We start from the raw sequence: 143,425 nt of genomic DNA, 5'->3' as shown, positions 1-143,425 counted from the left end.
GCCCAAACGCCCCTTGAGCACTGACGGGCACGGGGCAGCACCCAGCTCCCCAGGAAGCCTGTTGCGGTGTGTGACCACCCTCACGGCAAAGAAACGTTTCCTGATGCCCAGCCTGAACTCCCCGGCGCAGCTCTGTGCCGTGCCCGTGCCCTGCCAGCGGGTCCCAGGAGCGGAGGCCGGCGCCTCCCCCTGCGCTTCCCCTCCTCGGGAGGCTGCGGAGAGCAGCGAGGTCGCCTCTGGGCCTCCTCTCCTCCAGGCTGGGCAGCCCAAGTGTCCCCAGCCTCCCCTCACAGCACATGCCTTCCAGCCCTGCCGCCTGCTGTGCTGGCCTCCTCTGGGCGCTTTCAGGGACCTCAGCAGCCTTTCTGTGCTGCGGAGCCCAGGACTGCACACAGTACTCAGGGTGAGGCCTCACCAACACTGAATACAGCAGGAGAATCACTACTTTTGACCGGCTGGCTGTGCTGTGTGTAATGCACCCCAAAATGGGGTTTGCCCTCTGTCTGGCAGGGCACACTGCTGGCTGGTGCTGAGCCTGCTGCCGACCAGCACCCCCAGGGCCCTTTCTGCGTAGCTGCTCCCCAGCCACCCGGCTCCCAGCCTGTGCCTGTGTCCGGCTTTACTCTGTCCCAGGGCAGAACGTGGCATTTCCCTCTGTTAAACTTCATGCCTTTGCTGATCACCCAGTGCTCCAATGCATCTAGATCCCTCTGCAAAGCCTCTCATCCATCCAGCTAGTCAACAGCACCTCTGAGTTTAGTGTCATCAGCAAAATTATAAGGATACACACCATTCCTGCGTCCAGATAACTGATAAAAATATTGAACAGGACTGGCCCTGGAACTGAGCCCTGTAGAACACAACTAATGACTGTCTGCCAGACAGATGTAGCCCCATTCATTTTGGATCTCTGAGCTCTACTACCAAGCCAGTTCTTCACCCAGTGTAGTGTGAACTTTTTCATCTCACAGTTGGACAATTTCTCCAGAAGGATGCTGTGAGATATGTTATCAAAGGCCTTACTAAAATGTGTGACGATAAAGCACATGGGACTGGCAGGCCTCCTGATAATTCTTCACATGGAAACTGTTAGTCAAATTCATTCCACACATATGTTCGTGAACCCAGTGAGCTTAACACTATTGGTAATATTCCCCCAGGGAATTAAAGAAAATGTGGCAGTCTTTCAGAGAAAGCTGTCACAGCTGCACCACAGAGGGGAGGGGAGAAAAGCTCTTTGCCCTCACAGACATGCTGCTGTCCAGAGGATGGAAACAAATGAAGTGTAAATGCCAGTTTTGGCCCTTCTACCTGATACTGAGTCTCTCTTTCAAAAGCATCAGTCAATCAGACTGACATTTCCACTTAACCTTGTGAAACAGAAAGGATTTTCTCCTCGTTGGCATTTAAGCAGGGTCATCATCTGTGTACTGTTCTGTATCTGTGACATGGCTGTCATATAAGCCATCGAAAGTTTGAAATCCCCATCATTTCCCAAACTATTTCTATTTTTATTTTCCTTTATGCTGGAGGAAGCCCCCACAGTCCGTACCAGCACCTCTGTGTCTCCTGATGCAGGCACAAATAAACAGGCTGCTGCTGGCCAGAATCCAGCTGCTGGCAGCCTGCGGGCCAGCTCTGAACCCCTGATAAAAGCACGCAGCTTGGAAAGGAGAGGGCATCGCAAACCTTGCAAACAAATGATTTAGAGGAGGTCATGGGAGAGTAGTAACATCCAGTGCAAAAACAAGCTATCTTCCGGGCAAAAAATACTAACTTCTGTATTGGATGTATCAGATGGGGTTTTGGTGTTGGTCAGTAAATGGTTTCAATAATCCTAATTGAAAGAAGAATTGCTTTCTTCTGCTGCTCAAGAATATTTATTCTCAACATAGTTTCATTTCATTTGAGCTATTTTAACTGCCAGAACTTTCTTAACTAATACTTGCTAGAAGAGAAACTCATTTTAGACAGAAAAAATGAATTTTATTTTATCTATTTTTTTTAATACTGAAATAGGGTGTTTTGGTATCTGTGCATCTTAATTAAGAATTGGTTTTGTTTGCAGGAGAGTAAGGCTCAGTTAATTGAAACAACTTATTGAAACATTTTGAACAATACCAGCCTGTATAATTCCATAAAAGTCAAAAAAGTTTTGTTTAAAACATACTGTCCTTCTGTACTGCTGAGAAGGGGTTGGAGATGCTGAAGAAGGTACGCCAAAGTGTGAGGTGTATGAAAAGCAACTGAGAGACTTGTCTGGAATTTCTCCTGATAACAGCTGAGGAGCACTTGACATCACTTCATGACTGGAAGGGGTACCACGTGAAAGCAAGTTAAGCAAAGAAATCATAGAATCATAGAATGGTTTGGGTTGGAAGGGACCTTAAAGATCTTCTAATTTCAATCCCCTCTCACTAGACCAGGGTGCTCAAAGCCCCATCTAACATGACCTTGAACACTTCCAGGGATGGGGCATCCACAGCTTCCCTGTGCAAAAGCACCTCCCTTGACCTGCTGGCTATGATTAATTTGATGCAGCCCAGGATACGGTTGGCTTTTTGGGCTGCAAGTGCAAATTGCCTGCTCGTGTTAAACTTATCATCATATCAACACCCCAAGTCCTTCTCCTCAGGGCTGCTCTCAGTCCATTCTCCACACAACCTGTATTTGTGCTTGGGATTGCCCCTACCCATATGCAGGACCTTGCACATGGCCTTTTTGAACCTCATAAGGTTTGCACAGACCCACATCTCAAGCCTGTCGAAGTCCCTCTGGATGGCATCCCTTCCCTCCAGTGTGTTGACCACACCACACAGCTTGGTGTCATCAGCAAACTTGCTGAGGGTGCACTCAATCCAGCAGTTCATGTTGCCAACAAAGATGTTAAATAGCAGCAGATGCAATACTGACCCTCGAGGAACACCACTCATTATTGATCCCCACTTGGACATTGAGCCGTTGACCACAACTCTTTGAGTGTGACCATCTAACCAACTCCTTACCCACCAAGTAAGGTCTCCAATTTGGACACAAGGATACCCCTCATGGATATCATGGGGGACAGTGTCAAATGTTTTGCACAAGTCCAGGTAGCTGCTCTTCTTTTATCCAGCAAGATTGTAACCCGATCATAGAAGGCCACCAGATTTGTCAGGCACAATTTGCCCTTAGTGAAGCCATGTTGGCTATCACCAATCATTTACTTATTTTCCATGTGCCTAACATCGTTTCCAGGAGGATCTGCTCCATGATCTTGCTGGGCACAAAGGTGAGGCTGACTTGCCTGCAGTTCCCAGGTCTTCCTGTTTTCCCTTTTTTAAAATGACTGTTATGTTTCTCCTCTTCCAGTCACTAAGAAGTTCATGAGACTGCCATGACTTCTCACATATGAAGATCAACCAAATACAAGTATGCAATGACCTCACTTTTTCCTACCTTAATCCTATGCTAGAGTTTAAAAAGAGATAGAAGTAATTTATGTTCTGTATAATACACATAATGGAATTCCCCAAGAGAAAATAACTTTTGGAATGATCTTGAAAGAATTAAAAATTTTAGATTAATAACCAGATTCCCCTTCCAAATATTATTACAATACATTTACTAGGCTATAGCCTACATCCAGATAATTGTTCCAAAGTTTAACAATGACCTTGAATGATGTACTGGAACTGAAGATATTTCATCATCCCAGTCTCTGAGTACCATAAGGAAAAAACCTAGCAGCAGAGTAACCGGAGAAGAAAAGCCAGCCCTGTGTCCTCCCTTCCTTTTCTCCCCAGCTGCAGGTAATGCAGGGTCATCCAGAGATGGCTCAAAATGTTCACTGCTTGCTCAAATTTGTATTACAGGAAGCTTAGCTCCGGTAAGTGATGAACCTTCCGTACTTACCTGATGATAATGGCTGAAAAGTTCCTGTCTCTCTCTCTCTTTCTCTATTTTTTTTTTTTATTAACTGCTTCAAACCTAATTGCCAAATTCTCCAGAATCTGAAAAAGTGATCTTAGAAGAACTACCAGAAGAATCAGAAAATGCATTTTTGAATCACTTATCTGCTCCAAAAATGTGGGTATATTAGAATTCATATCTGTGTAATAAAGAATTGCAACAGTGCGGTTTTGCCGTTTGGCAAGGTGCTATTCAGTGAGAATTAAAGTTGCCACTAAACCAGTCCTGGAGCTGGAGTGAACACCTATCCCTCTCTTTCAGGTGGAAAACATCAAACAGGAAACCTCAGCCCTTGTACACTGTTCCTACCTACCGGGGGGGTTTGGCAGCACCAAAAGGACTGCTGGTAGATCACCCTTGCAAGGAATCCCAGCTGGGTGTCCATGGCAGAAGGACTGAGCACCTCAGTGTACCCCACTATTGTATCTTCTCCTTCCTCACCCAGACAGCGGGAAGGCTGGTCAGTGAATGGTTGCTATTCTCATTAAACATATGTTTTCTGGCCTCTAGGAGAAAGAGACAGGTTGTACTGTGCCGCATGCTGACACCCAGCCAGACTGGAGGCAGCCTCGAGCCTAGAATTTGCCTTCTTGATGTCATGTCCTTCTTGTGTTAACTTACCGGTTTTCAGATCACAGAACCACTGTGATTATCACACGGTTGTCCTGCTCCTGCTTGCCAGACTAGCTCCTGCAAAGCTCAGTCAGCTATTTCTGCGTGGTATAAGACAGTATTCCACCAATGTGGTCTTTAATACCAGTAAGTGCTTACCCTTTCCATCTAGCATCCGTCAATCAATTCTTATCCCAGTCCTGCTCTCTAATCTGCAAGGAGTATCACATCTCCAGCTATTATGTCACATCTCTCACAACAGTATGTCATTTGGTTTGTTTCTTAAAGTCCAGTTCCTAAACAAGGCATGAGCACTAAGGGAAGATGTGATTTCATTTGAAAACAGTGAGTTTTTTCTCTCTTAGGAGAAAATTTTCAAAAAATGACCCAAGAGAAACTTCAAGGCTCAAAACCTTACAAAAAAACCACCTGAACCTGTGGGTTTTGAAGACAAAAGACAAATTGGTACTTCTTGACTGAAAAATACAATTCACTTGGTCACTTCTCGGCCTTCGCTCTGTCACAGCAAAGGCAGACCCCATTTAGTGATATTAGTACACACCTTCATCAATTACAAAATGCATGCTAATTTGGTATGCTTAAGGAGAAAAACTTGATCAGAAGAAAGTGACTTATTACAGTTCTGCACACACAAGAGCTGTGCTTGTTGTAATTAAGTTTCAAAATCATCCTTCAAATCAGACTGGAAAATGTATTGATTTATATTCTGGAGATAACTGTAGCGTTTCCAGACATTTCCATTATGCCAGCCAGACTTTGGTCTGTTGATGTGATGGGCTGGTCCATCTCCCCAGCTCAGAGTTTCCTGTCATCCCAGGAACCTTTAAGGACCTTTTCCCCGCAAACTGCTTCTTCACTTCAGACCGAAACAACACCAAATTCATAATCCACACAGGCTGTAGAGACACAAAGTCTGTCCTCTCTGATGCAGCCCCCCTACTCCCTTCCTAGTTTCAGGGGGAATAAGCTCTCATTCTCACGTCCCTTCCCAAAAGTCCATTAGGCAAAATAAGAAGGCTGAACTGTGCTTTCCTGCATTTTCTAAAATCTTTTACTTTTTCTGAACTGAATATATTTAGCAACCCTATATTGCAGCTGTCATAAGCATATGAAACAGCTTTCTAGTGATGAAAAGGAGTCTTCTGGTGCACACATTTTAGAGTAAATCTTGAAGCTTCTGCTCAGATTACATTCCTGTGAAGAGAATGGCAATCTGATTATAAGATTCTCCTGTTCACAATTAAATCAATAAAGCATTTGCCTGACTTTTTCTTAGTTTTGCGTCTTGCTATCTCTATTCACTATTATAGAGTCCTATTTCTTTTACAGTGGTAACAAGAAAAAAGGAAAATCAGACCAAATATAAAGATACCAGCTTACTTGCACTACAATTTATGTGCTGGATTGAAAGCCCTTTGAAATCTGAGGGATTTTAAAAATCTAAATAATGCCAAATCAATTGTTAACAAGAAGTTGCACACATCTTATTGCTCTCAGATATATTTCACATTGTTTGTAAACCAGAGCAGGCTATGTGCTTAGAAAAGACATGGGCAATATAAAATATTTTCCAAACATCCAGTCACATAAACTGAGAATCTAAACAACTTCCCCCAAATGCCTATCTTTGGTCTTTTTTGTTGTAAGAAAATGACACACTGAGCTCTTCAGGCTAAGGACTCTGCACATCCACATGCCAGGGTGCAGTCACCTCTGGCAGCTCCTGTGGCCTGAAGCTTCAGAACAAGGAGGAAATCACAGCAGGGTCTAGACAGAGGAAATACTGAGACTGTTCACTGCATTGTACTAATAATGTAATTTATGAAAGACCTCACAGAAAGTACATGGAAGAGACAAAAGAGTATCCTCCAATCAGTTGTTCATATCTTATTCTAATTAGTAGATGTTACTGCCTACGTAGTATGTGATCCCAGCTGATTGATTCGTTTGTTAGTGCTTGCACCTAGCTTCTTTTGTCTTCTGCTTTCTCACTGCAAGGTTCACTTCATACAGAAACTTTTGACTTAGAGCTGGTGTTTGAAACAGAATTACAACAACTGATACTTCCTCACACATCGCATTAAGGGAAAAAGCCAGGTTTGCCACAAACAGGAGTGAAAGAGCATATGTAGGTAGTTATTGGCTCTATAGAGAGCTGTACTGTAAAATAAATATTGAAATCTATGTATACCCTTATATATGTCACAGTCTGAGGCAAAGGAAAGTCTCTGCCTCTTTCTGCCTACCTCTGCATAAAATTATTGCTGAAGAAGAAACTTCATTATGGACGAGCAGGAAAAATCTAAACAAAGGAATGTGTGTGTGTATTTATATGTGCTTAGTCTTACACTCTTGGAGCTTGGTCGGTGACACTGTAAAATTGAGCTTGCCTGTTTGTGTAGATACAGCAGGAATGCCACAGCAGCCCCTGCATGTACCCAGCTCATGCAGTGCCGCAATACTCAGCAAGTAACTGGAGAATTTTTATCTCAGCCAGTCTTCTGTGATGTGCTGCTCCCACTGTCACCTCATCCATGCCAAAGGAAAGGGATCCAAGAGGCTCTTGGCTTCTGTTTTATCTCTGAAAAGTTTGGCAGGAGTTTAGCTGCACAAGCTCAAACGCTGCAGAAAGGACACAGTCTGACAGCATGCGTGAGAACAGCAAGAGAGTTAAACTACATCAGTCCTAGACATGGGGAAGAGACAAAGGAATACTTGTTAGTTGACCATGATGGGGTTGCTGATGGCAGCTGTAGACAAGATTCTCTAAACATTCAGCTTTTAAACTCATTTTCAGGCATCGAGATTCACTGCCTTTTTTGAAGGCTTAGAAGTGAATATTGATGTTGTCAGTGGAGGTGTAGGAAAGGACTGGCCAACCTGGAGACATTTGACTCATCTACAAACAATATTCACTGGGCCTAATCATAATAAGAAGAAAAGGGACTAACGGGGTATCTAATATGCGGCCAGCTGAGAGTGAGGGGAAAACCTGGATCCACTCCTGGAAGAGCTGTGAAACACCCATCCAGGGCTAAAGACCGAGCCTGAGCCCGTGCCCAGTGCTAGAAAATGCAGACTTGTTTGGAAAAGGATGCCTGAAGACAAGATCAGTTGCTGAACCATAGCTGGGAGGAATGAGGATGAAATAACAGGGCGCAGGGCCTGTTTCCAAAGCCACATAGTGTGAGAAAGAAGGTTCTCTAGGAGAAGCAGATATGCTTTGAAATACCCATTCTCTGCTAAAAACATACAACTTCTGCTAAGTAATTTCATGTCACTCTGTTCCTGACTATCCCCAGATGTGGTACTGCCCCAGCACAGGTTGCCTGTGGGCTGCCATCTGAGGTGACATGGGTGAGAGCTGCCTGAAGCTCCATTCACTGCAGATCTCATCTTACAAATGCTTCCTCATGAATGCTTCCACTGTGGCCATAATAATCTCTTTAAAATCAAGTGTATAACGATCACATAATAGTATTTCACTGTTTATATGAAATAAGAATACCATTGGCTGCACTGTAAAATTCTGAAAAATCTCATATCTGGAGATTAGGTCATCTTCTTGGAGAAATCACAGAATAATGAAATGGCTCGTGTTGGAAGAGACCTTCAAGATCTCCCAGTTCCAACACCTCTTTTAGTTTAAAACCATTCCTCCTTGTCCTGTCATTATCTGACTGAGCAAAAATTTGCTCTCCATCTTAAAACATGGAGAATTATCAGCACTGATTGTTGTGGGGTTACAGGCTCTGGTAATTAAATATATCCTCAGTACCTAGTTTTACAAGAAGCGAATAAGAGCTCTCTTGAATCTTAATGCTATGACCTAGGTAGCCCAGTTAATCAGTCACATTTGTATCCTTTTCAGTGAGATGGGTACTCCACACCACTCCTCACAGTTGATTTTTAAGAAAACAATAAAAAATGAAAAACCTAATCAGGCTCAAGGCTGGTTAAACTAAACCTACACAGTGAGACACCTGTGTCACCACCACCTCTTCCCTGTCCAGACAGAGCATGGTGCAGGTGTGTTCTATTTATTTGCTGCAAGCTTAGCAGAAAATCATCACTGTTATTAGTGGTGGTTTATAAGTTTAAGCTAAACACCATGTGTCAGAGAGGCATATGAAAGGTCTTGGATGAAAGCTAAGTAAATGCCAAGCCTGCCCAACAGATGTGAAATTGTGCCATGGCTTTCAAGTTATTTTATCTCCAGATAGTTCTAATATTTTTGAAATGCAGGTGTTTGCAAAGAAGTGGTGTTTTTTGTCATAGAGCCGAACCTGGAGTTCAACTGTAAAATGATGGAAAAGGTCCAAAGAAGTTTTCCCCTTCTTCCCATATTCTACTGTTTTTTACACTTTGTATTGAAAATGAACAGGAATCTCCTAGAAATGCCTCCATTAGTCATGCAGAAAACTACTTTTCCTTTATTTTTTTCTATGCAGTTGTCCCCTAATTGTGACACAGCTAGTAAACGGTCTAATATATATGTAGTACGTGTGCACACAACCCTTAGGCAAGAAGGAAGGAAGACAAAAAATTTGAAATAACTTCTTTTCCTGCAGTAGCAGGAAGATGTGCTGTATTTTGGAAGCATGCATCCCCTTGCTGACTCCTAACTACTTACTGTCTGGTAGCAGAGCTGTGATAAGGCACATTGATGAAAGAAGCATGATGATGGTTTGTATGGTACAGAAAGCACCCCAAATGCTGCCCCAAATGGTACTTAAGGAGAGTTATAAATGTCCCTCTAAATAGAGGCAATTTTGCCTGTACTGAACATACTGCTGGGCCCTCTATTCTGAAGGAGGAAAAAAAGATTAGCTTAAAATTCTGTGAAAATGGGTTAAGCAATTGCAATTTTCAGCAATCGAGGTGGGTTAAAAGTAAGCCTAGGAGTCATAACTATAGCTCTGCTGATGGATGGTAATCATTAAAATATGTTATGCATAAAATGCAAGTGGTGATCATATGCCAATAAGCTTATTACATCTGTTAGATAAGTTATCCCATTCTTTGTCAATATTCCATTCCATGGTTAATCCATGATTTTTCCACTACAATTACAACTATTTACAGTACTATCTGCAAAGGACTCTGTTATCAAGACAGGGACTGGGCTGTTTGTTCAGACTGTCTGAGCTGTTGTAGAGCAAGAGCATTGCCATTGTGCTCCATGAGCAATGTTGCTTACCAACAGCTTTCTGAACTGTGTATACAGAGTAACGTTTTACCTGAAACATCCTGATTATTTGGAGCATCCGGCTGTCAGTTACCTGAGCCCAGGCAGCTGGACTTTGAGAAGTGGGAATGCTCTCAGTTTTCAAGCATATATTCTCTGCCTACCTGTAGCACCACCACAGAAAGAGACATCAGAACCGCTGATACCGATACAGGAGCTGGCAGAAATGGGAAGAGTTTTCTCAGAGCATTCAAAGCATTGTGTTAGTTGTCTATTTCTTTTAGTTATTTTTTGTCACTGATGCTTTGATTTGTTTTTCTTTGAAAAAAACAAAAGTTACCAAAGCAGGTGGGAAAGAGGAGGTAGAGAGGAGTGGATACACTAGGATATACTGCTTGTGAATTGAGAATAGATAACTGTTGTATTTTCTGTGCTCAACCATGGTTCTTACGTTGCTTAGATGTTTTCTATTTCTAGTTTTCATTACATGTTACTCAGTTGGTCCAATATTTTGATATACTTGTTTACAAATAGATGTTAACTGTGAACTATATGTTCTATTTCTTGTATAATATGTATGTACCTGATGTAGCTGAAGACATTTGGGCTTACAATGGAAATTTTAAGAGGCATCTTTCCCATATACATTTGATAGGCTTTTAGGAAGTGACCTTTAAATGTAAAGCTTCTGTCCTTAAAATCATACTCTCCATGCAGTGATAAAAGCTCTGAGTTAAATGCAGCTGTGAATTTGGTGGACTTTTTCAAATGCAGGCTTTTAAAATTGTTTGGATAATGGATGAGCAGTTTTAGGAAGACTTTCCATAAGCAGACCTTGATTTGCAAAAGAATTGGTTGCAGTGATTTTGAAAAGAAACTTGAAAAGGACTAGGTGATTGTATGGAAATAGGCTTCATCTAGCTGTAATGCATGCAATATTCAAGAAGCACAGGTAGGAATTTTTATTAGTGTGTCTTCATTTCTGGCTTCTTGCTGCTGTGAAAGAGCCCAGCTGTGTGAGCTGGTGGGGAAAGGGTATGTTAATCTTCCCAGCTTTCATTATGAAGTGACCTGTGGCTGACACAGCATCGGCTAAACACTCTGAAAAAGGGGATATCAAAGGAAGTGCATGTCATTTCAAGAGATTATTAATCATGCTTAAATTAGGGCTTGAGAGATCAACAATATTTCTATAAGCTTCTGTTTAGATGACTAAATGTGTTTGAGGGTATAAAACCTTTGCATTTTCAAGATCACCGCGTCAAGTTGTTCAGCTGAAAACAGTCATGTCCTGCCAGGGAGCTGAATGAGATGCGGAGGAATTTTGACAGCCATTTCATTTCATAGAAAGCTCTTGCCATGCAAGTTAAAATAACTAAGTTGGGAAATCAAATCTTTATGCCAGCTGTTTTCCTTTGCTTGTCTAAGCATTGGCTATTTCTTCAAGTAAACCCCCAAGCTTGAAAACCTTATAAGCATCTCACTGGTGGGTCAGTCATATTTTAGAAACATAATAAGACACCAGCTGAAGTCCAGCACTGTTCCAGAAAGGGAAAGGACTGTCTTAAGTCTCAGTCTTAGACTGGAGGTCATCCAAGAGATATCTCAAATCTACTATTACAATCAGATTCATCTTCCACCCAAACTGGTGAAGCACATGGAGGCTGCACTGGGCTGTGCAGACTTCCATACATCACAGCACTCAAGCTCTCTAAAGTGGGCTTAGCTTGATTGCTGGCTGTCCCTGCCCACCCCTGCTGTGGCAGGAAAGGGTGAGAAAGGTTTGAGAAAGAGAAGCTGTGGATGCCCCATCCCTGGAGGTGTTCAAGGCCAGGCTGGATGGGGCTTTGGGCAACCTGGTCTGGTGGGAGGTGTCCCTGCCCATGGCAGGGGGTTGGAACTGGATGGTCTTTAAGGTCCCTTCCAACCCAAACCATTCTGTGATTCTATGATTCTGTGAGAAAGGAGTTAATGTGAGTTGAAGGGCTGTGCTTGTGTGAGGCTGTTTCTCCAATTCAAGGTCTTTGTATCCAAACAAACCTCCGCAATACTGGGAAATCAATGCTGCGATAAATGGCCTGAGGCCCACAGAAGGACTGTGGAGGGAAACAAAGACATCGAGCAGCCCTTCAGGGAAAGGTGGCACCTTTCACCTCCTCTTGCCTTTTTATTGGTTCTTCTCTGCACAGTCTCCAGCCCCTTGAGTCTTTGCTACCTGGATGATCTTCAGGCAAAGTGTGGATTTCAAACTTGCTTTAAATCTCTTTCATTTTTATTTAAAACCTTTGCTCCCCACAATGACCATGTTATTTCAAAAACAACAGTAAAATATGAAAGCCAAGTGAGCTTTAATATCACTTTTTCTATTAATATCTGACATTTTTATTTTCTAAGAGGCATGACCAATCTTATAAAACCTGAGAGTTGTAAGCATAATTGATGTAGGGATAATAGCAAACTACTCCAAAACTTGCCTTGTTGTTTTAAAGACACTGAGTTAATTAGAGAGATATTCTTGTTAGTGGTGACTCATTGAAAGATCCTTTATGCATCTGAAATATTAATTTTAGTAGAAATGAACTAGAGGACTCAAATTACTAATTGACACAGGTTTAATAGTTTGTTTGTTTGTTTGTTTGTTTGTTTATTAGATGCTTTATTAGCAAAAATAATACCAAAGCTGTAGCCACTTCCACTGAACTTTTAAGAGTTTGACAACAGAGAGTTGGATTCCCTGATCCTATTACTACTGCCATCATATTGCAATTCCCAGGATGTATTCATTTGTGTTCAAAATGCAATAATTTCCTTTTAAAGGACATTTTCTTGCAGCCTGTGATTAGTAGGGCAAGGTGTTTTGTAAGAAATGTTGGGCAGTGAATCTGGAAAGGAGATGAGAAAACCAGTGGCACAGAGGAGACGCAGCATTAATCAAATTTTACATAAGGCATGTGTGGTTTATGGACACAGAAAGAGAAGCTGAGAAGGCTGGGTCTGTAGAGCCCTAGCAAGAAAAGGCTCAGGGGAGATCTCAGAGCTCCCTGCTGGCAGGGTGTGAAGAAGACAGTCAGACTCTTCTTAGAGGTGAACAGCAATGGGATGAGAGATGATGGATGCAAGTTAGAAAGAGCGAAAATCCTGGAATAGGAGCCCAGAGGTGTTATGGGATTTCCATCCTTGGAGATACTGAAAACTCAGCTGGGCATGTCACTGAGCAGCCTGCTCTAGCTAGACCCTCTTTGAGTGGGGGTTGGACCAGGCAGTCTACTAGGGCCCTTCCAACCTATGATAGCCTGTGATGCCATGATTTACACTGCAGAGCCGGCAATGATGGTGCGGTGAGAAGAACCCAGCAGGTTTCTCTAGTGCTTCCATGCCGTGACAGTAACTGAAGAAACATATTATATTTACCTCCCAAAGAGCAGATTTATTTTCAATGACAACCAAGAAGTCCCAGCCACAAAGATCTAGTATGTACCTTCTTGGGGACTGCACATTACACTGTGTTTTGCCATGACTTTTAAAATGAATTACATGCTAAGTCAAAAGATATGTGTTTGTTAACCTGTTACAGTCCCTGCCTTGTCTTTGCTGGTGTTTAAACATCTGATTCTTAAAGTTGCAGACAATGGGCTGACAACTGTGTCAGCCCAATGGCAAATCCTGGAAAACAACAGCAAAATGCAATGAACTTTTCTTTACTTAAGATTCAGAAATTCAGGAGGAATGACACCATTTCAGTCTCTGTGGCCTTGGAGAAAATTGGCAAGGTCTAAGAAAACAGTCTTGTAATGCAGTATTGAATGTGATGTGCGCAGCAATTAGGTTTGATTGTATTGTAAACATATTCCTGGTGGCTTATATCTCTTCTACTACTGAATCAGAAAAATCAATCCATGTAAACCAGGGACTCTTCATCTGTTCTCAAGAATCTTCTTATTTTCAGCTTTCTTCTGAAATGAACATTAAAACAGAGGTTTATTAACAGAAAAAAAAAAAAAGAAAAAAAAAAGATCATATAGTTTGTCAGTGTTATACCATTCAGCCAGTTTTCACGTATGTTACCATCATCCTCTCTTATGCAGTGGGACCCCAGTGGACATTGCATATGGCTCTGTTGAGGGCAGGCGGGGCAAAGCAGAGATCCAACCTCTATCTTTAATGGATGACTTTATTTGGTTCAGAGGCTAAAGAGATAATACCTTAACTGTTTTATGACACTTAACAGGATACCAGATGGAAAGACAGAAAACTGCCCCAAAGGAAAAACTTGTATCCCAGTGGATTATTTTCCCCCCATTTGAAAACCTGTTGTCTAATGAAGTAAAAGACACAGATGGTTTCATTCAAAATGAACGCAGGATCTGTAATTGGCAACGGAAAAATGTTAATCTCCAAATTGACACAAATGTTTTTGTTTGTTTGGTTGGTTGGTTGCTTGCTTGCTTTTTGGTTTTGTTTGTTTGTTTGATTGATTGACTGATTGATTTTCTTCTTTATTTTCCCTTTTATTTATTTATTTATTTATTTAAGTTTCTGTAGTGCTGTGCATTTTTGGGAATGCAGCTCTTGCCTGCCTGGGAAGACTTTCTTAGAAGAGGTGAGCTGGATGCCTTATAGGGTCATGGCAAGGGGAAAATGTAGTCCCTGGGTGGTAAGTTTGGATGAGGGCCTTTCAGGTGGTTCTGAAAGCTTTCTGCACGTTGGCACATGCTGTTGCTTGAGACCTGGAGGAAAATATCTGGCAGTGGGATGTAACAAGGCCTCCCACACTACCCCTTCTGAGCCTTGGCACTAGCCTGCCCTCAGCCAGTGGGAGAGGCCCCGAGCACGGAAAGACTTAGGTTTTCAACACAGATTTGCAGCATTTGACCAAAAAACTGGAGGGAGTAGGGCTACAGGCGTGTGTGCACCACTGCTGCTGGCACCAACATAGGGCAGCTACAAGCATTGGCGTTGTCCTCAGGGTGTGCCAGTGAGGATACTGAGGGATAGCAAACCTCTGTTATTGCTCCCTCTTTTCTGTCTTATCCATTGCCAGAGGTGTTTTTTCCGCCGGTCCCCAAATCCTGTGTTTACCTATAGGCAGGATCTTGGCTCTTGCACTCTGTTCTTCACCTTCAGAGAGCACCTTATCTTCTGCTGTGACGGCCCTACCTGAATGCACCCCCTGGGATGGCATGATAACAAAACCAACATGGGGATTAACTAGTTAAATCCCACTAATCCCTGGGTGATGGTGCACACGGGAATCAGACAACATATACTATTAACTTGCATTTATCACTCTCAGTGTGCCTTGTGTGGCAGCCCAAGTATTGCATTTTGCTTTTATCTCCAAGAATATTTTTGCAACAGCCAACATTGGGCATTGGACTGAAACTAGCAGCTGAGGAAATTATTAGCCAATAAAGAAAAAAAGCTATTTCTACACCACTAGTTAGCAAAGGAATTGATTCAGTCAGTCTGGGAAAAGTTTTCATAGACTTGCGTCAGGAGGTAAAGCTTAAGTCTCTTCTGGTATTTTTCCACTAAGACTTCTGAACTGGGAGAATTCCATTTGCTGATCATTTTACCAGAAAATTATCACTTCTGAAGGAAAGTTATTTACTCTGACTGCTGTATTAGCAGTGGCAGCAGCGACCAGGTGCGCACAAGAGCTATGAAAGAGTGCCATCTCCTGGGCCCAGGGCTGCTCGGGGAAATCTCCTGCACGTCTTGGCATGCACACACCGAAGGCAGCTGTGCAAAAGCCATTGTGCAATTAGTGGATGATTCTGATTCCAGGAGTGGAAGGAGAGTAATTTGTTAATGTCATCATTTAGTAGCATGTTAGCTGGGCAGATAAGCCCTAAGACTGTTTAATTTTGAAAATAAGAAACACTGTGTTAATACTGCATAAGCCTGAAGAATCACAGCAGTTATAATGCTCATACAGCTGCTGTGTTAGGGAGATATGTTGAGCTGCAGGTGTGTGGGGTGGTTTGCACATAAACTGGCAACCCACAAACACTATGAAATGCCTGCAGCATCCCCACAAACCAAGCTGCAGGGAAACCAGGTGCCTGCAGCTTCCTTTGGGGCTTCTTTTTTAAAGCTTTCTTTTTTCTTTCCTTTTTATTTTATTTTATTTTATTTTATTTTATTTTATTTATTTTATTTTATTTTATTTTATTTTATTTTATTTTATTTTATTTTATTTTATTTTATTTTTATTTTTGGAAAATGTTCTCTTCACTTCTATTAGTCAGCGACTCCCTTCTTCTTTACGTGGTTCAGATGCCCTCTTTCTGTAAGTAAAACAGTAAAAAGACACAGAGATCTGCTTAACCTCCTGCTAAGACTCCCCAAGTGACTTAGGTTGGGGAGAGGAAAGTCCTGAGGAAATCCGTGTTTTCAAGATTTGCAAGAAAAAGTTGGGATCTGCCACCCTGTGCCCTAATCCACACTGCCATACTGGTGTAAAACAGCTGACATTTTAACTGCAGCCTTAAGGGTGTGTATGTGTGTTTGTGGAGATGGAGAGACTACTATTTACTAAGTCCCAATCAGTGAGTAATTTCCAGAGTAGTTAAGCTGTACTTTGTTCTACCTATAGCTTGCCCGCTTTGGTTGGATAAGGGTGAGCTGTTTTCTGCCCCAATGATTCCTAACTGAGGGTGGGCTTCCTCTCATTGGAATTAGTTGAGTAATTATGACAAAATACAGTCACCTGCATAAATTGTATCAGGTGTCCAGTATGCACAGTTACCTATGTTTTCTACCTCAAAATCCATTTCCATCACAGTTCATAGAATTACAGAATGGTTTCGGTTGGAAGGGACCTTAAAGATCATACAGTTCTAACCCCCCTGACCTGGGCAGGGACACCTCCCACCAGACCAGGTTGCCCAAAGCCCCATCCAGCCTGGCCTTGAACACCTCCAGGGATGGGGCATCCACAGCTTCTCTGGGCAACCTGTGCCAGTGCCTCACCACCCTCTGAGTGAATAATTTCCTCCCAATATCTAATCTAAATCTCCCCTCCTTTAGTTTAAAACCATCCTCCTTTGTTCTATCATTATCTGACTAAACAAAAAGTTGCTATCTTTTTTCATAAGCCCCCTTCAAGTATTGAAAGAATGCAATAAGGTCACCCCAGAGCCTGTGGGCCCCTATTAGGTACGGGAAGGCTGCTATCAGGTCTCCCTGGAGCCTTCTTTTCTCCAGGCTGAACAACCCCAACTTTCTCAACCTGTCTTTGTAGGAGAGGTGCTCCAGCCCTCTTAGCATCCTTGTGGCTCCCCTTTGGACCCGCTCTAACAGCCCCACACCCTCCTTGTTCTGTGGGCCCCAGACCTGGACACAGCACTCCAAGTGGGGCCTCACAAGGGCAGAGCAGAGCGGGACAATCACCTCCCTCGCCCTGCTGGCCACTCCTCTGGTGATGCAGCCCAGGACGCAGTTGGCCTCCTGGGCTGCAAGCACGCACTGCTGGCTCATGTCGAGCTTTTCATCCACCAGAACCCCCAAGTCTTTCTCTTCAGGGCTGCTCTCAAAGAGTTCTTCTCCCAGTCTGTCCTCATGTCTGAGATTGCCCTGATCCAGGTGCAGCCCCTTGCACTTGAACTTGCTGAACTCATTATGTTCACATGGACCCACTTCTCAAGCTTGTCCAGGTCCCTTTGGATGACATCCCTTCCTCCTGTTGTACCAACCGCACCACTCAGCTTGGTGTCACCTGCAAACTTGCAGATGGATGTACTGGAATGACTGAATATATGTCATTGATGAAGACACTAAACAGTACCAGTCCCAGGACACTATTCATCACTGGCCTCCACTTGGACATACAGCCGTTTACCACTGCTCTCTGAGTGCAACCTTCAAACCAACTCCTTATGCACTGGATCAAATCCATATCCACCCATCAAATACATATTTCTCCAATTTGGAGATCAGGATATCATGTGGGACCATGTCAAAGGCCTTACAGAATTCCAGGTAGATGACATTCGTCTGTCTTCCTTTGTCAACTGATGCAATCACTCCATCATAGAAGACCACCAGTTTGTCCAGGCACAATTTACCCTTGGTAAAGCCATGCTGGCTGTCTCAGATGATCTCTTTGTCTTGCATGTGCCTTGACATTGCTTCTAGGAGGATCTTTTCCATGATCTTCCTGGGCACAGAGGTGAAGCTCACCAATCTGTAGTCCTGTGGGTCCTCCTTTTTACTCTTTTTTTTTAAAATGGGAGTGATGTTTCCCTTTTTCCAGGCACTAGGGACTTCACCTCACTGCCAGTACTTTTCAGATATGATAGAGAGAGGTTTGGCAACTACATCAGCCAATTCCTTTGGGACTTTGGGATGCATGTCATCAGTCCCCATGGGTTTGTATTTGTTTAGTTTCATCAGGTGGTCTCGAACCTGCTCTTCACTTACAGTGGGAGGGACTTTGCTCCCCCAGCCCTCATCTATGGGTTCAAGGAAATGAGAGACATGGGCAGCCTGACTGACAGTGAAGACTGAAGCAAAGAAATTGTTGAGTACTTCAGCCTTCTCCAAGTCTGTTGTTATCAGTTCACCCTTTTCATCCATCAGAGGGGCACGATGTCCTTGGCCTTTCTTTTCTGGCCAATGTACCTATAAAATCCCTTCTTGTTATTCTTTGCATCACTTGCCAAGCTCATTCCCATTGGTGCCTTGGCTTTCCTGATCCCATCAGTTGAGATAGTTGTTTTCTTATTTCATTGGACTAAAATCAAGTTTTCTCTTTCCTCTTCTTTATCTGCCTTTGCAATAAAGAAACAATTGCAAGAGATTTCAGTTTTGTCTTCTTCTGTCTTTGAATTTTCCAAGACATACCCTTAAAAGTGATGAAAAATCTTAATTTATTTCTTTTTTTTTTCCTCTTTTGTTTGCTCTTTTTCTCAGACTTTTCTTATGCTTTTAGGGTGTGTGAAGTAGAAAATGCTAGAGCTGTGTTTGATGGGTTTGATAGCAATCTGTGAATACTTTTCCATGTTTTCACGTTTTCATGTTTTTAAAGTTATTCTGTCTCTTCATTAGAAAAATCAATTACAGCTTTTTTATTTTTTTTTATTTTTTTTTCCTTTCGTTATGATTAGAATTCAGGTCATGTACCTAATGCTGAGGATTCTTTAAATTCTATGCTTTCAAACTTGGTGCTTTACCCTGCAGGTTCCAGAGATGCCACTGAAACAAATCATGGAGTGTTTATTCTTAAAAGGTATAAAACTGGTGGAGATAAACTATTATTAAAGTACTGTCTTTTGAATACATGGTAATGGCTAGTAATGAAAATATGTGTACGTCTAGTCATCAGTATATATTGGATATATATTTTGAGTATAGTCTGATTGAAATTTGACAGGACAGATGTAAAAAGTCTTTGCATTTTCAATACTGATAGCAGTTTCAAAATAACCCAGTAGGTAGAGGTATATCCTGTTCCTGTCAAAACAACAGGCAGGATCCTTAATTTCAACGGGACAATACTACAGTTCATTCCTGAACTGTACCAAGAAGTGAACAGCATTTCCAGTCCAATACCTCACACACAATATTTTGTTCCTAGTAAAATCTATTGGGGCTTCTCAGTCTAAGACCTCTCAAACATTTTCCACTCTTGCAATACTATGTTACATGCACTTGCTCCCACTTTTTTATTTTTCTGAGATTGACGCAGATATCTGGATGAAATAATACAGAAAGTAAGTCAAATAAATTTGATAAAATGAATCAGAGATAAGTTCCTAAAAACCTATAAAGACTTGATCTATGGTATTTTATAATGTGCTATCTCTCCCTTAATTTACCTCTAAAATATATTGGTCTGCAGAGATATTAGTGTGCTGGGTCTGTCTGGGATGGCGTCACCTTTCCCTGCAGAAGACCACACAGTGCTGTGCTCTGCACTCGTAGCTGGAACAGCACTGGTAGCACTCCAGTGTTGTGTCTATTGCTGCACAATACTGGCACCACAGCCGGACTCCCTCCAAGCCCCTAAGAGCCATCAGGCTGGGGGTGGGCAAGTGATGGGGAGGGGACATCGCCAGGGCAGCTGACCTAAACCAGCCAAAGGGATATTCCATAACACGATGTCACACTCAGCAATAAAAAGGGGGGCTCTCATGGGGGAGGGGGCTATCCTCCTGAACAACCGCTATGCGTTTTGAGGCCCTGCTTCCCAGGACGTGGCCGAACATCACTCGTTGATGGGAAGTAGAGAATAACTTTTTTTCTTTCTCTCTGTGCTTCCGCGCGGCCTTATTGTTTCTTTTGTTTCTTTTTCTCCCCATTCCCTTTCCCTTTAATTAAATCATTCTCATCTCAAACCTCGAGCTCTTTGTGTTGTATTTTCTCCCCCGTCCTCTTTGAGGACAGGGGGGAGTGAGAGAGCGGTTGTGGTGGAGCTCGGCTGCCCACCCGAGTAAAACCACCACAATTAGTCAGCTTTATTAGTGACTTTTTAGATGTTTCTAATAATACTAAAAATAAAACATTAAGATTGGTGTGAATGCAATATGAGTGAAAAGCTTTGTGTTTAAGCAGTGGAAGCAGTGGAACAAGGATTTATAAAAAGACTTGTAATGATAACAAAGGACACCATGCTTGGCACACTGCTCCCTGGGCACCCTTTCCAGCAGTAAAATGGAGGCACGTGTTGTTACTCCAAGCCCAGAAGACCTGCGTTATAAAAAAAAAGAAAAAGAGTCCAGCTGATTCTCCAGCAAACCCTGCATCCTAACAGAAAGATGACAACATGGCAACGTGTTGCATACAGCATATCATATACATGTTTTGTCAGCCCACCAGGAAGATAAACATTTTCCAAACAAGGAAAAACAGACGCTGGGCAGAAACCTGTCCTAATAATTGCAGACCTCAAGTCAGAATGATGATCAGGCTAGGGACTGTGTGTGCAGACCACTTGGGCACATACATCTTGGTGCTCATGGGTAAGAGGATGTGGGGAATGAGTGAATAAATGTGTGACTACAGAGTCAAACTATTTAGGGATCATCCCATATATCACATTCCCATCCATACCATCTCACACTGATCTTTTTTTAAACAAACAAACAAACAAAAAACAACTATCCCTGCAGCTTGTAACATCTTTTATGTTGATGTTAATGGCTACCAAGCATGCCAGATGGCGAAGAGTCAGCCTGACACTGTGACACTGAAGGTAGTAGTTAGAACATCTGAAGAAATAGACCAGTTTTGTTCATTTTTTGAGTGCTGTGATCTCAGGAAGGTGTCTGTAGTACAGATTCATCCGGATACAGGAGCCTTCCACAGCAAGACTTGAAGTTGCTGCAGAGCTGTAGAGCAGTAGGTGTTACTACGACTTCAGGGGTTGTCGTGGTGGAGAATCCTGTGATAGTGCAGGGAGAACAGCAAAGAGGGAATGACAGTGTGACCCGAGGGAATGGCATGAAGCTGCCACAGGGGCAGTTCAGGCTGGATATTAGGAAAAGGTTCTTTACCAAGGGGGTGGTTGGGCACTGGAACAGGCTCCCTAGTGCAGTGGTCATGGCAGTAAGCCTGACAGAGTTCAAGAAGTGTTTGGACAATGTTCTCAGACATAGGGTTTGATTTTTGGGCAGGCATGTGTGGTGCCAGGGGTTGGACTCAATGATCCTTGTGGGTCCCTTCCAACTCAGGATATTCTATGGTTCTGTGAAAAGAGAGAAGAGGAAGTTGTAAACATGTGGTAAAGGACACAAAATAGTAGGTAAAGGAGGTGGGGAATCATAAGATACAAGCAAATATATAACTTGAAGAAGATAAAACATGCAAAACCTATCAGAGGAAAGAGAAAAAAATCATCTAGCATAGTCTGGGACAGCAAATCAGTGCAACTGAGAAGAAGAAAGAATGAGACCATATGAAAACATAAACAGCATATGACTAATATGTGTAATTCATCCCCAATTTATGAAGCTTATCCATTCCATGAGAGACTAAGCAAAGGAAAATAGAGAATAACATCTCACATCATATGGATATCTCTTTATAATGTCTCACCTCTCCTTAGAGGGTGTCAGAGGTTTTATGTATTCACTGCCATTGAATTATGAGTCTGAGCTGATCATTTTTGAAGGGAAAGAAGCAGGATCAAAATCAAAAGTCTGACTGACTTGCTCTTTAAAATATGTCACAACTCTGTGAGGGAGGGGAAGAATTTTGATCTCTGGAGGGTCTGGCTTGGGGAATCTATGTTTTTTTCCTTCACTGGTGTAGTCAACTAGAGCAAGATTAACCCTTTATCCAAACAAAGCAAATGGCTGAGACAGGGAGGAGGTCCCACAGCTCTCAGTTAGCTAGCTTCAAGGTACAGGTGGACAGACATTAACAAGAAGGACCAGAAGACTCCTCTCAGCACATCAGACTCATACTGTTACATTTCTTAGCACTCGGACAGGCAGAAAGCAAAGTTAGTGAAGGCACCAAATGATACCTCCTGCACCTGGACAAGCTCAGAAAGAGGCACCATGGCACACAGCATCAGCCTTCTCCTGTTCTGTGGGAGCCAAAGCTGGTGGCTCCCCAGACCTTCACAGTTATGCAGACGTATTATAAAAGCTACGATAAGACTGGGAGGTGGATACGTGTCTGCCTTACTGCCAGCTGCCCTGCAGGGTTTCCTCAAATGGCTTAGCTTCTGTATGGTCAGGCCTCAGGATCCCAGGTTGTGTCCTGTTTATCTAGTACCTGGGGAGATATCTGTCAGGAGACAGGATGTAGGTCCCCATGGATCAAAAAATGGTCTGAGATCACTGGGGTCCCAAGGTCATCAGGCTTCTAGTTTCCTTGCCATGTAGCTACCTGGGGTCTTCAGCTTTGCTCCCCTTGGATCAAGTAGGTTTCAAAAGTAAATGTTTCTCTCTCTCTCTTTTTTTTTTTTTTTCCTTCAACAATCATTTCTAAATTCTTCTAAAATGTCTGCATTTTAACTAGCTCCAGCTAGACATGTAGACATGTCAAGCAGTCTAACCATGTTCACATGGTTACAGTGCCTGACTGAATGGTTTTGTTATGGCCATGTTGCAATCCTATTCAAGTAAAGTGGGAACAAAGGGTTAGTTCTCATTAAAGTTTCATCAAGGTAGGTTACTTTCAATGGCAGTACTTTCTTGTACTCCATCCCCACAGAGTTGTTCTATTCATTCCTTTCTCTGATTCATTCACATTCTGTATGAAGATCAATATGATGGAAATATTGGCTACTTTGTCTAAAAGTTGTGTCCTCTGAACACAAAATTCTTTTTTTTTTTTTTCATTTTGGGCTCAAGGAACACTTGGGAAAGCTGATCCAAATTAGCAGTGAGTGTAAAATTAAATTGGAATTTAAGTTGGCTAAGTGTAATCAGCCATTCTCGTACCAGGGTGATGCCCTCATTCCCCACTATGGAAATGAAGCAATTACTGCAAAGAAGCAAATCTTCAGAGCTTCAGAACTGCAAAGCTAAACTTCATTAAACACCAGTTGAGACTCTCTTTCAAAACGAAGGGGGTAGGTACATCTTTCTCTGCCCAAAGTAATGGAACACAGAGCACCTCAGCTAAGCTCACAAACCAGAAGCTATATTGCTGCACTCCTACAGCTTTTTGCCTGTACTAAGGTATGCTGTTTCTCAGTGAGGTTAATCATCTGGGGCAGAGCACCATACTGATATGATTACACATCTTCCAGCACCCAAGTTAGCTTGGATACCCTGCTGCATCACCGTATTGCCTACGGTATTAACAGACCTGAAGTAGAATTAATTTAGTTTAGTATAATACATTTTGAAAGTGACTTAAATAAGTCCATTAGGATCACTTTCATCTTGAAAAAAAAAAAAAAAAAAAAAGAACATCTGTATAGGGATTTACTGAAACTGAACTGAATAACTGAATTTGCATGAACATTTGAAAGAAAAACTTCCATAGGTGATCTCTTCTAAAGAAAAATAAAACACCTCCTTTTCTTTAGATTGGAGAAAGGGTGTAAAGATATGTTAGAGTGATTTTAAAATGTACAGCCTCTACCTGTCTGTCTGCTCCTAACTCCCTACTCCCTCCAAAGACAGAGGAATAAAAAATGGCTTTCTAAGATGAAAACGAGTCTGTGTAATGAAGGGGTAAAATGTTCAGGGCTTTTAGGTTTTGCAGTTCTTGCCTTTGACAAGAATATACCTTCTGCTATTCAGCTTGAACATAAGATATTGCTTTCTTTTTTCTGTGGAAACAAAGGATACAGATGATGTTGAGGTCTGAGGAAGACAGAAGGCAAGGATTTATAGGCATGTCCAAGAGGGCAGCTATTGATCCCCACACAGTGCTGGATGTGTTCCTTCCAGTCCTCCTCCTCCATTTAAATAACTGTACTAGGCTACGCACCAAAAAGATTTAAAACAAATTCAAAGGTCTGTGTATTGGAGAAAGAGGAAGAGAACCCACTCAGTGCTCAGACAGATGGATGGAAGGCTGTAGTGATTTATAAACCCTTACTCACAACTTTCACACCTAGCATACGTGGAATAAACAGTGGATGAGAGAAATGGAAGCAGCTAGGCAAGAATCTCAAACTTGCACAAAAGCAGTTTCATATGCAGTACTTTTTCCCAAAGTTTGCCCTTCAATTTTGGCAAATAAACCCTGACTTCTTCTCTCCTGTTAAGGCTCCCGTGATGTTGACAGGAAGGCGAGAGAGGGGGCGAGAAGAATCAGCATGAAACTAATAAAGATGGAATGCTTTGTCTCCCTGTGGGCGGTGGATAAAAATAAAGATGCTCTCCTGGTAGGATCCGGAGGCCATTTTCTGCCAGTCTACAAAGGACTGGGGTGGAGGGTTAGTGGTACTGTGTATTGACCCATGGGAAAAAAGAAGAGTTCCCTCCAGCTACCACAAACTAGCTCTTCTCCTGCAAGGAACAGATAACACAGAAAATGCAGTGCTCCAATAACCCCTGAAATGATACCAGTTATAATCCCTTTTGCCCTTTTAATGTAGTCAATGGAACAAATTGTTTGGAATTGTGGTGATAAAAATATTCAGATTAGACTGAGTTCTCCATAAAAGTTTACAATACAATTTACAACTAACTTCAGCTGCAAAATGCAAACACACAGCTCTTTCCTTTTACATCATTTTTTTTTCCTCTTTCTCTCCCTGCCTCTGTGCATGTCTTTAAGATATACTGGTGGATGTCTAGAGGGAATTTGTCTAGGTACATATATATACATGCACCTAGAATACTTTCAAGCTCAAACAAGTCAATTGTCTGAGAATGGTGTGGGCAGAGATCCAAATAGTACAACAATAACCAGTAATTTACGGAGGAGTGATGTAAAATTCAGTAAAGATGCAGAATCAGGTGACATAATTGGTGTGGACATTGAATGAAGGAAGGGGATTAAAAAGGTTGATGCACTGACAGATGAAGCTAGGAGTTGGAAGTATATATGACTGAATCTTTTCCAGTTTGGGAAATCCTGTTACTGTGCAATGTAGAGCAACAAGAGGAAGCTGGATTGCTTTTGTTAAAAATATTTGTTTTGAAAAATGGTTACGTTTCATGCAAACTCAGTGAAGCATTTTGACAGTTTAAGAGATCATTGAAACACTTGCTCCCATTTTGGGTCACGTTGGTTGAAGAAGTAGAAACCTGTTCCATGAAGATTCAAAGGTTTCCATCCCTCTTTTTAAAGCTCAGAGTTTGCTCCTCTTTTTACTGCAGCAAGACTAGCTCTTGGCTACTTCCAGGCTACTGTATATTCTTCTCTTTTCCTTTTAAAAGCGGACCATCATCTGTATACTTATTGAATAGCACCATCAAGAGTGATATGCACGGCATGGCAATCCCTTCCTATATAAACATGCCTCGTTCACCCATCACTGATTTCTATCTCCTGAATCATTCAGCCAAAGGTTGTGATATAAATGAGCTCCCTCATCCAAGAAAAGCTCTGCCTGTGTGTATTGTGTTGTGTCATGCTCCATAATCATATCTCCCACTGACAACCAACATTTTCATAACCTGATAAAAGCATTTTGCATTTGCTCTGACAGTGTGCCCTGGTCAAAACACTGTGTTGCCAGTGTCGGCAGCACCCCTGACCAGACCAAACAAGTATGAAGTCAGGAGTCTGGAAACACTCCTTGTGTTTTCTACACCAGAAGGGATGCAGTTAGTGGTGCAGCATGAACATGGAAGCTGGAATAACCTGTCATGTAACAAACGTTTGTCTTTTAGCTGCAAGATCTCTCCTGTCCAAGCATATGAGCCAGTTGCTGATTTCTGAATCTGTTTCTAGAAACATGGCAGAACTCTCAGGTACAGGTAAATTTTCCTTTTGCTGCTGTCTGTTGGCCAACCAAGTGTGCCAACAAAAATGACCTTCAGAGGTGGAAGGGTCATGGGGACAGCAAGAGACCTACAATGGTCCCTACTCTGCACTTGTGCTGCCTTCCCAGCCTCTCCCTGGCCCTGAAAACCATGGAGAAACATCTTATATGTGTATTACATATATATTTATTCTCTGGGCCAGAGTCTATAGCCAGTGAGCATTGTGTTGCTGAGGAAGAGGAGACTTAGTATGAAGTCTTTATGGTGAATCCCTTAATTTACAGCTGCTGATTCATTCTCTGCGAGCTCAGGGGAAACGGATGTAGCCTTTCTCCTTTAACAGACCAAGAGATAATATTTAACATGAGGTAATAAAGGAAATGACATATGAGAACCACCACTCAATAAATAACAGTAGGAGTAGCTTAATAGTTTTCCTTTACCTACTAAAGGAAAGCATCAAACTAGCTATACTTACACTAAAGGTGATTATAAGATGAATGTATTATGGAGATGTGACACAATGATGAATTGGGGTTATTTATGGGCAATAAATTATAAGAAATGTTCTGAATGCCAAATAGTCAACAGGAATGATTATTACCTTTTCAGATGAAGACAAAATTGCTTGATCATATCTCTTTGCCTTATAAAACTTGTTCTTCCTGTTAAATGAAATAATAAAAGAGAAGACTAGAACCAAACTTTGAACATGTCTTCATGCAGAGTTTCTTATCTGCAGATACCAATGCCCATCTCGAAACTTAGTTGCCAAACTTAAATAAGAGGCATGTTTCTGCCTTAATAAATATTTTCTTCTTTTGCATTTCTGCAAAACAGAGTATATCCCTGATTTTATATATCTACATTTTTCTTTTTAGAATTGCTTTCATTTCCATTCTTTAGACACATCATTATTTTCAAATACTTTCTGCATATCATAGTAGCACTCAAATTTGTCAAATCATACCATTGTTGCATTATTCTTTTTTTACCCTTTGAACTGCATGATCAGATTGAAAAAATATTTTTTGCATGATGTGAAGGCTAGTATCTGGGGGGGTGAGCTAATTCCTCAACTAATATTTGGGAGTCAGCACAGAACTAATACACTCCAAAAAAAATTAAAATTGTGTGGGTTAAAAAATTATTTCCTGTCTAGCACCAGCTGTAATTATTGGTCATTGAATCTCCAGATTTTCCATACATGCATAAAAGTCTTTAAAATCTAAGAAACATGCCAATAATATGGAGAACAATTCTGTAATTTTGCCATGTAATCATGAGTTAGAAAGATATTTTATGTGTGTTCTTTCAGGTGGGGTTGACAGAGTTATTTTAGCTATGAACACATTAATTTACACCTTTTAATACCTTCCAATGAAACTTAACCAATATTTGGAACAATTATATTGTTATTACACAAAGTTTATTTCATATCTGAAATGAGAAAGCAACCAAATGCTCTCAAAGCTAAAAAAAATATTTTCTAAGGCTGTACTTTCTATTTTGGCACGTGAGCACTTACACTGCTCAGAGCTGAATTAAAAAAAAATAAACCAGAGAAGTGAAATAAAAATTAGAACAGAAAGCTCTAAACTAATTTTTAAAACTGCATTAGGAGAACAGTCCAGGAAAAGCCATATGGGCCTCGTGTTAGTTGTCAATGATAAGAGGAATGGAGTATATTGAGAACAAGACAGATTATACAGTTGAAGTCAGAGAGGCAGCTTGAGGGGTAGGAAACTCATTTATTTGCTAACAACAGCATGCAGTGATTATAAAATATGAGCACAATTATTTTTCCAATAAGCTGTGTTATCAGCAGTATAACACTTCACGTGAATCTCAGGTCATTAAAATATCACACCCCTTTATTGCACAATAGCTCAAACCTTTCCCACTTTCTACTAGTGCTGTTCTAAGTCAACATTCATGACAACTGCAAAATAAGCTTTAGCTAAGATGAGAAGAGCATGCCAATGGTGCATGCAAGCACATGTACTCATGCACACAGGTACACACTTATCACTTTGGCAAGTATTTATAGCAGCCCTGGCTTTTAATTAAGAATGAAGAATGCTTGAGAGATTGGGTCACAATCTGCCTGTAACATCAATTTCTTGACCTGATTGTCAACAGACCAGATATCAGCCAGAAGCACTAAGAAGGCAGAACCTCACTCCTCACGCTGTCTGTGGTGAATTTTCAATGGGAAACAAAATAACAACAATGTAAGAACCATTGTCAGGGGTTCCCAGGGTGAAATTACATGACAGAAAAATCACCAAGAGCTGGGTCTTATAGACCCAACAGTGACTCAACACCCCTTGAAAAGGATCAGAACAGAATGGACTCGCCCGCTTTTGATCAACCTGCTACCACTGGTAGTGTGAATAAATTCATTCACCAAAAAAGATGAAAGTTAAAGGAGTGCCTGAAGAAACTGATTCTCAAGAGGGGCACGTACATTCCTCCAAACCATTTAATATGATAAAGAAGAGAATTCCAAGAAACAAAAAGGGCAAAGTTGTGTATATCTTTATGTGTTTGGTTTTTTGTTCACAATAGTAATGAAGTTAACAACAGGCAATTGTAATCAAATACTTACTCACTTTGTTGAAGTAAGTATGCCTGGTAGTAAAAGTCATGTTGAAGCGAAGAATAATAGCTTTGAAATTATTTAAAAGGTCAGTGTTCCTGGGGCAGAATTTCCCTTCATCCCAATTAATTGCTGCCAGTGTACTGGCATGTGATGATGGTGCACTCCTCACAAACTTACGCCATGTAGATGTTGTGCACTGGGATTCATTGGGATCTTTAGGTGTCTGGGCATTGTCCAAATCACTATAAACCTTCTCCAGCACAGCTAATTCCTGCAGGTGCTTGAGACCTTTATTCATAGCGGTCCACTTGCCTATTTGATATACAATATCTTCCTCGTGGGGATACCTTTCTTTCACACCTGCCAGGATTCGCCTGCAGAGGCTGAGAACCTGTGTCTTTCTCCCAACTCCTTTGTCAATGACCCTTTCTCTAGAGAGGGATCCCAGCTGCTTGGTTTCATTGTCTTCTGGTTCACAGAACCACAGAATCACAGAATTGTAGGGGTTGGAAAGGACCTCAAGAGATCATTGGGTCCAACCCCCCTGCCAAAGCAGGTTCCCTAGAGCAGGCTGCCCAGGGAGGCGTCCAGGCGGGTCTTGAATATCACCAGGGAAGGAGACTCCACAGCCTCCCTGGGCAGCCTGACCTGGGCAGAGTATCTCTTTCCATGAAACTGGGGGCATTTTCACCATGTGCCTGCTCTGCCACACTGCAGTGATCAGTTCAGGGGCTCAGAACATCGTGTGTCAGATCAAGGGAGAAAAATATACCTTTGCACTTCAGTGACACTGGATTCTGAGGGACAGCTTACAATTCCGGTTACACTTATGCCCTGATACAAGCACTGAGATATAGCTTATGGGAAAGATTAAGAATTTTCAAGAAAACTTGGTCAAACCTTCCACTGTGACTTCTGTAAACCAACATTTCTTGGGGCAATGTCACTTTTTACTGACTTCAAGTTTCACAGGCAAAAAATGAAGAGAGAATTGAAGCTATCAGAATAAAGACTCAGTTTTGTTTTTAAATGGTTTGTCCTTTAAATGGTGGTACAGAATCACCATGGGGGAAAAATAAATAAATAAAATAAATAATAATAATACTAATAAAGCCTTTAAACTTGAACTGCTTTGACATATTTATCACAAAAATATTTATCTAAAGGAAATATATTTTTGCTGATGAAGCTGAGAATTCATTTTTTTTGGGGGGGGGGGGAGTGGGGCAGGCAGGAGGAAGGAAGGAAGGAAGGAAGGAAGGAAGGAAGGAAGGAAGGAAGGAAGGAAGGAAGGAAGGAAGGAAGGAAGGAAGGAAGGAAGGAAGGAAGGAAGGAAGGAAGGAAGGGAGGAAGGAAGGGAGGAAGGAAGGGAGGGAGGGAGGGAGGGAGGGAGGGAGGGAGGGAGGGAGGGAGGGAGGGAGAGGGAGAATGGAATGGAGGAGAGCATTTGGCAACAGCAATGAATGTGAGAGGAAGTATTCTGCCATGGTCGGTTTTCCAGGGGAAGAACAGACAGTGCACTGAGGTTTGTTTGAGTACAAACCTGAGTCCGAGGCTTCACCGTATCTCCTATTGATCTCCCACATAAAACAGCTTCACCTGCCATTCCAGGGCACTTATCAGCACCCTGGACTTCATTGGTGATGGACAGAACAAACATGTTCTATTTAAGGAATGATGTTGGTCATGGAGGCATAGGAGGTAGAACTAGGGTCACGTACATCCTGTTCTTCCAGCTATGAATTCAGCTGTTTCCAAGAGAGATCTTAATAATTTTGGAGGTACTGCAGCCTTCATGAAACTTACAAAGCCTTTTTAAAAAGTCCTTTTAACTAAAGTAACATCATAATGTAATTAATGGCATTTTTATGCAGTCATTTGAAAGTGACGGTGTTAAAATATCTACAAGCAATTACCACATCTGAAGGAATATCACACTGTAAATGAGAATGAGATGAGTATTATAGTAAAATCATTTAAATAACAGATTCAATGACTACTGTTTTCTTCCATCGTAATCCAGAAGCCTATAGAAACTCTATGCTCTTCAGTATCTAACGATCTTTTAGTGCATCAAAACACTTTCTAATCAATTGTAGCTGCATGGTTTATCTATTTGATATGCCTTCCAGTGTTTTAATACAGAGCAGCCCTTTAAAACATCCTGAAACAATGCAAGCTCCTACGTGTTATGTTATGTTGTGTTGTGTTGTGTTATGTTATGTTATGTTATGTTATGTTATGTTATGTTTAGGAAATTTAGTTCTATTTGTCGCCCTACCCACATCTCACTCTCCCGCATTCACAATATAGAAGAGTACATTCCTTGTGGAAGGAAGGAGCTGGAAAGGTATTTCATTACGTTAATTTGAGACTCTTATACTATAACTCCTTTACTTGCACAGGAATATTTGTATTAATATTCAGTCTAGGGAACCTTGATTAAAATAGATTTGAAAGGATAGCTTAGTTTACCCACTGATAAAAACTCAGCTTGGAATTGTCTTGATGGGTGTATTTTAAAAATGTTTTTGCATCTTTGAACTTGAGTTGTTTAAGGTTTAAAGGTATACTGGACAATTGTTATGAAAACTAGGAATAAAAATTTAAAAAATCTCACCATTATCCAGGCTTTTTTTTCAGGTTAAATTAATATTTCAAAGAGGAAAAAGTAAAAGGTTAATTTGTACAAATGTTGGGCCTCAGCTCCCCTCTTTTTGCCTCTTGCACAAGTGTGAATTGCGCAACCTGACTGAAGCCAATCCAGATACACTTGAACAACGATGTTCTGAGTAAAGATCCTCACAAAGGAGAGAGCATGCTTTTGGCACAGGACATTTCCTTGTCCAATTTTGCTAAGGATTCAGCAAGAATACACCCCAAATTTAACAATGAAGTTCCTAGAAATGGAAAAAGCCCCAAAGGTCGTTTCTATATGAGCTTTCTTACCTTGCTAGGCAGCTGAACTCTGGAGGAAGTCCTGATGCGGTGCCAGCACTCCTCAGCAGCAGGCACAGCATTGGTGTGATACCAGTGCTGTTCTAGCTCCAAGTGCCCAGGTAGGCGTCCAGGTGGGTCTTGAATATCTCCAGAGAAGGAGACTCCACAGCCTCCCTGGGCAGCCTGTTCCAGTGCTCCGTCACCCTCACCATGAAGAAGTTCTTTCGCGTGTTGGTGTGGAACTTCCTGTGCTCCATTTTGTGGCCATTGCCTCTTGTCCTGTCCCCACAAACCACTGAAAAGAGGTTGGCCAAATCCCTCTGTCTCCCACACTTAAGATATTTGTAACATTCATAAGATCACCTCTCAGTCTTCTCTTCTCAAGGCTGATCAGACCCAGATATCTCAGCCTTTCCTCATAGGAAAGAAGCTCCAGGCGCCATATCATCTTTGTGGCCCTCCGCTGGACTCTTTCCAGGAGATCCCTGTCTTTTTTGTACCAGGGAGCCCAGAACTGGATACAGTACTCCAGGTGAGGCCTGACCAGGGCAGAGTAGAGGGGGAAGATCACCTCATTTGACCTGGTGGTCACGCTCCTTTTAATGCACAGAGTTGTTGGCTATTGGCCCCAGTGTCCCAGCATCGAAGCAGCCGGGTGAGGATGTGCTCACCTGGATGTTGACTGAAATCCTTTCATATATCTCGCAGCTCACTCAGGGATAGGGATTGGGTGGTTTCTGATTCATTTATGATTTCAATTTTTTCTGCCTGCTGTTTTTGCGATGGCTCTGCTTTAGAGCTCCCTGCCTTTCCCCCTTCTCACTCCTTCTTAGGAGAGTCTTCTTCCCTTACTAAATGAGCTGACTTCCATTTCCATTGTTTTGTCTTGACTATGGGGGCGACTGATACCATAGTCGATCGGTCCCCTGGATTAGCCACAGCGTGTGTTATCTGGTCATCAGATTCAGAGACCTCCTCCCTCCCTTGAGGGTGCTGGGTGGCATTAAATAGTGTTTGATAGGCGTAAGCCAGGACCCAGCACAGCGCTGCAAGCTGTCGTTCTCCAGCATTGCCAGGGTCAGGGCATACGACTCTTAAGCATTCTGTCAGGTTTTTAGGATTTTGCACTTGTTCAGGGGTGAAGTTCAAAACTATCGGAGGAGACAACCGTGACAGGTACCTGCCTATATCCTCCCATACACCTCGCCACCCGCCACCAGACTGTTTCGAGACAAATTCCCAGGTAAGATTTCTAAACAATCGATTAACCTTAGAGAGAAGAGGAAACCCATTATTCAGAGATAGCAATAGGATTATATGGGTTACACATGGATATTCAAAGCACTCAAAAACTGTTGCAATTAGCCCACTGTAAAAGAAGGAGGTGGTACCATTCCTGATATTGTTCATACACTGACTTCCAGATGAGGAAAGGAAGGCAGTGCAATTCTGAATGTTCTCCAAAAGAAAGATAGTTTCCATGAGAGCCAAATGATGACAGTGCAGAGCCTGAATGCCAGATTAAACTCAAGGCCAGTGCTTGACAGCACAGCAAATTAAAAAAAATAAACACAGCTTTTAGCACACCCTGGGATAGGATATAGAGGAGAAAGGAGAACATGACACAGATTACATGACACATGATCAAACGGAAAAATATTAAAAGGAAACTGAACATGGTGACTAGCAAGTAAGTGTGTTAGTTGTAGGAGTTTTAATCAATTCTATCGCTATCTCCACACCTCAAGCTCCCTGTTCGGCGCTAAAAAGGACTGCAGTGGTTTTACCTCGCTACGCAGCTGAACTGCACCATAGCTGCTCTCTCACTCCCCCTCCTCAGAAGAGGACTGGAAGAGAAGAAGAAAAGGAAGGAAACAACTCACAGGTTGAGATAAAGATAATTCAATTAAAGGAAAAAATAATTATTAAGGAAAAAGTTTTATTTATTTATTTATTTATTTATTTATTTATTTATTAATAATTATTAAAACAATTTAACTAAAGGGAAAAAAGGGAAAGGGGAAAATGGAGGGGAAAAAAAAAGCAAACGCTGTGTGGAAGTGCAGAGGAAAGAAATTACTCCCTACTTCCCACCAACGAGCGATGCTTGACCATATCCTTGAAGCAGAGCCTCAACACACATAGCCGTTGCACGGGAGGACAAACGATTTCACAATGAGAGCCCACCCCTTCCCTCTTCTTCTTTTTTCCACCTTTTATTGCTGAGTGTGACACCATATGGTATGGAATATCCCTTTAGCTGGGTTAGGTCAGCTGCCCTGGTGATGTTCCTTCCCCACCTCTTGCCCACCCCCAGCCTGCTGGCTCTGGGCAGGTTGGAGGGAGTCCTGATGCGGTGCCAGCACTGCTCAGCAGCAGGCACAGCACCGGGGTGATACCAGTGCTGTTCTAGCTCCAAGTGCAGAGCACAGCGCTGTATGGGCGGCTGCAGGGACAGCTAACATCCCAGCCAGAGCCAGCACACCCAGCCTGGGCAGAGACCCCGGATCCCCAGGCACTGCGCTGAGCCCCTGCAGCTGGGCAGCAGCACTCCTGAGCAGCAGCGGCTGCAAGAGGCAGCGGTGCGCTTTGCACTTACCTCACCTAACAGCAGGCTGCGGAAATCCTGCTGTTGTCAAATGACTACGCAGAAATGTAACCACTGCTAACATACACCCAAGCCCAAAGATCATCTCTTTATTACAGGGAAGAGAGGGAACCAAAGGCTAGCGTCCCCCAACAAAGTTTCTCCTAGACAATCAGGAGAAGACACTCAGGGACAGCGTTCAAACAATATAATTTATTAGCTTTTTACTTAAACTAATGGTTCTAGAGGGGATCCACTCCCCTAGCAACGTGGGCAGCTGCTGTCCGGGTGGTAACGGTGATAATGGGAGGCTCTGCTGCAGGACTCCTGGGAACAGCATCTTCAGCTGGATCAGGTGAGACGCTTCAATTCACAGGTTTGGAGTCCTGAAAGCCAGCTGCAGGATTGTCCTTATAAACTACAAATCTATTTCTATTCAGGTGTCTAATCGATATGGAAAACATCTCCTAACAAACAATCTTAACTATTTTGACTATTCTTATACATCTATGTGTCTAATTTTTGAAGGTATTCCTCAGTGGAAGCTTAAAGGAGAGCCATTGAGTTGGTCCTTGGAGCAAATGAGGGATGAAATAGCTAGGTTGTTCTCATCGACAGTTGCAAACAACCCCATCTCTGCCTGCAGCTCGAAAATGAAAGGGGATCTCTGGAGGGAGTTTGCTGATGCAGAATGTGTCCCTGCCATCTCTTCCATTATGTTCTCCATCTCAAGAAGCTTTGGCAGCAAAGACTCCCTGAGCAGACCCACAAGCAGATGTTGGTGGTAGAAGTGCACTTCTTCCCACTCCTCCTGTTCCTCCATCAACTCATCCTCAACTTTTTCATCCTCTTCCTCTCCTACATCCCCATCCACACTGGTTGAGCTCCGTGGGTCAGAATCACCATTGGTGTCAGCTTGTCTCTGCCTGGGCAGCCAGTACATCCCAAACAGGATGAGAAGGATTTCGGCAAGTGCCCAGAACTGCCAGTGGTGGCACACAGCGAGGAACACGAACAGTGTGCTCTTTTCACTCTCCAGCTCGCTTCCTTCTTCGACCTCCTGCAGCATCCACGACATCTCCTCCCTCAGCATCTTCTCTCTTTCTTGAAGGAGGTCTTGGGTGACCTTGTCGGGCTGGTCCCCAACCTTGAGAGCGAGCTGAAGGAGGCCCAGCACTGACAGGAGGTGAATAATACCGATAGCCATGGTCTGGAGGAGATGGGAGAGAAGGGGGCTCAGCAGGGCTGGGTGCGAGGGAGCTGGTGGCAGGGGGAGAAGGGACAGGAGCCAGAGAGACGCGAGGGTAGGTAGGAGAGGGGGCAATGGAGCTTGGAGGCAGCAAGGGCAGGGTTTGTGAGCGCTGCACGTACAGGGCCGCAGGCCACCCCAGGCAAGTGTCTGTGCGCAGCTGTCAGGTGTGCAACAGGGCCGCGAGCCCTGGCCAGAGGTGGCGTGGGGACCGTCCTGCAAAGCTCTCCCCATGAGCAGCCCTGGGCTGGGCTTTGCCCCGGGCAGGGGTGCTGAGAAGGCAGGTGGCAGCACAGTGCGCTCTCCCAGGCCCCATCCCCTGTGGGGCAGCAGCGTCTCCTGGGGCCACAGGTGCCTGCCACATCCCCGAAGCCTCTGGGCACTTGCCCTCGCCGGGGCACCTCTGTGCCCAGCCCAAGGCCCTCCCCAGAGTGGCTGCGCCCTCATCCCAGCCTTAGAAACCACCCTGGGGGCTGGCGTTTGTGCCCCTGACCCTGCCCTCGGCCAGCCTTCCCCCCGCCTGCCGCACTCACCGGTGGCCTGAAGCGCACTGTACACAGAGCCCCGGTGACAGTCCCCATGCCGACTCATCCCAGTTCTGTTGTGGGCACCAGAGCACCATGGTGACCACCGCAGCCCTGGGAGGCCCCAGTCCATGTCCCCAGTCTCGGCTCAGCATCACACAGCTGCCCCGCGCACCCCAAACCCCAGCCCTGGCCACCGCAACGTGCAAAGCACAAACCCAACAAGCCGGTCATCTTAGGGTCCTGTCTCTGCCTCCGTGTCTTGTGCATCTCAGGGACACATGCTCAGCTTTGCTACTGCTTGAACCTAGAAGGGGAAAGCTGCAGCCCCATTCCCCAGTGTGGTGGTTTTACCTTGATAGGCAGCTGAACTCCACTACAGCTGATCTCTCATTGCCCCTCCTCAGAAGGGCAAAATGATAAAATTTTGATAAATTTTGATAAAAGTTTTGATAAATTTTGGATAAATTTTGATAAAATTTTGAATGAGAATAATCACCTTAAACAATTACTGGAGAGGTTTAATCCCCTGTTAAATAGAACACAGCCTTCTGCTCTGGTTAAGCAGGTAAGTAGATTAATGCATGGTGCAGACCCTGAAAGCTGGGATGGTGATTGAATTATGTTGAGTGAGCAAGAAGAAAGACTTTGAGGGACCAGGAGTATTTTTAACTACCACACCAGGAGATCACAATTACTCTATAACTGCACAGGCTGCATACTGGGCAGTTGGCATAGATCCCCAGGAGAGAGGGGAACCACTGGAAATTACAGCCACAAGCTATTCTGACCTGGCTGTAGCAGTACAGAAAGCAGCCTGCATTCAGGCGATATATGAAAGTAATGAATTCAGGAAATTCCCTATGTTAGCTCCTATTGACCCAGCTCGATTAACCCCTCTCATCTGTGGACTCCTTGATTGTCTTAAGATGTTTGTAGCAAATACCCACGATCGCATACAAGCTTCTCATACAGATGGTGATTGTGGTCATAGGTGAAATTCAAACTCCCTCATTCCCACCTGGAGTGATTTTGTACAAGACGTAAATAAGCATGGAGGCCAAAGGGGCTGGATTAGTTCATCCAGTACTAAGCACGCAGCTCACTCCCGGAGAGTTTGCCAAATCCATACTCAAAAACCCAGATACCCCAAATTCAAAGAGAAGTTCAAACCTAATGAGGAATGGGGTGAGTTGTGGCATAAGGCCCTAGGTTTGGGCGTCCCCTGACCAACCTTGCGTAGCGCCTCTATGGAGGACCTCTATACATTGGTGTGATCTCTGGGTAAGAAAAATATTCCAGCTAGAGAGAATTGCCTAACCAGAAAACCCCCAATCCATAAGGAAATTGGACCTTGTGCACCGAGCCTAATTGACAAAGCAGAGTCTCGGCAAAAAAACTCCTATCCCTGGGGAGGGCAGTGAGCCACCCTGCTCGGCGGGTATTAGCAATTCAGTGGCTCTCTAATGAACACTCTGACCCTATCATTGCCATTCCCGTTGGACCTCGAAAAATATTGGTAAACTTTCTCATTGACACCGGGGCCCAAATGTCAGTAATTACATGAGGCAGCACAAACCCTGGGCAGAACAGCTGGTTGACGCAGGGTTAAATTCACGGGAACCAATGGTGTGGAAAAACAATGCCCCACCACAAAAATTTCACTCTGGCTGCCAGAGGAACAAAAATTAACCAGGGTAGAAGTATTAGTCGGTGCTGCATATACTAATATTTTACGATTTGACATATTGCATGGGCAAATGTGGAAACTCTCAGATGGGACTGTGCAGAGTTTCGCGACACATCAAAGGGATTCAGGCACAGTGAAGCTGAGTCTGCTACAAACATCCATATCCTTACCCCCCACTAAAATCACTAATGTTCGGCAATATCTGTTGTCAGCAGCAGCACTTACGGGGATTGACGGGGTGGTAACAGAATTGGAAGAGAGATGCATTATTAAAAGGACCCATTCACCTTACAGTTCACTGGTGTGGCTGGTAAAGAAACCGACCAGGCAATGGCATTTTACAGTGGATTACAGACAGTAAAATGCTAACACCACACCCTTGACTGCTGCAGTTCCAAACATGGCAGAGATAGTGAGAGCCTTATGTGCATCTAACAGTAGCAATGCTGCTAACTATTCCCAAATATCCCTATGCATGGGAAGTCAAAGATTGTTATTTGACACTCTTGCTAACCCTGCCAGTTGAATACAACCGAGCATATTTTATTTCCTTTTGTGTTCACAGGAATCCTGAGTGAACTGCATGTGGACAGCAGGAGAATCACAAATCAGCAGTTTGGATTGATAATGCTATGTTATACCCTGACCTTAATGCAATCCCCTTTTGGTTCATAGCCAAAAAGACACAAAATGGCCGTGGTCCCAAGCCCGTGTTAAGTACATCGGATTATGGGAACACGTGCCATCAGGGAAAACTTCAACTTAGCTACTGTGGTTGTGCATGGAGCTGAGGTGTTTCACTGTGACATCTAACCATGCATTGTCACAGTATAGTGCAATCACTAGAACATCTCAAAAGAAAAAGGACCTAAGTCTCTCTGGTTTTATATGGAAACAAAATAGTTTCAAAAGAGGAATGGAGTTGGAATGGTTCTCTTAGAACGGCTGAACTTCAAGCCACTTCAGGCCAGACACAACAGGCTGACTGAAATTAAGACAATTTATACTTATTCTTCCAGGCCACAAACTTATTGTCACAATTTTACTTTCACCAAACCTGTAAGTGTGTAAAATGTACCAGCTCGGCCTCCCATTAGTCTAACTCCTTCCGTCTTCAACACAGGTCCTTACCTAATTGAAAGATAGGACAACCAAAAGTTCTCTTTAACCCTAGCTGGTCTCTAAAAAGGGTAGAGCTCGTGCTGCAGATTAATATCTCAGAAATCAACTCAAAATGTACCACCTTTCTGAGCACTGCCAATGCTGGCTGGTTAGCATGGTTACACGGACGTTCTCTGAAACAATCTCGGCGCATGCAAGGGGATGCAACTGGGTTATTGGGAACAGGATTAGGTATATTAAATAGCATTGATGCTGAGGTCCTAGGGAGTAGAATAACTGCTACTACAGATGACCTAAGGAAATTGGAATACATCAATTAATTGTAAATACCCTTGGAAAAACCCAAGGCAATACCTCCCTTGCTTTGAGCTGCATCCAAGCACAGTTGTGGATACAGCAGCAGCTATTATTAGAGAGGGAGAATGAGGAACTTTACCCACTGAAATTCAAAAATTGATTTGGGATAATGCTTCAGAATTTGAAAAGGAGTTTCAAGCATGGTGGCAATTAGTCAACTTTACCTGTTATGCAGAAAGTGATAAAATTATTGCCTTTATGCTTACCATAAGCAATGCCACCATATACAGTGTATATCCAGTCATTGCATTAGGACTTAATCATAATGGAACTATACTTTATCCTAAGGAGAACAAAGTATGGGCCCATCAAAAGGGAGGAAAGTGGCAAACAGTTGATGTAAATGCATGGATGGTGCGTGAACAAAAAGGCTTCTTCTGTGAAAGTAACACGCTCGAAGACCAAGACGTTTGTCTTGACACTGAACAAAATATTTGCCACTTTGAGATACATCCTAATGAAACCTTTGAAACTGTACTTGTACATACTGGGAAAAGCTGTGTTTGCATGAGAACCCATTGTGATTCTATAGTCATAGATAATACCATTGTAGATACCAGTAATCACTCTAATGTTTGAGTCTGCAATTTTACCAAAGTTCTAGGAAGTGATTTTAGTTACTCAGCTCCTGTCACCTCTTACCAACTTGTTAAGTCCAATTATATCCTGCTTCATGATTTGCTACCTACTCCTATTAGAATGAACCTTACCTTTGTGAAGAAATTACTATTACATGTAAACTTATAGCAGCTGATGAAGCAAATTTGAGAAAATGGACAAAAAGGCTCTGATCACTGACCATCGTGATATAGAAGTACATCGAGTGACGGAAAGAGTAAAGAGAGATGAAAAACACCATTGGTGGGACACTTTATTTGGATGGTCGCCAACTGCCACAGGGATCTTCAACAAAATGCTTCACCCTGAAGGACCAGGCAGGGTAGACAGCTGCCTAATCTTCTCTGTGCTCAAAACAGCTATGCCAAAAGCCCACCAGTACCCTTTTGGATCCTTGAAGTACCCTCTTTAGAGGTAGTCTATGCCGAGGATGCAGGGAGCCTCTGGGACAGTCACGATGGGGTGCTTTTGCCACGCATTCCCAGTTAGACTCCCTTCAGCTTCCAATACAGTTAGCTGTTGGGATCCCCCTGTCACTCCAGAGGCACAGAGGAGTTCCATCCCTTGGTAGCCTGATGGCATTAAGGTACACTGTGCACCAGTGTCCACTAGAGCTTTGTATTCCTGTGGTTCCAATGTGCCAGGTCATTGGATCCACACAGTCCAATAAATCCAGTTATCCCTCTCCTCTACCTGGCCAGAGGCATGGCCCCTCTAGTCCTGGTTGAGTGTCTGTCACTTCATTCTTGCAAATGAGAAGCAGAGGTCCCTTCATCAGGGTCAAGAATAACATCAGTCCTTCTACTGCCCCTGGGGAACTGCCCAACAGAAACCGGAGCAGCATTTTTCCTAGGAAACCCTCTTCTCGCTGATGTATTTCCTTGCAGTTCATGTACCTGAGCAGCTAGAGTTGAAGTAGGTTCCCCATCCCACTTCCTCATATCTTCCCCATGGCCACGCAGATAAAACCACAAGGTGCCATGTGGTGTGTGTCTCAGGTACTCTCTCCCTTGAGCAGGAAAATACTGATTCTTTCTTAGGGGCTGAAATGTTACTCTGTCTGTGTGACGAGGGAGATGCTTGTTCTACAATGTAGTGGAGCCTTTGGGACTGTTTCTCCACAGCCGAGACGCAGGCCCATAGTGGAACAGAGAGATTGTCTTCATATTTTTGAAGTTGGCAGGACAGAGTATCCACTGTTGGTCCCATCCCTTCATCCCAATTAATTGCTGCCAGTGTACTGGCATGTGATGATGGTGCACTCCTCACAAACTTACGCCATGTAGATGTTGTGCACTGGAATTCATTGGGATCTTTAGGTGTCTGGGCATTGTCCAAATCACTATAAACCTTCTCCAGCACAGCTAATTCCTGCAGGTGCTTGAGACCTTTATTCATAGCGGTCCACTTGCCTATTTGATATACAATATCTTCCTCGTGGGGATACCTTTCTTTCACACCTGCCAGGATTCGCCTGCAGAGGCTGAGAACCTGTGTCTTTCTCCCAACTCCTTTGTCAATGACCCTTTCTCTAGAGAGGGATCCCAGCTGCTTGGTTTCATTGTCTTCTGGTTCACAGAACCACAGAATCACAGAATTGTAGGGGTTGGAAAGGACCTCAAGAGATCATCGGGTCCAACCCCCCTGCCAAAGCAGGTTCCCTAGAGCAGGCTGCCCAGGTAGGCGTCCAGGCGGGTCTTGAATATCACCAGAGAAGGAGACTCCACAGCCTCCCTGGGCAGCCTGACCTGGGCAGAGTATCTCTTTCCATGAAACTGGGGGCATTTTCACCATGTGCCTGCTCTGCCACACTGCAGTGATCAGTTCAGGGGCTCAGAACATCGTGTGTCAGATCAAGGGAGAAAAATATACCTTTGCACTTCAGTGACACTGGATTCTGAGGGACAGCTTACAATTCCGGTTACACCTAAGCCCTGATACAAGCACTGAGATATAGCTTATGGGAAAGATTAAGAATTTTCAAGAAAACTTGGTCAAACCTTCCACTGTGACTTCTGTAAACCAGCATTTCTTGGGGCAATGTCACTTTTTACTGACTTCAAGTTTCACAGGCAAAAAATGAAGAGAGAATTGAAGCTATCAGAATAAAGACTCAGTTTTGTTTTTAAATGGTTTGTCCTTTAAATGATGGTACAGAATCACCATGGGGGAAAAATAAATAAATAAAATAAATAATAATAATAATAATAAAGCCTTTAAACTTGAACTGCTTTGACATATTTATCACAAAAATATTTATCTAAAGGAAATATATTTTTGCTGATGAAGCTGAGAATTCATTTTTTTTGGGGGGGGGGAGTGGGGCGGGCAGGAGGAAGGAAGGAAGGAAGGAAGGAAGGAAGGAAGGAAGGAAGGAAGGAAGGAAGGAAGGAAGGAAGGAAGGGAGGGAGCAAGGAAGGGAGGGAGGAAGGGAGGGAGGGAGGAAGGAAGGGAGGGAGGGAGGGAGGGAGGGAGGGAGGGAGGGAGGGAGGGAGGGAGGGAGGGAGGGAGAGGGAGAATGGAACGGAGGAGAGCATTTGGCAACAGCAATGAATGTGAGAGGAAGTATTCTGCCATGGTCGGTTTTCCAGGGGAAGAACAGACAGTGCACTGAGGTTTGTTTGAGTACAAACCTGAGTCCGAGGCTTCACCGTATCTCCTATTGATCTCCCACATAAAACAGCTTCACCTGCCATTCCAGGGCACTTATCAGCACCCTGGACTTCATTGGTGATGGACAGAACAAACATGTTCTATTTAAGGAATGATGTTGGTCAAGGAGGCATAGGAGGTAGAACTAGGGTCACGTACATCCTGTTCTTCCAGCTATGAATTCAGCTGTTTCCAAGAGAGATCTTAATAATTTTGGAGGTACTGCAGCCTTCATGAAACTTACAAAGCCTTTTTAAAAAGTCCTTTTAACTAAAGTAACATCATAATGTAATTAATGGCATTTTTATGCAGTCATTTGAAAGTGACGGTGTTAAAATATCTACAAGCAATTACCACATCTGAAGGAATATCACACTGTAAATGAGAATGAGATGAGTATTATAGTAAAATCATTTAAATAACAGATTCAATGACTACTGTTTTCTTCCATCGTAATCCAGAAGCCTATAGAAACTCTATGCTCTTCAGTATCTAACGATCTTTTAGTGCATCAAAACACTTCCTAATCAATTGTAGCTGCACGGTTTATCTATTTGATATGCCTTCCAGTGTTTTAATACAGAGCAGCCCTTTAAAACATCCTGAAACAATGCAAGCTCCTACGTGTTATGTTATGTTGTGTTGTGTTGTGTTGTGTTGTGTTGTGTTATGTTATGTTATGTTATGTTATGTTTAGGAAATTTAGTTCTATTTGTCGCCCTACCCACATCTCACTCTCCCGCATTCACAATATAGAAGAGTACATTCCTTATGGAAGGAAGGAGCTGGAAAGGTATTTCGTTACGTTAATTTGAGACTCTTATACTATAACTCCTTTACTTGCACAGGAATATTTGTATTAATATTCAGTCTAGGGAACCTTGATTAAAAAAGATTTGAAAGGATAGCTTAGTTTACCCACTGATAAAAACTCAGCTTGGAATTGTCTTGATGGGTGTATTTTAAAAATGTTTTTGCATCTTTGAACTTGAGTTGTTTAAGGTTTAAAGGTATACTGGACAATTGTTATGAAAACTAGGAATAAAAATTTAAAAAATCCCATCATTATCCAGGCTTTTTTTTCAGGTTAAATTAATATTTCAAAGAGGAAAAAGTAAAAGGTTAATTTGTACAAATGTTGGGCCTCAGCTCCCCTCTTTTTGCCTCTTGCACAAGTGTGAATTGCGCAACCTGACTGAAGCCAATCCAGATACACTTGAACAACGATGTTCTGAGTAAAGATCCTCACAAAGGAGAGAGCATGCTTTTGGCACAGGACATTTCCTTGTCCAATTTTGCTAAGGATTCAGCAAGAATACACCCCAAATTTAACAATGAAGTTCCTAGAAATGGAAAAAGCCCCAAAGGTCGTTTCTATATGAGCTTTCTTACCTTGCTAGGCAGCTGAACTCTGGAGGAAGTCCTGATGCGGTGCCAGCACTCCTCAGCAGCAGGCACAGCATTGGTGTGATACCAGTGCTGTTCTAGCTCCAAGTGCCCAGGTAGGCGTCCAGGCGGGTCTTGAATATCTCCAGAGAAGGAGACTCCACAGCCTCCCTGGGCAGCCTGTTCCAGTGCTCCGTCACCCTCACTGTGCAGAAGTTCTTTCGCGTGTTGGTGTGGAACTTCCTGTGCTCCATTTTGTGGCCATTGCCTCTTGTCCTGTCCCCACAAACCACTGAAAAGAGGTTGGCCATATCCCTTTTTCTCCCACGCTTAAGATATTTGTAACATTCATAAGATCACCTCTCAGTCTTCTCTTCTCAAGGCTGATCAGACCCAGATATCTCAGCCTTTCCTCATAGGAAAGAAGCTCCAGGCGCCATATCATCTTTGTGGCCCTCCGCTGGACTCTTTCCAGGAGATCCCTGTCTTTTTTGTACCAGGGAGCCCAGAACTGGATACAGTACTCCAGGTGAGGCCTGACCAGGGCAGAGTAGAGGGGGAAGATCACCTCATTTGACCTGGTGGTCACGCTCCTTTTAATGCACAGAGTTGTTGGCTATTGGCCCCAGTGTCCCAGCATCGAAGCAGCCGGGTGAGGATGTGCTCACCTGGATGTTGACTGAAATCCTTTCGTATTTCTCGCAGCTCACTCAGGGATAGGGATTGGGTGGTTTCTGATTCATTTATGATTTCAATTTTTTCTGCCTGCTGTTTTTGCGATGGCTCTGCTTTAGAGCTCCCTGCCTTTCCCCCTTCTCACTCCTTCTTAGGAGAGTCTTCTTCCCTTGCTAAATGAGCTGACTTCCATTTCCATTGTTTTGTCTTGACTATGGGGGTGACTGATACCATAGTCGATCGGTCCCCTGGATTAGCCACAGCGTGTGTTATCTGGTCATCAGATTCAGAGACCTCCTCCCTCCCTTGAGGGTGCTGGGTGGCATTAAATAGTGTTTGATAGGCGTAAGCCAGGACCCAGCACAGTGCTGCAAGCTGTCGTTCTCCAGCATTGCCAGGGTCAGGGCATACGACTCTTAAGCATTCTGTCAGGTTTTTAGGATTTTGCACTTGTTCAGGGGTGAAGTTCAAAACTATCGGAGGAGACAACCGTGACAGGTACCTGCCTGTATCCTCCCATACACCTCGCCACCCGCCACCAGACTGTTTCGAGACAAATTCCCAGGTAAGATTTCTAAACAATCGATTAACCTTAGAGAGAAGAGGAAACCCATTATTCAGAGATAGCAATAGGATTATATGGGTTACACATGGATATTCAAAGCACTCAAAAACTGTTGCAATTAGCCCACTGCAAAAGAAGGAGGTGGTACCATTCCTGATATTGTTCATACACTGACTTCCAGATGAGGAAAGGAAGGCAGTGCAATTCTGAATGTTCTCCAAAAGAAAGATAGTTTCCATGAGAGCCAAATGATGACAGTGCAGAGCCTGAATGCCAGATTAAACTCAAGGCCAGTGCTTGACAGCACAGCAAATTAAAAAAAATAAACACAGCTTTTAGCACACCCTGCGATCGGATATAGAGGAGAAAGGAGAACATGACACAGATTACATGACACATGATCAAACGGAAAAATATTAAAAGGAAACTGAACATGGTGACTAGCAAGTAAGTGTGTTAGTTGTAGGAGTTTTAATCAATTCTATCGCTATCTCCACACCTCAAGCTCCCTGTTCGGCGCTAAAAAGGACTGCAGTGGTTTTACCTCGCTACGCAGCTGAACTGCACCATAGCTGCTCTCTCACTCCCCCTCCTCAGAAGAGGACTGGAAGAGAAGAAGAAAAGGAAGGAAACAACTCACAGGTTGAGATAAAGATAATTTAATTAAAGGAAAAAATAATTATTAAGGAAAAAGTTTTATTTATTTATTTATTTATTTATGAATAATTATTAAAACAATTTAACTAAAGGGAAAAAAGGGAAAGGGGAAAATGGAGGGGAAAAAAAAAAAAAAGCAAAGGCTGTGTGGAAGTGCAGAGGAAAGAAATTACTCCCTACTTCCCACCAGCGAGCGATGCTTGACCATATCCTTGAAGCAGAGCCTCAACACACGTAGCCGTTGCACGGGAGGACAAACGATTTCACAATGAGAGCCCACCCCTTCCCTCTTCTTCTTTTTTCCACCTTTTATTGCTGAGTGTGACACCATATGGTAGGGAATATCCCTTTAGCTGGGTTAGGTCAGCTGCCCTGGTGATGTTCCTTGGTCTCTTTTTGCACACCCCCAGCCTGCTGGCTCGGGGCGGGGGGAGGGGGGGGCGGGGGGCGGTTGGAGGGAGTCCTGATGCGGTGCCAGCACTGCTCAGCAGCAGACACAGCACTGGTGTGATACCACTGCTGTTCTAGCTCCAAGTGCAGAGCACAGCACTGTATGGGCGGCTGCAGGGACAGCTAACATCCCAGCCAGAGCCAGCACACCCAGCCTGGGCAGGGACCCCGGATCCCCAGGCACTGCGCTGAGCCCCTGCAGCTGGGCAGCAGCACTCCTGAGCAGCAGCGGCTGCAAGAGGCAGCGGTGCGCTTTGCACTTACCTCACCTAACAGCAGGCTGCGGAAATCCTGCTGTTGTCAAATGACTACGCAGAAATGTAACCACTGCTAACATACACCCAAGCCCAAAGATCATCTCTTTATTACAGGGAAGAGAGGGAACCAAAGGCTAGCGTCCCCCAGCAAAGTTTCTCCTAGACAATCAGGAGAAGACACTCAGGGACAGTGTTCAAACAATATAATTTATTAGCTTTTTACTTAAACTAATGGTTCTAGAGGGGATCCACTCCCCTAGCAACGTGGGCAGCTGCTGTCCGGGTGGTAATGGGAGGCTCTGCTGCAGGACTCCTGGGAACAGCATCTTCAGCTGGATCAGGTGAGACGCTTCAATTCACAGGTTTGGAGTCCTGAAACCCAGCTGCAGGATTGTCCTTATAAACTACAAATCTATTTCTATTCAGGTATCTAATCGATATGGAAAACATCTCCTAACAAACAATCTTAACTATTTTGACTATTCTTATACATCTATGTATCTAATTTTTGAAGGTATTCCTCAGTGGAAGCTTGAAGGAGAGCCATTGAGTTGGTCGTTGGAGCAAATGAGGGATGAAATAGCTAGGTTGTTCTCATAGACGGTTGCAAGCAACCCCATCTCTGCCTGCAGCTCGAACATGAAAGGGGATCTCTGGAGGGAGTTTGCTGATGCAGAATGTGTCCCTGCCATCTCTTCCATTATGTTCTCCATCTCAAGAAGCTTTGGCAGCAAAGACTCCCTGAACAGACCCACAAGCAGATGTTGGTGGTGGAAGTGCACTTCTTCCCACTCCTCCTGTTCCTCCATCAACTCATCCTCAACTTTTTCATCCTCTTCCTCTCCTACATCCCCATCCACACTGGTTGAGCTCCGTGGGTCAGAATCACCATTGGTGTCAGCTTGTCTCTGCCTGGGCAGCCAGTACATCCCAAACAGGATGAGAAGGATTTCGGCAAGTGCCCAGAACTGCCAGTGGTGGCACGCAGCGAGGAACACAAACAGTGTGCTCTTCTCACTCTCCAGCTCGCTTCCTTCTTCGACCTGCTGCAGCAGCCACGACATCTCCTCCCTCAGCATCTTCTCTCTTTCTTGAAGGAGGTCTTGGGTGACCTTGTCGGGCTGGTCCCCAACCTTGAGAGCGAGCTGAAGGAGGCCCAGCACTGACAGGAGGTGAATAACACCGGTAGCCATGGTCTGGAGGAGATGGGAGAGAAGGGGGCTCAGCAGGGCTGGGTGCGAGGGAGCTGGTGGCAGGGGGAGAAGGGACAGGAGCCAGAGAGACGGAAGGGTAGGTAGGAGAGGGGGCAATGGAGCTTGGAGGCAGCAAGGGCAGGGTTTGTGAGCGCTGCACGTACAGGGCCGCAGGCCACCCCAGGCAAGTGTCTGTGCGCAGCTGTCAGGTGTGCAACAGGGCTGCGAGCCCTGGCCAGAGGTGGCGTGGGGACCATCCTGCAAAGCTCTCCCCATGAGCAGCCCTGGGCTGGGCTTTGCCCCGGGCAGGGGTGCTGAGAAGGCAGGTGGCAGCACAGTGCGCTCTCCCAGGCCCCATCCCCTGTGGGGCAGCAGCGTCTCCTGGGGCCACAGGTGCCTGCCACATCCCCGAAGCCTCTGGGCACTTGCCCTCGCCGGGGCACCTCTGTGCCCAGCCCAAGGCCCTCCCCAGAGTGGCTGCGCCCTCATCCCAGCCTTAGAAACCACCCTGGGGGCTGGCGTTTGTGCCCCTGACCCTGCCCTCGGCCAGCCTTCCCCCCGCCTGCCGCACTCACCGATGGCCTGAAGCGCACTGTACACAGAGCCCCGGTGACAGTCCCCATGCCGACTCATCCCAGTTCTGTTGTGGGCACCAGAGCACCATGGTGACCACCGCAGCCCTGGGAGGCCCCAGTCCATGTCCCCAGTCTCGGCTCAGCATCACACAGCTGCCCCGCGCACCCCAAACCCCAGCCCTGGCCACCGCAACGTGCAAAGCACAAACCCAACAAGCCGGTCATCTTAGGGTCCTGTCTCTGCCTCCGTGTCTTGTGCATCTCAGGGACACATGCTCAGCTTTGCTACTGCTTGAACCTAGAAGGGGAAAGCTGCAGCCCCATTCCCCAGTGTGGTGGTTTTACCTTGATAGGCAGCTGAACTCCACTACAGCTGATCTCTCATTGCCCCTCTCAGAAGAGGAGAGGAAGAAGAAAAGGAAACAACTCACAGGTTGAGATAAGGATAATTAATTAACGGAAAAAATAATTATTAAGGAAAAATATTATTAATTAAACAATTTAAATAAAGGGAAAAATGGAAAGGTGTAAACGGAGAACAAACAAACAAAGAAACAAATCCAACAAGCAAAGGCTGTGTGGAAGTGCAGAGGGAAGAAATTGCTCCCTACTTCCCACCAATGAGCGATGCTTGACCTCGTCCTTGAAGTTCTCTTCTAGCTCCAAGTGCAGAGCACAGCACTGTATAGGCTGCTGCAGGGACAGTTAACATCCCAGCTAGACCCAGTCCATCTGTTTGGAATGGAGAAAGACACACATTTGGGGAAAAAAGAGGATCCCAGAGACTCCAGGTTGATTTTGAAGACATTCACCATTATTTTGGCCACTCTTTGGAAGGGAGAATGTGACCTGTAGCTGGTAAAAACAAGGAATAGGGGTTGATAAAGCCACACATCAATATTCTGAACTCTGGAGAATGTAAAGTACCCTGCTATGTCTTCTCATGAAGTATGACATAATTTCTTGTTAGGGAAAAGTACCAATACAACTCCCAAGGGAAAGAGCAATTAATGGAGAAAGAAACTAAAGAACTGGCCTCACAGTCATGCCAGGAAGGTCAATGTCTTCTGAAGTAACATGCAGAGGACTGCATTCACAGACATCCCTACTGTGTTCAAAGGGTTTGTTCGAAGTGCTGCAAGTTAATTAGAGGAAAGTTGAAGGACTGTCAGATAACACTAAGCTTCATTAAATATTGGCTATGTAGACAGACCTAGGAGAGAGACATGATACATTTGTTTTAATTGCCTTATGCTTTTACCACATCTTGGCCACCTTAAATATCAACTGCACATGGAGATATAAATAACCAGACGTAAGGCAGAGGACAGTAGGGGAGCCTCACTCTCTTGGCAGGGGTTACACTAAGCCAGAAGTCATCAGTAAATGCATATTTTGTTTGCATCAGACAGACAGACAATGTGACAATGAAGTATCCTGAGTGCCGACTAGGTCTTGCAGAGAGTCAGGAAATGAGACATATGAAATTGGACAAGCAGGTTTAACAGAATGTATTTTTTTTGACTTAAATAAAATGAACTGATGTTACTTTTCTTAGACTCATCTGAACATTTTTTTTCTTTCTTTTTTTTTTTTCTTTTTTTCTTTTTTTCCCAGTGGGATAACTTGCAATGTTTTCAAAAAGAGAGTAATTTTTAAATTAACAAAATAACTTCTATGGTCATTTATCTTAACAAACCATATTGAGAATTTGTTCAATAATTCCTGCAAGAAAAATCTTGGCTAGGTTTCACTAAATTGTCCATTCCAAAGAGATTTGAAATCCAAGGAAAAATAACTCATATGTCAGGGAATCTGTCACATCTGTAGCTGAATTGCCACAATACCTCAGTGATGATTAATTGCACTTCAGTTTCAAGTTGAATTTTCCTAGCTTCTGCTTTCAGAAGAATCTGTTTTCCTAAGGTTACTGGCCCTTTCTAGAAACTGCCCATTACTTGTTTTAGTAACCAATGCAAAACAGTTATTTAAGATGCTGGGACTGAAAGGGGTGAGGAGCAATCAGCAGTGTGTGCTTGGAAAGAAAGTGATCTCTGACCTCAGGGATGGCACACCATACTGCAGCCTCAGCTCCAAGACCTTCCCTGGCCATACTGTAGCAACGTTGTAAGTTGCAGCTCTGACTTTTTTCCTATTTGCTGCTCTGCTCAGACTTGCCTTTACAGATGAGCATCACTACAGATTTTGTGCAAGTCCTGTCATTCAGACAGAACACGGAAAGTCTTTTCCAGACACTCAGGTGCAGGAAGGCAAGGAAAAGTGAAGCCTCTTTCTGATGATTTCAGTGGTGTTTGTCTAGAGCAAGCAGCTCTTACAAAATTCTGGTCAGGACCACCTGATTTTCCTGCTAGGTATGACCATTGCCCTTGCGACCTTAGGGTAACAGGGCTACTCACACTCCTTTCCCCACTCTCCCAGGGAAACAGCAAGAGCAGAGGGAAGGGACAACTTTCTGGATGTCCAGGCTAAATAGGCAGGGAAGCTTCGGGAAAAAAAAAAAAAAAAAAGAGTATCCCAGTGAAGATTGGATCTTGTTGCATGCACAAAAAGTTAAGATTACACTGGTGCTTTTGATATCAGCAATTCATTTTGTAATTCACCGCCAATTCAGTGGCTAGCATCTAGCCACAGGACAGTGTTTTACCAGGTTTATGTTACCCCATGGAAATTGGGGGTAGGTAAAAAGGATTATTTGTTATTATTATTTTTTTTTTTTCCCCAAGGAAAACCTCTTCATATCCCTAGTCCCAGCACCAATGGCTCCTTGTATCCAGACCAGTACATGGAGAAACACGGATGCAGGGACAAGTGCGTTTCTGCCAGGCAAGGAGCCACCCTCTCCCTGGGTGCACAGTGGCTGCGATGGCTCTGCATATGGACATCTTCCACACTGTTAACAGGGTGGGTGGTTCAGGCTCAGCCCTTCACAACAGGGCAGGAACACCAGACACAGGGCATGCTCTGGATCAGACCATCCACGGGAAACTGCTTGTGTCAGTGCTGAAAAGCAGAAGCACACTCTGCAGGGCCAACCCAATCTGCTCTGCTGTGCAGCTTCCAGCGGGGACCTGTGTTTTTAAGGTGCATCAAGGGCTTACTCGCAGTCAAACTAAGAAAGTTCCCCTGCCTGCTCTTGATATGTGTACATGATTTTTCACTCTGAACCACTGTGAGTTCATGCTTGCCTCATTACACTGTCATCGTTATCAATGACAATGTGCCCTTCAATAATCCCCAGTGAAAGAGCATGGAAAACTGCTTGCTTTATTAAGTGGGTGAATCCATGTGTGAATTAGTTCAGCTGTTTATTAAGCAGAAAATCTTGGCAGAGAGTGCCGCACTTGGAGTTGTCTGAATCTCTTTATTTCTTTTTTGGCTAGCTTTGTGACACCCTTCTCTCCCCTGCCACAAAAGCACATTACGTGGAACCTGACACGTGTTGAGCAATGGTTGATCACAGAACAAAGAGTGGCTTTTCAGCACCCCAGGTGACACAAGCCATGCCACTCCAGGCAAAACAGGCTCCATCCCCTCCTTGCACATGCCATACTGCCAGGTAGACCCATGAACCCCAGTTCCAGTTCAGGGGAGTCATCCTGAACTGGGTACTGGTGCCGTATTGGTGCTGGCATGGTGCCGTCAGCACTCAGCAGAGCTCGCAAGGTTTCTCAAGGGTTTTATCCAGGGTAAGAGCTGCCCCATGTTCAGTGTGAGAAGTTACTCCTGGGCTTTTTGTTCAAAAGGATCAAATGTCTCTGGGCAGAGAGCAGGTAACTTTACCTGTGGAAAATTCAGCAGATGCTAGCACTTAGTGCCTTCCCACCTCTCTTCCCTCCCATACCATCTGTTTCATAGCTGGACATGGTGGTTCCTTTGGCTATGAATATACAAAGCCATAGAAGGTCTTCAGAAGTACCTGGCAATATACACTGAATTTAAAACTAAGTTTCCTATTTTTGTGCAGTCATCTTAAAGATGAAATTCTATTTATTTTATTTTATTTTATTTGGAGTCACCATACAAAGGATAACCTTTCTGGATTTTTTGGTGTGTTTTTTAGGTTTTTTATTTTTATTTTTTCGCCAATTTTGTTTAGACTTAGAAAAGCATCTTATTTTTTATTTTTTTAATCTTTTCCTCATCTATTCAAACAATCACAGTAGGCTAAGGCTTTGTAAGCCTGTTTTCATTAGACATTATGTTTTATTAGATAAACTTCAATCAAGTTGTATCCAAGGTCATGGGTAAATGCAGCTTATGTCTCCATCTCAGTTCTCATCTTGTGAAAATGCCAAAAATGAAGACAATGAGAAAATGAGGGTGCTACAGGGCAGCAAGCTCTAGTACCTGACTTTTTAGATGCCAGAATGGCATCTACTATTTCACAGAGTAGAGAAGTGGAGAAATGAGGAGTCACGTTGTGGGTGTGGGCACCTTGGCCACAAGTTCCTGGTAAAAGCACATTGAACCCACCCCTCCACTCCTCCCTTCTCCCCAAATACACGCTTAGCCAAGATTTGCCATAAGAACTCATTTGGGATTATCAAGGCTTACTCTTTTCTCCAAGGCAATAAAACTCATAGATTTCAGAGGCTTTGTTTTTTGTTTGTTTGTTTTATCAGAGTGTCCTAATGACCAGACTATGGGTTATATTGCAATGCGAGACATACTTTGGATGTGAGGGGAGACATGCCCATTGAAATTCTTCTATGTTCAGCAAGCCTGAGCTGGTGTACCACCTGGTGTTTAGAGGGCTGTTTTTGGAGGGGAAGGACTAGGCTGAGCCACATGAACACAGGTCCTGCATGCAGGGTCTGCCATCCGGAGTGACTGACCATCACTGCACCGTGCTGTGACCATCCTGAGTTGACATGGATGTGGTTATCTGGAGAATTGTGCTTTCCACCAGCACAGGCAGAAAGGTATCTAGCTTGTGAATGTTGGAAGGATATAACTGTGGGCTGAGAAGGGAGGATCTGGGCATTGAAGGCTTGGAAACATTATTTCTACTGAACCTAATTTGGATTTATACAGACACTGAACTAAATATGTGTATGTGCTTCCAGGCTTTCAGCTCCAGATGAGACAGGGTTTAAAGGATCACAACTTCAGACTTAAGCAAGATTTAAGTAGTAAAAGCCTTTTGTGGCTCTATTCCCGCATCATTTGGAGTAATTAGATGCCTATTCTATGGGGAAATTGAAGAGCAGGAGGGAAAATACGTAGAAGGTCAGCATGGTTTCCATTAACCATTCTCATTATGGCTTGTAGATGGAAGAAAAGCAAAGCACCATCCTCTTTATTTATTACCCTGAATGCTAACCCTGTCTGCAGTCTCTTCGTCTCTACTGCACTTTCAGAGTTTTGCTGGAACCAAGTGCTAGGGGAAATCCCCTCAATTTTAATTATAGATCTTTTATTGCCAAGTGTTTACAGTATATTGATTGTAAATATAGATGTATGGGATATCTTTTAACCTAGGTAGATGGAGCTTCATACACAAGTCATCTGTATAAGGACAACAATACTGAACAGAAGAAATACACTAAGTGCAACTGGAAACACAAACTGACCAGGATATTTTATCACTTTAATGGTGTACTGGGTAGGTGAGGTGGCCAGGGCTGGGGTTTGGGGTGCGCGGGGCAGCTGTGTGATGCTGAGCCGAGACTGGGGACATGGACTGGGGCCTCCCAGGGCTGCGGTGGTCACCATGGTGCTCTGGTGCCCACAACAGAACTGGGATGAGTCGGCATGGGGACTGTCACCGGTGCTCTGTGTACAGTGCGCTTCAGGCCACCGGTGAGTGCGGCAGGCGGGGGGAAGGCTGGCCGAGGGCAGGGTCAGGGGCACAAACGCCAGCCCCCAGGGTGGTTTCTAAGGCTGGGATGAGGGCGCAGCCACTCTGGGGAGGGCCTTGGGCTGGGCACAGAGGTGCCCCGGCGACGGCAAGTGCCCAGAGGCTTCGGGGATGTGGCAGGCACCTGTGGCCCCAGGAGACGCTGCTGCCCCACAGGGGATGGGGCCTGGGAGAGCGCACTGTGGTGCCACCTGCCTTCTCAGCACCCCTGCCCGGGGCAAAGCCCAGCCCAGGGCTGCTCATGGGGAGAGCTTTGCAGGATGGTCCTCACGCCACCTCTGGCCAGGGCTCGCGGCCCTGTTGCACACCTGACAGCTGCGCACAGACACTTGCCTGGGGTGGCCTGCGGCCCTGTACGTGCAGCGCTCACAAACCCTGCCCTTGCTGCCTCCAAGCTCCATTGCCCCCTCTCCTACCTACCCTCGCGTCTCTCTGGCTCCTGTCCCTTCTCCCCCTGCCACCAGCTCCCTCGCACCCAGCCCTGCTGAGCCCCCTTCTCTCCCATCTCCTCCAGACCATGGCTATCGGTGTTATTCACCTCTTGTCGGTGCTGGGCCTCCTTCAGCTCGCTCTCAAGGTTGGGGACCAGCCCGACAAGGTCACCCAAGACCTCATTCAAGAGCGAGAGAAAATGCTGAGGGAGGAGATGTCGTGGCTGCTGCAGGAGGCCGAAGAAGGAAGCGAGCTGGAGAGTGAAAAGAGCACACTGTTCGTGTTCCTCGCTGCGTGCCACCACTGGCAGTTCTGGGCACTTGCCGAAATCCTTCTCATCCTGTTTGGGATGTACTGGCTGCCCAGGCAGAGACAAGCTGACACCAATGGTGATTCTGACCCACGGAGCTCAACCAGTGTGGATGGGGATGTAGGAGAGGAAGAGGATGAAAAAGTTGAGGATGAGTTGATGGAGGAACAGGAGGAGTGGGAAGAAGTGCACTTCCACCACCAACATCTGCTTGTGGGTCTGCTCAGGGAGTCCTTGCTGCCAAAGCTTCTTGAGATGGAGAACATAATGGAAGAGATGGCAGGGACACATTCTGCATCAGCAAACTCCCTCCAGAGATCCCCTTTCATTTTCGAGCTGCAGGCAGAGATGGGGTTGTTTGCAACTGTCGATGAGAACAACCTAGCTATTTCATCCCTCATTTGCTCCAAGGACCAACTCAATGGGTCTCCTTCAAGCTTCCACTGAGGAATACCTTCAAAAATTAGACACATAGATGTATAAGAATAGTCAAAATAGTTAAGATTGTTTGTTAGATGTTTTCCATATCGATTAGTCACCTGAATAGAAATAGATTTGTAGTTCATAAGGACAATCCTGCAGCTGGGTTTCGGGACTCCAGCAAACCTGTGAATTGAAGCGTCTCACCTGATCCAGCTGAAGATGCTGTTCCCAGGAGTCCTGCAGCAGAGCCTCCCATTATCACCGTTACCACCCGGACAGCAGCTGCCCACGTTGCTAGGGGAGCGGATCCCCTCTAGAACCCTTAGTTTAAGTAAAAAGCTAATAAATTATATTGTTTGAACTGTTTGAACTGTCCCTGAGTGTCTTCTCCTGATTGTCTAGGAGAAACTTCGTTGGGGGACGCTAGCCTTTGGCTCCCTCTCTTCCCTGTAATAAAGAGATGATCTTTGGGCTTGGGTGTATGTTAGCAGTGGTTACATTTCTGAGTAGTCATTTGACAACAGCAGGATTTCCGCAGCCTGCTGTTAGGTGAGGTAAGTGCAAAGCGCACCGCTGCCTCTTGCAGCCGCTGCTGCTCAGGAGTGCTGCTGCCCAGCTGCAGGGGCTCAGCGCAGTGCCTGGGGATCCGGGGTCTCTGCCCAGGCTGGGTGTGCTGGCTCTGGCTGGGATGTTAGCTGTCCCTGCAGCAGCCCACACAGCGCTGTGCTCTGCACTTGGAGCTAGAACAGCACTGGTATCACCCCGGTGCTGTGTCTGCTGCTGAGCAGTGCTGGCACCGCATCAGGACTCCCTCCAACCGCCCCCCGCCCCCCTCCCCCCCCCCCCCCCCCCGCCCCGAGCCAGCAGGCTGGGGGTGTGCAAAAAGAGACCAAGGAACATCACCAGGGCAGCTGACCTAACCCAGCTAAAGGGATATTCCCTACCATATGGTGTCACACTCAGCAATAAAAGGTGGAAAAAAGAAGAAGAGGGAAGGGGTGGGCTCTCATTGTGAAATCGTTTGTCCTCCCGTGCAACAGCTACGTGTGTTGAGGCTCTGCTTCAAGGATATGGTCAAGCATTGCTTGTTGGTGGGAAGCAGAGAGTCATTTCTTTCCTCTGCACTTCCACACAGTCTTTGCTTGTTTGTTTGTTTTCTCTTTTCCCCTTTCCCTTTCTTTAAATTGTTTAATTAATAATATTTTCCTTAATTATTATTTTTCCTTTAATTAAATTACCCTTATCTCAACCTGTGAGTTGTTTCTTTCCTTTTCTTCTTCCCCTGCTCTTCTGAGGAGGGGGAGTGAGGGAGTGGTTGTGGTGGAGTTCAGCTGCCTAGCAAGGTAAAACCACCACAACAGAGCTGAATGACAAACCCTTGGATAATACTTTGAGTGATGCCTGACAAAATAACATTAATTCCAACTATAATAGGCACATTCACTAATTATTGACCAAAATGCTAAATGTCATCTGTTAAAATCCTGCGTTATTTCTCCCAGATTTAACACTTTGTACCTGTGACAATTGGTAGGTATGAAGCAAGCCATGTTCTCTTTCCTGCATTCACTCATCATTTTCTGTCACGCACTAGCTGATATATCCAAAGAGATAAAGCTGAAGGATTTATATCCCATGAGATGGGAGAGTGTGCCCAGGTCACCTTTATCCTCAGAGATTGGTCTAAAGGAGTGTTGTGCTGGATAAAAAGGAAAATCCTTTATCCCTTCCTCACCATAACCTATATGTAAAAAGCCTCCCCATCAACAGAAGGATCGTTTTGATGAGAAGATGCAGATGCAGAGTGAACTGATTTTCAACAGCTGAAGGCTATGCTCATTCTTACCAATTAGTTATTTTTCAAGTTAAAAAATATTATAATTATGTACACACTTGAGAAATTGTGGGTGTCCAAGAAGCTACATGCCCTGCCAACAAGTGCTACTTGCTGTAATAGGCAGAAGAGGATGAATTGTGAGACTTCCGTTTGGTCAATGACTTGTTAGCTATCAGTTATCAGCCATGATTCGCTTCAATATAGCTTAGAAAACAGCCTTAAAGCTGTAAAATGACAGAAAAGGAGCCATAGTGATAGCTCTTGCATAGTTGCTTGTAATCATATTTGACAACACAATTACCATAGCAGCAATACATAAGCGCTTTCTCAGTCCATGACCCACTAATATACGGTATAGCCCTGTTGTTTGTGCATTTGCACTGTGGAAACCCTTCACAACCATTTGCAGACTCTTTCTGCAGTTTTTACTGTCTCTTATTAGGACATTAGTTTATAATCCAAATTTGTACATCTTTACCTAAAATATCCAATAGAGCAATTCATCTTTATTCAAATTCAGCTCAATTCAAATACATCTACCTTGTCAGATGTATTTGCCACTGGAAAACTCAAATTCAGTTCTTGAGCATACAGCTGTTGTTCTTCTAAAGATTTTTCAAAACCTTCTGTACCATTCTGTACCATCCAGTGTTTCTTTTCAGAACCTCTAATGGCTCCTCAGAGTATGCCCTTCCAGGGAAATACAACTTTATTTGTCATTCAGTAGCTATAATTGTTATTAGTATTCCCATTCAATTCAGACTTTTTTTCTTCTTTTCCTTCTAGAAATTGTTTTGCCACAGTCTATACCCCTTTTTCTTGCCTCTCTTTTTTTGTTTCTTTTTGTGAGTGAACATTTCCTCACAACTTTGCTGGAGTCCAGTTTGCTGGACCTTATACTTTCCCCTTTGCCTTCACCCGTTTGTCTTCACAAATGAAGATTCACATACATGGTGAGAGAGCTAAGAAGGGACAGAGTCTGATCACACCTTCTACAAATACTACATATCGGTACAGAGTTAAACAAGGCTGGGAGCAGAGAAGATGCTGGAATACTTGGACCTTAAGCTGGGAAAATCCATGCAAGAGCCTGTCTTAGTCCTTGTCTGTGTCAGGCAGAGCAGGGACTTGAATCACACAATCACAGCATGGTTCAGGTTGGATGGGATCACTGGGCACCCTCTGCTCCAACCCCTGCCCAGGCAGGGACACCCAGAGCAGTCTGCCCAGGGCCGTCTCCAGGTGGCTTTTGAAGACCTCCAAGGAGGAGACTGAGTAAATACTGCTTAAATTAGCACCTCTGCTACATATTCCAAGGTAATAGTGTTTTCCACTGTTTGGAAAGTGGAAAGAAGTGTTTGGCCTCAGATAGTGTTCCACAGATTTTGAAGGCTTTAGCTCTCAGATGAGAAACGGGGTTATGGAGACTAAAAATTAAAGACAATGAGTTGTCATGAAACAGGATCTCAAGAAACTGTTGTGGAGAACAGAAGATGCTTGCTCTCCTATAGATGTGCTCAGGCAGAGTAACTAATAACTTGTCGTCTATGCCCAATTGCATTCTGTATAGAAAACTAATAACATAATGGGAATTGTTAGCTTACCTGAAGATATTCATAACCAATAGACTGTGTGACATTCAGTGTGAGTGCACCAGCAGACCATACAAATAGAACAATTCTTAGTCAAGAAGAAGCACCCAGACAACAAGACTGAAGAGGGTGACATAACATCCTGTAGCCACCTCTAGCAAGAGATTTCACATTATCTTCATGCTTCATATCCCCCCTGTTCTTCTAAGGATGAATGCTGGGTGATAAAACCTTTGAGAGAAGAACCCAAAATTCAAGTTCTCCCACAGAGTCATCAAATAAATTTGCATTCATATTCCCAATCTGAATGATAAAATAGAGAGGAAGGAACATGCTGAGGTGGCTGCCTTGTGGGAAACCCTAAAATAAGAACTCTCCATTCTGGAGGGGGAATCTTGTCATTAGTACTAAACCTCCAGTTTTCTTTTAGCTGGGGTACATCCTGTGACTGAAGTAAAAGAAAATAATCACTGAGAAGAAACAATTCTGACTGTATGTATTTGTTTAACCTACAACCTTTTGTTTCCCACTTTACAATGAGAAGCTTGACCTTAAAATTTCAGTGAATAAACTCTTGCAGATTTTTAACATTATGCCTGTTTATTGCCTATTGCCTCAGTGGCAGAGTAAATTATAAACTAACTGAGAAATGTATAATGGTCTGTTTTCCAAAAAGTGGAAAAGAAAAAAGAAAAAAAAAATCTGTGTGTGCAGGCAGTCCAGAGAGGTCTATACCGCAAGGCACACAGTGTTTTGAGTGTCTTCTGATAAATTGCAAAGGAGTTTTGGGGGGATTGCTATCAGAAAGTGCCCAGTTTTGGAAAAAAATCCCCTTCTGCCCTTGCCTGGTTAATGCATGCCCCCCAAGGAAGAGAACAAACAGAAAAAAAATAAATAAATAATAATTTCCCCATTTGGAACAATCCCCATTCATCATATTTACTTAAAAAATAAAAACAACAACAACAAACACACACACACAAAACCACCACCACCACCACCAACAACAACAAAAAACAGATTGTATCTCCAAAGCTTCTTGTATCACGTGACTCGTGATCTGTCCTTGGGGATGCTTTTTTCCAAAAATCTCTTGTATGAACAGACATCTTACAGAGTTACAGTCATTTTCTTGCAAAGAATATCTTTCAGAAAGATAATACTCAGCAAGGCCTTCATCCCACAGAATGATTCAGATATCAAACTGCTTACAGAGTCTGAACTTCCCAATGGTAAAGATTTCACCTTATTGTTAGTGAAAGAAGGAACTATAACATAAAAAATGGACACAGGGCTACTAGGACAACCAATACATTTTTATGTTCTACATCCTTAAACACTAAAGAATCTCCCCATGCCATTTCAGGTAACACCAAGGACAATGATTTGGAAGAAGATAGACATCAATTCTGTTGTTGGCTAGATTGTACATCTCTGCTTTTTGAAGACAGAAGCAGTTTCAGCAATTTCTCAGCTAAATGACTTGAACTTGATAAAGTCCTTGATAGAAATGTTGCAACTTATTATGGTAAGTCTTTCAGTCTGCTAAGATCTGGTGATCTGCTCCCCTGGCATGAGGACATTAATCTCTCAAAATACTGAGGTCAAAGAAGAGATGGAAGTTTTGATTTCTCTATATATGTTCTGTTAGCTATCCTATCTTAGCTACATTTTTATTTCTTGCCATCCAAGAAGAATAAAAGGAAAGCTATGACAATTTTTAACAGTGTTCAGCATTAAACTCTTCCAAAGCCGATCTGCTTGGGAAATATTGACATGCAACAGACTTACTGGGTTTATAGACCACCTTTTGCTCCTTCTTGACAGCTCAAGAAGGTGACCAAATGATACAGAAACCCAAGTAATGTTTTGGCAGGTTTAGAAAATGGGTTAGTCCTTGCATCAATCATCAAAAAATCTTTTGCTGTGAATGACAAAAAAGTTAACTGTCAGTTAAAATAATTAACGGGAGCTAAAATGGACTGAGTTTGAATCAGGAAGGCTGTGTCTCATAGATATGTAATACAAATGATCTTAGAGGATAGGACAACTATGGGAACTGCACTGCTGGAGGACTTGAGAGAACTACCACAGCCTGGTTTAGAGTTGACTGAACTCATGGAAGTCATGAGAGTTTTAAGATCATCCACTCTCTGTGCACTGCTTGTGTATCAAGTGTCATGTTGCTATCTAGATTTTTAATCTCGGAATTTTTACACTCAATCTTGCTTACATACAAAGAAGCAACACACCTTATATATAAAGCCAATAAGGTTTTTTTGTTTGTTTGTTTGTTTGCTTGTTTTGTTAGAATAATTGAAGTCTTATCAATGTAATCACTACTAGTCCAGATTTAATTATTACAGGTAAGGAAAGAATAATAATACTGTCAGAACTGATACACAAACATACATTTTCTACTCTTTTTGAGGTGTTATGCAGACCAGTTTCCTGTTCCTCTGGTTCCTATTGCAGGTGGTTTCATTCTGATGATGGTGGGAGCTTTAAGCACAAGTCATCAGCACTGAATTTTTTTCTGTGAAGAATATGATGTTCGTATTGATAGTTTATTCTTCCTCACCCTAACGTCCACCTGGGGTCGTTTTTATGTTTGCTAACATGCTTTTGTACATTTACTCATTAGCTACAGACACCTAGACAATTAAAAAAAAAAAAAGGCTTTACTACTAAACCAAACCAAACAATATTGCAGGCAGATTGTGAAATAATTATACAAAGCAAGCCTGACAAGCTTCAGTCTTGATCTCTTACAAAGTCAGTACAAAGACTGTATCCTATGACTAGCCATGGCAGTATCATTCTATAGAACTACTTGGTTAAAAAATGATTAAATTATATATTTTTCAAATAAAATACACAATGAAGAACAGTTTACCTCTGTTGATGATACTTGGGCTCTTTCTGCCACTGGAAATATATCTTTCAAAGCTAGGAAATTTCCTTAAAATCTATTGCCATGTACACCACATCTGCAGTTCCCTGTCCTACAAAATATAATTCTGTACTATTTGTAAAGCTAGAAAGAAACTAATAGGGAGCAGTCAAATGGTGTTACCTGCTCTGGGAAGAGTTCACCATCCCTACCAAATCAATAAATAAAAAATCTGCAGCATTCCCTTCAATTTCTGTGAAACTATCTTTCAGGGACAGAAAGAAAGGTCAGGCTTCTACTCGTAAATCTGCTTCCCATTAGTGCCAGTGCAAAATTAAAGTGACATGAAGGTAACTGAATGTTGTTGTTGTAATTATATGGAGAAATATAAGCAAATTGTGGACTGTGGACAAAACTCTTTCCCCTCTGGAAGCTACTTATACTAGCAGAATAAATCACAAATTCACAGAACACTTGAGGCAGGAAGGTACCTCTGGAAATCATCTAGTCCAGCTTCATGCTCAGAGCAGTGTCAGCTACAGCACATTTCTCAGGACTACATCTATCAGGTGTTGGGTACCTCCACGGATATAAATTCCGCAGCTTCTTTGAGCCACCTGCTCCAACACTTACTCAGTCACCTTCACAGTTAAAAATTCTTCTTATGTTTAGGTGGAAAGCCTTGTTTCAGTTTGGCCTATCACCTTCTGTCCTCTCACTGGGCACCAATGTGAAGAGGCTGGCTCTGTTTTCTTTACTCCCTCTGTTCAGGTGTTTATGGACATGGTTAAGATCCCCCAGATCCATCACTCCTCCCAGCTTATCAATCCTGGCTTTTCATCCTCTCCTTGTATGAGAGGTAGTCTAGTTCCTTAACCATTTTTTTGGCCCTGCACTGGACCCTCTCAGGGAGCCCAGAACTGTACCCAGCACTCCAGATGTGCCCTCACCAAGGCTGAATAGAGGGGAAGGATCACCTCCCTTGACCTATTAACAAGGCTCTTCCTAAAGCAGCCCAGGAGGCAGTTGATCTTCTTTGTTGCAAGGACACATCGCTGGCTTATGTTTAACTTGGTGTCCACCAGGACCCCTGAGACATTTCTGCAAGAGTTTTGTATCACTTGCATACTCACTGGGGGTGCACTTCACCCTCTTGTCCAGGTCACTGGCTCTAGTATGAGTCTCTGGAACACACCATTAGTGAATGGCCTTTAGTTTGCCTTTATGCTGCTGATTGCAAACCTTTGAGCCTGGCACTTCAGCCAGTTTACACTTCGTCTCACCACCCATTTATCTAGACCACACTTCAACAGCTTGTCTATGAGGTTGCTACAGGTGATGGTGTCAAAATCCTTGCTAAAGTTGATATAAACAACACATATTGCTCTCCTCTCATCCACCAAGCCAGTAAGCTTGTTATAAAGGGCTGTCAAGTTGGTCAAGCAAGATTTCCCCTTCATAAATCTATGCTGACTACTCCCAATCATCTTCTTGTCCTTCACGTGTCGGTCTGCAGAGAGCTGTTAGCATCTAGAAACTAGAGTATAAAAATAACATCTTTATTAACTTCAATCCCACTTTCAGGTGATGAAGAATTTCCTTTCAGTTGCTTTTCTTAAATGCTCATGTCTGTGGTGGGCTAACCATCAGAGCAGACAGCAGAAAGCGCCTTTTTTTGTGTGTTCTCTGCTGGCTCCTAAGCATGGTACAACAGAAACCCACCTTGTTTAAATGAGAACAAGACTTGTGAGGTAGGAGACTGGGAATGACAGTAAAAAAGAGACCATATGGGGCAAGATAAATCAGAGATGATGCTCAGAGGGAAATCAGGGCATGCAGGCCCCGGAGGGGGATAAAAAGACTGGGGAGAGAAAGACTGGGTCTGTATGGCAATGGAGCCTGGATATAGGAAATCTGTGGGTAGACAGGTGAGAGATTACTGAGAGAGGGAGAAAGAAGACAGGGATGAATTTGGTGATGGACTTAAAGGGTGAAGAGTTGCAGGACAGGCTGGACCATCAGGCAGGAGCCCTTGAGATACATCAACAACGAAAACGTGGCATGGCCTAAAACAGAGGTCAAACCATTAACGTCTGCTGGGATTATTGTTTTACATTTTGCAACTGGTTTGTATTTCTCCAGTCAGTGCCAAATGTAGAGGGAAAGGAGAGGGAGGACCAAGGGAGGAGGAGAGAGGGAAAAGAAGAGAAAGGTGGCAGAGGAGAGGATACAAAGAAGCAGTGGTAAGGAAGGACGAGAATGTGGAAAGTGTACTGATGCCTACCTGCTGAGACCGCAGTAGCCATGGCAGGATATCAACATCTCCTGATATCAGAAAGCAGCAGCTCCTTCTCCAGCATTCAGACCCTGTCCTTCTGGTTCTCTGGAGTTCATAGGAGCTGCTGGTCCTGTAAAACCTAATTCTCACAGGAGATGGAAGCTACATTTCCTGAGGGAAGGATGAGGTCCTGGCACAGGATGTGACATGTTCTGGAGATGTGGCTTTTGCTTTTCCCTCATCTACCGGTCCGTACGTGTTGCCAGGCAAAATATATGAACATGTCATTGAAACAGAAGTAGTCAAGCTGCATACAGTTTCTCTGCATTTACCTTAATTATCAATAACTTTCCCACAGTTGCAACTGAAACCCACAACAGCTGTGTATTAAGTATTTGCAGTGTTTAATACTAAACAGCTGGGGAAAAAATGATGCCAGAAACCTCGAATGGGCATCTAGAATTAGAGGGTTGATTTAAAAGGGAACTTGCTGTGACTCTGCTCCCTAATTGCACAGTAGGGTTGCCTTGGTGGGGAAAAGCAACAATACATTGACTGCTGCTTGGGAAGAAGAAGGTCACGGCAGTGACCAGCCCCAGAGAAAAGTGCTGAAGGTAATTAGTAACTCACACCAGGGCATGTTTTGAATAGCCTACAATGAATGAGGCATGGAAGCAGCACACAGAGAAATAATAAGGAACTACATTACTGCATGCATTTTGAGGATGCAGGGTTTTGAGGAAGAACAGCTATCATGTTGCTAAAGACCATAGAAGGATTCATAGGTACAAGGAAAGTAAACTGAGGTTGGAAGGGCAGTATTACTCCTAGCACTGCCTATCATTTCAGGGATTCATCCTAAAGTTTTAGTTGTAGTGATTACAATAACTTCATATGGGTAAGTAAAAATGCATTAGAAGACACTGGTGATTTAAGAGCTACCCACTCAGAGGCCAGGACATGGAAATAGCTTCTGTGCTGCTCTCTTTTCCAAAGCAGAGGTCTTACCTTAGAAGTTTCCCAGTAGCTGTGGCTGTTTTGGTCAGGTGAGGAGGAGAAAAAAAAAAAAAAGGAGGATAAACCATTTCAAAGGCTTTCTTTTGCTTTATGCATGTTAAAGAAACTATAGCTAGGCAGAGTAGAGAAACTATGACTACATCTATATCAGTATAATATAGAGGGAAATTTCCATAAATCCAGGCTCAAAATCTCCTCCCATACTGATGAGCTGTTAGAAAAGCAGCATGCTCCAGAGGGATAGGTTTGAGAGCTAGCACAGACCAGGAGGGGCTGGTCCTAAACACTCAGTGAAGCAAGCTGCTGCCCAGCTGCTGTCAGACAGCAGAGAATCCACCTCAGGGGGATCAGCACGGGTTGTCTAGGTGGGTGACTAGAAACTCCAGCTGGGGTCCCTGCCCTCTGAGATCCTTGTGTTAAAGACTGTTGTGGTGTGGAACCTAAAAATGAAAGACCCTGCACTCAAGATTCATATAATATTCCCCATTAAATATGTAGTTCACCATAAGTATGGAAGAACAGCCATAAATCACCCTCCTTTTATTGAACTACTGTGGTTTACTCACAAAAAAGTTCTTGCGCGACAATACCTCCAGGTGTCAGCTCTGCAGGACCTGCTTCACAGCATTGTTGGTGGCCAAAACCAACTGGTGCTAGTAGGAACAGTCACACCAGGCACAATTTGCAGCTGGGGCCTCAGCTCCTAAGGATTCCAACACCAAAGTCAGAGCCCTGAACTGCAGCCGGAGATCAGGTGAAGGCAACCCCGTCTCAGAAGAAGTACCACTATGTTTTGGCAGTGTCCAGTTCTTGCTGAACATTTGGGGAACTGTATCTTGCAGCAGCTGTAGCTTGAGCACTCTCCAAACACAGTGGGCTGTATTACACAGTGCATTAATTCAAACCCCTGTCTTGAAGTCAGTGATGTCTTGAGTAAAAGCATGTGTTTTGGAGAAATAGCTAAAGCTTTTGTACAAAGCACAAATGACCAACCAAGCCTCCAGGGGTTCGTTTTAGAAACACAGAGGATGGGTGGGAGGTTGTGTTACATCATGCTCATTATCCTGTTGACATTTTCCTTCTCAACAAAGATGTAGGATTTTTGTGTGTGTATGTGTGGTTTTTTTATTATTATTATTTTTTGTTTTTTCCATTTCTCCACCACAATATTTTGTCAAGTTTTCACATCTTTTCTCTGGGAGAAGCACAACACCTAGTACTTCTACACTGCAACTCTTCATGAAACAAACCAGCCCAATTGTTTTGATTCCCTTAACAGTAAGTTGTCACCCTTTCCTTGTTCGCCCACCTAGAAAAACTCCGGACTCTTTAGATAGATAACGACTGTCCTATGGATCTCAGCTATTCTGAGAATAACCTCTATAATCTGACCAGGCTGCTCTATTTCAGGTCTAGATATGCATGAAACTTCATTCTGCCTCTATGATAGGTGAGATTCAGGTAAACTCTCTCTCTGCTTTGCACCCTCCTTCCTCCTCAGGGGAAAGACATCCAGCCACAGTGGTCTGAAGGAAGGTCTAAAGGTCAAAAGGACTCCCAGTCTGGTTCCTGATGTTGACAATGGGTGGATTAGAAATCAGGGTGTTCCAGGCAAAAATTGTGTACCATAACATCTAAATAGCTTTGAGGAGATAAACGTCAAGTGAAGTTGTGTGACTATGTTGTTTGGAGCATAATAATTACCAAATCTTGCCTATTTTTTTTGTTGTTGTATTTTTAATCTTGATTGGATTTGGATGCAAAAGTGGCTTTGATGTAATATTGATGTAATAATGTAATATTCTAATGTTTTTATTATTTTATTTTTATTTTTATTTTTTATTAAATCTGCCTTTTGAACTCTCAAAAATGCTTTCCAAATCCCTCAACAGTGTTCACATTCATGCTTCATACTTGTGGCACTTTAGTAATACTAATGATAATGGTCACCTTTCATGAGTTTAAGGGAACAAAAACGTCTCTTAAGTAACTATAAAATGCTGCAAACAAAGCTTTCCCCAAAATGATTGTTTCCTCCAAGGAAACCAATCCAACCGCTGATATTTTACTGGACTTGTTCTGCCCATGGGCAATCTTAATAGCTCTCAGAAAAGTAATCCACACCAAAGGTTTGAGCTATAAGGCAGAAAGTTGGAGGAAATTAGGTTTATTTTGCTGCTAATAGAAAGAGGCAAGATCCTACAGTAATTTAACTGTTTTTCATTTTTAATTGATTGAAAGACGTTAATAAAACTTAAGAGACAGAATGATCTTGCTTTTGCTATAAACACGAAAGGGCACTGTATACTAATGGCAGATTTCTGGGATAACCATAAAACAAAATTTAATGAAATTGCTTCAGAGAAATGCAGCAATAAATACAAGTAATGAACCATCAAAAGGAGCAAGGAGGCAAGGTGCTTCCATAGATATGAGTCAATAAGTGCATTAGTGAAAGGAAGAATGGGGTCTTGGAGAGAAAATCGGTTAAAGTGATCAGAAAAGAGAACAGAAATCATTTTCACAAAATCCCACCAAGAAATCTTTTTCTTCCTGCCTGTATTAGAATATCTGCACTTATTAGAAGTCTGAGGAGGCCAAAAATGGTAGTTAAAACACTACATGCTCTTACAGTCAGATGAAGGAACTGTGAGTGTTGACGTGCTATGAAATGGGGTTGTTCATCTGCCTGTATTGCTTTATCATCCAGCACACAAAAATCAGTGCTGCTGAGGGAAAAGCAGCCTCAGGATGACCATAGGTGGAGCTTAATGTTAAAAGATGCATCACTTCTAATGGAACCCATGCTAAGTGAACCAGAAACTGTTTGGCACTTACATCTGTGTGGTGCATGGTTTCCACACAGCTGGTTACTACACTCCTCTTCTTGTGGGCTCAGGCTGCAAGGGTGGTTTGTAATACACCAAGCCCAGAGGCACACAGTCAACAGTGGAACAGAGCTCCTGTCTCCTTTCTTTTATGGCTTTTTTGGAGACAGAAGAAACTGGTGAAGGAGCTGTGCATCTTACAAATACACCAGTCAGCTGCAAGTTGCCGCACTGGAGTTGCACAAACACACCGTGTTGGAGATACTATTCCTACCCCTTACATTTTTTCTTGTTGATATTTGCAATATTCTAGGCAGCTCCTATATAAGGGTCAGAGAAATGAGCTCACTTTCAAGGTAAATGCCTCCATTTGCACAAGGCAAATGCATATCTTCAGGCAGTCACTTGTATATCCTACTAAACTGCCTTACCCAGAAGGATGTGTGAAGACCTGCCATAATAATTCAGAGCATATATTACACTTAAAAGGCCTAGCCTACATGTAGTCAGTATGTGAAGGCATTTATTTCTAAGGTATGAAGCTGAAAGTCCTGGTTTTGGCTAGGATAGAGTTAATTTTCCTCCTAGTAGCTTGTATGGTGCTGTGTTTGGGATTTAGGATGATGTTTTAATTGTTGCAGAGCAGTGCTTACACTAAGCCAAGGACTTTTCAACTTCTCGCTCTGTCCTGCCAGCGAGCAGGCTGGGGGTGCAGCAGGAGCTGGGAGGGGACAGACCCAGGACAGCTGACCCAAACTGGCCAAAGGGGTATTCCATACCATCTGACGTCATGCTAAACAATATATAGGGGTGGCTGGCCGGGGTGGGGGGCCGGCTGCTTGGGGATAGGCTGGGCATCAGTCAGCGGGTGGTGAGCAATTGCATTGTGCATCACTTGTTTTGTATACATTACTATTAGTAGTACTATTATCATTATTATTATTATTTTCCTTTCTTTTCTGTCTTAATAAACTGTCTTTATCTCAACCCACAGGGTTTCATTTCTTTCTAATTCTCTCCTCCCATTCCAGAGAAGGAGCTGGGAGGGTGAGCGAACGACTGTGTGGTGCTTAGCTGCCGTCAGGGTTAAACCACAACACTGAATTAGGTTGTCATATGTAATGCATACACCTGCCGGGCGGTAAACTGTGGAAAGCACTGCAAGTAGAGAGGACATGAGAAAAAGACATTCCCATGAAATCAGTCACTGCACAGCACAGGGAGCAAACCTGGTGAATCCTGCCTGTGACATCGAATGGTCATGTGCTGGATGTGTTTTAGGAGTAGGCTCTAAGGTGCAGTCTTGTCCAAAATAAATTACAGGAAGAGCTCTTGCCTAGAGGTGCTGTCTAGAAAGTAGTAACAGGCAGTCTGTGAAATTGGGAAGATGGCATTTAGAATTATTTCCTTGGAGCAAAGAAGGGGCTCTGAAGGGTATTGTACTTCTGTAAGTACTCATCCTGAGCACCGAGGCAGATTTGAGTGTCTAATTGGTTAATTATATGTAATTTCAGTAGGAAGGAGTGCTCCATTTTAGGCTTCTCTAGCTCTTACATTTTTTTGTCAAGTGTTAATGGATATTGGGGGAAAAATATCTTTAGCAAAATTCTAATTTAAAAATGAAATAATTGGGCAGACCTTTCTAGGACTGGGAACGTTGAGGGCTACCTTGAATTGCCAAGTCCTTGACAAACCAAGCGAGAGTGTCCATCTGCTTTTTTGCCAGAGCTCCCTGGTTCTTTCCTCATGACATCTATATGATTGGTAGAGTGTTACCCTTCACCACAGAGTAAATATAAAGCACAGTTGACCCATCAACCTGGGAGTTGTATGCATGCTGCTGAATCCCACTTCTGGAAAATCGGTGCAGAAAAGCTGGGAAATGAGAGGATTGTAAAAAATAAATAATTGTAACAACAACAACAACATCGATGATGACGACGATGACAATGACGATGATGATGATGATGATGATGATGATAATAATAATAATAATAATAATAATAATAAAGGTTGAAAAATGCACAGCTTCTTGCTGGAATTGGCAATGTCGGGCGATGCCCTGGTCCTTTTGAGCTCGTGTTTTCTCCTCGGCTCTCCTCCCTCGGCTTCCCCGGCTGTTTTTGGGGTGAAACCTTCCCGCATCGCCGTGTGCCGGCAGTGCCATCTACCGCCGGCACCTGGAGCCGGCTGCTTTTGCATGGCCGGGGGGTGGCTGCGGGGAGCCTCACGCTCAGAAGAAAGAAATTTCTGGCTGCCTGTCCCTCTGCTCGGCTGCTTGGGCACGAGGAAGAGCAGACACGAAGGCCCGGCTGTGCTCAAGGGCCAGGCACATTCCCTTTTTTCATGTCTCAGGGAAAGAAGATATCAGCACTGCGCCCTTGGCTGGAGCCTTGCATGTAGCAGTCACCCTTAAATCCAGGGTAAACGTGCATGGTCATTTTTATGGACTAGGGTAACTGAAAGGAGAGAGCATGTGCAAAACCCCTTCAGAAACTGAGCAGAGGCTATTTTCCCTAGGTATTTCTTTTGGATTAAGCTGTCTGGCTATACAGGCCAGGAACAGGCAGCATCTGAGAAACACTACAAGGCATGCAAGGAAAGCAGCCAGCAGGCGTTAGATAGCACTGGCCATTTTCTGGGATAATGTAGGAGTAATACTTAATTTATTAGGACAACCACAATATTTTTGTCAGTCCTGTCCAAGGACTGGCTAAAGAGGCTGGGAGTCTCTAGCCTGGAAAAAAAAAAAAAAAAAAAAAAGGAACTCTAGGAGGGATGACATAGAACCATCAAGGGGGTACCAAGGAGAGAATCAGGGACAGTTGCTTGTTTTCTCCTACAGTTCAGGAGTTAGTGAATATTGGATAAAATTAGTTGGAAACCCCTTCAGAACAAATGAGAGCAACTAGCTATATCCCAAATATGTTGCAGAGCCATGGTTCTCTTAATAAAGTCCAATGGATGCTGAAGCTCTACAGGGCTAACAAGTTGTCTGGGCACTGAGGGCACCCCCTCAGCCCTTCCTTGTCACCCCCTGCCCCAGCGAGGCCCTTGTCTGAACACCTGGTCTTATGCTCTTACATACCAAGACATTATCAGTGAGAAACTGTTAGTGAATTCAGGACAGACTTGCTGGATAGGTTGAGTGAGAGGCTCAAAAATGAGAAAGATCTAACTCCAAAGCACCAGGGAGAGTGAAGAGAGAGACTGAATGTATTAGATCCTGTGAGGGGATTTGAATTTGCTTCTATCACCTCTAAAGAATTTAGGTCCCAATAACCAAGAATAGCCACATTTTAATAAATTCCTCAGAAAGTGTCCCAAGAATAGCCCAACTGGTGGATAATATTTTTCATGTTTTCTTCTGTTTCTGCAAGAAAAAAAAAATAGCAATTTTTCTTCATGTGCATTGAACTATTTGGGGTTGTTTCCATTTACCTTCTACTTTCATAAATAGTACATTTAATTATAGCTTGGAAAAGTGAAAAAGCTATTTTTTAACCTTTGCTTTCTGAGAAAGAGATTTAGGGTCCAGTGTCTGGCTGGCTAATAAATGTCTGGAAGCCCAGAAGCTGCCTCTTGCTGTCCCTCCTGTGGTCAGTGAGCAAAGAGCACAAGATGCTCCCAGGGCCTGAGAGGTGCTTTGCCTTTTCTACGGGATGAGTTAATAAACTTAACTCCAGGGAAGCTGTGATATGCTTGCACTCACTAAGCCTAATTAGTTCAGGAGCAGAAGCACATTTGTTGCCTATTATGAACCCACGAGTATAAAAACAATTATTACTGAAGGGGAAGCCTGTCGGTTTCCTTGGAGAGACTCAGGAAGGCAGAGGTGCCACCTACCAGCTTATAGGAAGCATTATATATAAACGGCTAGAAGGAATAAAGGGTTTGTCAGCCCCAGTCCTGGCGCTCATGGAAGCGGCACAGAAGGGGTTGTGTACAGGGGCGGCTCATCCTCAGGAGCTCTGGGGCAGCAAACTGGATGCTGCAGGCTTCTCTCTGAGCACAAGCTCACAGCACAGACAGTTCTTGTTTTGGGATGATTGTAATGACAAAGACAAAACAACACAACTCCCATTCCCCAAAACTAATAAAAAACACAGTTAAAATTAATGGAGAAAATCCTATATTTATCATTTTTAACACTTTACAGGGCCTGCATGGACGTTCAGGGTTCAGAGTCAGCACACTTTCATGAGACAAAGAGCTTCCCTGACTGTTATTGCTGTGTTTTTCAGGCTTTAGAAAAGAAATCTCTAGGGATTTCAAAAGCCCCAGACCCAGCAGAGATTCCACAGTGTAATTTGTGAAGTGAGACAGCTGACCGAATACAAACTCAATTTTACTTCACAGACATGAAAGCCAGAAATCTAGGCTTGTTTCTCTCAAATTGGTGATGAGTAAAGAGTTTCAAGCCCTTTAAAAATACAAAGGGTGATAGATCAGAAAGTAAAGGCTTCATCTGGCATAGAAAAGGAAAAAAATCCTGTTACAAGGTGACATGGCCCAGGTGTGGTCCAGTTGTGCCATCCAAGCACTCACTCAGAGCAAGGGTTACCATGTTTAGTGGGGATACACGAATGTGGAACATTTGTCTTCACAGAAATAGCTCATTGCTATCATTTTAAAGAAAACTGGACACTCCAAGACATCCTAGGGAGCACTTTTGCATCAAATGTTGCCTATGTGCATGAAAGTGCTCCATCCCTTGGAGAAGTGAGCTGAGCAATGTATCAAAAAATGACAAATAATCACTCAATATGCAGAGAAATAACTCCCAGGAACATTTCTTCAAAGCCACAGAGCAAGGCAGTCTCTGTTTTGGCATATATATTGCACGAGTATCAGGAAAAATTGCCTTTAGCAGCATCAGGTCCTGGACCTGGGGCACTCAGATACATGAGTGCTGAAGGGACTTCAGTACATGCCATGTTTAGGGATGCAAGCTTTCTCTGTTGTTTCTCTTTTAGCACCACTAGTCTGCTGTTTTGTAGCTGGTCAGTCCCATTGTGCTAAACTAGTAAAGTAAAACGTATTTACTTAGTCATCTTTAAAAGACTTAACTTCAGTAGATACAAAAAAGGACAGAACCACAGTGTGGCCAAGGCTGGCGGGGCCCTCTGGGCTCACCTGCTCCAAGCCCTGCCCAAGCAGGGACACCCAGAGCAGGCTGCCCAGGGCCATGTCCCAGCAGCTTTTGAAGATCTCCAAGGAGGAGACCTCACAGTCTCTCTGTGCAGCCTGTGCCAGTGCTCCGCCACCCACACAGCACAGAAGTGCTGCCTCTTGTCCTGGCACTGGGAACCACTGAAAAGAGCCTGGCTCTGTCTTCACTGCACACTCCCTTCAGGTATTTATAGACATGGGTGAGATCCCCCCTGAGCCTCCTCTTCTCCAGGCTGAGCAGTCCCAGCTCTCTCCGCCTCTTCTCACAGGAGAGGTGCTCCAGTCCCTTCATCATCTTGGTGGCTCTCTATCAGACTCTTTCCAGCACGCCCATGTTTCTCTTCTGCTGGGGAGCCTGGAACTGGACACAGTACTTCAGGTGCAGCCTCACCAGAGCTGAGTAGAGGGGAATGATTACCTGTCTTGGCCTACTGGTGACATGTTGCCTAATGCAGCCAAGAATACTGCTAGCCTTCTTAGTGGTAAGGGCACATTGCCGTGTCACATTCAACTTGGTGTCCTCCTGGGTCTTCTTCTGCAGAGCTGCTTTCAGGCAGGGTGCCCCCCAGCATGCGCTGGTGGTTGGGGTTTTTCCTCACCAGGTGCAGGACTTTGCACTTCTTCTTGCTGAACTTCATGAGATTTTTGTCAGCCCACCTCTCCAGGCTGTCAGGGTCCCCCTGGCTGGCTGCACAGCCCTCTGCTGTACCAGCCACTCCCCCCAGTTTCATGTCATCTGCTAATTTACTAAATTATCAAATATTGCACAAAATCAGTGCTATCATTTAAAAAAAAAAAAAAAGGGAAGAAAATGGAAACAGATTATAAACCATTTATTTTTTGAGCTGATATCCTATACAACTGTTCATTGATATTCACTAAACTGCCAGCAAAATAACAGCACAGAATCTGATAAAATATATTCATAACAATCTTTCAAATCCTGCAATTACATTTGGTTTCAAATAGACAAAAATGTCTAAATCTCACCTATATTTAGCTTATTTGGTTTGCATCTTGTACAACTTTTGCAGTTTATAAATGGACATGTGTTGATGCATAAAGATATACTTTACCAGTGTTGATCACAATTTTTATTAAAATAAATAAGCAAATATATTGAGATGATACAAATGAAGCATAGAGAATTCATCCTAATTTTACATGATCTGAGGGATTCAAGTCAAGCTTTGAAATTTCCAAATGAAAAGCAATCTAGAAACAATGATCTCACCACCTTCTCTGAGCAATATTCTCCTTGTATTGCTCTGGTAAACCCATTGAGTGATGCTACAAAATAAGATGCTTAAAGGTAAATAATGCAAATAGCAGGTAAAAAAAAGAAAATCTTCATCTAAAAATAAGCTGGATTTTCAACTTTCAGATGTGTGACCAAAACAGGCATTCTTCACACTTCACTTTCATCTTCAAAAAGTTAAGCACTGGGTTAGCTGTCTGTTCCCTGCCTGTTCAACGGAGATCCAGATTATGCAAGATAGTGATTTTAAAAGGATCTACCCATACAAGACACCTTTCAATCAGCATATGAAGACAAATGTCTATTTTTTTCCCCCAGCAGGAAAGAAAGAGTATAGATGGCCATCTTAAACCAGCCAGTGATTTTTTATATGGCTCAGATAACATGTGATGAATTGGGTCAAATCAGTGAAGATGTCTAGACGTCCATATCCCATAAAAAGGAATTGTAAGGACCTGACTGTACTTCTCATTTTGTCCCAACAGGGTACAATTTAGTGTCCCACAAACTAAAGGAACTGCTCCTGCTGTGTTTGGTCAGCACAACAATTAAACTCTTATACCGGAGGACACCTGCAGCCAGTAGTTGTGTTGTCCAGCTGAGTATCTGAACTGTTCTTTACAACAAATACAAGTACCCAGGTGTAGCCTTTGGTCCCTCCTCTCGTACTTCTCATAAGCAAAAGGAAGGCTGGCTCTGTGCACACACGCACACCAGCAAACACCAGAACTGTGTGTGTATTTGAAGGCTGCTGCTGTCTCCGCTAACACGAGATGAGGACTGTCTGTATCTCATTGCTGATGATTTCACCGCAGTTTGTGCACACCGAGCTCACTCTTGCAAGAGTCTTCATAGCTAAGTGAAGAAGAAAAGGATCTCCAAAATCACCCAAGTGCTTGGCCTGCCCCTCTGGCACACGTGCAAGGTGGCACTAACCCTGCAGGTGCACAGTGGTCCAGAGATGGAGGTAGGATGAGGCTGGTGGCGGAAGAACTAGACCTTCATCATCCTCAGTCTCATGCCTGTTGGATAGTCAGTATTCCCATGGGAGCATCCAGGAGAGCACAGAGTGATTGTAACCGCACTTTGGTTTGTGGCAGCAGGACAGCTTTCTGGGAGGGAAAGAAAAACAGCCACTATTGAAATTTAGCTGGAGGAAATATTCATTTTTATGACCTCAGTGGAATAAGAACTGCATACATAATGTGCATTTGAGAGTCTTATACACTGCACCTGCAACTCAGCAATGGAGAGAGGGGCAGAAATTATCTATTGTATTTTTTAATTTGGAATGGACTTTAATTTCACTATTTATATTGTTCATTTTATAACCACTCATTAGAGGTCCTGCTATTATTACTGTCATACAAAATGCTATGAATGAGGTAGAAACTTTTCAAGAAAACAAATTATCTTACTCTCAAGATGTTCTTTTTTCTTGGGTGGGAAGGGAGATAGAAGCTCTTGTTTTTCAGATGCATGCTGAGAAATACTTAGGAAATGTCACTGAATACTCAGGGCAGAAAGGGGGAGTGTTTAACGTCTGCAAGCGATAGCCTGTTAGCCTGTGCCCTTGAAAAATAATATGCTACAAGGAAAATGTGTGTAATAGTGAGGTGGGGCTCCCTTATGTCTCAGAGCAACAGGAATAAGTGATATAAATGGATGATTAAAAACATTTCCTCCATTATTACCGCACTGTGGGGAGCTGCCAGCAGGAGTGACTTACTTGCCGTCATGGCAGAAATGTGCATTTCAGATCCTGGTCTAAATGCAGATGATTGGTGGTTGGTGCTTATCTATCTGCAGCATGATATACATAGAAAATAAATAACACCTGCCAGAGGGCCTTGCTTGCTTTGAAAGTAGGTTCAGCTGGGTTCCCTTTCCTTACCCTACAGTGGTGTGGATGCAGCCCTCACATCTGTAAGCCCTGCTTACACAGAAAAAGTGCAGCTATCCTTAGAGTTTAATGCACACAAAACGCTGTTCCTGCTGGGCTGGGATATGAATTTTCTTGGTAAGGTGTTGTCAGCCGTTATCTCCTTTTCAAGTTACTGGTTTGCTGGGGGTGGTGGCTGGGAGGACTCAGCAAGTTGGTTGTTCCTATCCTTCCTGGACTGAGGGCTCTACTAGAAACCAACAGCTATCATAAATTAACACTGCAGGTATTGGCAACACTACTGATGGGAAGTCTTTCCTCAACAAACCTTGCTGTGTTATTAAGGCACCATTTTGAACTCGAAAGGCTTAAACATGGAGAAGGAAACGTTTCAGCTCATCTGGGAGGAGAAGACCAGTTATTTTCTGGTGCTGCTTATGTCCAAAGCACCTCCTGATGGACAGGCGGCATAAATGCATCAAGGACAGCGGCCCTGGAGAGAGAGCCAGGAGAGAGGTTACACACATGACGTTATCATGCCAAGATCCACCATCGATATTCAGCCCCCCAACGCACTTGGCAGTGAAAGCCAGACTGATGTCTACCAAAGAACATCAGCCTGCCTGTGATACAGTTCAAGCCTCATCACTCTCTGTCATTACACAGACATAATTAGTATTAACAGCATCATTCCCTTCTCAGTCACACAAGTGCGAAGCAGCTTGTGCTAAGAAGAGATGATCGATGCTTCCTTCCAAGTCCTTCCACCCAGACCTTTACTGAGATCCAAGTTTGCAGTCCACTGCTTCCTTGAGACTTATTTCATAACAGTGGCAAACACATAGCAAAAGAAAAACTATATAATCCTTAATTTAAACCTTCCAATTAACCAGTCCCATGACGATAAATACAATCCCTGCTGAAGAATCTGTAGTGCCTTTTTTTTTTTTTAATTTATGTAAGTATAATGGCATTAAAGGCTTATTTGGGAGGTGTACCCTTTCTATGAAAGGTAGACCCTGTGCAGCGCTTTTACTGCAGCTCCCACTACCATCCAGCCCCCCAGCCTGTCATTTGCATGGCCATGTGCCACATGCAGGGTGACCAGCACCAAGGGCAGTGAGGGAACTTTCAGGAGGCAGACAAGAAGGGCAGATACAGGCAGGCAGTGAGCAAAGACAAGGGAGATTCAGACAGGAGTGGGAAGGAGATAAGAGGAAATGGTGTAGAAAGCAAGAGGGAGCTGGGAGGGAACGGTGGAGGTGCTTAGGTGCTACCAGCGATGCCTGTCTGCGTGGTGGACAAGGTGGTAGTGAGCAGAGGAGCTGAAGTGTCAGCACTGGTGGAGGAGTGAAGTGTGGTACAGAGGGAACGAGTATGGCAACAGAAATAGCAAGTGCAAGTGAACTCTTCAAAACTACATTGCAAATTTGCATTGTTAGCTAGCCTTGAGCTTTGCACATTGGACCCTCGCTGCAATGCCAGCAGGGTACGTGGTAGTGTGGGTGATGATGCTGTGGGGCTGTGAGCCTCGCAAGGTGACTCTGAACCCACAGCACATTTCCAAACCTGCACGTGAGGCCAGAGGGTGCAACGTGTGCAGCCCTCTCACGTGTTGCAGCCATTCAGCCAGCCAAAGGAATCAGACATAAGCTGCTGATCGGGCATGACCCTATTCAGGAAAAGGAATGCTGGAGAACAGCAGAAAACACCAGTCAGTCGTAAAATGCCCCTCAGGCATTCATCGCTTCTGATTTCAGTTGCTGAATTACACTTAGAAAAGATCCTTACTGCCCAAGCTGCCAGCTCAGCTGCATAAGAGTTTCTCATGCCAGCTCCACAGGGTGTGCCTGAAATATATATATATATTTTTTTATCTCAAATAAACAGGACACATGTGGTACCATGGGAGTCATGAGTCTAATGCAGCAGAGACTTGAGCTTGAAAAGATCACCACTCTGTGCATCATAGATTAGGCTGAGAAACCAAATATCTGCTGCACATAACATAACATACACAGCTCAGTTTTTTTCACGCTATTATTTTCATATTACTGTTCAATGCAGGGCCTGATTCATCACTTTATTGCCAGTTTTACCTTGGTGTAAATCTGTTTATGACAACAATCACATCAATATTAACTGGCATAATAGAATTGTGGACCACACCATCAGTAACTTGTTTAAAACAATCAAAATCCAGATTATTTAGCAATGTGTATAGCTTACTGACTGAATGAGAACAGCTAAAGTAGAACATAAGTACTCCAACAAGCAGACACTAGAGAATTTATTCTAGTTTTCCTCAAGAATAGTAAGTAAAATTTCTCTCCATAATTCACTGAAGTATTCATAACCAATAAAATAAAAGGGTCTGGAAACTATTTCACTTACAGCTGCAAAATAATCACTTCCTAAGGGGCAAGCCTACAGCTTGATACTACTGGATTATTCAAGCACATCATTTTGGCCTTTAAAGGCAAACAAACAAGACAAACAAAAACTAGTATATATATATTCATTTTATCATTCTTTTTTAGTTTTCCTTAATCACCACAAAACAACAGCTAACACAGAGTCTATTGTTTTAAATATATTTTTGCATCTACACAAGGTTTTGGCCCAAAAATGAAAATAAAGACCAATAAACTAGAAGATCTGTGTAGCTATATGTATATATATATACATATATATATATATATATATATATCCCCAGTATCACATGCATTAAGTGAACAAAACAAGCGCTAAAGGGCACCTTCTTTCTGCAGGAACAATCGACCCAAAGGGCTTCCAGGTGGAACCAGCTCCATCGGCCTCTTGCTTTTGGCGTTCTTTGCCCAAATGTCTGCTCCAAAGTCAATCAGCAGCATCACCAGCTCCTCACTGCAACTCCTGGCGGCTGCGTGCAGTGGGGACTCCAGGCCCTGGCCGCTGTTCACATTTGCTCCTGAATATGAAGAGATGACAATGAATAATGACTACAGCATAACCTCTTTCCATTTCCTGCTGCTATTTCTCTGAATAATCTCTAAAGACTGTAGTGTCCACCTAGATGTGGACTTCTGTGCTTTAGGGCTTGGTCCCACAGTTTGCACGTACACGACTTGTGCTGTTTGGGAAGCTAGTGGGGTCGTGACCAAGAAAATTATCCCAGAAAACCAGTGCACGAGGAAGTCTTTCATCCACAGCCCAGCCCACAGACCCTCCTGAAACAGGGCAAAGATGTAGTTCCACCTATGGCCCACCTTGCTCCCCACCCCGGCAAACCATTCCCTTAAAATACATGCAGTATTTCAATCTGCTCAATACCAGAGGCTTAAACTGGTGGGATTTCCAAGCTCTGAGTTACCCAGTGTGCTGGGGGAAAAAACACAAGGATGGAAAATTCTAGAGGCCCTTGACAGAGTAGAGTGTAAGTACTCTCTGATTCCCAAGTGCTCCCAATCTGTTATCCTGGGCTAATGGTTCATAAAACACAAGGATGAGCTGCAGAACCAATTCCAAACTATTTATAACATTTTTAAAGTACACATTCCTGTACGTAGAGAACAGAAAAAAAAAGAAAAACAATAGACAAAAATGTATATTTAGATTGTGTTTGATTTCTTAAAACAAAAATCACTGTGATATATAAAACATAAGGTCATTCAAGTGTCATTATTTGCTTGTTTGTTTTTCAAGGGAGTTTTGTTGGTCCATCTTTTTTGTATGAGCTATGTGGTTACGTTAGGTTATATGGTTCCTTTGGTTAGAAGAGATGAACTACCGTAGATAACTAAAAATGACCTTGACCCCAAGAGCTTAGATTTGCAACTAGGTTTGTTTGAGGCAAAGAATACAATACTGAATGTTTTTACTCTGTGTTGGAAATGTTGCAGACTTTTTATGAACTTAGTGAGAATTAAAATGTTTGCAAAAATAGTATGTAAAAGTCATTGAATCATTTCTTTTGGATAAAGAGAAAGGAACAAAGAAGGAAGTTTCTTCCTATCCTCTTCAAACACTACAGCAGCACATACACGGACATCGGAAAAGATGTTGTCCTAGGCACCACTGGCAGCGTGAAATCCAGGATCACCCATCATTTTGCTGGGAGCTGTAAAGCTCAGTTCCTGTGTCATGAATGTCCTGTCTTACACTGCTACCCTGTTTATCCAGGGCTGCCACTGAGAGCAAAACATCTCCAGGTCCAAAAGCAGGTACTGCTCTCAATCTTTGATGCAAAGAGAATCCAATGATGGATGCTACAGGAAAGGAAAGAACACCACCCGTTATTTTCCTTTTTACCTGACTCAAGCAGCTTCCTGGCACAGTTGACTTGCTGGTTCTCACAAGCTACATAAAGCGGAGTACCCAGATGTTTGATGTTATAATCTATGTTCACCCCATGGGACGCGAGGATCTCGACACATTGCACATGACCTTAAAAGGGATAAAGGCAGAGTCAACTCACAGAGACCAAGCATTTTGCAGCAGTCCAAATTTTCTGTTGCAGCAGTGTAATTTGGCAAAGACTCACTCTTTTGTCAAGAGGTGATAGGGTAATACTTTCATCCACTCCCCTAATCCAGTGTTTTTAACCATGAAACAAGAACTGCAAATCCACAGTTAGAAAACAGGCTAAAGCCCCCACATTTTATCTGACTCATTTCAGATATCTACTGAAGATGAGATGAATCATGTCATATTTCTCTCCACTGCTCTTGAAGATGGCCAGACGACTCTCACAGATGTCTACATCTAAAACAGCTGATTTGGACAATGCATCCCCCGCCAGGTGTCACCACATGAACCCAGAGGACCCAAGAGCTGAGCTGAGCAGCTCTTGATGAGCACCACGACTGGGAGGAACTGCACCATGACGAGAGCAAGTAGGGAGGAATAACTCATGGCCTAAATCACAAAAAGGATCTTCTTTATCTCTTTTCCACTTCATCTAGCTGCTAGCAACTTGTAACACAGTGCTGACACCCACGGGGTTACCTCTCTTAGCAGCTTCATGGATGGGGGATGCTAAGTCACAGGGCGGGTGCAGGCTGGCTCCATGTTGCAGCAGTAAATTCAAGCAAGCCACACTGCCGCTGACACAGGCACTGAACAACGGAGTGTGCCAGTCAACAGTCACTCCATTCACCTGGGAAAAGAAAAGACAAAACAACTCACAAGTAAGCTTTTTGTTTGTTTCAGAATAGCTGAGGTTTGCCCTCAACAGAAAACAGGGTTTTCAATAATTTTTATTTTATTCTTGGCAAAAACTGCCTACTGCTCCTGAGGATTAAAACCTTGTATTAAAACAAACATTAAACAAATCTATAAAAATCTCACCTCCAAGTGTTTCCTCCTGCAAAAAAAAAATGTTTAGCTGGTGCTGCTACAAGATCTCTTGGGAGTTATTGAGACATGCGTGCCCATTTCTCAGTTACCTCAGCTGAAATTCACCTGCCTATTGCCCTGTCCTAAACCGTCCATTTTTAGCTAAAAGTGTGCAGCCCGTTTTAATATATTTTTTTTAACTGAAGAGTAATATATGTACAATGAGTTAATTTTCTTATTCACTATAAATTTCACCATTATCTTGAAAAGTAGAGGCCATGAGACACATTCATTTAATCACTTTACTTTGCATATATCCCCATTTCCTCACATAGTATCATCATCTGATCTTTTGACTATTACACTTCTACTTAAGACTCTGCATATTGATGCCAACAGGATTACTGTGTGCAAAATATAGAACATGCGCTTGATTTTTACAAGATTATAAACCATTTGCAAGAGGAACTTCCGAGTTATTCTTTCAGTAAATTGCGAAAATATCACACCTTGATCTAAAAAAAACAGAAATAGTTGCTGTTTATAGTTGCTCTTTTTGGATTGCTTTGTTAAGAATTATTTTTTATAACATAGGTACTTTAGGATGAAATAAGTACAGAATGTAAATAGTGAAACTGTACACCATCTAGAAAGGGTCCAGAGGAGGCCCAAAATGATCAGAAGGATGGAGCACCTCTTCAGTGAAGAAAGGCTGAGACGGCTGGGGCTGTTCAGCCTGGGGAAAAGAAGACTCCATGGAAATCTCACTGCGGCCTTTCAGTACTTGAAAGGGACTTATAAGAAAGATGGAGAGACATTTTACCAGAGCCTGTAGTGATAGGACAAGGGGTAGTGGCTTTAAACTAAAAGAGGGAAGATTTAGATTGGATATAAGGAGGAAATTCTTCCCTCAGAGTGTGGTGAGGCCCTGGCACAGGCTGCCCAGAGAAGCTGTGAATGCTCCATTCCTGGAAATGTTCAAGGCCAGGCTGGATGGGGCTTTGGGCAACCTGGTCTGGTGGGAGGTGTCCCTGCCCATGGCAGGGGGGTTGGAACTGGATGGTCTTTAAGGTCCCTTCTAACCCAAACCATTCTGTGATCCTGTGATCTAGCAATAATTTGTCATTATAAAACATACTAACACTGGAGACAGTGACCTGCCCATGGTGTACTTACCTTAGCACCATGCTTTAATAGGACACTGGCACAAGCAGCATGACCACCTAGGCAGGCTTCATGGAGGGGAGACACCTGGTCTGTTGTAACAAGATTAACATCACTCCCCTGAAGAAATAATAGAAAATATCATTACAAGCAACTGCAAAACAAACAAACAAAAAACACCAACAGGAGCAAAAACAAAAAACACCACCCTTTTTCAATGATCCTGAAATTTTTATTTAATCACAGTTTCCTCAACAGTCTGGAGTTACTCATCTCATCTCAATTGGTAAGCAAGGAAAGAGGCTGTGCAGCTTCAGCTGGAATAGGTACAGTCAGAGCATACTAAAGGTTATGCCTTCCACCCACTGCTAATCAATGCAGAAAGCTGCAGGCAGGGGACTGTCCAATGGAACAATACAGATACCCTTATAGCAGAAACCACTGGCTTGATTCTACCACAGGATCTTTTCTTTCTAGCAGACTTTGTGCTCCAGAAGTTTAAGCTGGAAGAGTTTCCAATAACTCTCCACAGGCTAAATCCAAGAGTTTTGAGGGAATGGAGCAGTGAGGTTCAGAAATTGCTTCTCTCCAGCTGTGGCCTTTTGCAGGGGGGACTGGGGCCCCCAGTACCCTCAGGCACTTCAGATGGCATCAGAAACAGGATGTTTCTACACGTCTTTGGCTCAGTGCACAGAGCTTGTGCAAGGCAAGGAACCGTTTGTTTAAAAAAAAAAATGCATTACAGGCAGACCTCACTGCATTCTGGTCAAAGCAGTTTTCTCACCCTGGATGTTTCACCGTGAAACTCAAACTGCATTCAGCAACCATACAAACCCATCAGAGATCATATCAACCTAGCAGAGGGATACCTGGCTGATGAGTTTCTTTAGAGTAAGCAGGCGCCCACGGATAGAGGCATCATGTAAAGGAGACCAGTCTGAAACAAAGTCTGTGTAAAGAGAAAGACAGGAAAAAGGTTAACAGCTCCATGGACTGTTTCTTTTGTGTACTTTACTTCAACTGCATGACCCCAGTAAACCTCTCTTCTTCTAATTTATTACTTGAACTGCCAAGCTTTTCTTGGAGCAGCCACAGGGAGGGAGTGAAAAAACAGGATGGGTTCGCTCTGGGTGTGTTTTTAATTCATCCCGTGTTAGCGCTGAGCAGCTGTGTTCCCATCCAGAGGATAAGAGAGTGATTTACAGAACACCACCTTGTTCTGACTGAGCTTGTGCCTGGCTTTGGATGATTTCCAGTGACTTTGTTTTCACAAGCTCATTACATTTTACCAATTAGTTCTAAAGGAGTATGTTTTGAAAAGGGTACAGCTGCTTAGTCATTCACCCCTGGTCAGAGATGGGCTAGAGTCAATAATAGGTAACTAGAGAAGGTACCAAAGTACGAGGAGATAAGTTGTGTTACCTGTTGATTTTGTCTCTGTTTTGTGTCTGCTGTTAGCCTGTGCAGTGGTGCATTTTAACTAACATCTGTACTCTGCATAATGGAAACCATAAAAAGGCAGGTATGGAGGGAAGCTCAAAGAAAGGGTCTGCCTTAGCTTTTAGTTTTAACATTTAGTGGAGGAAGGAAAGCACACAGGATTAGCCAAAGTAGACTTGGTGGAAAACACTATTTCCAGAAAGTTGTTTATTTTATATTTAATTTTTTATTTTATTTTTATTTTAAGAAAGAGATCGGATTTCATCTTAAGAACATGTGGAGAGAGTAATTTGCTGCTTTGCCTCCCTAGTGCAAGAAAAAAGAGCAAAAGCATGTGGACTTGCAAGGGGACCTGCTCACAGATGTTGAAGCAAATGAGACTCCTCGAATGTGTGGAAACCCCCAAGGCAGGGAGGGAACACATACTGAGACACAAGTAGCTCCCAGGGGATGGGACAGGATGCCTGCTGCATGGCAGTAAGGACACAATCCTAGGCCAAGAAGGGAGAAATTTTACCCAAGGAGGTCATAAAGAAACTCTACTACTGTGATAAACACATTGATATTTAAAGTGCCTGTATAAAGCAAACAGATTCATATTTGTTCTCGTTAGGTCTTAATGTAAAAGATTGACTTAATGTCACTTTGTTGGGTGACTTAAGAGGCACAAAAGGTCTGCATCAGAAACAGAGTTTTAATTCCTGTTTCCAAGTAACTTGATATTTAGAAAATGATGTTCAGAAAAATACCACATGCCAAAAATAAGTATTGCAAATGAGTCAGCATAGTTATAGTTGGATGAGGGATGTGTAGGAGGGCACCCATTTGGTTAAATTTGGTATCAAACCTGTCAAGTCACATAGAGTGTTTTTTAGAAAGATTTATTGTCCAGGCAAAAGCATTATTTGATGCATTTTACAAGATATACCTACCTTTCCTCAATTACCCTGTGGGGTCTGAGGAAATACTGCCAACAACTTTACACTTCATTTCCCTAGTTGCTGTATCTGTTGTTTATTTCAATATAGTGAAACAAACTAGTTTAGTACTGAGGACTACTCAAATATTAACAGGGGGTCTCTTTAGTATTACATATTTATGGCTCAGAGCCAGCTGATATGGCTATATATATATATATATGGCTCAGGGCCACACTAATCTCTCTGGGCGAGATTTACTTCCTTCAGTATTCATTGCCTCAAAACTCAGTGTCTGTTCTATGTTAATGGCCCAGATACCCCTGAGAAGGAAGAAAAGCATTTCCAGATGGTATTTCACCCATTTTCTTTTACAAACGCAATTTTCTGCTCTCTGGCGATGTCCCTCTCTCTTTCCACTAACTACAGAGAGAATCCCAATGACCATCTTAGGCAAGTTGCTGAGGTTTTCAGGGACTAGACCTCTGTGAATTATTATGTGAGTGGAATAGGATACTTAACAGTGAATAGGATACTTAACAGTGAAAAGTCTGCTTTCATCTACAAACCCAACAAAATACTGTAATTTCTTAAATAACTTTCACAGATTAGTTGATGACGTCAGTGCTTATGCAAGATCTGTATATCCTGCTTTGTCTCAAGTATAAGCACATGTGGGAGCTCTGAATCCCTCACAGCTGATGTCCTGCCCTATCTGGCTAGGCCACAGTGTGCCAGGATGGGGTGATCTGTCACCTACCCTGTTGGGCTATTGCTTTCTCACCTCCCAGAGTGCTCAATAAGGGACAACAGATTTAAACAAGATAAGATCTACTATAACAAGACTTCTATTGTCTTTGGGTTTGAAATATTCTGCACTAAATAAATTGTGACTGAAGGTGTTTGTATCTGAAATGTGTTGTCTCTACTACACACAAAAGACCTTCACCTACATAGCTATGTTAGGCAGGAGTGTGACCTTCTGCTGTTATAATGGCCACAAAAAGGCCTGCTATAGATTTAGGTATTATTGCAAGAATCCTTTATACTTGTAGAGCATATTTTCCTAGAGTTATTCATATAAGCAAAAGCTTATTTCTACTTCTGCTGCACACCATTTTTAAGCCACTAGATGCTCATATTAATGTTTATCTGCATAGCAGTTTTGCAAATACATGCATATTGCATTTGACTGTCTATGAACTATGGCTCATTGATGGATTAAACATGGGTAAATTGTAGTGTTTCCATTCTTGGGCACCCAAAAACTGTGGCTCACCATAAAAAGCAACAATTCAAACATTCAAAATAATACAAGTAACAATTCAAATTTACAGCAGTCACACACATATGACAGAGAGGGAGAGAAGCCCTTGTGACAGTTCTTAAATGAATGAAGAAAAAATCTACAGGGGCAGTCAAGGCTTAATCTTCTCTCAAGATAACCCTTCCCTAACAGCGCTCCAGCACGCTCCTGGCTTATAGGACAATCTCAGTGACATCCTGGAAATAACCTCAGGACAGGTATGAAGCCCAAAGGTGGATGAGTTGTGAGCAAATTAAAAAAAAAAAAAAGGCCTTTAGGAAAATAGGTCCCTTCAAGGATGGTCACACAATTTCTCCTTATTCCCCTGTCTCTAGTTATGACTGCCACATAGTTAAGAGAAGGGAAAGGGGGAGGGGTTGTACAAAACAGTAGGTAATTCATTGTTTTATGCTAGGCTTACATTTAAATTGTCAAAGACAACACTGGGCGCTCCTTGGGGTCAGAAAAGAGATTTATTTTGGGTCTACTGGAGACTGACCACAGCTGGAGACAGGACACAGACCTAGCAGATGGATCTCCTATTACTCTGTCAGTATGTCCTGCTCATGGGTGCAGTTAAAACCTATAAGCTTTGAAATCTGTAGAAGAGATGCTTGGAAAGAAGGCTGGGAGTGACTATCAGCCCTGCAGCTGTGCCTCTTCCAAGCCTGGGGCAGAGTCTCCTTCCTGTGCTCACCAGGGGGTCTTTTTAAAAAAGAAAAAACTGTTTTGACTCTTTCTCCTGCTCTTGATATGTATTTATTACAGCTGTGGGGTTTGGGTCTTTTCCTACAAATCATAAGTTTGTTGCCAGAGAACGGGGAAAGTGTTTGGTGACCATGTCTACAGACTAGGTGTTCGGTGGACACTGAAAATCACTATCTATTCCATGACTGTGAGATACTGTCCGAGAGTGTGCAGACTTTATAGCGCTAGATAAAGAGATCCAGCAGGACTACTCAGCATTGAGCCAGTCCTCAACCCATGTCCAATTCTGAGCTTCAAGCCTTTTTGTAGATTAGTCCAGCCAACTCCAAAACAATACTCAGACACAGATCAGGGAAGAACTTTGTATCAGAGAAGATTCCCAAAGGTACTTGTAGAAAAAGCTGAGCCAGTTTTGGCTCTTCACTCTACACAAGCCTTCCTCAACAGTACTATCCCAACAGGCTTTGTATACACAAGCATCCTTCCTGCCATGCTCAAAGTCATGCAACACATTGCCGCAGCTTCATGTTATGAAAACACCATTCCGTTGGGCTGCAACATGACCCTGATATTTTGTCAGAGACTTTGAACTGGAAAAATATACAGAAAATAATATGAATGTCTCAGAGAAATCAGAGCCCAGCAGTGTGGATGTAGCCAGTCTTCTCTTGAGGGGACAAGCCTTAAGCAAATGAAAATGTGAAGGCAAGTCAGCCTGAACCATTTGGTCTCAAAAACAGAAATGGCCCCAGTCTCTTTTATTTAGCAGCATAGAAACAGACAACTAGACTCCATGAGTCAAGAGGTCTTTTCAAGCCTTATGTTCCTATCACTGTGAGAGCTGAAAGGAAAAAAAAAATAAGAAACTGAGAAACAATCCAGAATTCATGGGCACAGATTCAGCAACTCAGTTGTGATCCATACTGTGAGGATCCTCAATATTAGGAAGCCAAAGGAAGAGATGTAACCCCAATACAGCTTTACAAGCGGTACTGAGAGCATGAAATGAACAGAGGAATGACCTCTGGAAGTCCAGGTACTGTATATTAATTAGCTTTCAAAGAGAATTATATTCTTTGTCAATGTCATCATTTGAGCGCTTCCTGCCTCCTTCTACATCCCATGGGCTGTGTTCCACAATAACCATGTGTTTGCAGTAAGTTTACAAACATTTTTTGGCTTTAACAAATGGACAGCTATTTCCAGAAGCTATGATTCTGTTCTCATAAGGATATGTCATCTCCTAAGGATAGCCAAACCATGGTACAATTATTAAACCACAGTATTATTAATTGACTAAAATAGCTTTTATTCGAAAGTCGTGAGTATCAAATGACACTTGTTAAATTACATTCAACTGTGTAAAGTTAAATATTTATTTTTCTAGGGTGCAAAGCTGTAAAGAATCTCTGTTTTCGTTGTCCACCTCAGGAATGGCAGGCACAGTGCATTGTGGTGCACTGAGATTACTGTCCCACATTTCCCTGTGCTTTGTCAACAACCCTCACCATGCTGTTTTAAGCAGTCCTGTGAGAAGACCCAAATCAGCATTGATAAGAGCAAGTGAAAGCCAGCCCCCAGAAACATCACTAAGACCCTTGATTCTGCGAAGCTTTTTGAAATGAGGGTAGTAGTACACCCTCAAACCTTCATCTCGCTCCCAGTATGTTGAACCAAGCTCAGTTCTAACAGGCATCCACTCCAGTGGTATTGCCTATGTCATGCTGTCTTTCTTATTGATCCTGCCACTGTTACCACTGGATGTGTAGCCAATGCCATTGTGTAACCAACACCATTGCCAGATCTGCATGTGTTGCAAGGGAACCGTGTTTACAAGTTATGCTAAAAATCTAGACTGAAGAACAAGTTTTCTGAGCTGTGCTTGATCACTTTCTGGCCAAAAAAAAATACAGGCAGAGTTTTGTATGAACTACCAAGACAATATATCAACATGTCAGTATTTTGATGACAATAAAGGAGGTGGATGGTCATGTCGCCATATCCACATGCAGCCTTTATCCATTCAGTGCTTTCTTGAGAAAAGGCAGGTTTCCACTGAGACTCTAAACCAGAGCTAGACCAGACCATAGTCATCCATGAACTGGCCATTAGCTTGTCATTTTATAAACTCTTAACATCAGATTAGAAGAGTGACTAGAAGAATGTCAAAGATAAGCGTCAGTGAAAAATAAAATGAGGTATGTGCAAAGACGTCCTAAACCTCTGAGAGAGGCTGAGGCCTTTATCCTAAATGGAAATGAAGGCCTCAGGTAGCTTTAAGCCAGTCTTGGATACATTGGACAGAGGGGGTCTAAGGGCCTGTAGGGTGCCTGGCATAGTAAGTACAGCATCAGTAATATAAATGATCGCTGTTTTCACCACGTATAGGCATCTGATTAAAGCCTTAGGAATTGCCAAAGTGAACTGACCATGGATTTCTTAAATCCTCAAATAGCATTGTTTAGGAAAGTACTCCAAATATTTTGCCCACTGAGCTGTCCATGGAGGAACAAGGCCATTGTACGCAGGTGGTGAAGTTGTGTTCGCTGCAAGTACCACCACAGCAATGTGGATTTCTGATTGCCAAAAATGCATACAGCTGCTCTCTCATGGAGGAATGAGCCTGTTTATCCAAATTTGAAACGTATCCACACCTTAATCCACAGGCAAGCTGAGTCAGGCCTCAAGGCTTTCAGCCTCTAGACATCCAAAACCCACTGGTTTTCCTTGGCGTTGGGCCATCCAGTTCCCCTTTCACCACTGAAAACCCAGGGCAACCCAGAGGTTACATGACACCTCTGGTCTTCCTTGATTGCTCTGCCTCCACCTGGGCCCCTGAGCTGGCAGAGCATGTATGAGGGGAGCCTTATACCCGTAAGCACACGAACATCCAAGCCGTGACAGCAGCCTGGGGACAACAGAGCCTTCACAGCAGCCTTCTAGGAGAGCATTCATTTCTGATGGTGGCTGAAAGTATCTTTCTGCAGCCTCTGATCATGAGGAGGGTGTCACGCACTCAGTGCCCGTCCCAAGGCTGGTTCCCTTTCATGGTGTACTCACACAGTGCAGCTCACAAGGGGCTCTGAAATCCTTTCAGCTGAGGTATGCTCTTGCATACACATAAGCCTATGGCATTATGTATAACAGTACCACAAATGGTATTTTTCATATTAAAAAGCTTTCACCTAATGTTTGTGATACATGTTGCCAAATACAATCCTGCTGTAAGTCACCAGCATAGCTTATTGATGCTGCTAAGGACCAGGCAAGCACAAGAGGAACACACTGAGCTCCAGCATCCAAGGGACTGAGCCACCCATGTGCAACAGTGCTGCCTGTGGGCTGCCTCCACCCAGCCTCCATTTTGGCAGAGCTCACCTCCAGTGCAGATCGGGTTTGGTTCACACTGTTAACATCGCCATCCCTTCCGTCCCACCCAGCCTCAGTGTGTACACACACAAACACGAGGAGCATCAGACAACACAGCCAACATACTGATCATTTTTGTATCATAGCTTGCCTCTGTATATTTTTTAGTGTCCTGTTTTTCTATTTGGTAAGAATGGAAGTGTCTTGAATAGCCCAGGAAAAGAGGATGGATGGTACGAAGTTGTGTTATATTAATTTATCTCCCTATTCCTTCTTCTTTGCCCGTGAACAGAAGGAGAAGTGTCTCAGAAAACAGGGCTACAGGGAACACATCCAGCTAAACTGTTATGTGAGGTTAAATTACTTATCTTTTGTCACCATGTCATATTTTCAATGGCCCTGGGCCAGACAACAGAGCAATGACCAGAGTGAGGCCATTTGGTAATAAATAACTGAATAACTGCTCACTAGTGACCACAACAACATTGGTCACAGCTGACCACAATGCCCTGGCAGTACTGGAAGAACCCACTAGGGCTGGTGGCCTGGCCTGTGCAAGAGCACTTGGGTCTGCACATTGGAAAGAATAAAGGGGGAAGGAGGAAGGGGTGAAGAAATAAAAAATAAAAAAATAAAAAAAAAGGAAAAAGAAAGTAAAAGAAAAATTAAGAAAAATGAAAAGAAGAGGCAGAAGTGACAGAGGGAAGGTAGGATGAAGCAAAGAAAAAAAAAAAAAAAGGAAAGGAAAGAAAAAGAAAAGAGGAACTGAGCCAAAGCTGAGCTTCCAGCCAGCAGCAATCTAAATCCAACATGCCACATTGCAACTCCTTTTTCAGTTTGCTGTAGTTCAAGTACTGCATTTGTTTCTGCTTGCACAAACTGCACTACAGAATCAGACACTCTTTTACATGATGCACAGGGGGGAAAATAAAAATCAGTGCCAAATATGAATAGCTTATGAAAATCTCTTCTGAAGTACAAGGGCATTACGTGGGACAGGCTGTGGACCTGCGCTGCAAGCGGGACATCAGGAGGAGCACACAGCCACAGCCTGACCCTGTCCTCTCCGTCTGCTGGCAGAGGCAAGGGCAAGTGGCGAGGCAGGAGCGTTACTTACCCCTCATCAGCAGCAATGATGGAGACGTTGCAGACACCTGGCCCCCGGCTGCTTGTGATTTACTGGCATTTTGACTCGTTCCCTCATCATCCATCTCAGCCTTGTCTGCCCAGTTTCTGTTTTCTCACTTCAGCGTTGCTCTTGAGGGTTCAAATTCCATCGTCCTCGGCGAGCCCCTGCACGCGTGAGTGATCTGTTGAGCAGACTGCCTGTGCACCACTCCAACAAACCTCGCAGCGGGCTGGGACTCGGTGCAGCACCACTTTGTGCAGAAACTCAAGTACCTGGGATGGGGTTTAGGGAAACACCTCCCCGGCTCCACTGGTAGGCAGGCAGCAATCAGGCAGACCACACTGCACGAAGCGAGAGATGTGCCTGATGTCATATCCTCCGCAACCCTGCACCCAATCGGGGCGCCGGCCGGCTGTTTTTATCAGGAAGGAAATCCTTGGTTTGCCAAAAAAACAAGAGAGAAAGAGCCAGTTCAACTAGTTGAGCAAACTCTGCCTGCGGGGGATTTGCAAAGAAAACCCAGAGAGACACTGGTGAGATCCGCACCACTCCCAAGCGAGCGGCTTGCGGGCAGCCGTGCCTCGCTCCTCTCTGCAGGCTGCCCCGTGGTGTGTGAGCCCACCCTCCCGTCGGAGCAGCCCACCGCCCTGCTTGAGCAAGGAGCGAGGCACTGAATTCCTTCCACGCGGCGGTGGTCGACGCATGCTGTACGGATATTGAAACCACATGTTCGCGGGGCTGCGCTTTCCACTGGAAGCCCTTTATTGTCTCCATGGCATGGAGAGTGCAGCACTGAGCGGGCTGATTTCCTTCCCCCTGTTTCAGTCTGGTCACAGTCACACCAGGAGTTTCATACCCAAGCGCTGTCCTTTTATTTTTAAGCAATTTCTCAGTCTAAAACCAAAATTGCAAACCTAGTCATGAACAAATAGCAGCAGATTTTCCAGAGCACCTCCACCTCGTTTCTCTAGGTCTGTCTGCAAAAATCCTGACCTCGCAGATTATCTCTGCGTACTTTTTTCTTTCCCAGCGAGTATAAGTTACAAGTGCAAACTCCTTTTGCTGTCCCTGAATATCTGTTCATTCATGCATAAAAGCAAGTAGGCAGAATTTCCACATAAAAATCTCACCCATGTAAATAAAAATTGTCCACTAGAGCAGAGTTTGCATGTGTGTATTTGAAGATACAGAACTCCTAATCCAAATCCTAACTAGGCTGATCCCAAACAGCAGGATTTCATTTTCAACCCATGCAAGAGATTTGGATTCTTTTTTTTCCCCATACCTTAAAAAAAAAAAAAAATATTTAAAGACACAAAGAGCAGCTGAAGTTCACCCACAAACCCTGCCAGCAGGGAGGCTGTGAAGGCAACCTGGGCACATGCTGGTACAGAACTGCTGATAAAACACGGACAGGGGAAAGGTTTGCCCCTTCCACAGCTGTTCCTGCAGGATGCCCTCCTGGTATCTGAGTTTGGCAACACATTCTGGATGCAAACTTACACTTTGGGTTGACTGGAAATTAAATTTATGTCAGCCATTGAAATTACAGCATTAAAATGTTGTTGGAAAAAAATGCATATATCTAAGTGGAAAAATTTTTTATATATAGGGTTTGATGATTAATATGTTAAATGAGGAATGGAAAAACAATTTTTCTCTTTAGTACTGCTTAAGTGTAGTGGTTATATTGCTATATCTTATGTTTAATCATTTATTTAGCAGTATTAGCAAACATGTCAGCAATGCTACTGCTAAAATGGATCAGCATTTGTGTCCAAATATGCAATGATGTGGCTTGTAAGTGAAGAAGCATTATCTAAGATCTTTAAATTCAACACTAGTAAGAAGGGGCCTACAAGACAGAAATCTCTTCGTCGCTAGTCATCCATGGACGGGAAGACTTTGGCCATTTGATCCTTTGATCAAGAGACCTGCTGACTGTTAGGGTAATCATTTGAATCATATGGTATTAATTGCACATATTTTGGTCATGTTTTGTTATATATGTCTCGACAGAGGAGCTGCAGACTGCTCTTCCTTGAAGCTGATAATGTTGCAGAGAGCATCCAACACTCTACAGCTTTCCCCAAGAGGGTGGGAAGCCTCTAACTATTCCTGTCTCCATCACCCTCTCTTAAAGGGAGGCCCCTGAGATCCCCACAACAGGCTGGTAGTCCACAGACACTTTACTCTAGTCTGTTGGTGTCCTGGTCCATATGTATTTGTATCTCATGGAATAGAAAATCACAGGCATCACAAAAGGAGCTCCTGGTTTGATCACACTTGTCTTCTGACAGCACCAAAGAGGCAGAGACCTGGGCAAACCACGTGAGCAGGATTCAGTTAGTGGATCTTAGTGGAGTTAGGGCAGTTCAAGGGTAGCCCAGCACAGGTCCATAAATACTTTTCTCTCTGCGAAAATGCAAATTCCTGACTCTCCACACCCTGTCCTGTGTGGTGTCTCACCACAGTCTCTCTCCAGCACATGCACACCTTCTCCCCAGAGTATTAGTTTCTGTTTGGCCAGATTTTCTGTGTCACATACATCAAGGCTGGTACTTTTTACACTTGAGGAGTCTAGTTTTGAATTCTGCTAAACGAGTTTGTAATAGAGGCATAATGAATTAGCAACACCGAGAACAGAGTGAAAAACAAAGAAACACTGTTTTTCTTCCCAATTGCAAAACTGCATTCCTTTCCCTTTGCTGTGGTGTTCTCCACCATTGTATGGGCAACCAGGAAATCAGCATGTGAGGTTCCTAAAAAGATAAATAAGACATACCATTATCTCCCTACATTGAAGCCATGTTGATTATGCTTATGTTGGCAACCATGCATGGGTCACTGGAGCTCTGGAGAGTTTCAGAGGGAGGGTTCAAGCCCTGAAATTCTGCTGTATTGGGAGCTCAAGCTCTCCTTCATTACATTTGGATGTGTGAGGCATGCTCAGAGTGTAGCCACCTTCTCTGCTGACCAAGAATTGTGCTCCTCCAGATTACACTGTAGATGCCCTTATGCTGATGTGCAGCCAGATTACAGAAAAGAATACCTAGAAAATACATAAATCAAGAATTGGATAGATGTTAACTGTCTCTTGGGCTTTTGTTTCAGCTAATAGCTCAGATTTGCCTATCTTTGGCCTGGTATAACAAATAAAAATATTTTACCATCTAGGGCCACTTATTTTCTATTATCACTTTGGTCCAAATGGCATCATCAAGCTAAATGTATAAAATAACTAAAATATCCCAAAGTCAGGGGATTTCTATAGGGCCTATACAACCTTGCTGGGCACCAAGAATATGAAAGAAAGTTTTGACTCAATTAGCTACCTCAGCTGCAAATCTTTTTGGATGCAAGCAGAAAATTCTCCAACAACAAAGGAACATGTTTTAACATCAGCCTGGATCTCAAGATAAACAGAACACAACTTCAAATACAGACCTGAAACAGTTTACACAACACAGAGCTTTTAGTCATTACAATACTATTTTCCATTTAAATAGCACCTAAAACTCTAAGTTCTACATAAACAAAGCTAGCTACAGAAATCACTTCATCGTTATTCAAATGTAACCATCCTACATGGATAAAAGTGCACAGTAAAGTTGAGACTACGACATTCAATATTACTTTTTCTGTTTACAGAATGTCTCATAAACCGAATCTTGTGTTTTTTTTCTCTTTCAAAGATGTAAATTGTTGCTAGCAGTTCAATGAAATATTCTTCTATCTTGATTGTTCTCCTACTTGTTAATCAGTTTTTAAACTGTGCATATTAATTATTCATTGAAGAAAAGACTTTATTATTATTTACTTTATTATTAGTTAGACTTTATTATTATTTACTATTCTATTTACTATTACTATATTACAAATATAATGCTTTTTTTTTTTTTTGTATTGTTAGAGGAAATATTTGCTACAACAGTGAAATAGACTGCTGCTAAATCTATATTGGTATACAAATTCAGTTTTGGTTTCTAAGAATACAAACCACAGAATTACAGAAAATATTTGGAAAATTGGACACAAAACATGAGATTTTTTTCAGTTTAACTTCAGAATCTAAGCCAGACATCGCTAGGTTTGCTTTAGAGCTAATGAAGAGAAATATGCATTTTGAGATCGTGATTCATCTGGCATAGGTTAGATTTCTGCTTTGAGAGAGAATGAACTGAGCCCAGAGAGCCTGCCTTCGCTGAGTCTAAACAACAAGCTGAGGTGTAGGTGTGTGCATGTAATCAGCTGAAACCCACCTTATAAGCCTGGCTAAATTCACAGCCAAATGACCCAACTCTGACTGCACATCAGCACTGCTGTGCCCTCTGTACCATACACCCTCTGCTGCAACAGCTCAGGATGAAGTCTTTGCTTCTTAAAACGGAAGGATCATTTAAAGACGCGAAATGCACCCCCTCACACACACATATCCCCACGGATTCCCCCAGTCCTAAGTGAGCACCAGGAGTAAGTATGGCAATGTGCAGTGGGAAGCACATCCTCTCCAAACTGAGTCTTCCAGCAGAAGTCCATGTTGTCCCATGCCTGAGCCCACAGACCTTGACTTTATGGTACCTGCACCTCAAGGAGGAGGATTTTGACAAACAGGTATGCAGATTTAGCTGGAATAGTCTAGTCTGTTTCTGCCTGCCCTGTTTCCCATTTTCAGCAGGGGTTATCTGTGACCTTAAAAGGGATGGAAGCACTGTCCAAAAATTGAGACCTCAGCTGCCTGTATATAGTCTGTTATGGTAGCTCAACACCCAATTAAAGCAGTTTTCTATTCCAGCATGTAAACCTGAGCCCAGAGACACTAATATATATCATATTCTGCTGCCTCTCCTCCAAGGAAGTAATTTCCAGCTGATGAGCAAGGCAAACATTTGGGACAGTCATGTTTTAAACCACGGCAGTTAAATCTGTCAGAGCTTCTTCTCAAGAGTACTAAATCACCAGTGCCATCTCCAGCGGTACCTGAGTGTTCTCTGCAAAGCTGCTGCAAAATTTCCTAGCGGACAAAGAGTGAAGAGATCCTTCCTTGAAGAAATTCGTAATATTGTCCAGTTCTTGTATCCCTACTTTCCTTTCCTCAGATGTAGTCTCTCTTCCAGAGGCTTTCCTTTTCTTACTATTGTTCTGAGTATGCAAAGCTTTCATGTTCCCTTCCTCTCACTCTCGCAGAAACTTCCATTTGCAAACATGCCGTCAGCTTGATTGAGGACCGAATAGACTTTTGCAAGGAATTTTTGTTTCTCTTATGCAGGTTGGCGGTTTTACTTAACAAGAGTCTCACAAACCACCATCTAAATCAAAGCCAACAAACTCTGAGAGAAGTAGCAAACACGTCTTTGTGTCAGTAGCACCTGGGTTTGTGTGTTAACTTATTGCGGAGGTACAGAAGTACCGTGATTTCCTGGGGAGCAGGACAAACTTAACATGAGTTTGCACATGAGTTTCTTGTATTTTCTTTCTGGCAAAGAGGGGATTCAAGCATCTTCCCCATGGAGAGGTGAGCAGTAACACTCCATTTTTCATCATCTGGTGCCAAACATCTCTCAGTGAACACCTGCTTTTTTTTTTCTTTTTTTTTTTTTGTATGCTGAGAAATAAACCTTGGCACTGTTTTCTGAACTGGCTTTAAAACTTCTGCACTACAGACCATGCAAAAAGAATTCAAACCCTGAAACTTTTTTTTTTTTCAAATCACCATGATTCCAAGCCTTTTTTAGGATTTTTTGGCTTGTCTTCTGGGTTGTAACCAGAGTTTATCAACACCACCATATTTCTAATAAGATGAAATTATCTCATGTAGCAAGTACACACCAGTAAGCAGATGGTAGGTGCAATTGCAGCAAAAACCTCAACCTAGCACTTGAGAGCTGTGGTGGTGGTGTTTCTTTTTGTGTGTGTGTTTGTTTGTTTGTTTTTACCACAGTCTCCTAGAATGTGATGAATTGTAAGGTGGTTTTGTGCAATACCAAATTTAAGTGAAATCCAAATCCAGGCATAAAGCAGGTTCCAATTTCTCTCTCCTCTTTTCTAAATTCTCTTTATTAATTTTGAAAAAAAAAAAAAAAAGTGGGAATTCATTGTTTTGCTGGTAAATCTTTTTGGTTCCCAGACTTTCCAGTGAGACATAACCATTCCTGAAGAAAGCTGAGCAATTCCCACAAAGACATTAGCTTTGTCCCAACAACTGTTGAACAATTTCCATTTAAAAAAAAAAAAAAAGACAGTTTTCCACCACTCCCACTGATTAGACCAGCAGATGACCATACTGGAGAAAACCCAAATGAATTACAAGCAAACTCAACGCCAGAGGAGCCAGCTGATTTGGTCCTGTATAGCAGTCCTCATGGTGCCAGGCCCCATTCAGACCTGCGTGGGCATATTCCTCAGTGCACTGACTGCCAGCCAACATCTTGTCTTTCCAGGCCCAAAGGCCCACGGTTGGTCTTACCAAATCAAGTGACGTTCTATATCTCCACCCAGTTGCTCTCTCTTCCCACTACCTATGCCGTACCAGGATGCAATAGCAGTAACAGCTGAGGACTAACAAAAAGGCTGATAAGAAGGTGACAAGAGCTTATGGGTTGGAGGAATCTGATTCAGGGCATTCAGATTCTAATTCAGAGCACCTCTGCTCTAGTGCTTCTCCTCCCCAGCCTCCTTGGGGTTAGATGTTCACTGCCCATCTTGCACATTACATTGCAATAAGCTCTTCCACCCACAGTCACAGGCAGTTTTCTGGTCCTTGTTAGAGGTTACCTCTAGAAATTTCCCTTACGTGACATATGTCCCCACACTTCTGCCTGTGATGGGAACAGCCAGCATGCCCCAGCTGTTCTCACACACATGGCCTCCCAGGACTTCTCCATGGCATCCCAAAGTTACCAACATCTTGTCACTACTGAAAAACATAATTCAAGAGCTTGCACAAAAAAAAAAAAAAAAAAAAAAAAAATCCTGTGATCCCTCAATGCATGTCCTGAACTGTGACTTCTGTTGGCCTCCAAAAATGGCCTGCAGAAAGCTGTGCTGTCAGCTCAAATGCTTGGACAATGACAGCAGAGAGGAAAAATGTCCCTGGACATTTCATGGGGTTCTGTTCCCTTTAGCATCCCACTCACCTAGCAGGTGCTGCCGTTTTCTTTTGGCAAAGGTTACTAGCAAATTACTAAGGTGTGTGAAATTACTAAACTCTCCCAAATACCACGCTTGTCTCCCTGCACCTCTCCTGGAAGACAGCATGTGGTGCTGTGGAAAAGGAGGCCTTGTGGAATAGCCTGTCAAACCTTTAGTATCTGAACTGTTCCCAACATTGTCTTCAGTCCAAAGAAATTTATATGCCTTGGCACTGACAGGTTAGGTGATCAGATCAGGAGCTATCCATATTCTCTGCCTTGAAAGATAAAAATGTAAATCTGGGACTATAATAAGCAAATATCCACAACAGTAGTGTGCCTTGGTAGATGTTTCCTTTGCTGTCCCCAAACACATCTTCGCTTTTGTTTTGCATGAGGCTGCAGATCCTCTGAAAGAGCTAGTGAATGCAGATTCACAAGGCTGATATTGTAGAAATAAGAATATTCCTTCCTAACAGACTATGACCTGAGTACAGTGACAAGTGCGCAGGCATTTCCTAGTTACTGCCCATCCAGCTTGGCCACTTATCTGAAGGTCTGATACTGTGACAGAAGGGAAATCACCTCTGGAAACTGACATACCGGTTGCAAGGCTTACCCAAAGCTGAAGCATAAAGACCAGGAATTGTCCCCTGTGTCCATGACCAGGAATGGCAGAGCCTCCCCAGGACCCTGCCTGCCCTTTGGCTGGTGGCAGGACAGAAAAGGCACGCACCCAGCTCCCATCCTGGTGAGAGGACATGATGCAGGGGGGTGGCAGAGGCCAGACCCATGTGCTTCTGCGTTCCCTCAGGCCACTTACATGGGACAGATCTCCATGTGTGCAGCATCTTCAGAGCAGACCTGGAGGTTGTCTTCAGCTGCAGACCACAAAAGAAGAGTTGTCCGGATCATTCTCCATTTTGAAAAGGCGGGCATGTTAGGGCACGTTACACCCAAATTTTGTTTTCTCATCCTCTCTCCTTGTAACAGCACTGGGGCAGACATCTGAAGATCTAGAGTACCTCCTCATTCCTCACCTTGCTGTTTCTTCTGATAACAAACTTGAGTTTGCTTGAGTTCTACACTGGTGAAGAGAATTAACTTGTTAAAATAGCTCAGGGATGAGCCTTTTTAGCTGCAATACCTGAGACACCCTTCTCCTCCACCCCCCCCACACACCCCCCCCCCGCCCCAAATAAATAAATAAAAAACCCTCATGTGACTTCATGGTCAGTAGCAAAATATACTTGTTCCCAAGTTGCTGCAGGCAAGAAAAGCCTAGGTATTTCTCACCCATGTACAATGGCAGAGTAGCAGACAGGGAAAAAATCTGCACAGAACGAGTTATTTCAGCACAAATGCTTTAATAAATGTCAAACAAACTGCTGTCCCCATGGACACCCCACAGAGCAGCTGTGGTGCCTTGCTGCCATGCCTGCCCCCATGGTGGGTGGAAGGGGAGAGCTTCAGGGGCAGAACTGGAAAACATTAATTTATAGGAAAAAATAAAAAAAAATACAGATTAAAAAAAATACACCACTAGGCTCAGAGTGGAATTTCTTGTCCTATCTAAGCCAACAGCCCATGGGAACCTGCTTTTGGAAACAAGCTGGCATTACTAGTTGATGTGCTTCAGTGGAAACTTTTCACTGAAACCTTGGCAAACCCTGAACCAAAAACATATTCCTCAGTAACTGTAGTTATTCAGGACCCCATGTCACATACATATGCCTTGCTGTAGATCTATAGTGACACTTAAAGCACAAATAGCAAATCTAAATTATCTTTCTCATTAATTAGGAGCCAGCTCGGATATTCGGGGTTGATTGGGCTTTGACAAGTGCTCAGTGATGGAAGGCACAAAGCTCCTGGGACAAAGTCAAAGTTTCTTTACACACACCTCAGGCTACAGGCAGCAGGAGCTAACCTTTTGAAACAGTTAAAAGCAAGCGTCTCCCTGAAAGATAATGAGATACAAACAGTAAGCAAAGAATGTGCCTCTGGGCAGTATCCTTAAAGTATTTCAGCTTACATTATGGTGGAGACAGCATGAACAGGGAACAGTAGCACCTCTGTTTACACTATTTTAAACAACAGCAATTCCCAAAGGTCCACATGGACATATAAATATAAACAGATTTTGGAAGAGTTATACCCTGATTTAATATTTGAAAATGCTGTAAAATGCTGGACATGCCCACATCATGTGCCTTGTCCTCAGTGTTACCCTGCTATTAGTACTCTTCATTTAGTACTTTGCTCCCAGTTGACATAAATAGTCATTACTTTTTTGATGAATTCATTAAATATGAAGAAGTATGTTGTGTTTCCACTGTTGAAAACCCTGCTATGGAGAGCTAACACCCTCATGGGCATTGCTACACCTTCCTTCAAGTAAATCGGGCCATTGTCACCACCTATACCCATTTGTTCCTTGTGACTGGGGTAAAACAAATGTTTAGTCAGCATCTGGTGCAAGAAAAATGCAACAAACAACAATGTTCAGCAACCTAGCTCTAAACTAACTTTCTCTGGGACTTAGTTCATACATTACCGATTTCCAAATACAAAGCAAAATGAATATTCCTCACCATCATAGGGAAAAAAAAAAAAAAAGGAAAAAAAAAAAAAGATGGGATTAATGCTTGTGAAGTTGGTGGAGCGTGACATAGGCATCACAAAATGAGTAAGTCATAAGGCCTGGGGAGCCTTTAATTCTTCTCTTACTAGGCGAAAACAAACAAACAAACATATTTTACTCACAAAGACTCCTAGACCATAAAACAAATGTTAGAACAAGTTTTCTCTGGAAATCTCTAAATCTCCCTTTCTTCCCAACCTGTCTAATTTCTGTGTTGTTACAGCACATTAACCTTTATAACCAGCAGCTAGACCTGGCAGAAAAATGAACCATCCACTACAAAAAATGTACTGCCAGCAAGTCCCAGGTAACATACAGCTGAATAAAGTCAGGATGCAGCAAAATTCACCTACCAAATGCCCCAAACCAACACTCGGTATGGCAGTTCCTGTCATTATTCACCTAATGTGTCCTCTTCTTTTCTAAAGGTTTGGGTTATCAGAATCTGAGACACGAACTCATCTGGCTTTGTCCATGCAACACCTCCAGCACTGCCGCACACAGCTGTGTCAGCATCTCCAGCTCTGGGCAAGGGCAAATGCACGTGAAGGAGGAGGCAGCCTCCCATCCTCATCCTCCCCTGGCCTGGGGAGGCATCAGCAGTGGCACGGCTCCCTGGGAGGCTGGTGAGGCAAGGAAGCTTGCTATGCCTACAGGTTTTGTAAAGCGCACCGTAGCCCAGGGTACGGTCTGGGTTATCGCAATTGGTGGGTGAGGTTCTGCAGCTTGCATTGCGGAGGAGTTCAGATGAAATAGCCACGGCCTCCAGGCCTGAAAAGGCAATACAGGATGGAATACTTCTTCTTCTCTCTTTGTGTCTTCAGATATTTTCCGCTGAATCCCTACATCTGGGAGAAAAGATGAAACTAGAGAGCCCTGTATATTAGTCCATTGGAGTATTTCAGGAAAGCATGTGTTTAAACCCTATTCATGCCCTCTCTTGCCCTCAAAGACTGGCTTAGGAGTCTCATTTTTCCCCTATTCCGAGTCACCATAGAGCCTGGTACATCTTACAGCTAAAAACATTAAATCCAGGAGCTGAACTTGATGATCCTTGTGGGTCACTTCCAACTTGGGATATTCCATGTTTCTATACCAAATATCTGGTTTCTTTCCTTTTTTTTTTTTAGCATAGCTGGAACTTAATTGTATTTCTCAGACCTCAGTTTTGTGCTTGAATGAGAGTGAGCCAAGTATGTGTCTGTGATTTTGGAAACCCATACTTGCAGAAGACAATGTCACCAACTAGGTGTGTAATGACAAAAATTTTTACATTGACTATGTGCTGAGTTTTGATATTTACAATACAATAGTGTTGCTCAAATTACCATGATAGAAAGTTCTGCACACATAAGTCTAATCAACTGAAAAATAAGAAGAAAAGGGAATCTCCCACACATGAGACTTCATCCACTGTTGGTAAATATATATATATATATACATAAATATATTAGTTGCAATGGCTTGCTGTCTAATGTGTTGATTTGACTGACTTGTTAACCAAAATGCTAGAATAATACTCTCTGCCAATGCATCTCTCCCACCTTCCAGATGTTATTCTCAGCTGAATATGTAAATTATGTTTTCTTCCACAATTCCTGATACCTTTTATTGAACAGTTTTCAATTCCAAAACGGGTGTAGTTTTCCCTTTGTTTGCAATGCATATCACGAGTATCTGCAAATGGTATCAATTTCAAGGATAAAGAGATTTTCAAGAAATACAAAGCAAATTAGACAGAAGGTCTGTTTGGAATAATCTGTATTTGACATTAAGATAGTATACATCTCTTGCAGAAAATTAAAAAAAAAAAAATCACAATGAGGAGCAATTGGCTTGTGCAAAAAAAAAGTTAATTTCCAGAAAAAAATATACAAAGGCATCATAAACTGTCAGTACAGCATACAGGTCAGCCAAATCTTTCAGCCAAGGGTCAGCAAATGTGTTTCATTTTCATTAGAATGGGGCCAAATAGTCAGCCTTGCCCTAACGCCCTGCTGGGACACACCGCTGATGTTTTTCACCCAGTGAGGACTGGAGGGTTGTTAAGTGCCAACAGCAGAGTTGTTCTGGAGGAGACAGGTGAGATTTGGGATGGAAATGTGTTGGACAGCCTTCACAAAGATTTGGACGTTGTTGGCACAACACAAACGTCTAACATCAGAGGCAAACAGAAGACTACATACCATGAGGTGGCTGTTGACCAGGCTGCAGTTCCCTGGTGGAAGACAAGGTTGGGGGGAGATGAGCCCCTGGTACCACCATCCAAAGAGGCATAAGCATGTCCCATCACAAGAGGAGGGAAGGACAGACAACCTCTGAGTCTTGCACGTGCCCAGGCAGGGGGGTGTCTGCACCTCAAGGCATATGTGGGGAGTTTCAGCTCCTATGGGGTGGCCACCGATTGCAGCAGCTTAACATTTTCCTCACTTTTTAATTTCACTATGAGAGTGGGAGATTCAGTTGGATAGACAGAAAATCAGGGACTGGCACAGTTGTTATGAAGAGTTGAGACCTAGAGAGGATTTTCTGGGAGTTGCTTGAACTCCACAGCTTGGTCAGGAGACCAGAATGTGGATCTTTTATGGACCATATTAGAATGTAATATTTATTTTCCTGCCTACCATGATAAATAGCGTTTATTAAACCATTTCAGAATGTGTTGGTCTATTTATTTTCACTGCCATATGTCCCTTGGGAGGTGGGTGGCTCATTAGCCAGACTGCTTGCAGATGATTCTGGAAAAAAGTGCTCTCAATCTACCAGGCAGCCTGGAACCAGGTCTTGGGCCAAGGTGCTGAAATAGCAACAAGGTGGGGAACAAGAAGAGCATCCCCACAACCACCTTCACAAGCCAGTGCAAACTGCAAACATCTGCAGATTTTCTCCTGCTGTGACCAGACATGGTGAAAACCAGTTATGTGCAGCCAGCATGCAAACAAATAGTGGTGCCATGCCTGGAGTTAGTCCAGACAGCACTCAGCATGGCAAAATGACGTGCTCCAGCTCTGCTTGAAGAGGGTGGCTAATGCAGTCCCACACGGACATGGCAGCTGAAGAGCAATGTGCCAAGGGGATGACATCTCTCCAAACACCAGTGCCATCCCCAGAGCAAGGGAGGGCCGAGGTGTGCAGGGATGGAGTGGAGTAGGGAACCCAAAGACAGCAGCTTGGTGAGTGAGAGAAGTAACACATCTGACAAGGAAACAGGCTGACCCTCGCTAAAATGTCTGCTGTTGAAGAGGCGTGTTGCTCAAGGAGGAAATTAAAAAAAAATTTTCTTACAGGCAGAGGAGAAAGACATGAATCCAGAAGGAAGCTGATGAAGAAAGATATGCTTACGAACAAGAGCTTGGTAGTATGAGAAAAGATACAGTGAGGAAAAAAATTTAGAGTCATGGAAATGCATCTTTTCCTAGAAAGAACATAGATATGAAGGCTTATTTTAGAGTAAAGAAAAATACAGGGCTGATACAAAGCCCAGTTAACTCTGTTTTGCTTTGGATCACAACCAATGACAGGCATACTAGGTAATGAGTGACAGCTTTCAGGCAACATCTGATCAGTCTGAGATCTGTGAGTTGCACGTCATCAGCATTTCTGAGTCCACACTTGCTCGCTCATAAGATATGGATAATAAAACTGGAAAGTGGTCCAACAGACTGAGAAGAATAAAAGGAAATCCTTGGGGTTAATACTGCTCATAAGTAACCTTTTCAAGACATTTCTGCAAAATGCACTCGGGACTGAGGACTTTACGGCTGCTGAGCATTCATACCCTAAGCTCATGCTGCAAAGCTGCAAGTCAGAGTCCGTACTTAGAACGACCAAATGCTTGTGGTTTGCAAAAAACTTTTCCTCTAGCCAGGATATTGTGTAATAATTCCTGTTGAGATATGCTTCACTGAAGCAGATAGTACTGGCAGTCATTGAGGGTAAAGTCATATGCATGTGGTATAGCAATGGACATTGCAACACAGAAAAAAATGTCTACATTCCCAGGAAAGACATATTTCTCCAAAATAACTGGTTTCTGTCAATGATCATAAAATGGCATGAAAGTTGTCACCCATTTTAAAGAAAAGAGACCTTGTGAGGATAGTCAGCCATCTTCTGCCTAGGAAAGAGAAGCTGTATCTACGCCTAACAGATGTTTTCCCAACTCATTTGGAAAAATCACCAACAAGGTTCAGTAATCTCCTAGTAAATTAAACCAGTGTTTCCCTATCTTCACATGAGATGGCGTATTTGAAAAAAAAAATAATACAACCTCCAGCTGCTTCCATGATAATATTTCTGTGCATTGTTACAACACAAAGTATAGCCAATGAAAATTAAATGTGTAGTTTTTAGTCTGAACCACACTTGTGATAAGAACAAGAAAGTCTAGGTAAAGTTTCCAATGCAACTGCTTAACATCAAGACTTCTAAACTTCACTCCTGATTTATTAAAGTTCTGTTCCCCCGGAATCTCTGATATATGGAATTTCAGGAAGAATGATGTCTCTGGGAGGATGCAAAGGTGAGGTGATTTTTTGATGGAAAGCTAATATCAGCAATAAAATAGGGCAGCTTCTGCTACTTCATAACATAAAGCTCTCCGAGAGGCTGAATGGGCTTTGCATTTCCTTAATGAAGATACATTTTTTCAATTTAAAATCCTATGCAAGTGAAATACTGTTTTCATTGATGATCGCAGTAGGAAATCAATTCGGTATTACACATTCTGAAATAGATCCCATAAATTGTCTTCGCTCCTTGATTGCAATACAAGTCTGACAACCCACACAGCTGAGGCTCTGTCTCTCTATTTGGATAGCAGATGGTATTCTGACTGCCGCCTTATAAACAGAGTAGGTGAGCTGGCAGTAAAGATAAGACTGAGAGAGATTTGCTGACATTAAATTAATATAGACATTTCTTTCCTGATAGCATTTGATTTTCAGAGACTCTTGAGAATTTAGAGTTCAAATCTCTGAGATTCATGATATGGTGTACTATACAAGGTCATTCATGTCACAGAAGACTTTATGGGCAATAGTTCTTGCTGTCAGATAGCATTTAATATGTGCAAACACAGGCTACTTTCACAGGCTGAAGACTACATTCATTTTCAGTTATAACACTGCAGGTATAGTCTCATGAACTGCTGGGAGCACAATTTGTCTTACTTGTGCTGAATGATTCGTGAGAAATTACAGGAAAGGTCAGTCCTCCGTCTCAAGAGGGAAACTGTCACGGTGAAATTAAGGGATTAGCACCGGACCAGAGGCTGATGCTACTGGAGCTGGGACAGCAGCTCAGCGCCTGCTGGAAGCCAGTCTCCTATACCATCTGCTGCAGGCTCATTTCCCCTGACTTCATGTATGGGCAGTGAAAACTGGTACTAGCATGCATAGCTCATAATAAAACCACTGTGCCTCATAATCTGAAAAATTACAGGCCTCTTGGTTCAACACATAGCTGAGATATTTGTAGGCAGACTCTCCTTTAACCTCTATGTCCTATTTTACTAAAGCTGGTGAAACGCCATTGCCCATTTCATTTCACCAAAACTCAGGTGTGCAGAAACATTTCTGCCCTCAGAACCACCTTCCGCATGAAAAATAAACAAACCTTTACAGAACCACTCAGGCATTGCACCAGTCACTGGGTCCCACGTATCTCACCTCAGAGAAGTCTGTGGTTTTAGCTCTGCTGTGTCCAAGCTACAAACCCTGACAATATTTAAACCATTTAAACACAGTGGTCAGAATCGCTGTTTAAAATTCCCTTCTGCCAGGGAGGTGATGAGAGACTCCAGAGTAAGTGATGAAGGAGCAGACAAGCTTGCCAACTTCTTCTCCTGGTGGACAATAACCAACAAAGAGAACATTTGAGTGATGAACAACCATCCTTAGGGACCCTGCTTCTCTATTGATCTGCGGTCTGAGGACTTATCTTGAGGAATGTCAGAGCATTCAAAGCAAAAAGGAGAGAAGCAACTCATTCCTTTGCTTTTCCTTAAACTTTGCAAAGGACAGACGTTGAAAGCTGGCCTACTGTGCCTATGAAACTACCTGCAGTTCTGCCCTCATTTTAAGCTAAGAAAAATTATTTGTATAACAACCAGAGCCTAATCTCAGGTGAGATAGTTTAGAAGGATTTTTTAGAAGAGACAAGTGTTCTTCTTCAGACTTACAAATATTTTTGTGGGCTTACTCCAAGCCCCGGCACTTGACTTGGTAATGTCACTCTCACCTTGAAGGAAAAGATGTGTTAGCACTGAGGACAGCTGGGCCCAGGGTGATGAGATATGAGGCAGCTGGACAGATGGAGCCTGCTGTAAGTCACTACTACTCCACTAGGACACGGGAAAGAGGTGACAGGAAGCAAAGTCAGAGAGGACAAAAGATGCCAAGTATATAAATACATTTGACATTAAGTGCTGAAGGTTTTCATTCCCACACTAGTGGAAGAATAACAGCCACTACCTTGATTTTGACGGTGAGACTGGAGAGAAAAGAGGAAGAAGCTGCACAGATATTACAGGAAAAACAAACAAAAAACAAAACAAGACATAATCATTAGATAACACTAAATGCAGGGGAAATCTCTGCATGTGTCTGTGGCTGGATGGATGTCTGCATCTACAAACACATGTCAAGTGAGCTGTTCATGTACTATTTCTCAGCCTGCAATAAGTGGGTTTGGTAACAAACTGTGGGGGAACTGAATCCATGACACCATTCAGTGTCTGTGAAAAGGTGTTTTCCATTGGCTTCGACTTACACATTCAGCAGCAATGTTTGGTACCCAGAGTATACAGTAAATGATGTCTTTGATTTTTTTTTTTCCTTTGATATAATATTTTGGAGTAAACAACCATTTGTTCCTCTTTCTTTTCCAGTGTAAATATAGTCACAAACTTATCGGTATAGAAGAAAGTTCTCAAGTGGCTCAGGCAGGTGCAGCTTAGGGACTGCATATAAGCACGACCGACCCAGACGTTTTCTGATACACAACCGGCACAGCTGGGCAAGGCTGGCAGGACCTGGAAAAAATAAAATAAAATAAAATAAAAGCAAGAACAAGCTCCCCCACCCCCAGTATAAGTCAAAAGGCAACAAACAGCAGCAAGATTTGAAAATCAGATCAAGCACTACACAACAACTCGTTGATGTTAAAGAGATCTACTATAATCAAACTATTATTGACTTATTAAGTCTAAACTGTTTCAGCAACTTTAAACTTTTGAGCACTAAAAACCTTTTTCTGCATGCATAGTTTTTTTCTGGACTTTTTCTTGAGCAAATACTGAAAATGCCATATAGGTGTCCGCACTGTGTCTATGTCTAGCTGTGTCTGGAAAGGCATAGCCCGAGGAGCACAGGCCAGCTACGTGGGCATGAACAAGCTGGAAAAATGGTTGGAGGGGAATTAATCCAGCATGTCCATATCGCAGGAATATTACTATTGGATGGACCAAGTTTTGGCTATATGTGGCACAGGTGAAAATGGCGCAAGAGGAGCTAGATTCATTTCTGCTCAGAAGTTGCTTTCAGTAGACTGGGAAGATAAATACAAATATTGTAGGGAGGCTGCAAGTAAGCTACAAAGGGCACTGCAGCTTACTTGTAGCCTTCCTGCACTTGCTTGCAGGTTTGTGCTTGGACTGCAGCCCCACAAACATTCATTCATTGTACCTTTTTCTTCAGGAATCTGGATGTTGAGTCAGAGTGCTTGGCTGAACACAAGATGGTGCTACTAAAATAGCTGTGTTGATATCAGGAAATAAACTCTCCCAGCAATTTTCAATCGTCAGTCCTTAGAGTCCTGATTAGTCAATAAAAATAACTTTCCTTCCATATATTGGAAAGAAAAGCACAGAATAACCGACCAATTTACTTACTAAAACTAATATTGTGCAGCAGATGTAGCAACAAAAGAGATATTGCTTGTTTCTGCATAGTAGGCCTGTGCTACAAGCTTGAAATCAGTAGAGGACTTACATAGGGAATTACTTTTTTAAACAGTGATTAAAAGTACTTAGGTAAAAGAAATAAATACTGCTCTATTAAAATAAAAAGAGAGAGAGAGAGAAGAAGAAGAAGAAGAAGAAAGGAAACCTTTACCTTCCCGAAGTAGGAGTGCCTGCTCTATTTTGCTGTTGGGTACAGCAAGGTCCAGGGCACATTTGAAATCTGCATTTCTGCCTTTCAGGTTAGCACCATAGTCTGCCAGCAAGACAACTATCTCCACACTGGATTTCATTGCCGCCGCATGGAGAGGGGAGTCTAATCGCTTCCCCGCATTCACGTTGGCTCCTTGGGAAAACAAGAGTGTGTGGTTGGCACTGGGAGGAGGCAGGAGCCTTCTGACCCTGCATCACACAGGTTGGCTTCCGCCAGTAGCCTCAACAATTGAAGGGCATCAGTGGCACCCAGCCCTTCCTAATTTCTCTCACGACCATCAGTTCAAAACTCATCTGAACAAATACCTGCTTTATAAATGTCTACTGAGTCTGCAGCAGGTAGGGCTGAGCAACCACTGAAATTCTTAGACTTTCAACCCAGTAGATGATCAAAAGCTATCACACGCTGTGTAAATTTGTTAACATCACACAATCTGACATAGGTTATATTAATTTAGTTACAGGGAGATGGGTGAGGGAGAGGCAAGGGAGAAAAAACTCTTTAGGTATCTGATTGGAATAATTTTGGGAGTACAGTAAACAAAATGCATGCCCTAGGTTTTGCCATTCACAGCAGGGTCATGCTTCCAGCAGGTGTCAATCAGCAAATGTACACTGACAGCAAAAATGTACTCTAGCTCTTAAATTGTGCCTGACCCTACAGGGATTATACTTTCAAGCATCTTTACTACTATCTTCATCATCAGCTGAGAAGCAGATGAAGTCAATGCTTAGCAAGGCAGTTAATTTTTTCATAATCAGAAGACTTGATTTTGGTCATCAATATTGGCCGATAGTTTCTATGTTTCCTGACATCATTCTAGAAAACAAACTCTGCTTTACTTTCATATTCAGATGGTCTCAGGTAGGTCTCTGTAACTATAGTTTTCCAGTAAGGAAATCCTAAGTTCTTCATGAATACAGGTGAAATTTCAATCGTCTCACAAATTCAGGCTGTCCAAATATCTCTTGCAGAAATCTCTGTAATGTTTGTGTTGGAGAGGCAACCCAGGGTGATAAGCTGTGTTGGCTCACACCACCCCAGGTCTCTCCCAGCCCCTATCTGCAAGCATACCGAGCTCCAGCAGCTTCTTGACACAGTCTGTCCTCTGGTACGTGCAAGCCACGTAGAGCGGGGTCCCGTGCTGCAAGTCTTCTTGGTCAATGTCAACCTTGTGGGCCAGAAGGACCTCCATACACTCTCGGTGACCTGTGTGGTGAAAAAGAGCCACCACTTAATTTCAGCGCTGCAGAGCAGAATACAACCAGATACAATCAGTGAGGAAGAAAAGATGGGAATAAGCCAAGCATATTTATCCATGCTGTAGATTTTTTTCTTTGTTTTTTTTTGGGGGGGGGAGGGGATGGAGGAGAGAATGTTTTAAAGTCAATAAGAGATGCATTCCTCATTGCGTTGCTGTTAGCTTCACTCCCACCCTGAACATTACCTCGCTTGACTGCCTCGTGAATGGGTGAAGCAAGGTGGTTCCCGAGCTGTGGCTTGGCTCCAAATTCAAGCAGCATGTTGACACAAGCCACGCTGCCACTGCAGCAGGCATTAAACAGAGGAGTGATCCCATCAATAGTGGCTGCGTTGACCTGAAACAGCAGGACACGCTCAGAATAATCCAATATAGGAGGAACGCCCTTGCAGTGTGCGTCATATGCTCAACGAAAATGCACCAGAACAAGATGCTTGCCTTGTTTAATTTCAGAATTGATTTTGTTTGCAATTTTCAGAGTCATTCATTATGGGACAGCACATATAACATTCTACTTTGAGCTCTGCCCTCTCTCACAGACAGCTAGTGTTGTAAGGCAGCAACACTGCCTGCTGGGAGGTGCTCAGAAAATGCAGATTATTTCTTTTTTACATTGAGAACTTGAGTGTTGTTATGACTGTCTATTTTGCATTAACACATATCCATTATACACTCAGATGACTTCGCTTTTTAAATGAAAATATAGTTCATGTTTAATACTTTCACCTGAAAACACATTTCCAGCAGATAACACATTCACGAAAACATAGTCTTAATCCCAAACAGAAAAGGAGGCCAGACGGGTTTGTGTTCATGTGAGTGTGTGTGTTTGTGTGTAAGACAGAAAGAATTTCTGTCCTTGACCTCTGACATAGGTACCTGGCAAGAGCCACCATCCGTCATTCTCCACCGGGAGAGCACAGTGCCCAGGCTGTGCCGTGCACAGCACTGTAGCTGCCAGGTTTGGCTGCCTGGCAGGCCCTCAGAGGCAATTTACGCAGCAAATCTGCATGCCTTTAATTTTGTGGCAAAGTGAGAAAGTACAATGAATCATGCAAGCTCATGGCAGTTTGTGTGGTTTCCAAATCAGTGAGAAGAGGAAAAAGATAGGAGAGAGAGAGCTGGAGAAGTCCTGGGCCACTAAAGAAGCCAAAGTTTGCTACCAGCCAAAGAACAGGAGCAGCATCACAAGACGGTGGAAGAACCAGGGGAGAAATACTCAGTTTGCAAAATATTTTGCCTGTAAAGTGGAGAAAGGCAGAGATGTTTAAAAAACTATTGAGTTATTTGGGTAATTCAGCAGTGGACCATAGGCAGTTGATAGCTTTCTAAATATTATTCGTCCTTGCTCATTTGCCCTACTGAATTGTATACGACACCTTACAAGTTAACCCTTTTTCTTACAAGGTGTGCTTCCCACAGTCACAGGCCCCTCCTTGCCCCTTCCAGTGCTTCTGCCCTGGCCATTTCCTGCAAACCCCAAGAGCACAGCAGCCGGCGGGAGGTCACGCTCCTCCTGGGGCAGCTGCAGCAGCACAGAAGGCAGCCCCTACCCTTCAGTGCCTCCTCCAGAGCATGGGAAGAGGCCAGGCACTGCAGCATGAGGATGTCTGTCTGTCTGCTCAGGTTCTGGAGCCCCAAAATGCAGCTTGCTCTTTGTGAAATGGCAGGGCTCTGGCCAAGACTGTTTCAACAGCACTGTCACTGCAAATCCCATCCCCTTGCTCGATCTTCCTTCCCTCTTGCTCATTGTCAAGCTAAGTAATCCCCCATCCTACACAGCTTCAAAAACAGCAGAAGGAAAGGAATGGATGTATTTTGGGGTGTCCATATTTCAGACAGATCTCTTGCTACAACACTGCGCCCCCCAAACTCTCATGGGGCAGGTCTGGCTAGAGCTGCTGGGGCACTGGAGGTCCGTTGGCATCATTTTACAGCAGCGCCAGAGACTCAAGCAAGCTTATAGCAAGGGTAAGCAAGGAGATAACTGAAGAGAAAATACTTCTTTGGTTTCCCTCTCCTCTGGGCTTTGGTTTAACTGGTAAAAGAGGAAAGATGGATAAAACAGCTGTTGTGGAGTAAATGGTTTTGTTAATTAAAAAAAAAAAAAAAAAAAAAGCACAGCAATAAAGGTGAGCAGAAAAACAGAACGTTTTCTCCCAGAAGTCAGACAACAGCTTGCTGGTTTTATTTATGAACAGAGAGGGAGGGGAAAGGAAAAACAAAACAAAACAAAACTCTGGGACTATATATATTATATCAGGAACAGGCTGTTTTCTTAAGTAAGCAACAGGTAGTTCAGATGTGATCCCCTAAATTATAAAAAAGATAACACCGTTTGTATACCAAAACTGCGCAGAATTTTATTTTTCTCCCATCTTTCAAAAGGACTGAAATATGGTACAGTATGGGAAGCTAAATGGATTTTCTTCTGCAAGGGATAGCTTGATTGCCTGTTCTGGTGTTTCACAGCTTCTTGCCATGTAAATTGTGCTTGAAAAACTTGTAACTCAGTCAAATGAAATATGTTCTCATATATCTCATCCTATTCCTGTATCTCCATTTTTAACGTGTATTCTACCTTAGTTCCAGCTGGACAAAATGGTATTTTATTAGCAGACAAATTGTGACATTGATTTAAGCACGTCTGTTTTTACTTATATGAGACTCACAAACTACGCCATGGAAGACTGGAGGCAATTCCAATGATCGTTACAGAGAAAACCAAGGGATAAGCCATTTTACCCAGACCTCCAGCAGCCCCAAGACTCACCTGAGCACCGTTCTCCAGCAGCAGCTTCGCACAGGCCACGTGGCCACCCAGGCAGGCTTCGTGCAGAGCCGAGACCCGATCTGTCGTCACCAGGTTCACATTGAAACCCTGCAAGGCAGAGCACAGGGCGTGAGGGGAAGGACCTGCCCAGCCAAGTAGCAACCCCACGGCACCAGCAGTGGTTGGATGCTGGATGGAGAGCACCACACCGCGAGGCACAGGGGTAGGGATGCACACGGGTCACATTATTGCTGTTCGTGGTTGTCACCAGAAAGGGTAGCTGCTAACGGTGGTGGTCCAGCAGCTTGGTTGGACCCTTTGGCTCGGCTCCATCAGTAGGGAAAGCAGACACCCTTATGATGTGATTCATCTCATCCTGAAATAGCTGTAGATCGAATGAATTGTATCCTGAAAATGCATCCACTGATTATATGGGGTGCCCAGTGTGGTTCATTCAGGTATAGTAAAGTAGACCCATAATGGAGGTGAGACAAATCTCACCCACAGATCTGTTCCTCTTATCTGACCACCCAGAAGTTGTTTTACGCTGGAAGAAAAGAACTGTGAATTACACACGCCTCATTATAGGCATTTCCCTAAGTGACAGTTCTTACATCTATTCTCACAAAAACAGACAGCAGATATATTCACCAGGGAGACAGAAATTGCCATATGTGCTGTCCCCAAAATACAGCCTAATCTCCTCGTAAGTAAGATTTCACAGCCACGTGTGAGAACAGGCCAGGGAGCAGCTTCATTTCACACTTGACATCCTATATCATGTAGCACTGTTCCCCTTCTGCTCAACGTGCTGTAAGCGAGGCAGCTCACAAGATGGCAGCAATGCACCGCCTGGTAGCCGGTAGCAATGCTTTCGGTAGAGATAAATACAAGCGAGCAACGTTACACTCTGAAAGTCACCAAACCTGCTGCAATGAGCATTAAAAACAGCCACTGTAATTACTTTAGGATAGAAATTCTATGATATAAAACCAATCGTTTTTCAGCAATGTGAAAATGTTATTAATGCAAAGGCTGGCTGTGGCTAAAAAATGGCACAAAGTTCCTACACGTTACAACGATTCCAAGGGAACAGATAAAATCTTAAAAAAATGTTGAGATTATTCAATTTTCACATTGTATAGATGTTTCATATTTACTGATCAGTATGCTCCTTCGAGAATAATGTCTTCTAGAGGTGCCTGATAAGAAGAGAGTTATTCTTTTTCATTATTCATATATAAATTTAACAAATGAAATTCATTAATTGCAAATGAAAAAATAAGAACTGATATCTTGGACAAAACAGTAGTCCCCTCGATTAGTAAATGGCAATCAAATTACACATCTTAAAACAGCTGTTTCCCAAATACCACTGATATTAAGCCTCGTGTTCGTATGATTTTACATTCTTCCCAGTGTATCTGAAAAATAAGATACTCCTTTGGGTGCTGGAACAGGCATTGGTGAGTCCTTGAGCTCCTTTAAAACCCCAGTGCCCCATTTCCACACAGGCACAAACAGCCCCTTATATCAGGGCATCCCCTGGGAAGCAAAAACTGTCCTGGATTTTTTAAGAGCTTGGTCCCAAGGCAGAGACTTCTGAGTGCCCCATACCCTAAAGTATAGCTCCATATTTCATTTCAGGCTAATGGCATAACCACCTGGGAAGCGATGAGCAATGGTTATACTGTTCCATGAAGAGCTTTGCCCTTACATTTATCAAACTGCTCTGAATCAGCTCCATTTCACTCTCCACAGACATTGCTACCTCAATCTATTTTCATCAGCAAGGACCCTCATCATTCACTCCTGAAATTAATGTTCTCAGGAGAAGGAGAAAGGGTAGATTAACTAAATAGCGTATATCCACACCAGGTGCTTCTCCCATGTGTAACCACAACCAGTGAACAACTGGGGCATCCACTGTTTAACTACAACACTGGGCGGCTCCCACTAATAAGATGGTGTAAAGTCAATGCAGATGGAGATAGAAGGGGCCAGAAGGGACCTCTTTAACAGAGGGAAATGCCACGTTCTGCCCTGGGACAGAGTAAAGCCGGACACAGGCACAGACTGGGAGCCGGGTGGCTGGGGAGCAGCTCGGCAGAAAGGGCCCTGGGGGTGCTGGTCGGCAGCAGGCTCAGCACCAGCCAGCAGTGTGCCCTGCCAGACAGAGGGCAAACCCCATTTTGGGGTGCATTACACACAGCACAGCCAGCCGGTCAAAAGAGGCGATTCTCCTGCTGTGTTCAGTGTTGGTGAGGCCTCACCCCGAGTACTGTGTGCAGTTCTGGGCTCCGCAGCACAGAAAGGCTGCTGAGGTCCCTGAAAGCGCCCAGAGGAGGCCAGCACAGCAGGCGGCAGGGCTGGAAGGCATGTGCTGTGAGGGGAGGCTGGGGACACTTGGGCTGCCCAGCCTGGAGGAGAGGAGGCCCAGAGGCGACCTCGCTGCTCTCCGCAGCCTCCCGAGGAGGGGAAGCGCAGGGGCAGGCGCCGGCCTCCGCTCCTGGGACCCGCTGGCAGGGCACGGGCACGGCACAGAGCTGCGCCGGGGAGTTCAGGCCGGGCATCAGGAAACGTTTCTTTGCCGTGAGGGCGGTCACACACCGCAACAGGCTTCCTGGGGAGCTGGGTGCTGCCCCGTGCCCGTCAGTGCTCAAGGGGCATTTGGGCAATGCCCTCAGCAACGTGCTCTAACTGCTGGTTAGGCACCAACCTCATTTGACTGCAGCTGTGCCTTGATAAATGTCTGGAGAAGAGGCTTTTGCCACAGCAGCTCCACTCCTTGAGGACATTGCCCATTTGAGATGCAGGCTCACCTTGTTCTCCATACAGCCATCACTGGTGAAAATTATTGACCATGATTTGTGGGGAAGAGATTACTCATTTGTGCCAGATTGAGGAGCTGGGTTTAAAGAAAGATGATAAGGAGGATAGTTCACCCTTCACAGCTGTCCGTTTTCATACCTGTTTTCATTTCTAATATATATCTTTTCCTCCCCTCTTGCCTAAACTCTTGGTTACAGTTGGAGTAAAGGGTTTCAGGCTGACAGCTCTCTCTTTAGGAACACCATGCTTGCTGTTTTATAAAGACATACTCTTACAACTTTTTTTTTTTTTTTAACTCCAAATATATAACATATATATTGTTCCTATTCTCTTCAAGCCCAGTCTGCACTGTTTATCACTGAAGAAGAGCCCGAGGATCATTGTTTATTATACAGCAAGCTACAAGCAGTAGCAGTCTTTGTCCTGGGCTTGTACTCAGCATCTTGTCTAAGCAAACCAATGCATGCCTAAAGATGTGCACATGGATATATCACTTATATGACTGTATTTCTTAGGCACTGCTGCAGTCTACTACCTGCTCACTGACTTGCAGATACCATTCAAGAGAAACCACGCTGCTTCCCAACCTTGTCTTTACCTGTAGGCTTTTACCTGTGCAATCAAGGTTTTCAAAGACAGGAGGCGTCCTTGGAAGGCAGCATCATGCAGAGGGGATCTGTCTGCCCAGCTGCCTAAAACAGCAAAATCATAAGAGTTAATTCAGGTACGCAACAAAAGGAGATCCTGGGAGGACGAGGGAAATGCATCTGCATGTAAATGCAGACCAGGCTTGAAAATCAATGCAGTGTCAGCAGTGAAACTGTTGATAAATTGATTTCAGCGGAGCAGCTGAGGGCTCAGCACTCACGAGTAAAGCAGGCCACTCATTAAGGGACCTAAACACAAGCTTGTTGGCAGAACTTTTAAAAACAGCTAAACACACCCTTCAGGAAAGACTATAACTTTAGTGCTGCTGGGACTCACCCAGGGACTTCAGAGCCCTGCAGTTCTCATATTGTACAAAAAAAAAATACAAGCCTCTGTCTCTTCTAGGGAGCTTTTGTCACAAATGACCCATATTCTGGCTCCCCTTCACTTTACTAAGAGTCTTATAGGAGGGAGACACTCAGACACCTTGTCCCTCAAACCAATTCTAGCATGACCCTGGCAGTTTTATTTCCCAAACCAACAATTTCATAAATAACTTCCTCCAGCTCAGACTAGCAGGTATCACATTTCATCCTCCTCCTCACTAGAAGGTTTCAGAACAGACATGAAAAAAATAAATCCTGCCTGAGGTTTCACTTCTCTTCCTTAATCATTTTGAGTTGCTGAACTGTGCAGACTCCTTCATGCAAGCTAGCTTGCTCTTTTTCTTAATCTATTCAAGTGCCACAAAACAAAAAACCCTTAGCCTAGTTACTACCTACACTTATAGCCAGCTAGCCCATATTAAATGTAACTCAAGTGGAGTGAGTGCATTTATAGTGCCAGAGGATGGAAGCAATACCAATGTTTGCATTCATGCCCTGGTGTACAGTAACCCTACAAGCATAGTACTTGAAACCCATATCCTGTTTAATATTTTCAGCTATGCAGCACACCAGAGAAAGGAAAAGGTGATTCATCTCCATTTCAGGTGTAACCTGAAGCAGAGAGATCTCAATGAGAAGCTCAGAAACATCCCTGGGGACTTCAGGCCAAGGACTCAGCAATGATTTCAGCCTTGGCCACAGGAGACCTTATTTCAAGCCTTCACTGCCATGCCCAAGAAGCCCAACCAACAAAGGGCACCCTGGTGCACATGGCAAATTCACTGGCCAAGGCAGAAGTGACAGAGCCCAGAGATATGCAGGGGCCGTTGTGCCTGTATGCCACTGACTGCCACGCAGCTGCAGGAGAAGACGAGATGGACCTAAAGGATCTGTTCCACTCTCTGGCTTAAAGCCAGCATTACTCTCTGGCTTTACCAGGTTTTCAGCAGCCCTTGGCCTTCTTGCAGTGTGCTTTCACCACTCTAGAGGTGGGATGCAATTCATCTCATGGTGTTATGATTTTAAATAGTGTTTTTATTTTTGTCTCTATTTATGTAAGGAGCTGTTCCTAGGCTCCTAGGGCAGGAAGCTGGCATGGAAGAACCAGTCAGCATGCTATGCAACCAGTTTCTTAAGGACCAAGTAGGATTTGCCGGGTAAAATGTTGAAAACAGGAACCAGGCAGGGATGGAGAGAGGTTTGCCTGAAAACATCCAAAAAACCTAACCTCATGCTGACAAGTGAAACAGGCAAGCTCAGTTCAGAAAGTTAGAAGACTGGTAACACTGCAAGGGACAAAAATTATGGGTTGTATCCAGCAGCAGGGTTCAGAGGTAACTCCGATAATAGAGCTACAGTGCCTTAATTAAATTCCTATTCATATTGTATAGTATGTGGAAACGCATTTCACATGCATTGTAAATACATGTGTATGCACACACATGCCTCACCGAGAAAATACATGCTGCTGCATACTTCCATGCTAGCCACAGCAACCTACCTCCCTGAAATGTGTGGCAAATATAGTTCCCATACGGGGCACATCTTCCCTTCACAGCAGTGAGTGACATGTCGGAAGACACCGTGTCTTTTCTAGACTTCTACAGATAAGTTAAGGAGCCCTGCTTCTGCACTACTTCACTGCAAAGAGAAGAGGCTGTGAAACTCTGCCTGTAATCCAATCCAGTGCCCCAGCAACAGCATCACATGATCTTGTATTTTGAAAGATTATCCTTAATGGCTTTTTGCAAATGGCAACTTGCGGATAAAAATATGTTGTAGTCTGCTAAACTTCAAGGTACTTCGATAAAAACCTGTATGAAGGAAAAACTGCTGTTTGTCACGCCTTAGTCTACAACTGCATGCAGGCACTTCAGAAAAAGTGACAGCAATAAATAATTGGAATCATATTCCAGAGAATAGCAAATAAGTCAATAACCTTGAGACAGAAAATCCTGTATATAAATGCTCTGTAAGGAATGCTTTTCTGCTACATTTCTTATGAGCAGATCTTAATATCTTTGCTTCGGGTGGCCATCTCACACCCACTCATTTTCATGTGCCTGTTCGTGGTGGCACAGTTCATCATGAAGCAAGTGTCCAACAACTGAGTCATGTAAAAATCTGTGATGTCACAACGCTAATACAAATCTTCAAGTAGGAAAATATGTTCTCATTAGTAGTAAAATTAAAATATTGTGTCATTTTAATTACTGGAGTTCCGGACATGCAAATGGCTGTCTACGCATTACTATGGCAGTGATGCGATGGAATAATTTCAAAATTACTTGGAAGAAAATTAACCCCACAAAAAAGTGAAATGACCTATGAGATAGCCTAGCAAATAAAATCTATTCTTGTGCCATATATTTTTTTCAGAATAATTTTAGCTGTATTCATTTTTATGGTCTGATTTAACAAAACGGGGATTTGGGGCTTGGATTCATGAAGTCATTAATTATATCCTCCTAGTATCTCCTTTCAGAATATCAACATGCTAAATTTCATCCCTATAGTCTCTGACAGTAAAGCTAGTAGATCTGTCTGTAACCCCCACTAACGAATGCCTTGCTTCCTAGAACAATCTTTTTATCGACTGTAGTGCCTTGAGCAAATGTCGTCCTCATTCTAGCAGGGTAACTGTTGGAGTCTCATATTTTGCACACCTAAAGCATGCCAACACATACTGACAATGCAAAGACCTCAGAACTGGAAGGCACTTCAGCTTAAAACATTCACCCTATGCATTTAGCAACAGACTCCTCATTTTATGGCAATTCAATATTTAAAATCCGAAGCAACAAATTTGTAGCAAATAGATATCTAAATGTTAGAGTGCCAGTATTTTTACTTTACCTGGGACTATTCCATAGATCTCTTCTGCTATCCTGGCAGCCTCTTTTCTGTTGCCTTTAACAATATAGAAATGGGTCAGCAGAGCCAAGGAAATCTTAATTAAAAGCTTGAAGCAAAACAAAGCAAAAATGGCAAAATAAATGTTAGTGAAAGCATGGAGTATAGAACTGCCCTCCATTTTGGTTTGTCCTTTGAATAGTTTCTCAGGTCTGCTAAGCTGCACCGGGCTATTATTGGTATCGTATGTCATCTATTTTAAACCCTCCAGAACTTGCTGTTCCTCAGTTACCAAAAATACATTTGTTTTTATTCAGTATGGCTATTTGATACCAAATAACAATACCAAGTATAAAATAATCTGAAAATCTCGTGCCATATAGCATACAAACAAAAAATTCTTTTGCAAACCCACCTGAGTATGGATTTCTAAGACATTTTCAGACAGAAGTTCGCCGTACCACCTGAAAGCCTATCCGCATTACATTTATTCTTTGATACCACGGTTGAATTTACAAAAGCTATGTATGCAAAGTTGCAGAAATGGTTCAGAGATACTGCAAGAAGAATACTTTTCTGCCTTTCCCATCTTGATAACAGGCCTTGCTAGTACTCAGATACAGAACAAAGGCAAGCATATCAAAGAAAAGCATTATCATGAAAGAATCTGAAATAAACCAGTGTATTTTCAAACAAAGGGCCAAGAAGACAAAGTTACTCTATGAGGGGAAAAATATATTGAAAGTGTGTAATCAGAAACACATGATAACATACTGATATTTTCTGTCACTCAGGGATAAAGAACAGTGTCCATTAATATCCCTTACAACCAGCATCTGACTGTTTTGAAAGCACAGAAATATTTTTATATTATCCATCACTGAATCCGAGGTGTAATATTTGAAACTAAAAAAGATGCACCTTTTTTTAACTTCCCTTTTTTCTTGCTGAGAACACATGGCTTCCACAGAGAACAGAGTATTTTTTCTGCTCGTACTTATGTGAATGTCTGTAGAACACCCCATTTCCTTCCCATTTGAACATTTCTTCATCGCTATTTTTCCGTAAGTACAGCAGGAGATTTTTTTTTTCTTCATATCTCCTCCTTGCACCCAGGTTCTCCTACCCTTCGGCTTACATAACTGTCAAAGGAAAGTGGGAAATCCCAAGGAGTTGGTGAATATGCAAAAGTAAATTTTACAGCAAATTATTACCCTGGACACTTAAGATCCAAATTGTTTTGTAGCAAAAAATAACCGATTTAGTACTTTGCTGTCTACAGCACTCCGCCCTCTGAGGTGCACCAGAATTCTGTGAAAAACGTGTGGACAGACTGGAAAGAAAAAAAAAATCCTACAAGTTTTTTTTTTTTTTTTTTCTCAAGTGAAACCATTTTTCTAAAATTCTGAATTAAACAAAAATAACACGTTTTTACTAATACATACAAACTAAGTGAACATTTCCTTCCACAGTAATATAATATACTGGTAGAAACCATAATACATATGGATCCAAGATAGGAAAATCACCAAGTTTTGGTCACTTTAATCGTGCTTGCAACATGACAAGACAGCTGAATATACTGATTACACAGCAAGACAAGGTCAGCTAAGGAACCAAGTTCCTTACAGTTCCCAATACAATTAAGTTTGCTCAACTGAGAAACAAAAAGGAGAAGATAGCAGAGGTGGCCCCCAAAAGAAGGAGGGAAAGAACTATCAGTTAACCCTAGAAAAATATTAGATAATCATAGAATATCCTAAGTTAGAATCTTGCTAAAGATTTTAGTTGAATGATGGAGTCATCTGAGAAAAACTCATGTAATCTCTTAACCTGTTTACAGTGCATAAGAACACCAGGAAAATGACTGCATTGAATTTAGAGTCATTGTTTAGAAGACAGCTAAAAAGCATGGTGGGAAGCATTAATTCTGGTGAAGATGGCAGTCAGGTAAGCAATAGCAAGGTTTGGTGTGATTGCTGAGAAACACGGCATTTCTAAAACTAAAGGAGGGCGAGCAACAGAACATAGGCAAAGGAGGTGTAACACAATGGAAGAGCACAACGCAGAAACAGGAACATCACCTCCCTCACTGCTTTGTCACAGTTGTGTTTTGAACTGGATGGATTGTGCAACTTACCAATAGGCTACAGGGCTGGACTGAGCAAGTCAGCACATGGTAGAAAAAATATGTCTTATTGAGAACTGCGGCAGCATGCCTAAACCACTCCATGAATAGCTTTCAGCCACAGAAATTACCAAACTGTCATATCAAAATATCCAGAATACGTGTTAATCCTTCGATAGAACTCTCATGACATGGTGAATGAATAGTACGTTAGCTAGATCCTCTGAAGAACTGGAAAGTTATTTTTTATATAGCCTTACTTTAGAAGTCTGTAAGGAATAAGCACAAAAGAAAAGACAATCCAAGTTTAGAAGAAAATTCATTTTTATTATGGATCACCTTAACTTTAGCCAAGAGTAAGAAATATGTCAGATGTGACCTGAAAAATTTGGCAAGAGAATAAAGATTAGAGGGAACCTCCTCTCAATGAAGAATTAAAGAGGAGTTAGTCTACTCTTATGCTTGGCAGTCTTTGAATTACTGCAGTGTATCTCTAACGTATTCAGTTGAAAGCTTGACTATCAAATATTTTCAACTAGAGATAATTGAAAATAAATAAAAAAAAAGATTATCACTTTAACAGAAGAGATCTGAACAAGAATATGTTCTAGAGAGCCTAGCTATTTTTTCTATCAGTTTGATCTAATAAATGATATTGCCTCCCATGCAAGCCTTGCCTGATTGCATCCTTAGATCAGCACAGTTACAACACTCCTGCTTTTTCAAAGGCATGTATATAGTGACTCACTGGTTGCTCTCAAACAAGCAGGTAGGTGTAGGATTCATCTCACCTAACCATAGCCCATCGCACCACAAATTCTGGTTATCTAAACTCCTTCTACTTTCTGGGCAGGAAAACAAGGAATTCCAGCAGGTAATTAATGTCCTTCTGTCTGTCTCCAACACCTATGCTAGCACAGGATGACTCACCCTCTAGATGCATTCCATCCGTCACTTCTGGTTAAACAACAAGCTTAAATAGCTAGCACGTACTAGACAACCAGCTGATACACAGCAAAGTTCAATGAATCCCACACAAACATCATCTCCAGAGTTATGCCAGTGTTGAAACAAGTCAGAACCTGAAAACCCAACCTACCTGTTAAGTTTACAGGAAAAATCCGTAATTCCAGTAAAATGGTAGACTTAGGTGGATAACTGCATCTTGCCTTTAGTTGTATTCCTTTAACAACAAATATATGCCTTTCACCCAAGTGACTATGGCAGTGCTAGAGTAATTAGAAATCTACACAAGTCAGTGTATTACTGAGTGTCGTGAAAGATACGCAGCAAATATGCCAAAAGCAGTTTAATGATAGCAAATCAAGCAATATATTAAAAATATTTAAAAGAAGTATTTTATTTTTAAAAATGTTTGTAAAACCATTTTCTTTTGAGATCAATTGTTCTTATATCTGTTTACAATAAGTAATAAAAGTAAGTCTGTATTTAGCTGGAGCATCAAAAAGATGCAATTTTACACTTATTTTTTTATAAGCTGAAGTAGATATGAATAAAAGGACTAGCAAAGCAAAGTAAATATCAAAAGGGGTAAAATAAGTTGTGGTTTTTTGCTTGTTTTTTAAAGATGCATAAAATGTTGATCACAAAAGATATGTTCATTACAGTGCAGTTACCTTCTTACAGATCTATCCAGATCATCTAAAACACAGTTTATAAAGTGAATCTTACATTCATAGTTCATTGGGTACTTGTTCTGATTTTACATACAATTTTCCATTATCAACATGCTGTCTATACCTTAATTCACAGTGTCCGTGTATAACGCATTGGAAACACAGTTTCTCCTTGTACTTGTGGGATACAATTTCATTACCAACCAATGCAAGATTTTCATCACTAAAATAAATCTGTTCAAAACACTTCTGAGTGCACTACCCGGTCCCTTCTATGAATGGCAGCAATGAAGCTTCTGTATAGACAGGATTTGGGTGTTCCCTCCTCCTCCACACAGGAGGCTTTGCTCTATGAAAGATGTTACTCAGTATCATCATCTATTTGGTAACATTTTCTTAGTATTTCCCAATCATCAAACATTCCTACAAGCACAACCAAAACATTTTAGATTTATTAAATTTTTATTCACTTCTCAACAAGTATTCCTAAAATAGACTCATCATCTCTGCTCAGTTTCTTATTATTGTGATTATTTTTTTTAAACTTTTCCATTTTCCCCACTGCTGCTTTTTAAAGCTGTAAATGATTGAGTGACAGTGACATCATCCCTTACTCTACTGCATGAAGTAGGCAAGTGAATCAGTCCTGCAAGAGTTATGCACAATGTAAGTTGTATTACTTGAGAAACAGTATATTCATAGTTAAACCAGTTAGGGATTAAGTTTTTCTCTTTGTGTAAAACATTTTTTTAATCATCACCTTTATCAGAATAAGTCCAACCACCAGTGATGGAAAGCAGCAGTATGGAGTATACTTCTGTACTTTTTAATTGTATGTTCCCACATATTAATGAAAAATACCCATTTTATTTTGAAAAGGAAATAAACATTTTGATGAACTATAAATTATACAAAACTAAAACAAGGTTTTACTATGTTATTCATAAGTACACAATATTCCACAAAAGAAAAAAAACAGAAGCATTTTGAATAGATCGTCATGGTTAAATCTGTGTTTGTAGATGTGGGAAAAAAAAGAAATAAACCAGAAACAACAAAATATGATTAAAAAAATAATACATCATTTCCTGGAATGGTAATTAGCATTTTTAAAAATTTGTTATAAACTAGAATGTTGTTATAAGAACGTAACTTTTAAAAAAGTAAAATATTACCTTTATTCCACCCATTTATCAATAATGTGGGGCACCATTTTAGCTAACCTCGATCTTTAATGTAGTTTGAATGATTCAAGTTGTAAGACAATGCATATTGTACTTTGTGTAACAAAGGCTAAAAATTCTGTCAAAAGAAAATACTTTGTATATGGCATGTATTTTGCATTATCTTTCCAAGTTTCATGAAAATATGTTCAATGAAATTATCAAATGTCATAAATTAAATGTATCTCTACAGAAACAAGATGATATTGACAGAAGCTGTGATTCAAATACTACCCTTCAAGGGTTTGAAAACAGTATTTTCATATTGCACAGATTAAATATTAATACATTGGCCAACGATACATAATACTCAGGGTCACAGAATCATAAGACTTTCAGTCTTCAGTGATGCTTGAAAGGGAAATTAACCCAGGGCATTAGGCAGGGGGTAGTTTGCGGGTTGTGTGATGTAAACAAGAGAAATTTGCCTCCTCTCACATTTGTACATTCTGCTGCCTGTTGTTCCAACTATAAATTACTTACTGATATACTTACCAGATGCAAGGAACTTTTTTTTCCCCTCAAGAAAAGCCTATCTGTTGGTTACTTCCATTTAAGGGATGCCTTCCCCAGATTTAACTTGCAGGACCTGTCTGACAGTGTCTCTGGTGTGGTCTAGGTGAAATCATGCACACTAAACACTGTCCCTCCCAGAGACAGACTGAAATGCCATTTACGTCAAAAGCAGGGGAACAAAAGGAGAAGGGAGAAAAAAACACCACCAGAGAAAATATGATGGTGCTTGTTGAGGCTTGTTAAGCCCTTCACAAATTTCTTTCTCTCCCTCATTCAAATACACACACACACACACACACAAACACACGTTACTTCATACTTTGGCATAGTCTGCTGGAGGTGTTTTCAGGCCTGAGCTGATTCTGAAGGCTAATTATTATCATCTTAATCTAAGTAACATCATTCCTTCACCTATGTATTTTTACAAAAGCCACCTATGTACTTTAAAAAAAAAGACATAAGCTTTACCTCGCTTTCATATGTGTTAGTTAACAGGATACTTGTGATGAAAATATCAGACGTTCTTTATGGAGTTTTGATTTGGCAACAGAATGACCTAATTTTCATTAGGGACAAACTTCAATATAATATTGCTGTGCATGCAAAACATTGTCACTGGGACACAACTGCTGGAACTAAGTCTCTGAAATTTCCATGGTAATAATGAATTTACAGTAAATTAATTATTACTGTGGAATTTCTTAGTATGACTACCTTCAAGTGTCATTTTCATCTTAGGAAAAAAAAGGTATGTTTTGTTCAATATTTAATTTTTTTAAATAGGTCTCAAAAATCACAGTAAATATCAGGAATTGACAGGGACTACTGTAAACTGATGTAATTTTTGTGTTTTGCTTTTCCAAATATCACAAAAGTTTACACTCACTGTCTGTACTATTCAAGTTATAGAGAAAAATCTAATATTTTTGTCTCAAAGGCTCTTGACACATGTAAAAATCCACGTTCCCCCCCCCAAGCTTTAAGTGCAAAAGAGATGTCCATATACTTGTAAGAATCCAAAACTAAATTAAAACATAATCCTAAATTGAGGTAGCACATTTAACCAAGTTTCTTTCAAAGAACTTCAGAAAGAAACCGTAGAATTTGAAAAGTACTGTCTCTAACAGCAAGCTTTAAAACCTTTAGGAACCAACGCATTTTTTCTCTCCATTGGAGCATTTTAGGAGATTGGAGGTTCTTCTTTAACTCTTCCTTTTTTCCCAGAAAAATACTGTTTAGTCCATGCACCTTTAGGACCTGTGGCATCTATTGCAACATCAATAATGGAATCTGGAGTCATCCACCTCAGAAACACCAAGAAGAGGAAGTTCAGAACAGCAAAAAGAGCAAAAATATACCCAGTCACTGGGCCACAGTGAGATATTAGTCTGTCAAGTCGCTCATTCATTGGTAAAACCTTTTCACCTGCAACCCTCTCATATACCTAAAAAGGAGAAAAGAGAGAGTGAAATCTTAAGAGTGATGTTGCTTCTACCTCAAAAATCAAGCTTTGTTGTCAGTGTGCAAAATACAGTATCTATTCCTAACAACTAGATGTGACAAATATTACAACAAAAAGCTTTGCAAGTTTAAAATGATTTATGAGTATTCCAGAAATTTAAAGAATTTATGCAATGGTTAAGGAGAAAAATGAAAAGAAATCTTCTATTTTATGACAGCCCTCGAGAGTATTTCACTAGATAGAAAGACAGCATAATTTGCCTCTAATCTAATCTTACAGAGAGTTTTTTGAATTAATGGAATGGATTCTAATCTCTTAGACACACCAGTCAAGCACTGAGTCTGAACACGCAGTTACGAGATTTTCAACACGAAGATGGATGAACACATAGCTGGGTGGGCAATCTTCCAATATGTGTATTTGAGCAGTCTAGCAAATCAGAATAGGATTCTGATTTTTATTTAAAGACACACTAGTATGACAAAATTCAGTGAATGCGGAAAGCAAATACATGGTATTAGTGACAATATACATATTAACTACAACCACCGGTCCAGTGTTTCATAGAACAGAAAACTACTATACATGACTTAAGACTTAAATCATTCAAAAGAGTTTTGTCCTTGAGAACATTACAGACTTCATCCTACAAATACATCAGCAATGAGCCAACAAACAACTCTCCTCTGTACAACCTAAGTTCTATGCATCCTTCTTCCAGTTATGCTAATATTTCCCTTCACCAAGTTTGGTTTCATTTCTTAGGGAAGGGCTCTAAAAGAAATGGAAACCTAGGCTAACTTCTATAGAAACTTTGCACCTGAAATATTGTTTGCAGCTTAAAAAAATCATAAGATGAATTGTACTGACAGTACTTGAAAAAAATCAGATAAACCGGTTGCATATGACGCTTCTTCAAGTAGACTAGTAAGAGAGATATGTATCTGAGTCACAGTACAACGTTATTAAGACGTATCTGTTTCAACTACTCTCTTGCCTAAAACATAGGGGCTAAAGTCAAAAGGGACATATCTCCACAGGAGTTAATAAATTATTGCAGTTAATATTCCTCGCTAATGACGGAGTTTTCACACCAAAGCACAGATCTAATTCTGAAATATGATTTCAAAAGCATGATAATTTATTTTCATTACATCCATAGCTCATGTTTATTCAGCTATGTCTGCTGGCATTACGCTACCTCGCATCATTTTAAACCACTCATTAGCATGCCACAGACAAAACTGTGTCATGAACTCTATCTCTTCATACATCTTACACAGCATGTTTTCCAGCTATGCCAGAAGAGCTACTTATTGTGAAGACTCTGGGGAGAAAAAAATATGACTAGAAATGTAACTAAAGGTCTAGGCTGTTCTTCAGAATACTTACCAGTAGTTATGTAATAGAAAAAAATACAAATAGAGGAAAAACAACAACAACAAAATGGGAAGTATTTGGCAAAAGGGAAGTATTTTGTGAACCTTTTTAAACCATGTGTTTGATGGAAAACATTCAGAAGTTAAACTGAAGAATTACAAAAAGAACACACAGTAATGTTTCAAAGAAACCACTTTTCAGAAACGTACTTTAAGAGAATTAAAAAAAAAAAAAAAATGATTATACATACTTTTTCAGTTCTCTCGGCTACATCCCTCCATGTATAAAATGTCTTTACTTTATTATGAACAGCCTCTGGAGACGGTAGCATTCCCGATCTGAGCTGGGCGATAGCCTTTTCTAGACCATCACACAATGATTTCACAGAAGGTTCACATAAAATAATGAGACTCTCTGGAAGCACCTCAGGAATCCCGCCAACCTTTGTACTCACAACCTTTGAAAGAAACAGAAGAAACACTACATATGTTGCATAGCAATAAAGTCCAGAGATGATATTGCTATTACACTTCTTAGATTGTTTAGATTCAGCACTGAGGATGAAGAGGGGAAAAAAAAATCCAGTGACTGGTTGCCATGAAGGCAAAGACTGCTATCAAGCTTTGGGAGTTTTACCTGCACATGTGAACTGAAGGTCTAAGCCCTAGAAAGGGCCTAGCACAGCAGATTACCTTTAGCGATGTTCGGAGTGATTCTTTGGTAGCATAAGACAGACGGATTAGCCTAGTGTGTGTTTAATGAGACATCTTTCCTAAAGGTGTTTGTCACAATACACAACTAGATCCGTGTAACTACATTTTGGATCTTCTCTCCGTAGTTCCTCATGAAAACTGTTACCTATACTTGGAGAGGACAATTTTATGACATCGCCTTCAGTTTATGATTTGTAGGATACTGAACATTTACAAAAATTTCTTCAGAAGTTCAGTAATTACTGTTTTTAAAGGGAAAATAGAAACTACTAAGATTCGTATTCTTTAATCATCCCTAAACAGCAGGCAACAGTAGGAAAACCACAGAATTTTCCTACCCCTACAGAAGGAAACAAATGACTGGAGAACAAATGCCACAAATACGTAGTAACTAATCTGAAAAAATGTTGGAGTGGAAAAAAGTCCCTCACGTTTTCTATACTTCTTGTTTGTAAGTGTCCTGGTTTCACCCCAAATTCTCTCCCCTATTCCCATCGCTGACCATATAAATTAGATAGTGATAACAATATCAATCAGATCAGTACTTCATTGTTGAAAGACAGTATCAATACTGTCTTTCAAAAATAAAAAAGTTTCTTTAGATTTAAATGTGAGAATCTCAGTTCTTTATGGTTGTTCATTTCTTTTTGCTTTTAGCTGTCACTTTGTAAATTGAGCTGAATATTAGCCAGAAAGAGCTCTTAACGTGATTACTGTAGTGTCTTCTTTCTCTCTCTAACCCTCTTCTCCTACCTTGAATCCCTGCATCCAGTTAAAAATAAATAAAATGTATGTCAGATCTTGGTTCAAGAAGAAAACAGGTGTCAAACAATGGTTTAGTCTGGTAATTCAATATGTCTGACTGACCAAAGTAACCCATGCAACTCCTCATTAAGCAGCATCAAAGTAAGCATTCATGAACACCAAGCACTCTTTACTCTGCAGAGGAGTACATACAAAATAGCACTTTGGAGAGGCAGTCTGGTTTGTTCAGAGATCTGAGAATTAACAGATCTACATGTATTCCCAACTCTGTACAAGTTTCTCCTGGGAGCGTAAGCAGTTTCGATAAACCATTCTGTCTCAGCTTCCAGGTTATCTGTAAATGTGGGTAATATTTGCTCACCTTTGTAAAGACGGAGCTTCAGATGAAATGAAATAAAATGTTACAAGCACATATTATTTAATCATGAAGTTTGTTTAAAATTGATACCTGCATTCTAGGTAGTTAAGATCGTCTCTTCTTTATTTTTTACCTGTAAGCCACAGCTTGCTGCTTCCACGATTGCCATACAAAAGGCTTCGGTGAGGGAAGTGTTGAGGAAAATGTGCCCCTGGACTAGAACATTTCTTACATCCTGGTGTTCCAAGGCTCCTAGGAGACGCACCCTGCATATAAGAAAAATATAAGATAAACACTAGATTTGTACTGTAATAACGCCATATAATGTTAAGCACATATAAAAAAAAAAATGAGTTCCAGTAGTACACGCTTATTTATATAGAGAGAAGCAGCACAGACACCTTTGTTCTGTTTTCTCTAAATTTTGACCAGCAATTGTTTTAATGTGGTAACCATCTTCAAAACACCGTTACTGAGCTTGCTATTTCTGGAAGAGAACACAGCTTCATGCAGCTAATTATTAAGATTTATCACTCTTTCTCTGCTTAGATGTACTATCTGAATTTTCAGTGTGAGGTGTGATCAGTCTCAAAGTCCAAGGGCAAAAAAATGTTTAAGATATCAGTGATCAGGACCTATTCTTTTGAAGAGATGCTGGGAAACCAGAAGAGGATGAAGGAAGCACACTAAACAAAACAAAAAAAAAAAAAATTGATCTTTCATACCAGGGAGGCGCAGAAGGAGGAATTACTGACTGAAGTACAGAACAGGCAACAGGAAATGGAAAATTAAGAACCTTTTGCTTCCTGTATAGAACTATCTTCGAGGAACGACAAAAACTCAAAGAAATATACAGATGCATATGCATTATGGAAACATTTTGGTGACACAATAGCACCAAGGAACACCTCTGTAGCACTACAAGGGCAGGTACTGGATAAGTCCTGCCCTGAAAAGTACCACATTGAAATAAAAAATTTAAATGAAGCAAAGTAGAGAGATGTCAACAAGAATGAAACTTCCAAAATTATTAGCAGTTATCCTTAAAAGCAACAGTGACACAAACTAGCTAACACCTCATACCATATGGTAATCCAGGAGATGTGATTTGAACATTGCCATTTCAGAGAAACAATAAATCGATGTCTAATTCAGATTTTCTCTGACTCACATGAAAGTTCATACAGGGTCAACTTGCAGGATCATAGTCCAACTCTGCAAGGGCTCAGTCAGTGTTTGGTCTATCTGTTGTGCCTTCCTTCAATAGTTCTCATCTTCTCCAGCCTCAGGTTTTTGGGGCTTGTTTTTTTTGGGGAGGAGAAGGAAGGCAGCGAGCAAGGTTGTTGTTGTTGTCTTTCCCACCATTAAAGTTCAGTGAAAGATCATAAACATGCATAGAACAAACCTGTCATGTAGCTGGTATCTTTCCCGGACTTCTTCCAATACAATTCGTTTTGGTCCTTCTCCTCCAACTAAGAAATGTAACTCTGGATACTTCTGACAGAGCTCAGGAATTATACCACTAAGCAAATCTATACCTAAGAGAACAGAATTTAGGACAAGCTGTTATTGTATTTGATTTTAGAAGTTACCATGATGTAGCCTACTCTGTTAGCGCTACTCAGGATGGGAAAAGCCTCTTGCGCAGTTGTACTGCTGAACACAAAACTCTTAAAAAGAAAAAAGAAAGCAAACAAAACAAACAAAAAAAACCCACAACAATATGTGATCTATTAGGAGACAAATATGATGAACAATGACTTAAATTGATGTTGCTTGATTAAAAAAAAAAAACAGTTGAATCATTTTTAATAGAATACATAGATCAGGGCCTAGACCATACCTTCCATTTAAGCCAAACCTTTCACTTCATAAACTCCAGCACCTGCAATGCTGGAAGAAAAACAGACCTCTAAATCCAACACGTGCAAATTAAAGTGTGGATTCCTTCTTCTTGCATGCAGAGACACAAAAGCCCAACATTGTCAGCTCACGAAGTAGTGAAACTCCCACTTCAATCCACGCCATAAATCCCATGTTCCTGGTAACTCTCCAAGACCTTTCTTACCATAGTCTATAGAACGCGATAACGAGGACAGGCTTGTGTTTTAGCCCCCATTACCTTTTCTGTAAACAAGCCTGCTGACCACGACGATCGTTATGGTCCTGTCATCCCTTCTGGAGGGGTCTGGGGTGAAGTCGGTGGGATCCACGGCGTTGGGGATGACGGAGACGATCCGCGGGTCCAGGGCCGCTCGCAGCACCGTGTTCTCCTTGCTGGTGTAGGAGACGCAGATGATGTGGTTGGTATCGCAGAGGGACACGGTCAGCAGCTTGTTGGTGAGCACCGAGCTGACGTCGGCGAAGCCGAAGAGCGAGTGGTCGGTGAACACCGTCCGCAGCCCCATGGTCTTGGCGTGGAAGAGCGCGTCGTGCGCCATGGCCGAGAAGGAGCTGTGCGCGTGGACGACGGTCACCCTCTCCCGCACGAAGATGCACCGGAGCAGGGGCAGGCTGTGGAAGAGGGTGGTCGCCGTCGACTGGTTGTACATCACCCGGAGCGGCAGGTAGTACACCTTCAGCCCGTTGGTCAGGTACCGCACGCCCCGCCGGCCGCCGTACGCGTGGGTGACCACCAGCACCTTGTGGCCCCGCTCGATCAGGCACTGCGACAGCTGGTAGATGTGGCTCTCCACGCCCCCCATGTTGGGGTAGAAGAAGTCCGACACCATGCACACGCTCTGCGCCGGGACCCCCCCCGCCGCCCGGCCCCCGCCCGCCATTTCGGGCCCGCTGCTGCCCGGGGAGCGCCGAGGCGCCATCACGGACCGACGCCCGCCGCCGCCCCATCGGGCCCGCCGGGCCCGGCCATGCCTGGCGCGGGCCCTTTAAGAGGGCGGCACCCTTGAACAAGGGAGGGGAGGGGGAGCGTGCGCGCGCGCCCGCACCGGCCGCCCACCGGGGCTCCCCGGGCGCTCCCCGCCGCCCTCCACGTTTCCGGGTACGGCCGCTGTCGCCACGGTAACCGCGCGGCCGGCCCGCCCCTCCGGCCCGCCGCGGCCAATCGCCGCCCGGAGCCGGGTCACGCGGGAAAAGGAGCGGCCAATCGGAGCGGCCGCGGGGCGGCGGGAAGGAGAAAGGGAGGGAGGCGGAGCGGGCGCAACGGTCGCTCGGCGGCCATTGGGTGGAGTTGGCGGGGTTTCCCCTCCTCTTTCCGTCTCGTCGGCCAGTGGCCTTAGTTGTTGTTGGGAGAGGTTGTGCACGAAACAGGAATTTATTTATTATAAAATAAATAATAAAGTAAAATTATTTATTATAAAATAAATAATAACAATAAATAAAAATATGACAATAATAAATAATAATAATAAAACTGATTTACTTTTGTTTTTTTTTCAGTCACAGTGGGGTCTCGCGAAATAAAAAATAATAATAGTAAAGTTAATAAATAATAATAAGTCTCCTGATTTTCTTTTGGGTCTTGTCAGTCACAGTGGGAGCTTACAAACCATTCTCAAGCCTCTTGCAAGTTTTGTTTCTCTGTAACTGAAAATAAAACCCACCATTTTTACAAACAGCCCGGGATTTTGAGAAAAGCAGCAGAGTAGTGTGAGATGTGCTCTGTCACCGGGAGCTGGCATCGCTTGGCTGTGCCTTTCTGGTCTTCTCAACGAGCTTTGAAATCAGCAGTTCCCACCTCCAGCACTGGCTTGTCCACCACTAGCTGCCAAGAACTGATGTTATCACACCAAGCTTCGGTTGTTCATGTCTTTCCTGTATGCTCCTACAATCATGTTTGGCAGCTGCTTCTCCTCGCCAACATTTCTGATGTGAGTTTTGTCGGATTCTGTTCTATCATCACTCCTGTGCAAATATCCTACGCATGAGTGGTGGTATGAGCTGACCAAGGCATCAGTGCTGGTTGGATTCCAGGTTGGGTTAAAGCCTGGACAAAGATCAGAGGTGCCGATCGCAAGAAAGAATGAGGAAGGAATCAGGCACTTTATTCTGGGACTGAAAGAGCTGAAAGACGTTATTGTGCTGAATAAGAAAATTGTTGCCCATTGCCGTGTTCTGCCACGTTGAGAAAGGTGAGACGGGTATTGGTACATCTGACCCTGTCATCAAGTGCTCCTCCTGGGTGGAACACCTGGTGAGAACCTGAATTTCGTGATTCCGTGCTGTGAAAGAAGAGCCAGAGGACCAGGGATCCATCGGGATCCTAGTTCTCAGCAGAACCTGGAGCCTGGATGTAAAACAGTTGCCTTAAATTAAATCTAGGAAAACACAAAGTGGTGCCAGGAAAAGGAGAAAAGTACTTGGAGGTACTCAGCTGCGGCACCCTGGGAGGTGATCCCTGGTAAATTATGGTAGTAACCTGCTTCAGGGTCAGGCTGCCCCAAAGAATCAAGCTGTAGTACTCACTGCAACTCTAGCTGTCTGAAAAACAAAACTTTTTTTTTTTTAAACTATCTGGAAAATTACTTTTTTTTTTTTCCTTTTTTCTTTTTAGACTAGCTATTGCTAATAACAAACTCCTTGAATGCTCTGTCAAGAAACTGTCGTTCTTGGTATGCAAACTTAGAAGATGAAATGGAATTGGTGTACAACACAGCAGCCTCTCATCAAAAAAAGAAATAAAGTTTGACATGGCCCATAAGCCAATATTAACCCCTGTGCAAATCCAAAATACTCTCAGTGACCTACAAAACCTTCCACAGGATACACCCACTTCATCTCAGAAACCTCCTCTTATGCCATGGGACGGCTATGACTTTTTTTGGCCCTCTACTTATCTGAACTTTGGAGAGGATTCAGTGCTTTCTCAGCAGCTGGCCGTAGGCTCTGGAATGTCTTTCTGAGGGAGGTCAGGAAAAGTATTACAGTGAAGCTTTCCTGCCTTTGATCTTGCATGTTAACTTTGATGTTCGGACATCCATGTTCTATGTTAAAGATGTCTAGTTATGTTTAGTGTCATATCGTCAGTCCAATTCTGTCACCCTGTACCAGAAAGCTCCTCCCCTTGTCATATTCAAACTATCCTGAAAATTTTGTCTACCTGTGAGCCTGGAAAAACCTGTAATGGAAAGGAAAGACATCTTTGCTACTGCAAAGTTGGCAAAGATACTGCTAAATTTTCTATCCACAACTGTTTCATGAGCTTGGGGTACCACATGCTTTTCCCTGGCTGGGTTACTGTGTTGTATATTCATAAAATTGTAATTAATCTTGGGCATATTCAGAATCGGTCCTGCCCTGATCTGAGGTTGAGCTGCTATGAAGGGACCAGCAGCTGAAGAGGAAATCAGGTTTGGGTCTTTCCTAAATGCCTGAACTCGATGCATTCACTCCCTCGTTAAAAGTACATACAAGGTCAGAGTAAGACTGTGGAATATGTAAAGTAGTGAGCAAAGACAGTAACAGTAGACAGTAAAAAACAGTGATAGCAGAGTAATTACTGCTTTCAAGCCTGGTCCTTGAATGCTCCCTTAAGCACCCTCATGAATTGAGTTAAAGGAGAGAGATGATGGAGGAGGCTTAAAGAGACTCCTGTGGCGTTGTTCTGGTAGCAGATGTCACCTTGCCTCAAGGAGATCACTTCAGTGCTCCTGAAAACACAGAGAACTTTTCACCAGGTACCACGCTAAATCACCTCCCTCTCAGCCTCCTCTCACGCTGAGTTTGTCACAGCCCCAGCCTGACGTACAACATTGCTTCTATTGAAAATCTTTCTTGAGCACAAAATATCGGTTTGGTGGAGTGCCTTTGCTGCATGTAATAAGTTGGTGTGTTAAATTAACACATTTGTTTATACAAATATGTCTAAAGCATGCAGTTTATTATTTCAAAACATTAGTAATTGGCAAGAACAATCGGTTGTTCACAAAGTAGTTCACAAAAGAACTGTACTGCTCCAGATCCTGATACTATGGTGAGGGAGCAATTGTGGTCCTGGAAAATAAATGCCACAACAAGAAATAGTGCTCTGCTCATAGAGCAGTAAGTTTTCTTTCCATTTTACAGGCACGTCTCCCTTCTAAGAACAATATCTAAGGCAGGTGAATTTGCTAATAGACATGAGAAGCTGATCAGCAGCTCTGTGTCTGTCAGGTCTCACATCCATTTCTACCCTGTGCTCCTAAGGCACGTCCCGAGGTCTTGATCTCTCAGTCACCCTCTGTGCACTTCAGCTCTCACCCAGCCGAGATCCCAGGTCCACTTCCCGCTCAAATCATGATGGTGATGGGGGAGAAGAGCCAGAGGGCTTGGGAGGCATCAGGGTACATATACCAAGGAGCAGCTTCTGGTCACCTGAGCTCACACACAGGCCATGTCTCTGTCCTCACCAGCACAAGACTAGCTCACAGTGGCCGACAGTTGCTGTGTATAATCCTCTTTTGATCCTTCACCACACCAGTGGTGTTCTCCAGGGGTCAGTGTTGGGGCCCATTCTCTTTAATATTTTTACTGATGATTTGGATGAGGGAATTGAGTGCACCCTCAGTAAGTTTGCAGACGACACCCAGTTGGGGGGAAGTGTAGATCTGCCGGAGGGTAGGAAGACCCTGCAGAGGGACCTGGACAGGACGGGTCAATGGGCAGGGTCCAATGGGATGAGGTTCAACATGGCTAAGTGCCGGGTCCTGCACTCTCGCCACAACAACCCCAGGCAGTGCTACAGGCTTGGGGCAGAGTGGAGAAGCTTCTGGGGAGCTGGGGATTGGCCTCTTCTCGCAGGTAACTGGTGGTAGGACTAGAGGGAATGGCCTCAAGTTGCACCAGGGGAGGAGGTTCAGGTTGGAAATGAGGAGACATTTCTTCTCAGAAAGAGCAGTCAGGCATTGGGACGGGTTGCCCAGTGAAGTGGTGGCGTCACCGTCTCTGGGGTTGTTCAAGGAAAGGTTGGATGTGGTGCTTAGGGACATGGTTCAGTGGGTGACATTAGTGGTAGGGGGATGGTTGGACCAGGTGAGCTTGGAGGTCTCTTCCAACCTTCATGATTCTATGATTCCATTCAGGGACCATTTTGGTGAGTGCCTGGTCTCAGAGCCCTTCCCTGTGCCCAGCAGGAGCAGTCCCTGGAAGCAGATCTGGGCTGCTGGCTGTCTTCTGCCTATTCAGCAGAGCCAGTGATCCTGCTTCGGGGCTCCCCACATGGGACAGAAAAAATTCCCGGGCAAACAATACAAAGTGATGACTGGGCTCTCCCTGACAGCTCAAATCGGTCAGAAATGTGGGTTAGCTTTGTACTGGCAGACCTAATGGATATCTGTCCTGCAGCCAGCATACAAGCGGCATCAGCTCTTTGACAAGTAATCTGACTAACGTGACAGAAATGCAGTCGTGCCAGTATCCGATGTGGATCACATATGATACAGTAACAGGCAGATCTGGTATCAATTGTTATGAAGCCACAGTCTGTTGACTGGACTAGACTTGGCTTTACTATTTATTTATTTTTTTTAATTAGTTTTGCTACACTTTACAGTCTATTTAATTGCAGGTCTGAATTTCCATTTCTGCAGCCTCGAGGCCATTTCTGTGCTTTAGCATTTGCACATCGTCTGTGGTAGAAAAGAAGGCCTGTCTTACACTTCTTCTGTTTGTACCTTTAAGACAGGACTTGACAAACTCGTTAAAAAATCTTGGAAATTTATTGCCAAAGAGTCAATACAAGATGAAGTGCCAGAACTCCCAGATGGTTCAAATATTAAAATGCTAGCAATATGGGTTTTATTGAAAATTAAACAAGTCTGAGGACTTAGTGGAGGAAAGAAAATAAAAATAAAAAATAAAAAAGAAGTGCAGTGACAACAGCAGATGGAGCTATTGGAAACTTTAAATCTTGGTCCTGGTGGGGATGCAAAATATTCTCTGTACAAAGCTGCAGAACCTTCACCTGGTACTTTTTATATCCTACTACTAATGCTCCCACCATACATAAGCTCCAGAATGTTGTCAGCACTGTTCTTTGTGTTTATGGTACCCGTTATTGTAATACCGGCCTCTGCTTTCTACGCAGTTTGAATTAAAAGAAAAATGAGTTTCTTATTTAAAATAAAAAATAATAAATCTAATATTTCAATAGTTTGTATCTGGTCTTAAACTGTAAAGCAAGTAGAATTCATTTTACATGTACTTTAAAATCCATCCAAACAAGTGTTTCTTTAAGTTCATAGCAGTAGTGTAGCGTTGAATATGTAAAAATAGAAACAAGGCAAAGTCTCTAGAGGAAGCAGTAATTTTTATTTGACTGTTAGAGTGTGCAAAACTCTAACAGTTTGGTTTTTTTGTTTGTTTTTTACAGATGCTTTCAGGCGCACAAACTCTTTTTGAGGTTTGAAACGGAAGCCACGGGCTTCAGGCTTTCTGCAGGTTGGAAACATTGCTGCAAGTATAATTTAATTACCATGAAGCAGAGCAAGGTGATAAGGTGATAGCCCTCCAGGGGACAGGTAGAGAGGGTAAGCAATTATTAGCTATGAAATCTTTAGGGGTGATTTGTGGACGGTTTTAAAATAGTATGCACAGGAAAACGCCAGAGCAGAGAGAGACCGGATTAATTTAAAGGGTTTTTCATAATATGCCTGTGTAATTGAGTTACGGGAGAATATTGCCGTTTATTACGGAGGCAGTATTGATAAGAAGTGTTACATAGTTCTTGTGAAATGTTGAGCCTTTCCTTGTGTTTTGTGACTTGTATTGTTTGTTTTATTCTCAACGGTGAAGCTAAATAACAGCTATGCAACCACGTTTGAGAAATGAAACACAAATCTGAACAGTTAGCCCATTCATAGGGAGTAAGAAAAGCTTTCCCGAGAAAGAAAGAAGAACACAGGAGGCACATGAATGTGCTTAGACAGCCAGATCAGGGGTCAAGGGAAAGTTCTGGATAAATACTTTACCATTGAGTCACCTGACAGAGTGTGATGGGTTAGTCTGGTTATCTTGCATCAGTTTCAGCTGAACCTGTGAAATTAAGGTACATGCTAGAAATGCAGTCCTCACCAGTTAAAAATACCACTTTGCAAAACAAGTGGGGCAGAAGACTAGGGGAAATGCTTCCTTCTTTGTTACGTTCTTGTCACTTGCTTTGTAATTATACTCAATAACCTGATATTTTTGATATAATCGTTATGGTTTAAAATATATAGCATATACTAATGCAGACTAGAATAAAATCGTTGATTATTCAGCTGTAAATGTGACAAAGGTAGCTTTTGATGTTTAAGATATGAAATAGTTCACACTAAGTCATGAATCCTCAATGCTGTGAACCTGGGAGGACCTTTCAAATTGAATGGTATCGTAAAGTATGATAAAAGTGAAAACCAAGAAGGGTGTTAATGGCATAGAAGTCAAAATATAGACCAAGCCCTGACAGCATCTTTTTATGTACTCATTTTGCTTTATTGGCTAAAGGAGCAGTTTCCTTTTAAGTTAATTTAAAACAGACTTTCTCCCTCCTGGAGTGAAAAATTTTTATTGAAGTTTTGAGTAACTGCTGATGTAGGAGTCTGACAGAAATGAAACAAATGGCAGTACACCATTTATAACCCCTGACTTGTTTGTTTTTTAATGTAGAGTGTAATAAATGAGAACATGGATTCACTTGTCCTGGTAACCACCTCGTACTTCCACAAAGGTTTATTCATTCCATGAGTCCCAAATTAGAAGGTGACAGCTCCTTTCATATTTTGAAGTTGAAAAACATTTATCAATTATTTACAAAATATAAATGGAAATGGCAGCTGAAGGAGCTTCCACTACTGTTGTTTTATTTTGTTTTCTGGATTTCCTTTTCCTTTCTTTACACTACTGTAAAGCAAAGTAACTATTGATTTAAATAGCATAACTCCAGGCTTACAGTTGCACATGAAAGCAAAAAACATACCTTTTTTTTATTATTATTTTCTGACAACATATGCAGACAGGAGACATTCTAGAGAGCCACATGATGAGTAAGGGCACCCATGTGGGTAAGAATGGCTGGAAAACAGGAAAGGAACTTAAGAGTCAGCTGGACCTGATTCCCAAAGGATACATATGGATGTATATGCTTGCAGTATATATGACAGGATTTATGTATGGTCTGTCAAGCTTCCCATGAATAATGCGTGCTATAAGCAATGTCACAGTACATGACATACGACAGCTTCCGAAGTAAATGGCAGCAGGGCATTCAAGATTTGCTTGAGTTTCTTCAGTGTCACCTCTGTCCTTCTGGAAGTCAAGTACAGTCTTTACAAGTAGGTAAAGATTTCCTGACTCTTTCAAATGCAATGGGAATATATTGCTCATTCAGTCTTTTTCCTGCCCCGTCCCCCAAAAAAGCACATGCAGGTTTGAAAGCTAGCCACACAAAAAAAGTGATGTTCTTAGAAACTTCATGCACATTTTATTCAGAATTAACAGTTATTATTTAAGTAGTGTCATTCCTATTATACACATGGATATGTAGAGGCCATAATCCAAATGTCGGATTAAAGACATCTCTCATTATATAAAAATTGAGACACACCATAACAGGAAATTTTAGCATTATTATTCTGGCTATGAAACCTGTAAATCATGTCCATATGTTTAAAAAGCAAGTCATGCTGAACGCGGTAATAAAAGGCATTTCAGACTTCAAACACTACGTTCCTCTGTTCAATAACCTTCCCTCTGAGAAGGTCATTTAGTCATAGGTTAAAAGCTAATGACATCAGTCAAAAGCCAGATCTGCCATGAATTTTACATACCCCATTTAAGTCTCCTGAATTGTTATATTAAATCTCTGTTATTAAATTCTGATGTATTGATATGAAAGATAAGAGAAAGCATTTCTATTCCCAAGTTTATTGAATATTTTGAAATGGATTGACTCCAGAATTTCTCAAATCAAATAACACTATAAATTCTTACAAGTCCTCATCAAATTCTAATTATCTGTTTTGTTTCCGTCTCCACCCAGAGCCTCCTTTTAGTCATAGTTTTCCATGCAAAGGATTTACAGTCTGTGCCACAGTATTAGCAACATCCGGATCTTCTCTGGACAGTGACAATGATGATCATCATGCAGCACTGGCATTCACAACATTATGCTTAAACTCTTGAGTTTTTCCACATGGTGCTTGGGTGAATGCTATAAATAGCCAGTACGTGCTCTAGCTTTGGTTATTTTCTCATCATACAGGAGAGCAGGATGGAAAAGTGCGGCACACAGCAATGCAGAGACTGGCACAGAGTCTTACAGCTGGGGATCTGCCAGGATGGAAATTTATTGTAATAGAAATAAGCTGTAAGATCCCTGTGCTGCCAACACAGTAGTGAGCTGGCACAGTCCAAAAAGTACGTGACTGAAGGCTTCAGAAGATGGAAGTGCCTTTCTTAGTCCTTCTTTTTGCAGAAGCCAACAGGAAGGGAAGAATGGCCAATGCTCACACTCCGAGCCATTAACGTGTAAGGTTAGAGGAAGGTATTTTCACATTCAAAGTGTGAATCTGGCTAATTCAGAGCCTTGGGGTGCCTCTGCTTTGCCACCCAGCACAGTGCCGTAGGTTAGGTGAAGTGAGAGAAGTTGCATCCATCCTATGGAGCTGCAGGGGAAGGCTGCAGTTCTGTCCTGGTGTGTGTGGTGTCCTTGGCCCTGGGACACCAGCAAGAGGCATCCCCTTCCCCTGCCAGCCCTGGCACAGTGTGTGTGCTCACTTCAGCCTCCTTTTGTGGCCCGGAGGGCCAGAGGCAGCTGGCTGACAGATTAATGGGTTAGTGGAAGAGGAAGAGTTGCGTGAGGTGCTGTGCTGCACCAGCAGGGAAAGAGGTGGGGTGTGATTAGGGTGCACGTATGCACACGCACACACACACACACACACTCATCCCCAATTCTGCTAACCTGCAGAGGTTTGGGTACAAGTCTTAACTTTGCGTGCCAGAGCTGCCAATCCTCTTTGATCAAAGACACACATTTGTAAGCCTTCTGCAAATTACAACCACATATTTTCTCTCATTTGCACTGGTTTCTACCAAAAATATTTATCCAAGCATTTCACAAAGTGATCCAAAACAGTTTATCACAAAATTTTTTAGTTAAGGGTTAAAATCACTGTGTGGCTTAGGCTGAACGAAGCCTGTGGATGTAGCAACATCTCGCTTCTTCCCGCTGGGATCTTCAGTCCCAAGTGAGACCTCCAGGCACAGATCTGTTTTACAGTGGTCTAGGAAGGTGCGAAAACCTCAGAGCAGGGTTTGCAGTGGTGATCAGTGATGGGACCTTTCCAGCCTCAGTATCCATGCTTTTGCGTTCTTCTGGGGGTTGGATGGCTCATGTCCAAATCCCTCTCTGCCTCACTAAGAAAAGCTTTCAAACATGGTTTTCAGCTCCTTAGTGATTGCTTTATCTAAGAGCCTTCTGGAGTTGGAGCAGACATATTTGTCTCTCAGGTTGGAGCAGTTCTGTTTAAAAAAAAGAATAAAATGAAGTGTTCACCCTGTCAGGGTAGAAAGCTGAGGAAGCCTCTACAGATCAGCATTGACAAGACCGAGACATAATTAATACAGGGCTCCAACTGCTAAATCTCAGTGTAAGACAAGCTAGGAAATGCAAAAGCTTAAACTCTTTCCACGTGTCACTCAAAGTCAGACCTCTGCACACCCAGAGGGCATCTTCTCATCCTGCCTTTTTATGTCAGTACAGCTCTACTGACTTCAGGAATTATTTATTCATGAGCCTAGCAGGTCTCCAGTCAGATCCAACCTGTGGAAAACCATTCATTTTCCAGTTGTTGCAGTGTTAAATGACACTATAAACTACTGCCCATGGGCGATGTGGTTATAGTAAAGGAATATACGTTAACTTTCTTGACACTGAAGAAGAATTCAGCTGTACAAACACTGATGTATAGTTTCAGGCAAAAGTGTATTGTTACTCCATATGCCACTAGTGCCATCAGTTAAGTGTCTGGTTCAGTGTGAGGTGCCTGGGCTTGCAGAGCATCGTGCCTCTGCAGCTCCTTTGCTTTCTGAGGAATGTGCTAACAGTGAAGACGACATTAATCCCACCACAGGATCGGGGTACCCCCGACTACGGGTGAGGTGAAAAGTGATGGGGAGGTTTGTTTCTTTTAAGAACCTTTGCATAGCTCAAAGACTTCACCCACCATGAATATATGTCTGAATTTAGAGCCT

The 143,425-nt window shown here is 42.8% G+C and overlaps 6 protein-coding genes across 8 annotated transcripts; 1 reads left to right on the top strand and 5 right to left on the bottom strand.

The window, feature by feature from the left end:
• Positions 1-34,054: 34,054 nt before the first annotated feature.
• On the bottom strand, positions 34,055-37,884 carry LOC308188296 (uncharacterized protein). The gene is made up of 2 exons (XM_080577171.1): positions 36,033-37,884; positions 34,055-35,460 (listed from the first exon to the last, which is right to left on the bottom strand). Exons 1-2 carry the CDS (start codon positions 36,078-36,080, stop codon positions 34,786-34,788), a joined length of 723 nt encoding a protein of 240 aa, XP_080433297.1. The 5' UTR covers positions 36,081-37,884; the 3' UTR covers positions 34,055-34,785.
• An 8,645-nt stretch (positions 37,885-46,529) lies between these two features.
• On the bottom strand, positions 46,530-48,788 carry LOC308176738 (uncharacterized protein). The gene is made up of 2 exons (XM_080552874.1): positions 48,221-48,788; positions 46,530-47,648 (listed from the first exon to the last, which is right to left on the bottom strand). The coding sequence occupies exons 1-2, from the start codon at positions 48,266-48,268 to the stop codon at positions 46,974-46,976; spliced, it is 723 nt and encodes a 240-aa protein (XP_080409000.1). The 5' UTR covers positions 48,269-48,788; the 3' UTR covers positions 46,530-46,973.
• A 4,200-nt stretch (positions 48,789-52,988) lies between these two features.
• LOC308187719 (uncharacterized protein) lies at positions 52,989-55,290 on the top strand (the record flags this gene model as incomplete). The annotated part of the gene is made up of 2 exons (XM_080575961.1): positions 52,989-54,043; positions 54,616-55,290. The coding sequence occupies exons 1-2, from the start codon at positions 53,996-53,998 to the stop codon at positions 55,288-55,290; spliced, it is 723 nt and encodes a 240-aa protein (XP_080432087.1). The 5' UTR covers positions 52,989-53,995.
• Positions 55,291-73,701: 18,411 nt separating this feature from the next.
• ASB9 (ankyrin repeat and SOCS box containing 9) lies at positions 73,702-92,062 on the bottom strand. 2 transcript variants are annotated; one of them, XM_080554610.1, is made up of 9 exons: positions 91,645-92,062; positions 91,361-91,536; positions 83,373-83,452; positions 82,516-82,623; positions 81,010-81,160; positions 80,314-80,448; positions 78,782-78,973; positions 76,352-76,516; positions 73,702-75,253 (listed from the first exon to the last, which is right to left on the bottom strand). In XM_080554610.1, the coding sequence occupies exons 2-8, from the start codon at positions 91,452-91,454 to the stop codon at positions 76,392-76,394; spliced, it is 885 nt and encodes a 294-aa protein (XP_080410736.1). In that variant the 5' UTR covers positions 91,455-91,536; positions 91,645-92,062; the 3' UTR covers positions 73,702-75,253; positions 76,352-76,391. The 2 variants fall into 2 exon arrangements, with proteins under 2 accessions (XP_080410736.1, XP_080410735.1); XM_080554609.1 differs by having other exon boundaries at positions 91,361-92,060.
• A 10,831-nt stretch (positions 92,063-102,893) lies between these two features.
• ASB11 (ankyrin repeat and SOCS box containing 11) lies at positions 102,894-123,546 on the bottom strand. Of its 2 annotated transcripts, XM_080575391.1 has the most exons (8): positions 122,214-123,546; positions 120,077-120,182; positions 116,799-116,878; positions 113,355-113,462; positions 110,768-110,918; positions 110,395-110,529; positions 109,261-109,452; positions 102,894-108,179 (listed from the first exon to the last, which is right to left on the bottom strand). In XM_080575391.1, exons 1-8 carry the CDS (start codon positions 122,304-122,306, stop codon positions 108,055-108,057), a joined length of 990 nt encoding a protein of 329 aa, XP_080431517.1. In that variant the 5' UTR covers positions 122,307-123,546; the 3' UTR covers positions 102,894-108,054. The 2 variants fall into 2 exon arrangements, with proteins under 2 accessions (XP_080431517.1, XP_080431516.1); XM_080575390.1 differs by having other exon boundaries at positions 120,077-123,546.
• Positions 123,547-124,281: 735 nt separating this feature from the next.
• PIGA (phosphatidylinositol glycan anchor biosynthesis class A) lies at positions 124,282-133,258 on the bottom strand. Its single transcript, XM_080575389.1, has 5 exons — positions 132,378-133,258; positions 131,661-131,793; positions 130,389-130,521; positions 128,670-128,876; positions 124,282-127,021 (listed from the first exon to the last, which is right to left on the bottom strand). Exons 1-5 carry the CDS (start codon positions 133,075-133,077, stop codon positions 126,758-126,760), a joined length of 1,437 nt encoding a protein of 478 aa, XP_080431515.1. The 5' UTR covers positions 133,078-133,258; the 3' UTR covers positions 124,282-126,757.
• Positions 133,259-143,425: the final 10,167 nt, after the last annotated feature.

This window comes from Anser brachyrhynchus (genome assembly GCF_964034855.1).
Source record: "Anser brachyrhynchus genome assembly, chromosome: 1".
In the NCBI taxonomy this organism is placed as follows: Eukaryota; Metazoa; Chordata; class Aves; order Anseriformes; family Anatidae; genus Anser; species Anser brachyrhynchus.
Note: the sequence above shows the minus strand (reverse complement) of the source record. Positions and strands in the feature narration are given on the sequence as shown.

What these genes read in the sequence shown, in the direction of transcription:
- LOC308188296 (XM_080577171.1), bottom strand. Translation starts at nt 36,080, where the DNA reads ATGGGGACTGTCACCGGGGCTCTGTGTACAGTGCGCTTCAGGCCACCG. An exon ending in CAGTGCGCTTCAGGCCACCG is followed by an intron (nt 35,461 to 36,032) that starts GTGAGTGCGGCA and finishes CATCTCCTCCAG; the next exon opens with ACCATGGCTATCGGTATTAT.
- LOC308176738 (XM_080552874.1), bottom strand. Translation starts at nt 48,268, where the DNA reads ATGGGGACTGTCACCGGGGCTCTGTGTACAGTGCGCTTCAGGCCATCG. An exon ending in CAGTGCGCTTCAGGCCATCG is followed by an intron (nt 47,649 to 48,220) that starts GTGAGTGCGGCA and finishes CATCTCCTCCAG; the next exon opens with ACCATGGCTACCGGTGTTAT.
- ASB9 (XM_080554610.1), bottom strand. Translation starts at nt 91,454, where the DNA reads ATGGATGATGAGGGAACGAGTCAAAATGCCAGTAAATCACAAGCAGCC. An exon ending in TAAAGAAACTCATCAGCCAG is followed by an intron (nt 82,624 to 83,372) that starts GTATCCCTCTGC and finishes TTATTTCTTCAG; the next exon opens with GGGAGTGATGTTAATCTTGT. An exon ending in TATTAAAGCATGGTGCTAAG is followed by an intron (nt 81,161 to 82,515) that starts GTAAGTACACCA and finishes TTCTTTTCCCAG; the next exon opens with GTGAATGGAGTGACTGTTGA.
- ASB11 (XM_080575390.1), bottom strand. Translation starts at nt 120,326, where the DNA reads ATGACATACGATACCAATAATAGCCCGGTGCAGCTTAGCAGACCTGAG. An exon ending in TGAAAACCTTGATTGCACAG is followed by an intron (nt 113,463 to 116,798) that starts GTAAAAGCCTAC and finishes TCTGCCTTGCAG; the next exon opens with GGTTTCAATGTGAACCTGGT. An exon ending in CAAGAAGCTGCTGGAGCTCG is followed by an intron (nt 109,453 to 110,394) that starts GTATGCTTGCAG and finishes TGTTTTCCCAAG; the next exon opens with GAGCCAACGTGAATGCGGGG.
- PIGA (XM_080575389.1), bottom strand. Translation starts at nt 133,077, where the DNA reads ATGGCGCCTCGGCGCTCCCCGGGCAGCAGCGGGCCCGAAATGGCGGGC. An exon ending in AGATACCAGCTACATGACAG is followed by an intron (nt 130,522 to 131,660) that starts GTTTGTTCTATG and finishes TCTTATATGCAG; the next exon opens with GGTGCGTCTCCTAGGAGCCT. An exon ending in TAGCCGAGAGAACTGAAAAA is followed by an intron (nt 127,022 to 128,669) that starts GTATGTATAATC and finishes TCTCCTTTTTAG; the next exon opens with GTATATGAGAGGGTTGCAGG.